This window comes from Metarhizium acridum (assembly GCF_019434415.1).
Source record: "Metarhizium acridum strain ARSEF 324 chromosome Unknown scaffold_578, whole genome shotgun sequence".
Lineage (NCBI taxonomy): Eukaryota > Fungi > Ascomycota > Sordariomycetes > Hypocreales > Clavicipitaceae > Metarhizium > Metarhizium acridum.
The window spans coordinates 1-139,019 of NW_027094046.1; the positions used below are offsets into that span (position 1 = coordinate 1).

At 41.1% G+C, this 139,019-nt stretch overlaps 29 protein-coding genes across 31 annotated transcripts in view; 17 read left to right on the forward strand and 12 right to left on the reverse strand.

The window, feature by feature from the left end:
- Positions 1–1,777: 1,777 nt before the first annotated feature.
- Positions 1,778–4,073, forward strand: J3458_021142 (uncharacterized protein). The gene is made up of 4 exons (XM_007816757.2): positions 1,778–2,188; positions 2,370–3,003; positions 3,102–3,424; positions 3,523–4,073. The coding sequence occupies exons 1-4, from the start codon at positions 1,973–1,975 to the stop codon at positions 3,895–3,897; spliced, it is 1,548 nt and encodes a 515-aa protein (XP_007814948.1). The 5' UTR covers positions 1,778–1,972; the 3' UTR covers positions 3,898–4,073.
- A 2,031-nt stretch (positions 4,074–6,104) lies between these two features.
- J3458_021143 (uncharacterized protein) lies at positions 6,105–8,460 on the forward strand (the record flags this gene model as incomplete). Its single annotated transcript, XM_066122419.1, has 3 exons — positions 6,105–6,253; positions 6,480–7,721; positions 7,777–8,460. The coding sequence occupies exons 2-3, from the start codon at positions 6,714–6,716 to the stop codon at positions 8,458–8,460; spliced, it is 1,692 nt and encodes a 563-aa protein (XP_065972429.1). The 5' UTR covers positions 6,105–6,253; positions 6,480–6,713.
- Positions 8,461–9,354: 894 nt separating this feature from the next.
- Positions 9,355–13,049, reverse strand: PMT1_1 (Dolichyl-phosphate-mannose--protein mannosyltransferase 1). The gene is made up of 4 exons (XM_007816759.2): positions 12,438–13,049; positions 12,070–12,359; positions 10,237–11,990; positions 9,355–10,173 (listed from the first exon to the last, which is right to left on the reverse strand). The coding sequence occupies exons 1-4, from the start codon at positions 12,671–12,673 to the stop codon at positions 9,643–9,645; spliced, it is 2,811 nt and encodes a 936-aa protein (XP_007814950.2). The 5' UTR covers positions 12,674–13,049; the 3' UTR covers positions 9,355–9,642.
- Positions 13,050–14,204: 1,155 nt separating this feature from the next.
- On the forward strand, positions 14,205–15,868 carry PRP21_1 (SF3a splicing factor complex subunit; the record flags this gene model as incomplete). The annotated part of the gene is made up of 2 exons (XM_007816760.2): positions 14,205–15,501; positions 15,564–15,868. The coding sequence occupies 2 exons, from the start codon at positions 14,205–14,207 to the stop codon at positions 15,866–15,868; spliced, it is 1,602 nt and encodes a 533-aa protein (XP_007814951.2).
- Positions 15,869–16,719: 851 nt separating this feature from the next.
- Positions 16,720–17,249, forward strand: SNX3_1 (Sorting nexin-3; the record flags this gene model as incomplete). The annotated part of the gene is made up of 2 exons (XM_066122420.1): positions 16,720–16,797; positions 16,887–17,249. The coding sequence occupies 2 exons, from the start codon at positions 16,720–16,722 to the stop codon at positions 17,247–17,249; spliced, it is 441 nt and encodes a 146-aa protein (XP_065972430.1).
- An 840-nt stretch (positions 17,250–18,089) lies between these two features.
- J3458_021147 (uncharacterized protein) lies at positions 18,090–19,233 on the reverse strand (the record flags this gene model as incomplete). Its single annotated transcript, XM_007816762.2, has 1 exon — positions 18,090–19,233. One exon carries the CDS (start codon positions 19,231–19,233, stop codon positions 18,400–18,402), a length of 834 nt encoding a protein of 277 aa, XP_007814953.2. The 3' UTR covers positions 18,090–18,399.
- A 2,230-nt stretch (positions 19,234–21,463) lies between these two features.
- On the forward strand, positions 21,464–22,740 carry J3458_021148 (uncharacterized protein; the record flags this gene model as incomplete). Its single annotated transcript, XM_007816763.1, has 4 exons — positions 21,464–21,677; positions 21,746–22,087; positions 22,162–22,536; positions 22,592–22,740. 4 exons carry the CDS (start codon positions 21,464–21,466, stop codon positions 22,738–22,740), a joined length of 1,080 nt encoding a protein of 359 aa, XP_007814954.1.
- Positions 22,741–31,122: 8,382 nt separating this feature from the next.
- On the forward strand, positions 31,123–32,325 carry J3458_021149 (uncharacterized protein; the record flags this gene model as incomplete). Its single annotated transcript, XM_007816843.2, has 1 exon — positions 31,123–32,325. The coding sequence occupies one exon, from the start codon at positions 31,123–31,125 to the stop codon at positions 32,323–32,325; it is 1,203 nt and encodes a 400-aa protein (XP_007815034.2).
- Positions 32,326–32,532: 207 nt separating this feature from the next.
- Positions 32,533–33,360, reverse strand: J3458_021150 (uncharacterized protein; the record flags this gene model as incomplete). Its single annotated transcript, XM_007816842.2, has 2 exons — positions 32,533–32,954; positions 33,018–33,360. The coding sequence occupies 2 exons, from the start codon at positions 33,358–33,360 to the stop codon at positions 32,533–32,535; spliced, it is 765 nt and encodes a 254-aa protein (XP_007815033.2).
- Positions 33,361–34,788: 1,428 nt separating this feature from the next.
- On the forward strand, positions 34,789–35,214 carry J3458_021151 (uncharacterized protein; the record flags this gene model as incomplete). Its single annotated transcript, XM_007816841.1, has 1 exon — positions 34,789–35,214. The coding sequence occupies one exon, from the start codon at positions 34,789–34,791 to the stop codon at positions 35,212–35,214; it is 426 nt and encodes a 141-aa protein (XP_007815032.1).
- Positions 35,215–35,783: 569 nt separating this feature from the next.
- On the reverse strand, positions 35,784–38,698 carry J3458_021152 (uncharacterized protein). The gene has a single exon (XM_007816840.2). The coding sequence runs from the start codon at positions 38,464–38,466 to the stop codon at positions 35,878–35,880; it is 2,589 nt and encodes an 862-aa protein (XP_007815031.2). The 5' UTR covers positions 38,467–38,698; the 3' UTR covers positions 35,784–35,877.
- A 9,030-nt stretch (positions 38,699–47,728) lies between these two features.
- On the reverse strand, positions 47,729–49,900 carry J3458_021153 (uncharacterized protein; the record flags this gene model as incomplete). Its single annotated transcript, XM_066122421.1, has 5 exons — positions 47,729–48,815; positions 48,867–49,150; positions 49,221–49,382; positions 49,490–49,496; positions 49,574–49,900. 5 exons carry the CDS (start codon positions 49,898–49,900, stop codon positions 47,847–47,849), a joined length of 1,749 nt encoding a protein of 582 aa, XP_065972431.1. The 3' UTR covers positions 47,729–47,846.
- A 50,499-nt stretch (positions 49,901–100,399) lies between these two features.
- Positions 100,400–101,334, reverse strand: J3458_021154 (uncharacterized protein; the record flags this gene model as incomplete). Its single annotated transcript, XM_066122422.1, has 2 exons — positions 100,400–101,009; positions 101,066–101,334. The coding sequence occupies 2 exons, from the start codon at positions 101,332–101,334 to the stop codon at positions 100,400–100,402; spliced, it is 879 nt and encodes a 292-aa protein (XP_065972432.1).
- A 258-nt stretch (positions 101,335–101,592) lies between these two features.
- Positions 101,593–104,086, reverse strand: J3458_021155 (uncharacterized protein; the record flags this gene model as incomplete). Its single annotated transcript, XM_066122423.1, has 2 exons — positions 101,593–103,401; positions 103,505–104,086. The coding sequence occupies 2 exons, from the start codon at positions 104,084–104,086 to the stop codon at positions 101,593–101,595; spliced, it is 2,391 nt and encodes a 796-aa protein (XP_065972433.1).
- Positions 104,087–105,802: 1,716 nt separating this feature from the next.
- On the forward strand, positions 105,803–107,238 carry J3458_021156 (uncharacterized protein; the record flags this gene model as incomplete). The annotated part of the gene is made up of 3 exons (XM_066122424.1): positions 105,803–106,224; positions 106,284–106,367; positions 106,420–107,238. Exons 1-3 carry the CDS (start codon positions 105,940–105,942, stop codon positions 107,236–107,238), a joined length of 1,188 nt encoding a protein of 395 aa, XP_065972434.1. The 5' UTR covers positions 105,803–105,939.
- Positions 107,239–107,317: 79 nt separating this feature from the next.
- On the reverse strand, positions 107,318–108,422 carry VCX1_5 (Vacuolar membrane antiporter; the record flags this gene model as incomplete). The annotated part of the gene is made up of 2 exons (XM_066122425.1): positions 107,318–108,319; positions 108,390–108,422. 2 exons carry the CDS (start codon positions 108,420–108,422, stop codon positions 107,318–107,320), a joined length of 1,035 nt encoding a protein of 344 aa, XP_065972435.1.
- A 1,008-nt stretch (positions 108,423–109,430) lies between these two features.
- On the forward strand, positions 109,431–110,840 carry VCX1_6 (Vacuolar membrane antiporter; the record flags this gene model as incomplete). Its single annotated transcript, XM_066122426.1, has 4 exons — positions 109,431–109,790; positions 109,852–109,935; positions 109,992–110,713; positions 110,774–110,840. The coding sequence occupies 4 exons, from the start codon at positions 109,431–109,433 to the stop codon at positions 110,838–110,840; spliced, it is 1,233 nt and encodes a 410-aa protein (XP_065972436.1).
- A 1,206-nt stretch (positions 110,841–112,046) lies between these two features.
- On the forward strand, positions 112,047–112,520 carry HEM3_3 (porphobilinogen deaminase; the record flags this gene model as incomplete). The annotated part of the gene is made up of 1 exon (XM_066122427.1): positions 112,047–112,520. The coding sequence occupies one exon, from the start codon at positions 112,047–112,049 to the stop codon at positions 112,518–112,520; it is 474 nt and encodes a 157-aa protein (XP_065972437.1).
- Positions 112,521–112,901: 381 nt separating this feature from the next.
- Positions 112,902–117,964, reverse strand: J3458_021161 (uncharacterized protein). 2 transcript variants are annotated; one of them, XM_066122429.1, is made up of 5 exons: positions 115,523–117,964; positions 115,349–115,452; positions 115,208–115,284; positions 114,941–115,144; positions 112,902–114,853 (listed from the first exon to the last, which is right to left on the reverse strand). In XM_066122429.1, exons 1-5 carry the CDS (start codon positions 117,727–117,729, stop codon positions 114,377–114,379), a joined length of 3,069 nt encoding a protein of 1,022 aa, XP_065972438.1. In that variant the 5' UTR covers positions 117,730–117,964; the 3' UTR covers positions 112,902–114,376. The 2 variants fall into 2 exon arrangements, with proteins under 2 accessions (XP_065972438.1, XP_065972439.1); XM_066122430.1 differs by having other exon boundaries at positions 112,902–115,144.
- On the forward strand, positions 112,968–114,257 carry HEM3_4 (porphobilinogen deaminase). Its single transcript, XM_066122428.1, has 2 exons — positions 112,968–113,392; positions 113,457–114,257. The coding sequence occupies exons 1-2, from the start codon at positions 113,216–113,218 to the stop codon at positions 114,138–114,140; spliced, it is 861 nt and encodes a 286-aa protein (XP_065972440.1). The 5' UTR covers positions 112,968–113,215; the 3' UTR covers positions 114,141–114,257.
- A 2,601-nt stretch (positions 117,965–120,565) lies between the features above and the next one.
- On the forward strand, positions 120,566–122,356 carry J3458_021162 (uncharacterized protein). Its single transcript, XM_066122431.1, has 4 exons — positions 120,566–121,210; positions 121,286–121,566; positions 121,653–122,015; positions 122,077–122,356. Exons 1-3 carry the CDS (start codon positions 120,957–120,959, stop codon positions 121,811–121,813), a joined length of 696 nt encoding a protein of 231 aa, XP_065972441.1. The 5' UTR covers positions 120,566–120,956; the 3' UTR covers positions 121,814–122,015; positions 122,077–122,356.
- A 2,110-nt stretch (positions 122,357–124,466) lies between these two features.
- Positions 124,467–126,277, forward strand: J3458_021163 (uncharacterized protein; the record flags this gene model as incomplete). The annotated part of the gene is made up of 1 exon (XM_007816107.2): positions 124,467–126,277. One exon carries the CDS (start codon positions 124,467–124,469, stop codon positions 126,057–126,059), a length of 1,593 nt encoding a protein of 530 aa, XP_007814298.2. The 3' UTR covers positions 126,060–126,277.
- Positions 126,278–127,828: 1,551 nt separating this feature from the next.
- Positions 127,829–128,488, forward strand: J3458_021164 (uncharacterized protein; the record flags this gene model as incomplete). Its single annotated transcript, XM_066122432.1, has 1 exon — positions 127,829–128,488. One exon carries the CDS (start codon positions 127,829–127,831, stop codon positions 128,486–128,488), a length of 660 nt encoding a protein of 219 aa, XP_065972442.1.
- A 32-nt stretch (positions 128,489–128,520) lies between these two features.
- Positions 128,521–129,048, forward strand: J3458_021165 (uncharacterized protein; the record flags this gene model as incomplete). Its single annotated transcript, XM_066122433.1, has 1 exon — positions 128,521–129,048. The coding sequence occupies one exon, from the start codon at positions 128,521–128,523 to the stop codon at positions 129,046–129,048; it is 528 nt and encodes a 175-aa protein (XP_065972443.1).
- A 162-nt stretch (positions 129,049–129,210) lies between these two features.
- On the forward strand, positions 129,211–129,630 carry J3458_021166 (uncharacterized protein; the record flags this gene model as incomplete). The annotated part of the gene is made up of 1 exon (XM_066122434.1): positions 129,211–129,630. One exon carries the CDS (start codon positions 129,211–129,213, stop codon positions 129,628–129,630), a length of 420 nt encoding a protein of 139 aa, XP_065972444.1.
- A 933-nt stretch (positions 129,631–130,563) lies between these two features.
- On the reverse strand, positions 130,564–131,612 carry J3458_021167 (uncharacterized protein; the record flags this gene model as incomplete). The annotated part of the gene is made up of 3 exons (XM_007816106.2): positions 130,564–131,004; positions 131,054–131,283; positions 131,342–131,612. 3 exons carry the CDS (start codon positions 131,610–131,612, stop codon positions 130,564–130,566), a joined length of 942 nt encoding a protein of 313 aa, XP_007814297.2.
- Positions 131,613–133,229: 1,617 nt separating this feature from the next.
- On the forward strand, positions 133,230–133,777 carry J3458_021168 (uncharacterized protein; the record flags this gene model as incomplete). The annotated part of the gene is made up of 3 exons (XM_007816105.2): positions 133,230–133,406; positions 133,487–133,627; positions 133,706–133,777. The coding sequence occupies 3 exons, from the start codon at positions 133,230–133,232 to the stop codon at positions 133,775–133,777; spliced, it is 390 nt and encodes a 129-aa protein (XP_007814296.2).
- Positions 133,778–134,648: 871 nt separating this feature from the next.
- On the reverse strand, positions 134,649–137,249 carry J3458_021169 (uncharacterized protein). Its single transcript, XM_066122435.1, has 3 exons — positions 136,845–137,249; positions 136,012–136,774; positions 134,649–135,957 (listed from the first exon to the last, which is right to left on the reverse strand). The coding sequence occupies exons 1-3, from the start codon at positions 137,203–137,205 to the stop codon at positions 135,237–135,239; spliced, it is 1,845 nt and encodes a 614-aa protein (XP_065972445.1). The 5' UTR covers positions 137,206–137,249; the 3' UTR covers positions 134,649–135,236.
- Positions 137,250–137,653: 404 nt separating this feature from the next.
- The window catches only part of J3458_021170 (uncharacterized protein), a gene marked incomplete at its 3' end in the record, with an annotated part of 2,700 nt that continues 1,334 nt past the window's right edge, over positions 137,654–139,019 (reverse strand). For both annotated transcript variants that reach the window (XM_066122436.1, XM_066122437.1), the window contains 5 exons: positions 138,895–139,019; positions 138,695–138,844; positions 138,174–138,643; positions 137,921–138,127; positions 137,654–137,865 (listed from right to left, as the gene is read on the reverse strand). The exon at positions 138,895–139,019 is cut by the window's right edge and continues 68 nt beyond it. In XM_066122436.1, coding sequence (XP_065972446.1) covers positions 137,654–137,865; positions 137,921–138,127; positions 138,174–138,643; positions 138,695–138,844; positions 138,895–139,019 — 1,164 coding nt within the window. The remainder of the gene's footprint in view (positions 137,866–137,920; positions 138,128–138,173; positions 138,644–138,694; positions 138,845–138,894) is intronic.

A 139,019-nucleotide genomic window follows, 5' to 3' on the forward strand; every position in this document is an offset into this window, starting at 1 on the left:
GAACGACAGCTCTTCAAGTTCAATAGCACGTGGATATTTTCAACAACCCCTACATGGTGAATTTAATTCTCTTGCGGTTGATGCGGGAGTCGTCGAAGAAGGTGACGGTGGGGGTGCTCGGCGCGGCCATGAATGCGAGATGGCCGCCCGAAACTTTCACCGAGGTCAACAAATAGCTACAGTTGGAGCTCGGCGAGGAAGGAGGAAAGGTGCTCCCAGTGAATAGAATCCCAAAAACAGACGAGGGTGACGTCCGGTCCACTGCGGTCTGTCCATTGTAGGGCTTGGCTTCGACGACTGATCAACGATTTCGGCGAGGCGTGAAGGCCACGCAAGGACCAGAAAGCAGCAAAACACCCCACTAATGCCCGGCATAGCGCATGAAAATTGCAAGGTATGCAAACACGGCGGCGATGGCACAATTCTCTAGCCGCACATCAAGGTAAAGTCTCCCGCGTGCGGATTGCCAATGGCAAACCGGAAGCCGGAAGCCGGAAGCTTAGGGCTGGTGCGTGCTCGGCCTCGTTCGGGGTTTCACGGCGTCATATCAAAATAGTACGGCTAGTATGTCTGGCTTACAGAACATCGGAGCATGGACTCGTTGAATAGAGACGTCACCAACGGGGCTGCATGGCCCTTTGCCTCTCTTGGCTCTGGAGGCATTTCACGTCTGAAGTCTCTGCCGCCCGAGATGAAGACGGATCAGCACCGCACACCGCGAAAGTGGGCAGAGCGCTTTTGAACAGCTTCTGTACGGAGTAGACTTGAGTAAATAACCTGCAAACTTTGTTCTAATTTTCGGTCTGCGCCACGGACAAACCAGATTCTGTCAATCTCCACTTACCCCAAATGTGACTATACCCGTTTGAGACTGGGATCTCGGCAGTCTCCGACCAGAAAGACCAGACCTGGTGCAAAAGACGCCTTCTGACAGACTTGTGGGGTTCGTCCCTTACGTGAGGCATCACGACCACAATGCCTAAAAAAGTGTGTTGCGCTCTCCGTCATACGCCTTATACGGAGTACTCTATACGCAGTAGGTTAACAGTATTCGTCTAGTGACACCTGTCTGAGTGTACATGGTAAAGCACTCTCGCAAAGGGGCGCAAAGCCCATGTTCAAACAGGTTATCCTCTCGAGGCAGTGAAGGCTCCAATGCTGAGTCCTCTCAAAATCTGGGGTGCTTCAAGGAGATTGGCAAAAGGAAAAAAAAAACGTGAAAAGGAGCATACATTCCACACCGAACATGACGTACCGTGGGAGGCAAAAAGTATTTAACCAGATCAGTACCGGGTTATCGCGCTCTATACTATAATATACTACAGTATATTAGTGTGTACGTATTGCCACAGATTGTCTGGTCTCAGTTTCAAGACATGGCATTTTATAGAGCATACCGATCTACTCCGTACCGTTCGACGTTTCGACCATCAAGACAACTGCGGCTCGCCCGACCGAAGTTGAGTTGCCGACCAGATGAGATATACGCAAGGCGTTCGTCACCAACGCCATGCCGACATGGATCAATAATTTCAAACCCGCGAATACCAGCCCTCTTATTAGGTGGCCGGCGGGGAGCTCATCCACTGACGGCTCGGTCAAGCTGCAGCTTTCCCCGCGATTGCCCCCGCAAAACAGGCAAAGATCATGGCAATCCGCCACATTTACGAGCCCCATGTGCCTTGACTAGCCGGAATCCCCTTTCCGATTTTCCATTATAACGACCGAGCTCCCGTGGTAACCGGTCAACTCGTCGGTGACGGATACAGCCAGTGGGTGCCAATGTCGTGTGGTGACACGACATTTCTGCTCGTCAAAATTGCCCATAAGAAGGGTCTTAAAAGCACCAGGGAGGACGACGAGCAATTTCGGCCTCTGGTTCAGTTTTCCCAAAATCTTTCCTTTTCGTTACCAATGCCCATCTGTTGATTCGCGAAAACGCTGAGCTCAGAATAGCAAGCCCTGATAAACCATGTCGTACCCCGTCATTGCTCTTGGCGTCGCCGCCATCTACTTCCTGGTCAGATACCTCAATGCTACCGACATTCCGAAAATCAAGGGTCTGCCCGAGATTCCAGGCGTCCCCATCTTCGGCAATCTGATTGAGCTGGGCACAGACCATGCACGCGTTGCGCAGCGATGGGCGCGCAAGTACGGGCCAGTCTTTCAGACCCGGCTGGGCAATCGCGTAAGTACAGTGAAGAACCAGACGGAGAAATCCACCGCTTTCATGGTACTCCATTTTCTCATTCATAGGTGCTCTCTTCTTACCTTTATTATATCTTATTCGTTCCGGGTAGTGAAACAAAAAAAATGTGAAATAGATCGCCAGGCTAATTTGAGTCCCCCTCTGCCGGGATACAATCTAGCGCATCATCTTTGTCAATTCCTACGAAACCGTCAAGTACTTCTGGATCACTCACCAGTCGTCTCTCATTTCCCGTCCCATGTTCCACACCTTTCACTCGGTCGTGTCGTCCTCGCAGGGATTCACCATCGGCACCTCGCCCTGGGACGAGTCGTGTAAGCGCCGCAGAAAGGCGGCCGCCACGGCTCTCAACCGCCCAGCTACGCAGTCTTACATGCCGATTCTCGATCTCGAATCCACCGTGAGCATCAAGGAACTGCTGGAGGACTGCAAAGCCGGCACGCGGCCCGTAGACCCCATCAACTACGTTGCCAGGTTCGCGCTCAATACGTCGCTGACGCTCAACTACGGATACCGCATCGACGGGTCTATTGACAGCGAGCTTCTCCGGGAGGTCACCCACGTGGAGCGGGAGATTTCGAATTTCAGATCAACGAGCAACAATTGGCAGGATTACGTTCCCCTGCTGCGACTGTGGGGTGCTCAGAACTCGTCGGCGCAGGAGTATCGACTCCGGCGCGACAAGTATCTTTCGGATATGCTGGACCATCTCAAGGCGGAAATTGCAAAGGGCACGGATAAGCCTTGCATTACAGGAAACATCTTGAAGGATCCCGAGGCAAAATTAAACCTTGGTATGTTCCTACGCGGCCCCAGATACATTATATGTCTATCTAGAGACTTCAAGTTTCCCCGTGGGAGGGGGCATGCTGACTGAGTGGGCGCTCTGTAGCCGAGGTCAAGTCGATTTGTTTGACCATGGTCTCTGCCGGTCTCGATACCGTGCCGGGCAATATCATCATGGGCATGGCATTCCTCTCCACTAAGGAAGGGCAGGCGGTACAAGCCAAGGCCCTCAAGGCAATCGAAGACGTATATCCAGAGGGCGACGCTTGGGAAAAGTGCCTGGTGGAAGAAAAAGTGCCCTATATCACTGCGCTCGTCAAGGAAGTCCTCCGATACTGGACCGTGATCCCGATTTGTCTTCCACGCACCAGTATTCGAGACATCCCTTACAAGGACACTGTGATTCCTGCAGGAACTACCTTTTTCATGGTTAGTATTATATCGCTGTGCTCTTTGTTTCCTTCTTTCTCTTCTTTTCGGTTGCCTCATCTATGATCCAAGCTAATGCCACGTTTCTGGGGGGACAGAACGCCTATGCCGCCGACTACGACGAAGAGCGATTCAAGATGCCCGAGAAATTCATCCCCGAGCGGTTCTTGGAAGACACAGAAGTTGGCACGCCGCATTATGCGTACGGAGCGGGGTCTCGCATGTGCGCAGGCTCGCACCTTGCGAACCGCGAGCTGTACACGGCGTATATTCGCCTCATCACGGCATTCGAAATGTTCCCGTCGGAGAATCCCGAGGATGCGCCTTGCATGAACTGCATCGAGTGTAACGCCACGCCCACGTCGTTGACGTTGGATCCGAAGCCGTTCAAGATTGGCATTAAGCCGCGCTCCAAGTCCAGGCTGAGACAGTGGATTGCGGAAGCGGAGGAACGAACAGCGCACTTGAGGTAGACACCAGATATTACTTCGGTACATGATGAATTGCATTTGAAAGATGATATGATGATCAATTTGTCGACTGGGGCGACGGCCGTCGTCCTTTGTGGAACGTGACTGACAGCCACGACAAAAGACGGTCCCATCATCGCAATTGGGTACCTAGGGAATTGGGTCATTGGCAAATGCACCGTCAGCGTCCTGATGAGTTATTTGAGATCAGCACATGACAGCCCACCCTTGTATTTCTCGAGAATAGGATCAATGGGATTAAATTGCTGTCGGTGGCAGTGCTGCTCAGCTACATGTGAGTACCAAGGTACTTTAGAGCCCTGATCCATGCCCAGGTACGATCGGATCCCGGTGGTTCTTCCGCACGCGTCATCAGTTTGAAACGGGCGGCACATAGCCAGACTTATCTAATAACGGCGCGTAGCTGCTGTAATATTAGCATCATGGCCGGGATTTAATTGGTTGACGAATTACATGTATTTACTCCGTACGGAGCATCTAACTACTAAGTACCTACCTAAGGTAGGTAGTATCTAGAGGTAGTTATGGTTCCGCAGAGGAGGACTGGAGCCTATGCTCTGTCGGATTGTTGCTCGAGACAATACAGCGTACAATAGCCAGGCTTGGCTCAATGAACCTGATGACGACGGGGACTGGAGACATGGCAGTGACCTGCCCAGCTGGAAACGTTTGGTGGAACTACTGGGGTTCTTAGCCAGTAAGGCGTTTGTTCGGTGGTATTGACCTGATGGGGACGTTGGGGGGTTCCCAGCTCGACCCTCTCAATGTGCTCGGGTTCATTGAGAAGCGTGTTGGGGTGCAGAGCGATGGTAATGATGTATAATGCTGTCGCAGTGCAAACTGTAGAGCCATTGATGGCTATGGCCACATGCAGGTTGAAGAAGAGGCTAGGAATGGCCCTGCCCATGTGGCGGCAATGTTCAACAGCGGACATGAACGGGCCAAGGATCCAGTCTACAGGCTTGGCCGACTTGAGCTGACAGCTGGTCGCCAGCTGGTGTGGTGGCGTCATCATTTCGACATGGAACCGCACCGTCCAGCGCCCTGGACATGAAATGACCGAGACACTTCAGTGTTAGGAAAGACCCAATCATGATGCAAGTCGCCAATGAAACACACCAGACACAACACAAATACAAATACGTACGTACGAACCAGTGTTTGATGAGCCCGGTGACGGCATACACACATGGTCGTGCTCTGCCCACCAGTCCAGACCAGCCAAGCCAGGGACCCATGACAATAACACGAGTATACCAGCACCCCTGCCCATCTCATTCATACGGGATATTGAACATTGAATGGAGGAATTTTGTCGTATTGTCTGCAAGACGAGACCGAGCATTTACAATATACTTGGCGCTTCGCTCCGCTCCGTTATTGATGCCGTCAATGCTGCCAAAGTACTCAGTTTGACAGCCATCAATAATTCAGGTTGACGTTATCAGACAATCACTACTGGTATCAATTGGCCGTCTGTCCCCGTTGCCTTCTTAGTCGAGCCCAAGCGCCCCCCGTCCCAACGCCGTTGACGAAGGCCTGCCCCGGTCCCAGCACCGCTTCGTTTCTGCCAACCCGTGTGCTTCTCTCGCCCGCATCTTGTCACCGGTGGCCGACTTCGTTCCTCTTCACTCTTCACTCTTCACTCTTCACCACCGCCGTGGCCCCTACGCGAGCATCTACCGGAAAACCAGACACGACCGCAGCACTGTGTCCCCTGTGTTTTTCATCGTCATCGCAGCGTTTCGTCATCTATTTCACTCCTGTCTGATCGCAGCCTTCGCAGCCGCCCCAAGCCGCCATCCGAAACCGCAGCTGATTGATTCTCTCCGCACATCATCCCGTCCAGGCAATCATGCAGGCCTAAATTCTGCCCAGACTTTCGACAACTGCCTCGCATCCTCGTTTTCCCATCGTCTGCTGGTTGCTGTCTTGGCTCCTCTAACCAGCGCTGCGTTGCACGCTTGCTGCCGTCGCACCGTTGTCGGCCCAAACCGATCGACGAAAAAACGACCGCCACCAAAGCTTGCTTCGTTGACACCATTCCCCTTGCGGCGTTCGCCTCGGTGGCTGCAGTTTTGCTTCGTCCGACTGCGTTGGCTATTTCTTAAAATTGGTGCTGCTTGAAACTTAAGTGTTTTGCCGACGTAGTTTTTTTTTTTATTCGACACGGAGAAGAGGAAAAGGAAAAAAAAAACACCAAATAAACCACCCCTACTTGCTACCTTGATCTGAATATTTGAGCGTTTTTTCTCTCCTTTGCTCATTTCCATTTCCGCACCCCTCACGTCACGTCTGCTGCCGTGTCTTTTGACCTCTCAGCGGAGGCTATGGAATCGTAAGTACCCCGACACAAAGTACCCCTAACCTTCAAACCGTTCCTTCCAGCTTCGGCTCTCTGTGCTCTTGTAATGTCCAGTGTCTCAACCTGGAACCTGGGCTCCCTCGACACTCTTCTTGTCTTGCGCAATGAGACAGTGTATAGCATATTGGTCGACAACCGCATCCCGTCAACACTATTATTCGCGAGCCTAAACCATGACCGTGGCTAACCACCTGTTCAGCTTCATCTACGCCGCTGGCTGGCCGCAACACCACCAAGCATCCTCCCGACCTTCCTCCGGCCGATCTTCCCTCGGCCATTTACGTTCCCTGTCGTCCGTTGCCATCACAACTCAATCCACACCGCCCTCTCAGACGTCACAAAGCCTCGTCTACCTCTCAAATCACCGTCCAGCTCACACTTGCCCGTCATTTCTCTCGCAACCCCCCATTCCGCACCCGCCCTCAACGATGAGATGAGCACCCTGCCGGATCCTCGGAGTCGCTCCAAAACCCCGGCCAATGACGAATCCGAGCCGAGTTCTAACCACCATCCCGACCTCGACGATGAAGTCGCTACCCTGAGCACGAAACTTATCAACGCCATCAACTACCAAACCGTTCTCGATGACACCCTCTCAGCAACCCGTCACGAGCTATCTGCAGCCAAGGATCGCATACGAGAGCTAGAGTCTCAGAATTCTTCTATGCTGGACACCATTCGAGGCGACGTCTGGGTTCGTCGATCAACCCTCGAGGCAGAGAAGAAGGCATTGGCCTTGGAAAAGAAAGGCATGCAAGCCAAGCTAGCAGAAGAAACCGCCCGGCGTCTCGACACTGAGAAAGAGAAGAGGAAAATTGAGCAAGAGCTGGAGAACCTTACCACAGCCCTATTCGAGGAGGCTAACAAGATGGTGATTGGTGCCAAGGAGGAGGCACAAGCCCAACATGATGCCTTGCGACGCAAGATTGATCAGCTCAAGGCCCAGCTGGCCGACTCGGAAGGACTGTTGAAATCCCAGCAGGAACAACTCTCTGAGCTAAAAAGCGTCATGGAGACGATGGCTTCGGAGCACGATGAACAGACTAACGGCACAGCACCGCCATCACCGGGTGGCGGCAGATCTGATCATGAATACGATGATCGAGCTGTTCCATATGGACCCTATGCCGTTTCTCCTTCGACCGATTCTTTTGCCCCTTGCTCACCCTTGAGCTTGTCGCATCTTGTCCAACCTGCTTTGCGAACGGATCTTCCAGCTTTCGACGATTTCATGAGTCTGGCCAGACTATCCCACAACAGGTATTCTCCTAGTAGGATCTCCTCGGGGTCATTGGGCAGCCTAAATGCTCTTGCCCTAGGCCTTGGCGGTTCTACATCAAGTGCCCATCCTTCCAACGCCTCCACCACGTCTCTCAGCGCTTCCACCCCGGCCGACAAGAGTGCTCCGCAATCCCCCAACACGCCGGCATCGACGGCAAGCGTTGGCTCCAGCGGTTATACCGCTTCCTCCGCTCAAGGAAACTCGATTTTACAAGCGCGCTCTGACCGAGGACATTGAGCCGACTCTGCGGCTCGATATTGCCCAGGGTCTATCATGGCTCGCCCGCCGCAACGTGTTGAGCTCCATTGCGGAGGGGTCTCTGGTTGTCGAACCGATCCCGGCCAGCCCAACTTGTAATGCCACTGCCAAGCAACCTCAGATGCAACCCTGCTCCCTTTGTGGAGAGTCCAGAAAGGACTCACAGTACCTGCGAAACCACCGATTTAGGACTAGCGAGGCGGATACGGCTCAGAGGTATCCACTGTGCAATTATTGTTTGAACCGAGTTCGCTCGACCTGCGACTACCTTGGCTTTCTTCGCATGGTCAAGGATGGCCATTGGCGAGCAGACGATGAGGACCAGGAAAAGGCGGCTTGGGAAGAGAGCGTGAGACTCAGAGATCAAATGTTTTGGGCACGCATCGGCGGCGGTGTTATCCCTGCTGCTCCCGGCCATGCTGAAGACGAGGCGGGTCAGGAAGCCAAGATCAGTCGTCAGTCGGAGGAGTCCAACGGCGCATCCGAACAAAAGGACTTCTCCGAAAACAAGGTTGTGTGTTCGACGCCAGAGAATCGCAGCCACGAGGACGTTACCAAAACTGCCACCCTGGAACCCCATACTCCCCCAGAACAGACCGATGGCGGACGCGCATTCCGCACTTCTGTTGCAGTCGGCTGACTCGCATGAAACCGCTGACTCTATCAGCACCAAGCGGCAGTCTGCAGAATAAGCTATGGCAACAGCGAACCACACACATGGCGGATTTCAGCACAAATTTACAAGCCGCTTTATTTTTATCACAGTTTTTGCAGTCATTATTTAATACATCATGTATAATATTATTAGTAATGGGTCGTGGTAGATCTGCACACGGACGAGGCGTTAAGACGGAAGGGGGACGGGTTTGTTTCATGAAATGACGTTTACCTATTCGCGGATGGACAGTCATGTGGACGAATTGCAGCATACAATGCATTGGACGGAGTCTGGGCAGGGATACAGAATTATTGCTTTGCTTCACGGGGTTGCCGGCTGAAGCCTCAATTCTACCGATTGACTTGATCTGATGATTTCCCTGAACACTGCTGCATTGTGAAAGTAATGTGCTTCGTTGTTGCATCGTAGTGCGTCAAGAGACTGGTTATACGCCCCAAACGAGGCCTTGTCCAAGCACAGCGTGATGCTGGTGCCTTTGGACTTGTGCATGGGGCATCCCGGGCGCCTCCGCAATAAGATTGCTTGCGCCCTGAAGAAACAGGCATGTCGAAACTATGGCGACGACTTGCTACACTATTCTGTTGGAATTACGGAGTACACTACTGGTTTTATTCTCGTCATGCTAGAAGCACCTTGGCACTAAGGTATCGCAGAGACCTGTCAATGACTAAAAGTTTGAGCAGGACCCGGGAGCCCACCTGACTTTTGGGATCGCATACGTCAGAAATGATGAATAAACCAACCACTTTCATAACATCCATTAAGAACGGCATACGTTGCATTTGTATCAGTAAAGATGGAGAAAATTGAATCGGCACGGAACAACTTCACATCAAGGAGAGTATTCATAATAATAGAAAAACCGTTTGACTACAGCCAAGATACATACGAGACGAAACCCTTCATTTTCCCTCGCCCATCCGTCCATTTTTGTTTTTTAAATGTCGCTTCCTCGTAAACCCTTACCCTTTTCGAGCCCCCGGCTGATTTTCCTGCTCAGTGACCAAACTGATTCGTTCGCCATTTGTGCCTCGTACTACGTCATCAAGTTTAAAAGCAAGATAGTATTAGAGGCCACACACAATGTATAACCTGCTTTGTAATAGTCCAATAAAATGGAGAGTGGAGGTTTCTTTAGTTATTTTACAATTCGTCACGGACAGTGGCTTCTTGGCCTTCGCTGGCGGGCTTGGCTTTGGACCGCTCGGCTTCCTTTTCGCCGTCACGGCTGGCGGCTGCATCCTTGGGGACTTCAGCGTGGTCGCCCTTGACCGTCTCTTGGTCGACGCCGTGGACATCGGGATGGGGTGGGGCTACACCTGCAACCATGTCGGAGGGCCAACCGCCGTCGGGGGGAGGCAGCTCGTTACCCTGCTCGTCGACAACGCGGGTTCGGGTCTCGTATTTGGTCTCGAATTTGACTTTGCCTTGGAGCTGCTTGACTTGTTCCTCATCTAGTAGGTTGCCGTCTTGGTCACGGTACTCAATTTTCTCTTCTTGGCTGAGGATCTTGGCGGATGGTTCGGGCTTGTCCGAGACTCCAGCTTGCTTGTCTTCAACAACCGGCTTGTGCTGTTCTTCTTGGGTACCGGGGACAGGGGAGCTGGGGATGCTAGGAATATCGGACGCCGAGGAGCTAAGCTCTGCCGAACCGAGAGAAGTGTATTGATCATACTAAAAAAATGTGTCAGTACTAGTAGATGGACCTCACAAAGCAGGTAGGAGAGCGGAACTTACGCGATCAAAGAAGTTGTTGCAGTCCCAATCCCATGTGTTGAACAATTTGACTCGCCTACAATCTTCCTTGGTCCAGCTGTTGCCGTAGGCGAGAGGAGCCAGGAGAGAGAAAGCAGTGATTGACAGAACAAGGAAAAGAACGGTAGCCGCCTTATTAACGATAGCCGCGTCCTTGGATTTGACCCCGGGGAATCGAACAGTCAAAAAGTCAAATAGCTGGCTAAGAGCGATGATGGCAAAGTACAATGCAGGGAAGTAGTGGTGAAGGAAGAGCTGGCGCTGCATGAGGTAGAAGGGAAAGTAATGCAAGGCCCAGCCAAGAATTGAAGTACCCAACTCGTAGTCGAATCGCTTGAACGTTGGGTTGGCATAGTCGTTGCAGCTGCGCTGCCATCTCAGGATGGCAACACCCTTGAACAAAACCCAGATAACGATGGTGATGGAGGAGGCCCACCAGATAATAGGATTGCCAATGAGGTAAATCTGGGTGTGGTTCTTACCCCAGAAGTTGATACCTCGTCGGAGAATAGGCCAAGACTCAGGGCGAGAGTCCCAGGCATGGGACTCGGTCAGGCCTGCGTTGGTGGTCCACATCACCTGCTGGAGCTCCAAAAACTTGCCAATGAAGCCCGGGTTGCGATAGTTGACTTTGGGTGTGCTTTCGTTATGCTGGGGGTGCTCGTTGTGTTCAATGTACCACAGACTGTTGGGTAGACTGCCACCGCGCGCACACGTAACTTCCTGTTGCTCAGAAGCCCAGTCGGGGAGCTTGACCTTGTGAGAAAACAAGACACAGCCAGTCATGACGTGGACAAGACGGAACTTGGTCTCAATGGTCCTGAGCCGCTCCTTAGCAACAGCACCATGGGACTGTTTCTTGACGATTTCGACACGGAAGTAGTCATTGGCGTCGCCCTCAAAACCTTCATATCCGTAAGCGGAAACCTCGTTCTGCCAGTCGGCCTCGGTAATAGGGGGGCGGACATCGTGGGAGTGCAGTCGGCGGAAAGTGGGTGTGTGATATAGTCTCAGAACAGCTCCGTCTTCAATAAATACAGGGCCGCCAGGGAGGTTGTCCCAGGCGTGGGTGCCGTTGAGGGGCTGGCCATCAACGCCAAGGGGCTGCGTCTGGTTCTCGAGAAGCCAGATGTTGTTTTCATCCTTGTGAGGGTACAGTGTGATTTGCTGCTGCTTGCTACCAGTGGGATACATGAGTGGGTGAGAGTGCAGATAGCCACCTTGAGTGTTGACGTGACGGATGGTCACACGGCTTCCAAAGGCGACATCAGCGGCAACGTCATTCATGCCCTTGTTGTTGAGAGTGGCTTGGAACTCGGAGCTCATGAAACCATCACCATCACCGGGGTTGACCAAGCAAAGGAAGTGGATGGCAAACATGGCCATGTAGAAGGTGACGGGAATGATGATGAGGCAGAAAGCTCTCGCCATCAAGTGCTTGAACCAAAGGCGCATAGTGACGTTCTTATTGTCGCCCAGGAGAACCCAGAGCTGAAGCAGAGTCAATGCGCCTACCCAGGCAATGGTGAACAAACCAACCCATTTGATGCTGACGGTGATACCCAAACCAAGACCGGTCATGGCAAGCCAGAACCACCACGCAGGCTGGAATGCCTTGGCAGGGCCAAGTTCATGTTGATTCGTGAAGCAGGAGAAGGCGAGGGCGGTGAAGGCAGTCGCGGCGACCAAGGGAGAGTCGAGCAGAATCAATCGAGCTTGAGTAAGTAGACCGTTTTCTGGTATTCCAGTTAGTCATGCCAGCTTGGACAGCGTTGCACGAGGGGCCAAGAGTGCAATAGTCGGTGAGATCCATACCAAAGATGATGAGAGAAGCACCCATTGCAGCAGTCATCGTACGGCAACCGACAACCTTGAGAGTGAAGAACATGCACGGAACCAACAAGATGCCGCAGACGGCGGGGAACAACCGCATAGACACGTAGGGAACGCCAGGCTCAAGATAGTCCTTGCCAATCTCCTTGAAGTCAAAGTTGCCATCGAAGCCAGCCAGCCAGCCAGTCAATGCAATAAGCATCTTGGCCAGTGGTGGATGTACGTCCATGAAGAATTTGCCCTTGATGTATTTCGATGCGAAGCCGCCAAAGCTAGAGAATCGAGGTGGTAAGTCTCGGTGCACACGGTGAAATGCGAGGGTTGAAGCTGACTAGCATGCTAATACTCACTGCACTTCGTCAAAGACGACGCTACTAGGCTGGTAGATTCGAAAGACGCGAACAATGGCGGCCAACAAGGTCAGCAGGAGAGACACGACATAATCAGAGGAGGGAAGAAGGAAGATGTCGTTGTCTTCAACGCCATCGGACTTGTACGAAGTGCTCTTTGCTTTGCTCTTCGTTGTGGTTGCGGTTACGGTTGGCGGCTGCGGGCTCTTGCCCCGAGCCGAACTCGATCTCGCCATGATTCCGTCGGCACGGCTACGAGACCGCGCGTGGATGGCGAATTCGTAAGACGGCGACTCGTCGGGATCGCAGTTGGATAAAAGGTGCGGTGAGTGCAGAAGTGGGAAACAAAACAGGCGGTTAACGAGAGTGTCGAAGAAAAGAGGTAAAAATTAAAATGGGCACATCTACAAAGAAAACAATGGCCAGGAATAAAACCAATCAGCCCCCGTCCGTACTTGATGAAGAAGATGGAATGGGGTTGGGAAGGGAAACCAAAACAGAAGAGCTCGGTTGAGAGATGTGGAATTAAGGGGAAACGATTTCTTGGGACGGGTTTGGCGTGGTTTGCCGGAACGGGGTACGCAAGTTCACGAACGCACCAGACATGTGGCCTCATCGACCTCGACCGTGACATGCACTTCCTGGGTACGTAATACAGTCTGGTTGGATCTAGCTGCCGCCTCGCGCCGCCAACTTTAGAATTCACGTCCAGATCCAGCCACCCTCAGGTTGAGCTGGACCCCTGCATGCCATATTTTTCTCTAATACGGAGTAGTCTCTCCTCTATCGCCCTGCGGCAATGCCCCCACGGTACTGGAGCTAGCTAGCGTGCTTCAGTGGCCACAAGGCCCTGCCGCCCCCATACGCGCGTTTGTTTCCTGCTGTTTCCCCGTCGATTGATTGTCTGTCCCTGGCATGCATGTAATATGTTGTATGCCTGCGATGTACTCCGTACTCCGTACCGAGTAGGCTGTTCCCGGATCGGCAAGCTCATCCCAGTCCGTCCATCTGTTTGCGATGCTGGGAACAAGTGAGACAAGTGAGACAAGCCCTGCCATGATGGGTTCGCGACTGCATTGGACCGGAGGCATACTCTGTTTTTGTATGGGTGCTGGAGCATGCTCGATTCTATCCTGCAATCGCAGCTCTAGCGTCAAAGCGGCAATCTTCTTCTCACCAATATCTGCGGACGTGTCCAGTTTATCCCTGGCAGACTAGCATCCGCTCAGCCAGGAGAGTTTACCGGATAACAATTGAGAGCTGAACTTGTCCGTCCTCAGCCTGGTGATTCTAAACCCGTGCCCTAATGCAGAAACTTATGCATCTGCTGTTGGCCCGTCCGCTCCCTCAGCCCGCGGTGGGTCCGTGGCAGGCTGTTCGCATGTGGGCAGAGCTGTCCTGAATACGAGCATGTATTCTTTTTCCGCCGTACTAAACAGCCTGTTGAATTGAAACTTGAAGGAAACGCTTTTCAGATGCTATCAATCGGATCGTACCTGGCGAATGCGCAATGACGACCCGAAAAGTGACTGGCTTAGCAGATAGAAACTAGCATATCCCAAGATCAAGCATCTCGAAGAGAAGCTAATCCTGCCAGCCGAGCCTGAGCCACTGTGGCGCAAGACTGGGGTTGGCTACCGGATCAATGTATATCCGAAACGCCGCCATGGCGAATCTCACGCCTGGGAAATTTCGTGGTTGGCAGAAACGTGAGAGCTTCGCGACAGTTCTGACAATTTCAAATCATCCCACCATTTGCGGCACAATATGGCTGTCACTACGACAAATGGCGAGTCGTCTGCGGCTCTAGATGAGTTGAAGCCTCCTTCCGGAGTGGTCCTTCCTCCACGCGAAATACGCAATATTCTGGAAAAGACTGCTGGTTACGTCGCAAGAAATGGGGCCATATTCGAGGATCGCATTCGAGATAAGGAGTCAGCAAATCCGAAATTCAGCTTTTTGAACCCTGCCGACGCGTACCATGCTTTTTATCAATGGCGACTAGCCGAAATAAAGTCTGGGAGAGGGACAGATGTCGCCGCCGGTCGCGCAGGCGAAGCTGCTGCAGAACCAGAGAAGCCAAAAGGGCCCCCAAAGCCTCCCGACTTTGAATTCTCTGCGCGCATGCCTCGTATTAACCAGAAGGATTTGGAGGTCATTCGTCTGACGGCACTATTCGTCGCCAAGAATGGACGGCAATTCATGACCCAACTGGCCCAGCGAGAGACTGGCAACCCGCAGTTCCAATTCCTTATCCCAAACCACACTTTTCATAATTTCTTCCAGCACCTCATTGATCAGTACACCACGCTCATACGAGCTGCAGGGCTTGACGGCGAGGGCGGCAAGCTTCAGGAAGAAAAAACCGCCGAGCTGGAGCGCAACGTGAAAGACAAGTATTGTGTGTTGACTCGGGCTAGGCAACGAGCTGATTACGCCAAATTTCAGGAATTGGAACGTCAAAAGAAGGAGGAGGAAGAGGAAAAGAAGAAGGAAGAATTTTCGCGCATCGACTGGGGCGACTTTGTCGTGGTTGAGACTATCACCTTTACCGAAGCGGACGAGACGGCAAATCTACCACCTCCGACCAACCTGTCCGAACTCCAGTATGCCTCCCTCGAGGACAGAAATAAAGCCTCATTAAGCATGCTACGTATTGAAGAAGCTATGCCGGGTGAAGAATTCAGTGTCGGGAGTGGCCCTGCTGTTATACCATATGCACCCTCACCCGCCCCCCCTCAGCCAAGTTATGGTGCGCAACAACCCGCACAGCCTTATTCTCAACCAGGCCAGATGCCTGCCGTACAAGCGCACACCAACGGCTACCAACCACAGAGATCTGCTCATGAGGAAGAGGAAGCTCGTCGCATTCAGGAACGAGCTGACGCCCAAGCCCGCATCCAACAAGCACAGTCGGAAGCAAGAGGCGGTGCGCCGCCAATGAAAATTCGGGAGAACTATGTGCCTCGGGCGGCACAACGAGGCAAGCAAGCTGGCCAGACTGCTCTCTGCCCCAATTGTAAACAGCAGATCCCTATCAATGAGCTCGATGCTCATATGCGGAGTACGTACTATTCGTGCAAGTCTATTTGGATTTATACTCGCACAAAACTAACAGAACTATAGTTGAACTTCTAGATCCCAGATGGAAAGAACAAAAGGCGGCAGCAGAGTCACGGTACTCGGCGACTATTACAGGTTCTGAAATTGCCCAGAACCTCAAGCGTCTTGCGAGTCAACGAAACGATGTGTTTGACCCTGCGACCGGGCAGGCCCTGTCGGAAGAAGAGTTGGCGAGGAGGAAGAAGGCTGCATTAAACCCGGCTGAGGCCCAGCAGGAGAGCAAGCCGCAAGCGATGAATCCACAAACTGTCAATGTCGAAGAGCAAATCCGGGCTATTCACCAGAAATTTGCAGGCGACAGGAAGTAGAGGCAAGGTGTCTAGTGCACAGCCAAACTAGGTGCAGTAACTGCGCAGTAACTATGTACGGGAGGGGGGAAAAGCATACAAAGACGAGACTACATTGGCGTGGAGAAAATACCGGCGGAAAGTGCGGTTCAGATTGCAGGATAATGTTGTACATTAACTATACCAGGCATGAGAAGAGGTGTTCACTGTTGGCGCGGCGTTACTTGGGAATGTAATCAAGACGGGAGGGCTGCGGTCTGGCCACGGTCATAGCCTCTTTATAAGACACTGATTTAAATGCGTAACTTACAAACTACACCATACCAGATGACTGCATACCACCTACTTACCTAGGTCGGTAGGTGATCGTGGGTGGTGGTGGTGGTATTAATGGTGGTGAACTCACTCACGCACACTGGCGGGTGGATTTGACGTAAGACCCATGTCATTCATGTCATCCACCAGGCCCAAGAATTCCGTCCACCCACCATCACCCCACTTGAACACCTTTAGAATCACTTGAGCGCTCGCAATCCGACTCCTCATCGACAAAGAACTTTCCCACGGTTCGCGGCACATGCGCCAAACCACACAGCCAACTCCCTCATTGACCAACAACCGAGTTGCAAATATATTTGCGATCCTCACAACCTGCCCGATCCCAACCCCTCAGCCCTGAACGACGAAGCTACCGCACACGCGCGAAGGCAGCTTCGTCAGCTCTTCACAACAGTCCTTCCTTCCGCCGTCCTCCCAAAACCGCCAAACTGGCTGGGCAGCAGAACTCCGGCCGGGCTGCCGACCATAAGCCCACGTCCTCTGCGTCTCCCAACTCACCGCCCAAGAGTCCCTCTTCGCAACACCGGCCCATCATGCAAGCCATGCCGGATACCCGCCAGCAGAGCTTCGACGAGATTTATGGCCCGCCCGAGAATTTCCTGGAGATAGAGGTACAATCTTGGCCATCTGGGCGCTCCCTCCTACATTCATCACGGTCAGAATGGGCGGTTACTAACCCCTGCCCTTTCCCTGCATCTAGGTTCGCAATCCCAGAACCCACGGCATCGGCCGGTCCATGTACACAGACTACGAGATCCTCTGCCGCACCAATATCCCCGCCTTCAAGCTGCGCCAGAGCAGCGTGCGCCGCCGATACTCGGACTTCGAATACTTCCGCGACATATTGGAGCGGGAGAGTGCGCGCGTGACCATCCCTCCTTTGCCTGGAAAAGTGTTCACCAATAGATTTAGCGATGATGTGATTGAGGGGCGGCGCGCGGGGCTGGAGAAGTTTTTGAAGATTGTCGTGGGACATCCGTTGCTGCAGACTGGTAGTAAGGTTCTGGCTGCGTTTGTGCAAGGTATGCGTCTTGTCCATGTGTTGGGGAGTTTTGGAACATGAGCTGACCGGAGCGAAATAGATCCCAACTGGGACCGAAACGCATGGTGACGAATGTAGATGGATATTACGAGAAACGGAGGGGGTTAGCATACTTTGTAGCGTCATGGAGGTTTGTTTTTTGCGTGTGAAGAGGGAGGCGGTGATGGTCGCATAGGTATGGCCTTTGCTTCGTTCAAAAAGAAGATTGGAATTTCGCCCGTGAACTTTATATTGATTCGGTGCTTTGGTGGACATGGCCTTTATTGCTTTCTAGTCATTCCCGGTTCAATTCTTCCTTTGCAGCACGGCGTTTTCGTTGTGTCGATTGGCTACAGGTACCCGTGTGTTCGGTGCGGCATAGCTTGCGCTGTGTATTTCAAATTTATCCCGATATTATCGTCAATTAATCATTTACAGGGGGAAATCGGCTGTATATTGGTACTCGCTGCTATTTCCAGTCATCGGAACCAGACCCAGGGGGGGAGTTATCCCGCCCCACGGACGACAAAGCCCATTGAAAGCATGCATGTCACTCATCCTATTACTTATCTTATGACTTAACTTATACCTCCGCAATGAGGATAAACCAGCTGTGTTCATTTTTTAGCTAGCTCCCAATCGGCTAGTGTGTCTGACGCATCGCGATGCGTTCATGGTGTCTTTTGTGGTTAGTTACGGTTCCCTGGCCTAGATACGGCCAAAATACAGTGTTACTAGATGCCCTCCATCTAGCCCGTTTTTTTGATTTTTTTTAAATGAGTTAATAAAATATAATGAAATTAATTATAAAGGTAAAACTTATTAAATTAAAAACTTAAGCGTAAAGCTATTTTCTTATAGTAGTTATAATTAAATCGTCTATCCGTTTTCCTCTAGGTTATAAGCATAAATGCCGCCACATATTAGTGTATTTACGTGTGGCAAGTGCACTACATATTTAGTGTGGATGGTGGGATAAAAAGCTTGGTTTAGACAAAAATTCAATGATATCCATCTATCAGTACGCTGGACACCCGTCTTTGGACGCTTTGATATGCTAGCTATGCCGTGTACATGTTTGAAAACATTCAGCCTCGCACATTTCCAGCCTTTGCCTAGTCACAGCGCCGGCTGGAAACACATATAGGAAGAGAATACCATAAGCTTCACGCTGGGTTCTTGCCTAGCCGGCTCAGATCTCAACCGTCTTGTCCCCGTCGAACCCCACGGCCGGTTCGACACTGTATCCTCGCTGATTTGTCAAAATGCGAATCGGCGGCACGACTCCGAGCGCATCTGGCCTCCTGTCTGCGAAAAAGTCGCAGTTGTAGTGCGTATGGCCAAACGCCCACAAGACCACGCCTCTGTTCAAATAACACTCCTCCTGGGACAAGTCCGTCGAGAACCCGCACTTATACGACTCGTCCTCAAACAGCGGATCAACCGCCCTCTCGTCCCTCGATGGGCTCCAGTGAGTAAAGATTGCAATCTTGAACCCAGAATCGTGGCCCGACTCTTCCGCCACCGAGGCCACCATCTCATTGAGCCACTCCAGGTCGCTCACATGCGCCCTATGATGGTCACTGGTGTTCCAGTACTTGATTCTCGAAGGTTGATTCAAGCCCTCCCTCGGATGACCATCGCTCCTATACTGGACGCTGGAGAATAAACTGCAACCCAGGATGAATGTACTTGTTTTCGGAATCTGGAACGCTCTCTTGTTCAACAAGACGAATTCGCCAAAGAGGGTGCCGTCTTGTCTGGTTTGCTGTTCAAATTCCTCGAGGATCTCAGTAACCTTCCCCCAGCTTGAGCCGTATACTTCTTCGCCTCCGGGAACAAAGAAGACAATGCGGAACTTGCAGAGTTGCTCGCGCAGAAACCCGAGGCATTTGTTCCGTTGCAGGTCGACGTTGCCAATGTCGCCTAGTAATGCGAGATATTTTGTCCTTGGCTCAATTTTGAAACGGTCGTAGTCCTCGTGTTCTTCCAAGTGAAGATCGGAAATGATTTGGATCGTTGCCATTGCGTAGTGTCTTGCGGGCGCGGCATGAAGTCGTGATGCGGAGGCCTTGTCGTGAAGTTGCGGCAGGGGTGATGGCTTTCAATGCCCGCTTTGAGGCGAGAAATATGGCACGGCTATGTTAAAAGATGATAGGAATGCGTGAAATATGGCTCTGGGATGGGATATTGATTTGTTTGCGCGGCTCAAACGTTTCGCCCGTGCAGAATGAAGAAGGAGCAGAATCTGCGTCTCTACGACAATGATGGCATTTCTAACCGGAGCGGCGCCTTGGAGTTTCCATACTAGGAAAGAGCGGCATGGACGTATTTGGATGCTTTCTGCCAAAATCACTCACTGCGGCTAATAAAGGTCCTTGGCTCTGGATAAATGATCCTACCCAGGAACCAAGATCAATGGTCGAACCGGAAGTTAAGCCTCTTCGTTGTCCTGATCCTTTGCCGTGGCGAGATACTCCAGCTTCTGCTCCCTCGCTCATGGCACCCCATTTGGCATCCCGCGCCCCTCCTTGTCACTGCAGTCAGCGTATCTCAAACAAAGACCAGGAAACCTGTGCGGATTCGTTTGCTTTTCATTGAACCAGCCGCTCCTCCCCCAAAACCAATTCGCCGTCTGGCACGGCCTGCTTGGCATCAAACCCTGCGACGAGATGCAGATGCCCACGACCAACGTCATCAGGCTATGGGCGTACATTAGACCGCGTACCCGCGCAAGACGATTGTGCCCAGATTGACATCTGGGACATTAGTATTTCAGGCAACTCGTCTCCATGGAGACTGTGGCAAGTACATACTCTTGGTGTTCTGTGCAGATCAGGCAGAAATTCATCAGTCAGAGCTTGTTGGATACTGGCTATTTTTATTAGTTTGAAATTCTGATGCGCAAGAGGACGTCCCGGTTGCTCACTTGTGTCGCAACGGTATCTTTGGCTGAAGAGCTCCCCCGTTTGAAGAATGATTTCTTCTCCGTCCACGGCGCGACATTGCTGCTGAAAGACGCAGTCCAAGTGCTGGGCGTTGCCTTGACGGCTCCAAATCTACTGGCTACGGTAGAAATTTTGAATACCGGAGGCGTGAACACGGGCAAGGGAACGGGGGCAGTCTAGAGAATCAAGCGATGGGCGCTGTTTTCCAACTCGGCGTCTACGTACGTCCGGGGTCATACGTCTCAAAGTATCGTTTCCAAATACGCATAATTGTTTATACTTTATTTTATCATGCTTGCGCTCCATTTCCGAGTTTTCGCTAATCCGGCGCCTGGGACATCAACTCTGCATCTCGCGATGGCAGCGTCTATATCATATGCAATGCTGCTGATTGGGTGTGCTTCAACATTGCGTCCTGCCGCGACATTCCGAGCCGACATGACGACATTACATCCTCACGGAACATCGACGCCATATACAAGGGAGACCGCCACGTGAAGAACCGGGGTTCAAAGAGTGACAATCTGTGGCAGGGTAGGTTTGCGCACCAAGAAGTATTACACTAATCTACTATAGTAGCCCATCAGATAAAGCGACTTCCATGCCCGCAGTTGAACATTCATCATCGGGAATGGCATCATACCGATCTGCCGAAACGGTGCCGTTGGCATCCCGTGGTATGGGGTCATGATGCAATATCCGGATTTTCAGATAAACGTCATATATTGATGATAAGAGCCAATTCCACTAGCGTTCGTTTCCAACTCGAGAGCGGAGGGCATATAGTGTTGGCGCATGGGCTGCATCTTATTACCATTGGACATGCCTGGTGAGCAAATACACTCGACCAGGGTATTATGGTAAAAAGAAACTTTGAAGAACCGAGCAGGGCGTGTTTTATTGGCAATTAATAACCTTCTATCATATTTGAAACCATTCTTCTGCTTGACGTCGAGCCCACAACTGCCGTCGCATACGTTTGGGGAGGTGGTGTTGAGGAGATGGCGTGATTGCTAGCAAATGTCGCATAATGGGGGCTTCATCACGAACTGCTGTTGTAGCGCGGCGAAGATGCGATACAACTGGGGAAATTTGAGGGGAATGTTATGCAGGTCATTTTTGTAGTTGTATGCGTGATATGTCCTAGCTCATGTTTGTTGAAAGCAGAGTATGTTGTTTGCACTCATCGAGTGGGAAATATATAAAGGACACCGCAGGTCGGCCAAGTACTCGACGATCCGAACAACAATTTTGCGCATTTCCAGCTGTCACTTTAAGAAAATCATCCCTGAGAAATCAACCCACAAGATGGCTCCGGCAACCATTGAGCCAGCGGTCCAGCTGCCCGTCCAAACCAAATCAATCTCCTCGGCAAAGCCCATTCGCTCCAAGGGCAACCTAGACAGCTTCGAGTCCTTTGACGTCACACCCATCATTGGCCGCGAGTTCCCAAAGGCTAACCTGGTCGAATGGCTCAATGCCCCGAACTCAGACGAACTCCTTCGGGACCTCGCCGTGACCAGTACGTCCCCAAGACGCCACATGGCACACCCACGATGTCTTGTTGCTAACACCGGCCCTGGCTCAAAGTCTCGGAGCGGGGAGTCGTCTTCTTCCGGGCGCAAGATAACCTCACCAATGATCTGCAGAAGGAATTGATCCTCAGGCTCGGCAAGCTGACTGGACGACCGGAGACGTCCGGCCTGCACATTCACCCCATTCTCAATTCTGAGCGTGAGCTCGGTGGCAGCGACCCCGAGATTAGCACCATCAGCTCCGTCCAGCATAAACAGTACTACAAGACAACTGGGGCCGAGGAGCTGAGCCCAAAGAAGCAAACGACGGCCCAGTGGCACAGCGACATTGCGTTTGAGCCAGTTCCTGCCGACTACACCTCGTTGCGTCTCGTGCAGCTTCCCAAGACCGGCGGTGGTAAGATGACAAGCCCTCCCTTCCATTGCGGTCCAAATACAAAAGCTGACGTGCCGAATTGGGGCCGGGGTTAGACACGCTCTGGGCGTCTGGATACGAAATCTACGACAAGATCAGCGAGCCCTACCAAAAGTTCCTCGAGACCCTCACTGTGACCTTTGAGCAGCCCGGCTTCGGTGCCATTGCCGAGAGTCAAGGCTTCCAGATTTACGACAAGCCCCGCGGCGCCCCGGAGAACGTCGGCCGCGTGCTCAAGGCCATTCACCCCGTTGTGCGGACCAACCCGGTGACGGGGTGGAAGAGCATTTTCCCAGTCGGCGGACACGTGTCGCACATCAATGGCGTGACCGACGAGGAGAGCCAGCACCTGCTCAAGTGGTTCCTGGACCTGGTGTACCATAACCACGACTTGCAGGTCCGGTTCAAGTGGCAGAACCCGAATGATATCGGTACGTGTATTGCCTGATATAGACCATGACCAAGGGCTCACTAACAATTTCCCAGCCATCTGGGATAACCGCAGCGTGTTCCACACCGCCACGTTCGACTACGACGGTCAAGGGGAGCGGTTTGGCAACCGGGCCGTGGGACTCGGCGAGAGGCCATACTTGGATCCGCAGAGCACTTCCAGACGAGCTGGTTTGCAAAAGTAGAGCCTGCATGCACAGGATAGATTACTAGGGAAAGCGCACCGGCTTAAACTGGTGGCCTACGTGGACTGAGAACGGCACGTTGGCAATTAACTGGGGCTGGCTGTAGCTTTCCGTTTTGCCTCTTTAGCATGAGATATATATATATATATATATATATATGAGGCTGTCCCCAAGCGCTCAACTGGTTAACGATGAAATACCTTCAATAAATAGTTGATGAGAAAAAATGGCTTATGCTATTCACGTGTAGCATCGTGAACCTGGTGAGATGCGCACATAGTCGGCACTCCCTAGTTCTCTTTGCCCACCGGACCCTAGGTCAACATTACGTCGGCATTAGGGTCTTGTTTAGTCACGAATGCAGATGAAAATGCCCAGGACAAGGATAAATTGAGTCTAGTGTTGGTAAACACTAGAAAGTATTTAACCAGATCAAATGCCTGGCTATCGCGCTCCATACTTTAATATATCACAGTACCTATATACTTGCAGCTGGGTGAATATATTCTGTCACAACTGTACTTCCTGCTGCGTTTTCCTATTGTAGAAACTCCGAGACGCAGCTCTCGTTGGAAATGCCCACGTGGTTGGATGCGGAGCTCCGCCCCCGCCCGGCGTAGATGCGGCGAGAGTTGCCGCGTTTGGTGATATAAAAAAAATGGAGCCGTCGTCGTTGCTTCTCTATGTTGCAACTTTATGTATTGTCCCGTTATGTGGGATGAAAAGTATAAGTTACACCGGTATATATTATAGGCGGTATAAGCCTTAATATACACTTTACCTATTAATCTAGCTAAAGTAACTGTAATTAATTATAGAAATTAAACACCCCTTTTTAATGTAATTATAAAGGCTTATTTATTAAAATCTAATATATATATTTTATTACTCTTATTAAAATCTTATAAGAAAAAGAGTAATAATTAATAACTATTAACGTAGTATTCTTTATTAGTGTTATTCTTTTAAGTAATAGTCTTTTTCTTTTCTTTCTTTTACCTTAAGTTAATAAACTTAATTTACTTCTTTAACTTTAACTATAATAGCGCTTTTATCTTTAAATTTACTAGGTTTTTCTTCTTAAAAGTTTAATTAACCTTTATTATATCTTCTTATATAAGCTCTTATATCTTATAATATTAAATTTAAATATACTTAATTTATTTATAAAATTTAATATTATTAAAGATTATTATAGCGCTATTATTATTAGTAAATAATTATAATAATATTTACTCTTTATATATCTCCTCTATTAAGCCTTTTAAATATATAGCTTTTAATTTTATATTAAAGAGCTTAATATACTTAAATTTAATACTTAACGTAGCTATTATACTTTATTTCTTACTCTTTTAATTAATAATAGCGCTAATTAATAAAAAGATATAATAGTTTATAAATCTTAAGTTACTTTTATCTTATATTTACTTAATATTAAAGTAGCTTATAATTTATTAATTATTATTACTATTAAATTATAATAATAAAATAAGTATATATTTAATATAATAAAATACTTACTTTATTATAAATAAGTGTTTTATTAATAGTTTTATTATAAACCTATTAAGCTTTACTATTAAGTAAATTAAATCAATATAAGTATTAATTATTACGAATATTAGTGTTTTAAGAATATATTAAAAGAGTTACTTATTATTCTTATTATATTTCTTACTCTCTTTATAAGGTTTTAATACTTTAAAAACGTTTATAAGCGTATATTAAAGCTTTATATTATTTATCTTTAATTACTTAAGTAATCTTTTTAAGTATAATTATTATAATAATAAGAGAGTTCTCTTCTTATAATCTCTTATTATAATTATACCTAAAGAAAACGTTATTATACTTAAGTTAATTATCTTAAACTTATTTAATAACTTACTCTTTACTTTTATAATAGCTTTCTTATTTTAGTTAAAGAATAATAGGTTATTCATGTAAACGTTAATAATAATATTATTCTTAATAAATATAGCCTTATTATATTTAAATTATTTAAACTTATAAGAGATTAGTTTAATAAAGAGTATCTTAAATTATACTTTAAAAGCTTATTTTAAGCTATATAATATCTTCTTTAACTATTAAATCTTATTAGATTTCTTAAAGTTATTTAAAAGTTTAACGTAAATTATTTTATTTACGTAATTATATAAAAAAGCTATCTTTACGTTTATTTATTTAATCTCTTAATTTAAAAGTATAATTAAAACGAATAATAAGCGATAAGTCTTTTATTAAACTATTAAGGTAAAGGTCTTATTATAATTAATATTATACTCTTATTTAAAGCTTTAAATTATATATTAGGCCTTATAGCGTTTAATCTTATTAATTAAACCTAGCTTAACTTTAAATACTTACTTATTAATTAATACGTGTATATTATTTATCTTATTTACCTTATTATAGGTTTTATTTTCTTTTAAGGTATTAACTTTATTTATAATAATTATCTTTTATTTTAATTAATTAATTAATTATAAGGCCTTTACGTAAGTCTTAGGCTTTTTATTCTCTATTACTTTATTTAACGTTATAAGATATATTATTAAAAGAGGTATAATATTCTTTAATATTAAGAGAAGTCCTTAAAGTTTATTTATAAAGATAAACTCTTATAATAAAGTTTTTAAGTAAAGCGTTTAACTTAATACTTTTCGTTTTTATATTAATAGGTTAATTATATAATATATTATTAGGTTTTTTAGAGGCTTATTAGTCGGTTTATTAGCGTAAATAGCTAGCTAAATTCTCTTTTAAACTTCTTATCCTTAATAATTAAGCTAATTTCTCTTTTAAGTTCTCTTCTTAAATTAATTAATTAATAAAAGCTTTTATAATTAACTTTACCTTAAAATTAATTAAGAAGTATTATTATAGCTATTTAATTAAGAGAATCTCTTTTATATAGAGTAATATAAGTAAGTTTATACTTTATTAAGAGAATTTAAATTTAACCTTTAAGTTAATTTACGTTTACTTATTAAAGATAATCTTCTTAGCTTATTTAATTAATTTAATAATTAAATTTTATAGTTAATAAATATTATTAGCTTTATATTCTATAAGAAAGCATAAATACATTTAATTATTAAGCTTCTTTAAAAACTTAGCCTTTAATATTAGCTTATACGCTTTATAGCTTAACTATTAAAGGTATAATATATATAATTTAATATTAGTTTAAGCTTTATAAGGTATTATACCGCCTATTATATTATATAGTAATCTTTTATAAGTATAAATAACCGCTTATAGTATTTTCCCTTAAAGCTTCTTAGGTAATTTATTATTATAAAATATAACTTTAACTTAATTTTATATTATTTAATAAGCTTATTTTATAGGGTTTTAATTTAATTAATATAATAAGGTTTACTTAAATATAATTCTCTTATACTTAAAGAAGTTTAAAAGAATTATATTCTTAAATTTACTATTATTATTTAACCTATATTATTAGATTATTTTATACGTTTATACTTTTATTATTATTACGTTTACTTAAATATATATAATAGCTTATAACTTCTCTTATAATAGGTAAACTTATAGCTTTTTAATAAGGTTATTAATTATTAGCAGGTAATAGGCTTTCTCTATTAGAGTTAATAGGCTAATAAAACCCTTAAGATTAGCTATTTATCTTTAACTTTAATTAAGTACTTTATAAGTTACGCTTTAAGCGTTCTTAGCCAGAGCTCTTACAAATATAGTAAATACAAGTGTATTGTGTATTGTATTTTGTATTGTATTGTATTTTCGTGTATTGTATTTAAATACATTACATTACATAACTAAAATACCTATAAATGTATTATAAGTAAAAAAAACCCCTGTTTTCTTAAACTAAAGATTATAAGGCTAATTATAAGGGTTATAAGGGAAAATTTTATATCATTAAAAAGAGCTAAACTAGCTCCATAAAATGCTACACTTTTTATTACTATAAGCTATTATCTTAAAAAGTTATAAGCAATTGAAAGTTCGCCCCGCTTTACTTACTTTTTATTTTAAGACATAACTTTAAAGCTTAATATCTCGCTTAATATCCACATTTTAAGCTTAGATTTTAAAGATCTAAAATCACGTGATTTTTAGCTTTATTTTAATATATAATATGCTTATATAAGCATTTATTTATAATATTAGATATTTTATAGCCTTATAATACATTTATAGGTATTCGTATCCTGTAATGTATTGTAATATATTACAATACAATACAATACAATACAGTATAGTAAAAACTACAAAAAATACAATACATTTAGAGGTCTGTTCTTAGCCTTATCTTTTCTTATAATATAAGCTTTATAAGGCTTTATACTCTTATTTATTACTTAAATACTTAAATTTATTACTAACTTAATGTAATTTACGTAATTAAAGTAGCTTATTTTAAGGTATAACACTTAAAAAGAGATAAATTATAAGGTGTTATTTATAAAAAAGGCTATTAGGTTATTAATAACTTTAAGGGTATTCTAATACTTTATAGCTTATATATATAAGTAATTTAAGTAATTAAACCGTTTATACGTTATACCTTAAATAATAAAATATTCCCTATTATATATTACACGCTCTTTATAATAGTTTTATATATACTTAAAGCGCGGCTTTTTAATAAACGCTTTTAAAGCTAATAAATTTACTAGTAACGTTAAAATATATAGTACTTATTAGAGCTTAATAAGCTTAGTATTATTAACCCTTTAAGTTATTAGGGGAATTATACTACTATTAAGTACCTAAGCATTATTACTTACTTTATTTATAGGGATTAGTTTATTAAATACCTTATAGTTATTAAATATATATTAATTACGATAAACGTAATACTTTATAGCGTTATTAAATATTTAATTAAGCCTTCTTACATTTACTTTATAACCTTTAATTATTATATTAGTAACCTTATTCTCGTTAATTATTACCAGAGCATTAACTATAGTGTAGTTTTATAGTTTTGTAGTTTTTGTAGTTTCGAATATAAAAATTTATATTAAATCTAATAGAATACTTATAAGATTATAAGTTTTACGGATTAATAGTATAAATTTTTTACTATAAGCTAACATGAAAAAATGGGTCCTTATAAGCTCTTATAAGCCTAGAACTGTAAAAACTACAAAATGTAGTTTTTATAGTATAGTGTAGTGTAGTGTGTTTTTAGAAAATTACATAATCTAGTTTTTAAGCTTATAATAAGCTAAAAGGACCCACTTTTTTATGTGAGCTAATTGGTTATAATATTAGTTAATTTATGTATTTATTATTATAATTCAAGTATTTTATTAGATTTATTATTAATTATTTAAGCTTTTTTAAAAATTGAAAATGTAGTTTTCTTATTAATGCTCTGATTATTACTATAAAGAAGTTACCTAGGTCTTATAGCTACACTAAAAATGCTTTTATATCTTAGGGTATATTTAGAGCTCTTACGAATATAGTAAATACAAGTGTATTATGTATTGTATTTTATATTGTATTGTATTTTCGTGTATTGTATTTAAATACATTACATTACATTACTAAAATACCTATAAATGTATTTTAAGTAAAAAAGACCCTTGTTTTTTTAACTTAGAATTATAAGGCTAATTATAAGGGTTATAAGGGAAAATTTTATATTATTAAAAAGAGCTAAATTAGCTCTTTAAAATGCCCCACTTCTTATTACTAGAAGTTATTATCTCAAAAAGTTATAAGTAATTGAAAATTCGCCCCGCTTTACTTACTTTTTATTTTAAGACATAACTTTAAAGCTTAATATCTCGCTTAATATCCACATTTTAAGGTTAATCTTTAAAGATTTAAAATCACGTGATTTTTAGCTTTATTTTAATATATAATATGCTTATGTAAGCATTTATTTCTATTATTAGATATTTTATAGCCTTATAATACATTTATAGGTATTCTTATCTTGTAATGTATTATAATATATTATAATACAATATAATATAATACAGTATAGGAAAAACTACAAAAAATACAATACATTTAGAGGTCTAGGTATATTAGCGTTTACGTTATATACTATTAAGCGTTTATTCGCGGTGTCCTTACTAATACGCTATTTATTCTAGATTATACACTTACTATCGTTATAATTACCTAAGGTATTTAGCTATTTATATATATTTAAACCTTTTAAAAGAGCTCTTGATAGTTATTAGGCTTTAAGCTCTTTATCGCTTTTATAAGGGCTAGTTTAACTCTATTATATCCCTTTTATACTTACTATTAGTACTATTATTAATATAATAGGTAAAGGGATTAATAAGGCCTTTACCGCTTTAATTAACGAGCTTTTTTTTTATCTTTAAGCGTTAATACTTATCTTAGGTAAGGTCTATTAGCGAGTTTAAGGTAATATTTATACCGTTATTAATATTAATTACCTAGTATTATTAATAGACTTATAAACGGAAAATATTAAAGGTATCTCTTAGGTTAATAAGAAACTATAACTAATAAAGCTTCTTAGGTATTATTTAATTTAATTATATACGTTTAAGTTTATATAGCCTTTTCTTAAATATTTAAGTGAATTCTTATACGTTATTATATTTTTATAGGGTATTAATAATAAGTCTAATAATAACTTTATTAAGAATATTAGCTTTACGTTATTAATTAAGTTTTTATAGTATTAAGTAAGCCTTATATACGTTTATTTTAACTTTAATCTTTTCTATTATATAGGTAAAGTATAATCTATAAATACCTATAAGTAGGTTATAATTACGTTATTCTTAAAATATAAGTTATTATACGTGCTTATTTTAGATTTTATTTAAATAAAGCTTTATTAAAGAAGTAAATTATAAGAGTTCTTAAAGAATAAGCGTAATAAATTTAATTATAATAATATTCTTTAATACTTTATTTTACTTAACTTAATTAATAAAATTCTTAAGCTTAAATATAATTAAGTAATTATTATTATTATTAATAACTTTAATTATTAAGCTTTATACGTTAAAGTTATTAATATTAACTTTAAGTTCTTTATTTAATATTAATTTAAAAAGTATAATATTATTATATTATTAAAGAGCTATTATACGTGATATATTATTAAAGTATTAACTTAATAGTCTTAATATATATTAGTGTTTTAAGGGAATAAAAGCTAATAATAGCTTAAAGGCTTAAAGGTTATTAAATTATTTAATATAATTAGGTTTTTAGTTTATTTAAGTATTTAAAAGATATTAAATGTTTTAAGTAATTATATATACTTATAAGGTATAAGTCTTACTTTTAACCTCTTTTAAATTAAAAGGGAAAATACCTTAATATATTACTTAAAGCTTATTTTTAAAGATAAAATACCTATTAATAAAGGTATCTTATTAGTTTTATATATAAGTTATAAGTAAAAATTTTAATCTAAAATTAATGCTTATTAAGAGAATATCTTTAAAGGCTTAAATATATTAATTTACCCTTAACTTTTACTTAAAAGGTATTATTAAGTGAGAATTTCTCGCGCTTAAAATATTACTTCTTTTAGTTATATTAAAAGACGTTTACTAGTATTAGTAATTACTTGTATTAATACTCCCTTTACGTATAATTTACTTAAGTTTAAAGTTAATATTAATTATTAGAATATTAATAGGCTTATTATACTTTTTATTTAAGATAAATAATAAGTTACTTACCTATTAATTTAAATTCTTAAAGTTATATTAAGTCTTTATAATAGTAATAATAGTATTAATAATAATAGATTTAACGTTATTTTAATTTAAGATTTAAGGTTATCTTACCTTAAACTTACCTTTACTTATAATAAATAATAGTGGATTTAATAGAGTAATATTTATTATATAATAAATGTAGTTAATATAAAAGAAGAAGAATTATATTTAAAGAAGAAGGTTTAGTCTTTAAGGTATTTATTAAGAGAGCTTTTTTTATAAACTTAAAAGGAGTTTTAAGTAGTAATAAAGGCTTTAAAGCTACTAGGCTTATAACCTATTATAACTTTATATATTATCCTATTATATAGGATAAAAAGTATAAGTTATACCGGTACATATTATAGGCGGTACGAGCCTTAATGTACACCCCACCTACTAATCCAGCCGAAGTGACTGTAATTGGTTGTGGAAATCGAACACTCTATTCCCAGAGAGTGGGGACCAGGGGATGCCCAGAGCCCTACTTAATGCTTGGAGTTCGCTCTGGAGCAAAGAGAATTTCTTGGTTTCATGAATGATGATTATTCCCAGTGTTGATCGTGTCTTTGCGTGACAGTTTCCTCAGGCCAAGTTGAACCCACCATCCCCGGCAGAATCAGCCGCCAAGTTGATCTACTCGGCCGAGTACTAGGACGCACCCATCGAGATGGGCAGTACATCACCCTCTCTCGGGCCATTTTCAGACCCAAACCAACCGCGGCTCTACTCTACATCCGAATCCCCGTCCCTGGACGTCTTCAAAACCATCTGCTCGCAACGAGCAACGAAAGCGCAGTACCCTCTTGCCGATTCCATCCAGCACAACATCCCCATCTACACCCTCCCGCCATACAGCGCCCTCACATTGGAAGACAAGACACGCCTCCAGGATGAATGGTATAGCGTCCTTCTCCACGGCCCTGGTGTTTTCGTCACCAAAAGCCTCTACCGCGATCATACCCTCCTCAAGGACGTGAATGCCGTCTTTCACAGCATCATCGCCAAAGAGAAGCAGACCATGGCCGGTCGCGGAGACCATTTTGCCGGGGCTGGCAAGAACGACAGAATTTGGAACTCGTTCAGCAAGCATGGGCTTGCGCACCCGCGTTCATTCTTCGAATACTACTCCAATCCGTATCTGGGTCTTATTGCGTCATCGTGGCTGGGACCGGGATACAGAATCACAGCGCAAGTGAACAATGTCAAGCCGGGGGCGGCAGCGCAGGTCGCCCACAGGGACTACCACCTGGGCTTCATGTCTTCAGAGCCGTGTTCCCGGATCCCGCGCGCCATGCAGGTTGCCAGTCAGTGTTTAACGCTGCAGGGTGCTGTTGCGCACGTTGACGTCCCCGTCGAAAGCGGACCGACCCGTTTGCTGCCCTTTAGCCAGACATTTGCAGAGGGATACATGGCATATCGATTGCCCGAATTCAACGACTATTTCTTGCAGAACCATGTTGCCCTGCCGTTAGACGAGGGTGATGGGCTGTTCTTCAATCCAGCTCTGTTTCATGCCGCGGGCACGAACCAGTCCCGGGACATCGATAGGTTGGCCAATTTACTGCAGATTAGCAGTGCGTTTGGAAAGCCAATGGAGTCAATTGATGCGCTACCTCTGATAGAGGCTGTTTGGGACGAATTGCTGAATTTTTTCAAGAGCAAAGGTCCTACACACGCTGTACAAGCCCTTGTTGCAGCGGTTGGGGAAGGGTATGCATTTCCCACCAATCTGGATCACAACCCGCCACAAAATGATAGCATGGCCCCGAAATCAGAGCAGGACGTTATTTGGGAGGCTTTGAAAAAGGGTTGCGACAAGCAAGCAGCCATGAATGCACTGCGTGCGTACAGAACTGCCACGAGAGCTTGAAAGAGCAGTAATGAGGGTATATTCTCGCGAGACGTTGCTACCGGCGACTCGTCAAGTATCTAATATTCCCAGACACTATACAGACTTTGATAGCCGTGTATATTTCTTGCATGGTATAGATGGCCATTGTGGGGAATATGATATCCGACAGTGATGACCTCGGTCTCCCTATGCCCCAAGCATAATAGTTCTCTGTCGACGAATCTCTCAACCCCCAATATATCGCATGAGGGAGTCAAAGATTGATCCACGTCGCTGTATCAGATTTGAATCTAGCACCATGGCCTTGATGAGAACATCCTCAGTCCCTGGCTCTGCGGGAAGCGCTACGGGTCCTTCGTCGACGAAGCCGAGTCCCGAGAAGAGGATGTAACCCCTAGACGCGGTTTGCAGACAGACTGAAGCATGCTTTTGCCTGGCCAGATTGATACCAGAGGCGCAAAGAGCCTTTCCATAACCCTTTCTTTGGTAACCAGGTCCTGTGGCCAACAGATGAAGGAAAATGTAAGGAATATGGTTGGAGAAGTGTCTCCTTCTCCCGTCAACAGTGGCCTGGCAGAGGGCAGCGAGCTTGGCTGGAGCCTTGTCATCGAGCTGACGATTCGGCTGCGAGTTCATGGCCGCAACGGCTTCACATGGACTGGTTAGCATGGTAGTTCAATCAACGTCTTATTCAGGTTGACAAGACGCACCATGGCTTCGCGTATCCTGACCAACACTCCCCGGCCGCCCCTTGTCGCCCTGGCCTTGGCCGAGACCGGCGGAGGTGTCCCACACGGCAACGGAAACGACAATCGGCCCAGAATCTATCTTGGCATCGGTCGCAGAGATTTCGACGACCAAGATGAGCCAGGAATTCCTATTGGCCGGCTCTAGGTAGCTTCGAAGGATTGCCTCGCAGTATTCGATATGGGTAGCGTCAGCTTGTGCCCTGCGCGGGAGGAATGCCTTCCACGGTGCCTCGTTCGCCAGAGCCGACAAGACGATGCGAGCGACGGCGGGTACGTCGTCTAATGTAGCAGGGCGAATCTTCATGTTGGCGAGGAGTGGTGGTGAAATGAAGAATGGACGACGCAAAACGGAGTCCGAGAAGAGGGCACCAAGAAAGGCCGAGCTCTGGGTCTTAAATCACCACCACCGCAATCTATGGCCCTAAATGGCACCGTGCCAATTGTTCTGTGTGCTTGCGCCCTGGAGGCCTTTCACTGTGTCCAAGTGATGAGCATGGCCAGATGCATCAAATTCTCAAGTCGTGTTCCATCAGATGAGGCCAAGCCCTGCAGGGCAAGAAGTCGTGGCTCGTTGGGACTCGTTTTGCCATTCGCGCCCCGCTGTTGGGCGGGGAAGGTGCACCAGGGCCGCTCCTGCCCTGCCATGTCTCTCTCGCGGGACCCCCTATCCGGCCACGACGTCACGGCTGGCAGCATTGAAACCAAATGTCTTTTTTTTAGTTGAGTTTTCGTTGCATGTTGGTATTGTCATGCCTTATACTTATATAATCTCTTTGACGGGGAAGGAGTTTCGAGTTTTGTGGTATCCGTTTTCCAAGACCGGAGAGGATCTTGCCATCATTTCACACCCATTGCGCCTCACCATGTACCCAAATCATCGGCCACACTCGAGAAGAAATGCCAACATCTACGACTCCGTTTCTATTTCCGATTCTGTGCGGGGCCTGAGAGTGGCCACGCAGCATTAACCTTGTTTGCGCCGCGCAGCGTGGCCTCACCGGCAGAGGCCGCTTAACGGGTCCGGATTTGCGCCTGGCTCCCCATGGACCGCGGCCAGCATGAATTAATTGACTCGACATGTGGCATCAAGGAGCAGGAGTGGTCATCAGAAGTGACGCAGGACTTTTTTGTTTGTGCTTAGTCAAGTCTGCATCCTAATCGAGATGTGAGTAAAATTGATATACTGCAATGACCTGGGTATATAAGTTACCAACCGTATCGTTGTGGCCTGCCTGCCCAAGGATATGCCAAGAAAGCAGAGGCATGCCATACACTCCACGCCACTCATGCTCCGCGCTCTCATCGAGAATATGTCTCACATAAATGGCCTGGCAGAGGCCGCTTTTATGTCTGGTTTGCACCCCGTATCTCACGACAGAATGCGAATCTCCCCGCATTTGCCGATGCGGCGAACAAGGTTCCTGTCACTAGCGGTCACTTGAGGTACCTAGCTGCAGTCGACCTCACATCACAATCAAAACCATGGAGGGGCGACGAGTCTTGGCTTGCTCACGATGCAGGCGCACTCCCACATCACACAGTGACGCGGCACAGCTTGGTGCAGCATCGATAACCCGAATAGGCTAAACGACCAACTCGAGACGAAAGCTTACAAAAGGTGGCTGCTCAACCCCGCCCATCGCATTCAACTATAAGAAGGCAACACCCCTCACGGTTCAGCTCGACACATCGCGAAAATGACACAAGACGAAAATCAAAGGTCGCCTCAACCATGCCTCCCAAGCTAGGTCAGATCGTGGAAACGATCCTCTACACCTCGGACGTAGCCAGCCTGGCCAAATGGTACAAGGACATCATGGGCATCGTGCCGTTCCACGAGAACCCCCGGAGTGCGGGGTTCAGCCTACCCAATGACACAATACTGCTGCTGTTCGACCGGAACAGGACGAAAGAAGACAAAATATTTCCCAAGGGCGTCATTCCCAAGCACGGGACCGAGACCGGCCTCGGCCAGCACATGGCTTTTGCGTGCGCCTCCCATGACGAGCTCTCTCAGTGGGAGCAGCATTTCAAAGACAAAAATGTCAACATTATCGCAAAGATGAGTTGGGACTTGGGCGGGAAGTCGGTCTATGTCAAGGATTGGGAGGGACACGTAATCGAGGTCATGACCAGGGGTGTTTGGCCCGTGTATTAATGAATCACCATCATGTGCTCTTGGTTACTGTGCTTGAGGAAAATTTTCTCCTCTCTCTTGAGAATGGTTTGTATCTATGATGGCGTTTTTACTTTTCCTTATGAATCCTGTATCAAATTGGTCACTTTCCCCCATCATTGTCGAATGCGTGGCCCAAAAGGAGCCATGCTTGCCCAAGCTGTAAAAGATGAAGAAAAGGATATCGTAGTCAAATTACCCGCGATCAAGGGCACTGTAACGGGCTTGCTTTTCCTTAACACATCTTGAGCCACCTAGCCCTACATGTTACTGCTGTCATTTACCAGACCGATAGATCATCTAGAATTACACACTATCATATGCAATGCATAGTGTTAGCTAATCACACTAGTGATCACCCGGATTTAGTTCTAGGCCGTCCGACAACTAATTTATCGCCACGCCTACCTCGGCTACAGCTCAGCAGGCCCGTTGCCTTTTCATAGTGCTCGGCTAATCTATATGTGCGGCTATCGAAAGCGTTTGATTCTTGGATAAATTCAAAGCAGGGGTATTTGGTTCGGCGACGCCATGTGCCTTCCTTCATATGTGGTGCACCGGTGTATTTGATGTCTCTAGTCTTTTAACAACACACGAACATTGATTGGTGTAGCATTGAGGCTTGATTCGACCTCAATATACCTGTTAATATCTGTCTATGATCCATTTTCTCCTGTCCTCCGTGCTCATGGACTTCATTAAATCCACTTCCGCTTCCTTCACCCCCACGTATCTTTCGACAACATCAACGCCCAAAAGATTTGTCAAATCCTCATCTTCAGTGAGGGCGTTCAAAGCATCCTCGATGCTCCCTGGCAACTTTTTATCAATACCCAATTGAAGTCGCTCGTCAGACGAAAGTAACGAAGGGTCCCTTGTGCAATCACCCCAGTCAAGCGTTTTCCCCTTCTGAACACCGTCGAGTCCGGCTAAGACAACAGCTGCTGTGGCTATATACGGATTGGAAAGACCATCCACGCACTTCAGTTCCCAATGACTGTTTTCGATTTTGCGAAGAGGCGCTTCGCGATTTTGTGTACCCCATGCAACCCACGTACCTCCTGCCCAGACGCCGTTTCGAAGTCGTTCATAGCTCACCATATTGCTACACGTGAAGGCGCATATAGCTCTCAAGTGAGACAAGATACCCGCATAGAATGATTCATATAGAGCTGCATTGAGGTCATCTGACGCGATTGAAATGTGAGCATGGGCCGCGGTGCCGCACGCATTAGCTATCGGTTTGGGATGCAATGTCATCTTGTATCCACAGGCACTTGCGCAGCTAGCTATGACTTGACGCGCAAAGATCAAAGTGTCCACGGCTTCCATTGCCCTAGCCTTGGGCAAGATTACTTCGAATTGGCCTTTGGCACTTTCTGCATGCAGCATTTCGACGTATACCCCGGCGTGATCGAGTTGCTGTATTGCGGGTTCTAACACCTTTTCGACTACCTCGTGGTCCATGGCTCCGACTGTTGACCAAGAGTGTCCGTTATTGTTATGATCGCTATATCCCCCGTTGTCTGAGCGGCGGAGGAGCACGAGCTCAATCTCAAAACCAAACAGAAGCTCGATATTCCGAAGACGAGCAAGGCCCAAGGCCTTTTTCAACATGGTTCGGGGGCAGAGGTTGACGAGCGAGCCATCCTTTTCCTTGAAGTCGCACATTATCGTAATATGGCCATCCCGTGGCCCGTGACGGAGGGATAAAAAATCTGGTTGCAGCCTATACTCTCCAGCTGCGCCAACACCAGGAATCAAGGTATCATTTTGAAGGATGCCAAGACACCCCTTCGTAACACTGGCTGAGAGCGGCTGGTTGTTTTTTAGCGCGGACAAAACCTGTCGTGAAGGTATGACTCTCATTCTTGGAATACCCGTATAATCCACCCAGCATAAGCGTATGTAATGTGGCTTTTCGGTGTTGCTCAAGTGTGTCAACAAGTGTTGTGACTCAACAGTAGCTGATACTGTTTCGGATGATGGCACATTCTCGGATAGTTGGCTCCTCAACGTTAGACCGAGATTATAAATATTATTAGAGGTGTTAAACAACATATCCTGTACCATTTGAGCGGCCTGTTTCCATGTGATGTCCCCCTTTTGCACCAATTTGCACAAGACTGTGTGGAACACCTCCCTCATTTGGACTATTGAGAGATAAAAGGTTTCCGGGAACCAATGCCCATCGGTACTCCACATGATCTTTTCCCAAGGACAGAGCTCCAGAATGTGGCGTACTATGCTTTCTTGCCCATCTCTGTTGACGAATGGGAAAACTTCGCCGATATCAGCATATACGTTTCCATACATTGCCGCCATGTATCCTGCTTCCCGATCGAAGGGATAGCCGGAATGCAAAAGAACAATTGGGACTGTTGGATATTGCCGTGCGAATTCTTGCAGATGCGCCGGAGAAGATCGTGTTAAAGTGAGATCATTATCACCGAGGCCAGTGTGGAATTGAATAGGCTTTTTGTGGGTTGACTTGGAGTCCCGGATTAATTGAGCGAGACGGTGGACGATGAATTCATTGAGCGCGCGATGATTCAACTTTGTGAACCTCGTAGCATTTACTGACTGTCTTTGTGAGAAAATACTCGCAAATGCCGCACGCGCCTCAGACTCGCTGGCCTTGGATGCAATGTCAAGTCCTGTTCGATAACAAATTACCGACTTGAAGCCGACAACTTCCGCGTTGGAAATTGCACCTCTAAGCTCGGCCTCGAAATCTGCGATGGCGTAGTCAAATGCTCTCGCGGGCGATGTCTGTGAGATACACGCAAATTCTATAAATTTGGCGGCAACTTGCTCAATGCGAAGAATACGTTTGCTGGGGCTGGAGGCGAACTGGTCAAAATAGCTGTAGGGCTCGACAGCTTGCTCATTATCCAGACCGTCATCCACAAGGACGCACTCGATACCGGCAAGGCATTTCTGAGTCCATGCGGTGTAGTCATGTCGTCGTTCTTTTTCGATGGCGGTTTCCACAGCGTCCCAAGTCGCGGCACATCCAAGTTGTTCCGAAAGCTGTTTGACGGCTCGAATGTGGGCCAGGCTGGTTCGCGATGAGTCGAGCGCGTCACCATGAGCTTCCGTTACGATGGTAAGCAGGGGATACTTGTCGATATGGCTGTTTTTAAGCAGCGGATGTGCGTGGTTGTCAATAATCGGGGTCGAGAGTATCGATTGACGCAAGGCTTCGGCGCCAGCCTGAAAGCCTTGGTCCATTGTTGATTCCGCCACCGGTCATCAACAGAAGCTTTTTTTGTGATGCAACTTTGTCGTCGGTCGTGATGGGCACAATTGGGCACCTGGGTTTTTGCTTGTGGCAACGGCTGGATAACGGAAGGTCAGACCCCATCATTCCATTGGCCGATTGGGCAATGATGTGCCTGGCTCAACCTCCCGAAAGGGTCGCTCCTTCCGCGACGCAAACTAGGCCAGATGTGTGAATTCCGCCATCTCTCTGGGATGATGCGTGCGACGGCATGAAGCTGGTCTGATAGACCCTCAGGGTCGCTGCCCAAATACGCCGAGAGCATTGGACGATCGCCTTGGTGACGGCATGCACGCTGCCCAAACCACCAGCCGGCATAAGCCGCAGCGCCACATCTCTGCATTCTTGCATCAATCCTACACCAACTCTCAGGCAGCATGTCCTCGGGCGGAAATGCATCGAAACGTGATGTCCTGAGCAAGATCCATGGCTTCTGTCTTTGAACCTGCCCTCTTCTCACCGCCTCCATTGTCACAGCTGCGGGTGTGCCGACGAAGCGGACCTAGCAACCACTCAATCACGCCAGCAGAGAAATCCGACTTGTTCATTTGTTCCCGTCGTGATACCGGGCAAACACCGACAGAGACACAGTCAGTTGCTTCCCGTGTTTACCGCTCCACGAATGCTGTGCCAATTCGAGAGGCCAATATCTGCCCCTTTCGTGCACTTGGAATGACGCGTCACAAACCACCGTTATATTCCTGAATAACCAAAGAGTCCAGGTCACTGCCAACCTGGCCAATGCTCTTCAACGATTCGAGCATGTGGATCAAGCTCTCAGCCTCTGGGTAGACGCGATATGCATCAACCAGGAGGATGATGTGGACAAAACGCGCAGGTCGAGTTAATGGCTGAGATATATCGACGAGCATTTGGGGTTTTGGTTTGGCTGGGCCCAAGTGAGCATGACTCCGATGTAGGCGTTGAAGCCTTGAGACGTGGAGGCCGGGCCGCTCTTCAATCACTCATTAGCCTGCAACGCAAACCGGACTACAAAAAGAACGCGTGGGAGCATACGCTGACCTCACTTAGACCGAAATGGTTTCCTCAAGACTTTCCGGCTTTCAGTTTGGAACTTGTTCCAAAGGTTCTAGAACTGCCATGGTTCCGGAAAGTTTGGGTACTGCAAGAGGCAGCTCTTCATGACGGCGTCATACTTTTTTGTGGCCAACAGTCAATTAAGAAGAATGTCTTGTGGGCAGGTGCTCGAACTGTTGTTACACTATCGAACGAGACGTTGACGGGCCGTGAATTTGCTCACGATAATACTCCCGTGTGGCGAGCCTCGCTGGTTCTAACTTTCTTGCACGGCGCACTCTGTACCTCATCACCTCCAGTAAAAAGAAGTCTCCGCTTGAGTCAATTCTTTCAGACATCACTATGAATCTAGGTGAATGGGCTAATAAGGCTATGGATCCCAGAGACCGAATCTTTGCCGTACTGAGCTTTGCGTCAGATTCCAACGAGCTTCGCATTCTGCCTGCCTACACTACGTCATGTGCACATGTGTATCTACAAGCTGCCACAGAAATACTGTCTCGTTCGTTAACCTTGGATATCTTCTATGCTGTATCATCGAGTAAGAATGTGCAGGGACTCCCATCCTGGGTCCCAGACTGGTCCAGCCCGAATGCTTCTACTTTTGGACCACGTCGCATTGGTAAAGCCTGTGCCGCAGGAATTTTGTCCGTAGCGAGACCTCAATTCAGCTTTGACATATATGGAAACAAACTCTTGTCGCTATCCAGCCATACAGTTGATGCTATACATGCTATCCTACAGAAACAGTAGCATCCTCGGTGGGATTTTTCTGCTTTCAGCGGCGACAGCAACGCATTGGACTTCATGCGGGACTTGCAAGCTTTTGGAAGAGGCTACAGGAAATGCATGCTGTTCCGAAGGAGAATGCCTGGAGGCGCTTTGGAAGACGCCAATTGCCGACTGCGATGCCTACCCGAAGCCCGGCTCAACTGTGCGTCCATCAGCGAGTGAAACGATGAAACGATTCGAGGCTCTTCTCGAACAGGGCCAAACCGGTTGCACGAAGGATGATGTGAGCGCGAGTAGGCCATTTCTTCACATAATGAACCTTGAATCAGCCCGTAGGCGAATGTTTCCCCCGGTCAATTCTGTTGCATTGAGCGTCGTTGAGTTCAAGCCTCCTGCTAGCGCTCGGCCCGAGTCCTTATGGAACTTTCGCGTGCAAAAGGCGAACTTCCGACCAGGAGTGACAGGTACGCCGTTCGAGTTCCGGGCAGGAAGCATTTGAGATGGTGTACAAACCGGCCTGCGAAGATAGCGTGAGTCCTTGGTCAACTACGCAGCCTTTACTCTCCCATCAGGGGTTGTGGCGGTAAGAAGAAGAGACTCGCATGAGACTCACAACAGGGTGAGTCTGCGCATCGGCCGAATCGCGGTGTTCTAGGCCCGGCTAGCTCAAGGTCATCGTCCAGGCTTGTAGCCCATTAGCGAAGGTCATCCAGTAGGTTTAGCATTTCTCTGCTGTAAGTCGTCCAAATCTGAGGTATGAAAGGCGCTGTCACGGCGGCAAACGACGGATCTATCACTTCGGGATTAAAGTCCAAATTATCGTCTCCAGTCGCTCCGAGAAACATGTGTGGGATATAACACTCTTGAATGAGGGCCTCAATCATGACCGGGAGTCAGTTCGTCCGAGGGGCCAATATCGGCAGTCATTTTCTTGTACCAGAAAGTCTTTCGCCGTCGGGTGGATCAGGTAGACGCTTGAGTTGTTGACAAAAACGAATGTCCAACATAGGTGACGGGTCTCACCAAATCTCAGGCACGGCATGGCTTTAGCCGCGGTTGGCGACCTCGTCTCACTTACTAGGCAGGCATGGAAATGACCAGCTTCAATAGCTGCTCATTGAAATGCTTGAGAGACTGAAACAAAACATCAGGGCTATTTTGAATGAGACATTCTTTAGGACTACTTTAATTCCATTGGAACATGATTGGGGTAAACGTCGCCAATGACGACTCAATCGCTAGAGGCGTTATCGGTGGCGTTAGTAGGAGCCTTCTTCCCTTCCCTTATCTTCCTACTCATCTTCCTCATCTTTTTCTTCCTCTTTCCCAAATGAAGCTATTCGCGGGTACTCTTGTTCCGCAGCGCTATGTTTACCTTGGTGGTGAAGCGATCGACCTACCCAGTAAATAGAGTCAAGTGTGTCTTGATGATCATTCCCTAGTAGTTGCTCTCGGCCATCAGCTGCTCGTTGATACGCTTGTTCTGCAGCGCTATATTTCTGATGGTTAAAAAGAGATGAGCCCAGTGATTGAAAATAGTAAAGGGTGTCTTTGTGGCAATTCCCTAGTACTCGTTCTCGGCCATTAGCCGCTCGTTGTTGCGCTTGTTCCGCAGCGCTATATTTCTCTTGGTAGAAAAGCGATTCACCCAGCGAGTGAAGAGAGCCAAGGGTATCTCCATGGTTTAACCCTAGTACTCGCTCTCGGCCATCAGCCGCTCGTTGATATGCTCGTTGTGCGGCGCTATATTTTTGTTGATAGAAAAGTGAGTCGCCAAGGTCTTGAATCACAGCAAGGTTTTCTTCATGATCTAACCATAGTACTCGCTCTCGCCCTTTGGCTGCTCGTTGGTACTCTCGTTCTGCGGCGCTATATTTCCCCTGATTAAATGGTAAGTTGCCAATGCGTTGAGTAGCGCTGAGGGTGTCTTTGTAGTCTACGACGAGTACTCGCCCTTGGTCGTATTTAGCTGCTAAGCCAGAGTTCAATTGCATGGTGTTAGGTGAAGAGCGGATTGGTGTTGATGATTCATCATGACGAGAATCACTATGCCAGGGAGATGTCGGGCTATGTGATATGAGACCCTCATGGGAGGTTGTATTGTAGGCCATGGCTGAGGTGGTAAGCCGCGAAAGCTCGGATGCCACTGAATTCGGGTTCAGTATACGTTCTGAAGGTTCCCCATCGTCGGACGCTAGGAGAAGTGAAATGAAATTAGCTCAAGAAGAGTGGCCTGCAGACTACTTGTATCCTTACCTGGGCTAATCCATGTGTCACGCAGGGCCTGCGAGGCTGAAAGTCTCTCCTCCGGACAAGTTACGAGAAGCTTTCCAATGAAGTTGAAGCATGTATTTCCAACCCCGCTATTGAGAAGAGCGTGGGAATGAAAGAAAGACCTGTCTTGGCAGATTTCACCAAAGATTTGCCGGATGGAAAGGGGACATTGCCAGTAATAAGTCAATACGTGATGCATTCGACTGCTCATATGTCAACAGCATTGGTGTATCCTGGGCTTGACTTTGCTGAGTCCAAGTAATCGAGAATTTCAGGTGCCATGTACGGCTGAGTGCCGCTCTTGGTGTGATACTCGGTGCTCACAGTCAGTCTTTTGCTCACTGCAAAGTCGGCAATCTTCACCCACCACTGGGGTGGTCCATGTACGACCAAAACACTCTGTTGCATGCATGTTCATCAGTAATTAGCGACCGGAAGAAAGCCAAAACTCATGACAAAATACCTGCGGCTTGAGACCGCGATGTGCAAAAGACTCGGCGTATATAATCTCCAAGCCCGATAGTATCTGCCGAGTAATGTCCTGAGTCTCTGATTCTACTAAGTTAGTTTCCCAGAACAAGGAGCGACGTTCTTGTTAAGGTCTCCTAGAGCAATGTATTCCATTAATGGATAGACATTAAGGCTATTCTTGAACCACCCAATAAACTCAACAAACACGGCAGCTTCGCAATACTATCTAAAATCAGCGACGTGATAGAGTTATCTTGGCCGCAGTTGACGTACTTTTAGCTTTAAGAATTCCAGAAATGCCTTTAGTTCCTTCTCACAGTCGTTATTACTGAGAGTGGCGCCTGTTGCGATCTTTTTAACAGCCCTAACAGCCTCATTTTTCCTGTTCCTCTCCAGCCTTACTTCCCCGAAGCCTCCCCGGCCTAGGAGCTGCTCAAAGTGCCAAACCACTGTTTGCCGTTTCCGCCTAATATTCCTCTTAGGGTCTGTAACAAAGTGTATTTCCTCCACTCGATTGTCATAGGTGGCGGTGTCAATGTGCCAGTGCTCAATGTCTGATTTCGAGGCCATGACAGACAAAAAGTTAAAGTCACCAGATTCAAGTCAGCCGTTCGGGAGTATGGCAGTAGGCGTTATTGCCCTTGGCGGCATTTGGCCGCCGTTGATAATGTCGTCAAGGTTGAAGTTGGGCAGTTCTGAGTTGACAGCTGCTCCCAATGCTTCGTTGACCCCATTCGTCTGTATTGTACTCCGTACGGCCAAACAGACGGCTTGCTGGACCAGGCGAAGCAAGAAGCCGGCAGATCAGAGAAGACCATAGAAACAGGGTCTTGGGAGACGGCCAGAGTCTATTGCGTGCCTGGTCCCTTGGTCCCCTTGCCCCCCCGGTGCCAATAATCGTCGAGCGATGGGTAACTAGGTTGCGTAGGACTGAAGAACTTGACATCCATGTCTGGACTCACAGCAGACAGACGAACAGGGAGCCATGCAGCGTGTCAAGTGGCACAGCAGCAGCCACTGTTGCACCCAGTCGCCTTCGCTTCCATGTTGCAACTCAACCGTGCTGTCTGGCTGCGGCATGGGCGAATCTCACCGTTCCACTGCAGCCAGGGAGTCCAGATGTTCAGTCTGGAGGCCTCACTTACAGTTCCTAGCCCATCAGGGAGGCGGCCGAGTCGGGGATTCTTTCGCTTTCGTCACGCTGAACCGATGCAGTCCGATAAGGGGATGAAACTCGTGCTCTGCGCCGTTCGGCATGGGCGAGCTCTTCTTGAGACTTATGCTTTCTGGCTCGTTTACGGTCAAGACTCGTCCGTCCTCTTTCATAAGCGGGCAGTATGCAAGGCCGATCATGACCAATATGACAGCAAAAACTTCTACACCATGATGCTGTGCAGTTTCTCAAGCACATTCTCAATATAGGCTACCCCAAGGACAATCCCATCTTCATCCGTGCAGTCTACAGCACCTACACCGAGTCCTTGTCCGTCGTGGTTGGTACCACTTCCTACATCCAAACATCGCAAGCACAAAAGGACAACATCAGTATACCGGTTCCCTAGTCGGCATGGCAGCTCCCTGGAAGCCACATCTTCAAGTTGCCGCTTGATTCGATTGGCGCTGCCTGGCGTATTTCGAGGTCGTGCCACCCAGTCCGCCGATCCAAGTATATCGCTTCGTACAGATGAACAATTTTCCTCATCTTTTCCGTACAGTACAAATGACGTTCACAGGCCGATTCCAAGAGTACGACGCCCAGACTATATATGTCATGTTGCATTTCGTAATCCACTTCTGGGTGCGTGCCCTGACGGCTTGGATGACGATCTGCGGCATCGGTTAGAACAAATTGACGAGAAACGGAGAGGGGATTTTACAGAGATTATTCTCCCAAATATCATCTCTTTTTGATACCGAAGACTGTTATGAGATGAATTTAGTTACCATTATAAGGCCTCTGCTAAGCCCTTGCCACATTTTCACTAGCACTCCGACTTTCCAGATTGCATAAACTTCAAACCTACCCCTACCGTGCCTCACAGATACGACATACGCCTTATACTTGAACATTTGGTAATCCCTCGTGATGACTGTCAGAAGTTCGAGGTTTGCGAACTCTACTTGTAAGGCGACATGCTGCGCTTGCAAGCCGTGATGGGAATGGTGAGTGGTGAGGTGTATTTGGTGGGAGTTCCCAGTCCCCTCAGACGTGGTTCTGTAGGCAGAGACGGCTTTTGACCCTAAGCGGGCGGCAAGAAGGGAGGAATCTCAGGACCATAAAGAATTCCCGGAACTCATTGAAACCTTGTGATGTTCATCCCCTTTTGTTTAAAGCCGTGTCGGTGTCGCCGCCGCTCTCCCCATCTTTTGAATTCGTAATATGCAACGTTTCCACTACTGGCCCAACCTTCCAACACTTCCTGTTGCTTATCTTTATTTTTCATATGCCCCTGAAATTCGAAAGCAAAGTTGCTCTGAATATGAACTAAAGCCACCCCGCGCAGTCCAATCTTTCAGGCTTTTGGGCCCATGACTATCAGGGTGGCCGGTGAAACCTATTGCTCTTCCCGCTTATCAAGGGGCTAGGTGTCGGAAACACCGCGTCTTGATACCGGACCTTGCGACAATCCATACCTAGCCGTGAGTTTGTCAGCGGTCATGCCGCAATAGGTTAACCCAACATTTGAACCATTACGGGCAGTAACTAGTTGGCGTTGACCCAATTTTGGCTCCTAGTGCCGGCAGTTCACCTAGAGACCAACCATCCATCATTAAATTGTAAATCCCTAAACGGCAGGTCCGGACCCGTTGGGAATGGGTGACAAGAGACTAACTCAAGACCAATGGCTTCCCAATACGAGGACTGGTCCCAGACTTTGCACCCTTCATGTTCTCCTAGAACGCGAATATGGATGCTCAGAGATAGTAGTTATGCTTTGTAATCTAAATGATAATGTTTAGTTGTTACGTCTTACTGCCAGTGTTGGCCAATGCTGTTGTCGACTCGGTGTGGCGTCAAGTACATTGCTAGTCACGGCAGAAGTACACTAGGCTTGGCAAAACTACAGCAAGTTGTACGGAGTAGACAGCGTGGGCTTATGAGCCCTTATGAGCCGTCTCCATTGGCTACCGACTGTTTCTACAAGTAGAATAATTATACACCAGTGAGAAATAACATTGCGGAGCAGGCGTAAGATGATGTTTGACAGGAAGATTTGAATGACCGGGAATTCGCAGACGAGGTCACCCCAGTCCCACTCTGTTTGGTATCCGGACCCTGCTGATCCTTGGTGCAAGTACAACTACGAGTTGATGGCAAGTGCTCGAGAGTTTCTATCAATTCCATAAATAGGACTGTCATCTCTCCGGTTATCAAAGATGTGCTGGCTTCCAATACTTTGACCAAAAAAGATCGTTTTCCCCAAATGTCATATATTTCCACAAAGTTTCTGGTTTCTAAGAGCACAGCGGGATGAAGTTCAACAACGTTCTGGCCTATCTCGTCTTGGGCGTCACCGCACCTAGCTAACCTTCCTAGCCTCAATGCCGCTTAAAGTAGTTGCGCCAGATCAATCGTCGCCAGGGCCAAGGCCAATGGTGTCCAAAGACGCGGCTGCGTGGCTGCGATTGCTACTGCTCTTGTGGAGGTTCGTCACCAATCCGCTATCCCCTGACACTTTAAGACATTAGAAGCCGCTGATAGATTTATAAATGTAATAGTCTAAGCTTCTCATGTGCGCGAACAACGCGGTCCCGGCATCGTTGAAGTACAGACACGGCGGCATTAGCTCTGACCGTGACTCCGTCGGTATTTTCCAACAGCGCGCCTCTGTCTACAACAATATGGCCTGTAGCATGGATGCCGGCTGTTCTGCGGGTCTATTCTTTTCTGAAATGAAGCGCATCGATCGCTGGCAGACTCTGAGTGTTGGCGCTCTGTGTCAAAAATTCCAGCAGTCCAGTTCCCCCGATCGCTATGATAGGCAGGCTTCTGCTGCTGCTTCAATTTGCGCCGCTGGCGGTCTGTAAATAAAGAAGGGGCAATTCGTACATGTAAATCCACTACTAGAGCACTTTACTTGTTTATGAAGACGAAGAAATTTACTCAGACCCGGCCTGGCGTCTGCTAAACGATTCATTGATGTTTTTCCGAGGCAATCTGTCGTCTCCCAGAATCAGCCAGTGGGGAATCTTGTGCATAGGAACTGAAAATAAACCTCACAATGGCATTTAAGCTTGTGTGCTGGGTTTGCTAAGATCCGGAATATGGCTTTCACTCACTTCCTTTGAGTTGTTGATCGACATCTTGCGCTCTGCTTGGACAAGGTTAATCTGGTAAGAGATCTTGGCCGCAAGAAACGGAGAAAGCGACATATATAATGAAAATCAGATGCCAAGGATACCATTTTGCTTTGTAACTAGGTATGGGAGCTTGTTGACCATGTACATCATTCATTGCTTTTGAACTGACGAATAGTTGAGGTTTCTGTTCTCCGCCACAGATTGGTTGAGTTTAAGCCGGGGTCCATGTTGCTCTTGAAGTAAGACAGAAAAGGGGGCATTCTAGCTGTTAAGATAGAAATGATCACCATAGCCAATTACAAAACCTGGAGCGATATTCGCTGGGCTGTTTTCGTCAACGTCGCTCCAGTCACCGACACTCCAGGGGTGTACTGCTCCCCATTGAGACGTACGTGGGTTTGATAGTCTCGTATATATTGTTTAAAGTAACATTTATAAGCGCAGCCAAGTTATCCCGTTCAAGGATGGATATGTATAGACCGCAAGTAGGTACATTAGGCAACACGAGCCCAGGTCAAGTCTCATGAGACCAGCTGTTCTGAGAGAGATATCTATTCCAATCCACGTAGCCCACCGGCTCCAACGCCCCCTCATATTGCGTTATGTAACCATTTACACACTCTGAAAAAGTCACCTTCTTTTGCTGATTAAAAAAGAAGTCATCATACTTTGAATCCATGGCATCGTCGAGGGAGCGGACGTTGTCTTTGGGATCAGGGAAGAGGGTTTGCCAAGGCTCTCTGCAGACTTTGCCCTTGCAGCTCTTGAGGGTGAGCAGCAGAGCGTCCAGCCGAGCAGACAAAGCAGGTATGTCGTATCCCGACGTCTTTTCCTTGCTTCCGTACAAATTCGTCATTTGATGTGGATCAGTTTTCATGTCGTACAGCTGGTGCTCGTTGGTACACCAGACGCCGTACATGAAGTCGTGATTGTCACCGACGAGACGGAGAGTTTTGTACGTGTTTTTCGCAAACGCCCCCTGCAAGTTGCCAAAGACTTCGCCCTCGAGGTAGCCTTGACCCCAATATTCAATGTTGACATGCTCGTTCTTGCGCACCCGGTGCTTCTGATCTTTGCGCGTAACTGCAATGGGAACACCATCAAAGTCTTCATGCAGAGGGATACCCGCGAGCTTGAATAAAGTAGGGACAATGTCGGTGTGGGAGGTCGGGAAGGAGACTTCTTTGCCCGCGGCGATGCCGGGCCCGCGAATGACGAATGGCACATTGATATCCTCTTCAATGTTGCAGGTCTTTCCGGGGGGTAATCTATGCTGTCCGATGTGATAGCCGTTGTCGCTGGTGTAGATGATGTATGTATTGGCAAGAACTTCCGGGACTTTTTCCAAGGCGTCAATGATGCCGCCAACTAGCTCATCGACAGCCTGTAGGGTCTGTAACCGAGCGCGATAAAAGTTATCGCTGTATTGGATTTGTGTGGAGTTTAATCGCGGAAGATTCTTCAGATAGTTGACATGGCCAGGCTATGGCAGGTTCTTAGCTTTGCGCAATCTCATCTGCGGGTCTTCACGTACTGTAATTGGATTGAAACTTGGGGAGCGAGGAATCGAGACATTTGGAAATAGATGCTTGTGTCGGTCGGCAGGAATCGGCGTCGTAAACCCCGTATTGGCGTGAGGACCTATAGGCGCAACACCCAAGAAGAAAGGCTTGCCGGCAGCAAGGGCATTATCGAGGAACTCAAGGGACCTATTGGCAACGACGTCGGTGGAATATTGCCCTTTGATACTCCTGTATTCATTTTTGTCTAGGGCCATGATACCATCAAGATAGCTATAAGTTCCAGGGTCAAGCAAGACTGTAGACGCACGACATGGTCGGTTAGTGATTTGAGCAAGAGGGGAGTTTCGCCCGTCGACATCACGTACAGTCAGAGCGAGTCCATCCCTTAGCAAAGGGCTGGTTGTATGTGCGAGTGCTGTGCTGGTTCATGAGTTTTCCGGTGTAGTATGTGTTATACCCGTAGCTTTGTAGCCACACGGGCAAATACGCCTCATTGAGCCCCTGTGTAGCAAACTTCGTGTATCCACCTGTAAAACATGAAAGTCTAGTCAGTTTGACACGCGGCTCACCCAATGATCCGTGTACATGGATCGTAACTAGGGTTTTGGAAAGGTCATCGAGTTATGGAACATACCATACGGCTGTTATTTACATTGTTAATCAATCTATGGTATACGGATAAAGGCCGACCATCGAGGTCTGGAAGAGTTGGACGTACCCATGACACATCGGTAACATTGGTATTGTGCGCAGCCTTCCCCGTAAGGAGAGACACTCTCGACGGACAACACAATGCGACAGTGCAGAAATGCTTCTTGAACGTGGTGCCTTTTTCGATCAGCTGCTTTTGGACTATGTCCTGATATTCAAGAGAATTTAGGTGCAGATCTTGATCATCCGTCATGATGAAGATGAAATTCGGTTTTGAAGTGCCATTTTGATGGTGATTCGTGCCGCTGGCCATGCGGAAAGCGAGGGCTAAAGCCACAAGCAAGAACAATGGTATTGTCATCTTGTTCCAGATGCGGTGGGTAACTGGAACCATGGACGACGAAAGAGACCGTCGGTTTGTCGGTAGAGGATCAGCCGTGGCAAGAGTGTTTTTCTCAGCCCTCCGGTCTGTGTGGAAGTGAGACACCATGGCGCAATGCCGTCAGCAGGGTATCAAATGTCTTTATAAAGCCATTCTCTTACCCCAATCCTAGCTTCACACTAGTCAGCTTTAGGTCAAGCTTCAATTGTTGAAGAAAGTATTCGACATGAACGAAAATGATGAGTATGTGCGACTCGTTTGAACACAGCATTTTGACCCTGGCGCTTCCAAGTTCGGCGGAGCGGCTGGGTTGTGATGGTGTCATCGCTCCTGGATCTTGACAGACGTTGCGGCCCACATGGTTTGCCAATAACCAATTATTCAACGCTTTTCCCTCATGACGCGGTGCGGTGGAACTATCGCGACATTCAGCCCATGTATGATTAACACCGCGCAACAGGGCACTTGTGCTGATCCCCTTCCTTTCTGACGCATTACCGATATTCCGATATAAATGCAGTTTGTCCTCTGCCGAGCCGAACCTGTCAGCGACCCTCCGATTAGAATTACGAATTCATTTGTCATGCGATGGCTGCGATGAACCACCAGCCAGCATTAGATAGTTGCATTGCAGATAACAACATTGACCATTGCGTACCACTCCGCGTAGTAGGAAACGGAATAAAAGGGCCAAGGGAAATCCGTCCATCGGATCCCACAGGTAGGCAAAGATGAAGAGGAACAGGCCCGTTCGTGCAGCCGGCCGGCGACCCCCCGCACGGAACGTCGGCACGGATGACGTGCTCTGTACGACGACTTGGTGTTTTCAAGAAGCTCTTGGACAATCTATCACTTGACACAATTCTCTCGGCACTAATGGCTGCCAGTTTTAGTGTAGTTCCGAAGTCGCTGATTCATCCGTTTCCTCACCAAGGGCTACTTACAAAAATGCTGTGTAAGTCTGTTGCAGACGATGTACCTGGTAGCCAGCCGGAAAGGTGGGAGGTGAGCGCAAGCTTGAGGTGCCAGAGAGATTGGGTCCTGGTCGAGAACCGAGGGGACTGTCTTTGCGGAAAAGCTCGAATTCTGTACAGTTCAATCCTTAACCAGGACATGTAAGCCTAAGACAACTTTGTGAACAGATACTACGCACATCAAAAAATTATGAACCTAGGCTCGCGGATAACAAAGATGTTAGCTACAAATCAATATAAAAAACTTATTTTTACTTTTATAATAGTCCGATACATTACCTATGCTGTCAACGCTAAAGGCCCCTTTTAATGGAAAAAGGCTGCTATTTATCGGGGACCCCGATAAGCCCTAAAACGCCTCAAATAGCTGCTTTCCAATTATACGAAAAGCCTTAAAAGAAGGCTCGCGCTATTACCCTATTAAAGCTAAACCTTTAATAGCTAAATACCATAAAACCCCTTAAATTAATTACTTTTTAGGTGACCTATTAAATGACCTTAATATCTATAAATAAGAGCTTATTTTTCGTACTTAAATAGCTTTAATTCTAAGAATAATTCTATTATTTAATCTGCTTTTATAACTATTAATGTAACAGTTATAAGCCTAGTTTACCATTAAATTTAAGATATTTTAACGTTAAATTATAATATATTTAAGGTCTTTAAAAACTTAACTAACCTAGCTATAAATATTAAAGGTTCTTTATTAGTAACTCTAATAGGTTTAAAAAGCTAGTTTTAATAGATTTTTATTATTAAAAAGTACGCTATTAATTAGGGTATTTAGCATTTAATTAACCCTAAATAGCCTAATAAGATAGCTATTATCCCTTTAAAAAAACCCTAACCTAATAATATTAACTTTAAGGCTATAATAATTATAAACCTTAATAAAATTTAATTTAAGAGGCTTAAATTTCTTATAAATAACTATTAGATTAATATTTAAGCCTATTAAAGGTATTAAAAAGCTCTTTTAATTACTTAATAATTTATTATAAAGACTATTAATAGTTATTATAATATAATAGCTATTAAAGATAGCGTTTTAAGAAAATTAAAGCTACTATAAGCCTAGCTATAACCTATATTATAGGAATATAAAAGAGAGGTTCTATTAAAATATAAATTAGTATTAAAGGGTGCTAATCGTACGAAAATTAAAGCTTAAATTATAAGCTAATAGAAGGTATTAGTAAAAGCTCGTTAAATTAACCTACCTAATATAAAAGAGCTTTAATTAACCCTAGATTTTATAGCTATAATAGCTTTAATTAGCTCTATATTTTTAAGCTATTAGAATAATTATATCTTAAACCTCTTAAACCTTAATAAGAAAGGTTAAATAAATAAGGTTTTAAATAGCTTTTAAATTAATAATTTATATAAATAGTATTACTAGTATTAAAAGGCTATAAAAGGTAAGAGTAGTTTTTTATTCTCTATCTTCTAAGAAAGTCTATTATTATTAGAGACCCTAAATATATTATAAGCACCTAACTAACCTAGAAATAATTAATAAAAAAGGTTAAAAATAGCTTTAAAGTGCCTTTATAATTAAAAATACTACTATTATAAGTGTTTATACCTAAACGAGTCTCTTAAAGATTTAATATAAAAGCTTAACGCTAAAATTAAAGCTTAAATTTAATAAAAGCTATTAAACTTATCTATTAAGGTAAAAGTTAATTAAGCCTATTAATAAGCTTTTAATTAAATTAATTAAAAGTAATAAAAAAATCTAAAAATAAAAGGTATCGCGTTTTTAAGCTAACTTTAATAATAATAATAAGGTGTTCTTTAAAATAAAGGCTCTTATTAATAACCTTCTCTATAAGATAAAGGCCTTTTATAAACGCTAGGGTAATCTAGGCCTTAATAGCATTAAATTAAAGAAGCTAATAAATGCTTTCTATAAGTACTAGTTAAAGAAGCTTATAAACGCTTTTTACGAGTATTAAAAGCCTAAATAATTCATGAATAATAAAGCCTATAAAGATCTAGATATTAAAGGGCTTAAAAGGTTAAAAAATAAGGGTAGCTTAAAGGGCCTAAAAACGCTAAAAACGCTAAAAACGCTTAAATTAATAAAAAAGGCTATAATTAACGAAAGTATAGGTTAAATTACGTGAAGTAAGTAGCCGCGTTATCTATCTAATTAATCTATAAGAATATTTACCCTTTAAGGGACTCTTTTATTCTAGATTTTAGGTTAAATATATATATTTATAATAACCTTAATTAATTTACTAACTATTAAGTCCTTTAATAGCTTAAAGAAGCCTTTATAAGCGATATAAAGCTTTAAATTAAAGGCTATAAAAAGATCTCTCTATAAATACAAATAGAGCTCTTTTAGCTAAAGTAAGTAGCCTTTATTCTAACCTTTTATATAAATGTAGCCTTACTAAATAGCTTTCTAGAAAAGGGCTATAATTAAAACCTAGTTATAAAAGCTATATTAAAGAATAATAAGGTTATCTTTTATATAAGGCATTACTTTAAGTAGCTTATTATTAAATTCAATAAAATTTATTAAATTAGAAGCTTTTAATTTAATTTAACGTAATTTTAACCCTAAAAAATAGCCTCTACTAACCTTTAGCACTAATAGCTAGGCTACTTAAACGTAAATAGCCTTAAATATTTAGTCAAATAAACTACTAGGTTAAAGATTTAAGGCCCCATATAAATTAATTATAAAGCCTATTTTAAGGCTAAGGTTAAAAGGGTTATCTCTTATATAAGCCCTTAAATAATAAGCCTAAGACCCTTTTAAAGGATTTACATTAATATCTTTTAATTTAAGCCTAACTATAATAATAAGTTAATAGCTCTAGTAATTAAAGACGAATTCTTAGGCCTTTTAATAGTTTTTAAGCTTAAAAATACTACTTAAGATACCTTATTATTAGCCCTTTAATTATTTAAGGCTTAAATTTAAAGGTAGTATTAACTAGGCATTTATTAAATCTATTAGAATAATAATAAAAGCCTTTAAATAGCTTATAAGGCTTAAATTAACTATAAAGGTATTATTAATAAGCTTATATTACCGTATATACCCGCTTAAAATAGCTCTATTAAAAGGTTCAAGGGTATTCTAAGGTTAAAAGCTCGTATAATATAGCTAATAGCTAACCTTTCTACTAAATTATAGCTTAAGATTTAAAAAGCTACTACTTACCTTTATAATCTATTATTATAATAAGGTATAAACTAAAAGACGCTCTTCTAATAGCTTTAATAGTAGCTCTAATTAAATAATCGTAATATAAGTTATTTAAATAGGCCTAATATTATACATTTAATCGCGTACGGTTATAGGGCCTATTTAATAACCTAGAAAGTTCTTTAAGGCATTTAAAAATAAGCTCTTAAAATAATAGCCCACGTAGAAATTAGCTATCTTATTAGATATAACTTTATTAATATCTTTCGTATATAGATTCTATTTAAATTAGAAGTTAAACGAATTAAAGATATAACCTTTAATAAAAAAACCTTCTATTAAGGCTAAATTTATTAAATTTAATTAAAGAAGCTATAATAGCTTAAATTTCTAACCTATATTAAGTCTAATAATAATAGTAATATTAATAAGGTATAGTTTATTATTAAAGTTAATACTTAAGGCCTTTAAGCAGGTTAAAAAGGAAGTTAATTATTTAAATCTAACATTTTTAAAGACCTTAAATCTAATACGAGCGGCCCTTATTAAGACCTTTTAACGCTAGCTTTATTAGAGCCTTCTAATTAATTTAAAGGGCCTTAACGGTTATAATAGATTTTTAATAAAGCTCTTAGTAGCTTTTATAATAGCTTTTTAATTAAATAGCTTAAAAGGCTATATAAAAGATACCTACTACCTAAACCTTAATATTAGAAAGAGCTATAAAAGCACCCTTATAAGCTTAAATTTAAAAAGGCTACTTAAGTTAAATATAATACCCTAACTAGTTAAGGGACCTTTTAACCCGTTTAACCTAATTAAATAAAACGATTATATCGCTTATTACCGTTAACTTAGGTGTTTAAATATAAATACGATAAATATAGATTTATTAATAAATTTAAGGCCTATTTATACGTATAAGGTAACCTTTAACCACCTAATAATAAGAAGATTTATATTATAACCTTAGCTAAAAGGTTATTTTAAACCTTAATAGCTATTACAGCTAAATTTAACCTTAAAGCTAGGTAGCTTAACGTGGTAAATACCTTTATAAATAGCTTAATTAATAAAGAAATCTACGTTAAATTTCTTAAAGGCTTTAAAAGGCTTAATTAAATAATAAGGCTACTATAAGCCCTATATAGGCTATAAAGGTTAGCCTTATTATAGTAATAGTCTCTTAGTAAGACCTTTAAGCTACTAGGTTTAATACCTTATTTAAAAGACTCTTATATCTTTAATAGCCTAATATTAATAGTCTTTTTTTACGTTAATAATATTATCTTTTTATACTATTAGGTAGCTTTTAAAGCTACTAAATAAATAATTTAAAAGCTTAAATTAACCTATAATATAAAGGACCTTAACGAGCTATAATAGTTCCTAGGTATTTAAGTTCTTTAAGATAGAGCTACTTATAAGCTTTAGTTGTATTAGAATTTCTATATCGAAAAACTAGCTACGAAATTTAATATCCCTAAGAGAGATAGCTTTAAAGAAAGTCTAATACCTGAAAATTAATTGGAACCTAATCTAGGTATTATAACTACTAATTAAATTCATTAATATTAGCAGATAATCGGCTCTATTAATTATATTATAGTTATTAGAAGACCTAATATAGTTAAACTAGTAGCTAAGCTAGCTAAATTCCTCTTTAATCCGTTAAAAATCTACTAATAGGTTATTAATTAAGTTATTAAGTACTTGTATTTTATTAGCCTATATGCGATATACACACACACACCTATAACTCTATACGTGGTATCGCAATCTAGTTACTTTTTAACTCCCGTAACTCACTTCTTAAGGATAATAAGGTTCTTAAATAAGTAGTAAATTAATTTAAATAAAGTAATTAAATGCTTTTAAAATACTAGTAAACCTAATTACACGTATTATAGGCTATAGCTTACTATAAGTGTAAACGAGTACTTAAATAACTTAAATAATTTAATTACGTAGTATAAGCTTATATAAGGCTAATTAAAAGACTTAGTAAAATATTAATAAAAGACCTTATAAAACTAATTATAAAGGCAAAAAACTTATTAAATTAAAGACTTATACGTGTGCTTATTCTCTTATATTAATAATATAACTATAATTAAATATATTATTTAACCTTCTTTAACTTATAAGTATAAATACTATTAAATAAATTCTCTTTAAACGAGTAAAGCCTACTACTTTTATAAGTTAATAATAAGCGGTAATAATTAAGTAAATCTATTATATAATCCCTTAATTTATAAACTAATTATTTAATTATAATCTTAGCTCTTTTATTTTCTTACTTAACTTTAAAGTCTTTAATATTATTAGCTTAATTTTCTCTTCTCTTTTCTTTATAACGTTAAAGCGTTTTAATCTCTTAAAGGCTCTTATAAAGTAGTATTCTATAAATTTAATAATTATCTCTTAGAATAGTTAATAGCATTTAATAATATTATATTAAAACTCTTTTTATTAGTTCTTTTAAAATTAAGTTTATAAAGCTTATACTTATAAGTAATTTATTATATATTAATTATTCTTATACGTACCCTTATAAAAGGTCTGTTATATTACACGTAATCTTTTAAGCTAAAGAGAGGTAATAATACCTTACTTAATTTACGAGAGCTTTACTTTAATTAAAGGTTATTATATTTAAAATTACCTCTTAAATATTTTCTTTATAATTAAAGTATTTATTTTTTATAGTTAATAATATAACGCTAGTTTTTACTTTTTTCTTAGCCTTTTTAATTTCTTTAAGGTCTTTTAAGTAATTAAAGAGTTATTTAATAATTAAAAGCTAATCTAATATTATTATTTTCTCTTCTTTAATTAAGCTCTTATAGAATAATAGTAAAGAAAAAGATAAACTAATATTAAATAATAAAAGTTAATTCGTTTATTTTCTTAATATTAATCTTAAAGGCTTTAAAGTTATAAAACCTTAAATATTATTCTCTTTATTATTACCCTCTTAATTAAAGTTATTAAAACTCTACTATTAAAGCGTCTTTTTTAGGTTTAATATAATAATATTTTTCTTAACCTTTTTTAAGACTTTTATAAGATTAATAACTTTCTTATTTATTTAATCTCTTATAATCCTAAAGTATTTAATAATTATATTAACCTTACGCTTAATAATTAATTATTATAAGTTATTATAAGTAATTAAGTGTTCTCTTAGAATTTTAAGTTACGTTTTTTTTATATAATATTATATTTTAAATATAGTTATATTCTTATTAGCTATAGTTTATTTAATTAATCTTAAATAATTATATTTTTATTAGCTAATATAAGTATTTCTTAAAATAAAGCCTTTAATTAGTATAATAGTATTTTTCTTTACTATAAGTACGTGTAATTTACCTTTACTTTTATAAAGACTTTAACCTAAGAATTTAAGGTTATTATCTTTCTCTTTTATTACTTTAAGGTATACTTTAAGTTTATTTATAGTTATATCCCGTAAAATTTATAGAATTTTATTTACTCTTTTATATTTATAACGTAGCTTTTCTTTAATAAATATAATTAATCTCTTAGGTATAATTTATAATTACTTTTAGCTAAAGTCTTCTCTTTAAGTATTATTATTTCTTAAGTATAAACGTTCTTTAATTTAGCTTATTTTCTTATTATTTTATTTAAGTAATAGCTTATAAGTCCTTTAAAGTAATTAATTAAGAATGCTAGTATAACGGTAGCTTAGGTTCTAAGGCACAGTAGGTCTGTTTCTTAGGAAGTAAGTTAGGTTAAATGCTATAGAGTAGCTTTTAAGTAGTATTATAATAAGGCTATTAAGAGTATAACTCTTAATAGTAAAACTATTACTTAGATTAATTAATAAAGAACTAGATTATTTAATTATAGGAATACTTTCTTTTTAAGTATTCGTTTATCTCTCTATTATAATTCTAGATTAATTAGCTTAACTATTAATCCCTTTAAACCTTAATTAATTAGCTTAAGGTTTAATCGGTTTAATTCTTCTTAATTAATATATTTAAATATTAACCTCTTTAATCGCCTCTTAGGTTACGTGGCTAATTACGTGCCCTTACCTTCTTCTTATACCTACGGGTTATACCTATTCTAGTTAGTATGGTTCTATCCCGTGTCTTATATAGTATTATTCGTAATATTATACCCCTTCTTTATTAGTCTTATTCTTAAGGCTATTAAAATAGGCTAGCTTAAGTGTTATACGTTTTCTTTCTTTTATTATTATATACTATTATATTAATTAATTATATCTTAAAATAGTGGTTTAAAGCTTTATTTACTTCTTCCCTTTATTAGGATAACCTTCTTTCTATAATAATTAATAATTCGTTTTTATTCTTTATAAAGGCTTATACTTATTATGCTTATATAGGACTTTCTTAATGTAAAGCCTTCGTTTTTAATTTAAGTTATTATATAAAGTGTATAATAGATAAGTAAGGGAATTATAATATTATAAGGGTAACCCCTTAATAGCTTTATAGCATTATAAATTAATATTATAAGCTTAAGAGGGAGCTTAAAGAAGCTAAGAAGCGTACCTTAGCTAAGAATTAAAAGGTCTTATATTTATAAAAATAAAAGAAATTATAGTTTAAAAAAATAATACGTGTAATTACACGTGGTATTAATAATATTAAAGAGTTAAAACGTGTAAAACGTGAGAAAGTAAAATAGCTTTAAAAGACTATAAGGGTTCTTTTTACTTCTTCTAAGAATCTAAATCCTATTTTAGTTTATTTCTTAAATATTAAATTTAATATTAAGTTATTAAACGATACTTAAGAGATTAATTAAAATGCGTTTCTTAGAAATAAAACTATTTAAGTAACGTTAAGTAATTCGTAAGGTTTTTAGCTAGTTTCTAGGTGTTTTTAGAGTTTAAATATCCCTTTTATTTAACGAGATAATAGCAATTCTTTATATCTCCTTATACTTTAAGTATTCGTTTAACTTTATATTCGTTAATATCTTTTATTATAATATTTATAGTAATTATAAATTTATTTAATGCTTTCTTTAATAATAATATATAAAATATAAGATAGATTCTTATTTTATTTAATAATAATAGTTTATAGTTAGTATTTAAGATTTTCTATTTAATAAGGAATAGTCTAATCTTCTTTTAATTAAGTTTATTATTAGGTTACTTAATTTTAATGTTTTTACGAATAAAATATACTTTATATTTTTTCTTTAAGATTAATACTAGTAATCTCTTTCTATTTACGTAGTATTTTATTTAGTTTTATAAAAATATCTATTCCTATTATAAGTGTTTTTATATTTCTATTATAGTTACTATATACACTATAACTACTAGTATATTTATATTTTGTACTACGTGTATCTTAATAATAGGGTTAAATCTATAGTTTACCATAAATAATAATATCTTTATATTATTAATTTTAAAGCTATTATAAGCTTATTATACTAGTAGTAGCTATTCTACCTAATTATTCTATTAGTAGTTAATATAGCTTTATAGATATTATTTAAGTATTTAATTTAAGATTTCTATTTATTTATTTAATTATAAGTGAAATGCTATTAATAAGCTTTATTTAATCTTTATAGTTTTTATAAGGTATTTCTAAAAGTTTAAGGTGAATAATTTATTATAATCTAATATAAGCTTTATTAGTAATTTATATTATATAATAACTATTTTAAAGAATATATACGTTAAGTTCTTAGTATTACTTAATTTCTTATATAGAATGTAGTAGGCGTATTTTATAAGTTTATTTATAATAATTAAAATGCTATTATAAGCTACTCTTATTATAGGTTCTTTTAACTTTAGTAGTTTAACGATAAAGTTTATTATAATAGTTTACTATACTCTTTTAAGTAGTAATATTAGTTATAATTCTTTATATAGTACGTGTTACGCTAATTTTACTTTATTACACGTGTCGTATTTCTTAATAACTTCTTATACTATTTTTTTACTTTCTAGAAAGTTATATAATCTTTTTAGCCTATTATTGTTTTCCTTATACCCTAATATTCGTGTAATAGGTGCTCGTATATTTTCTTAATAAGCTATTCTTAAAGTATACTAGGAATATACTACTATTTATTATATAAGAAGGTTTTACCTTCCTTAAATAAATACGTTTTCGTTTCTTAATTATTTAAATAACTATTATTCTTAATATATAATATAATCTAATACATTTATATTTTATTTAGCTTAACTTACTATATTATATTAATTTCTTAGGTATCTAGTTGTAACGGTGGCTTAGGTTCTAAGGCACAGTAGGTCTGTTTCTTAGGAAGTAAGTTAGGTTAAATGCTATAGAGTAGCTTTTTAAGTAGTATTATAATAAGGCCGTTAAGAGTATAACTCTTAATAGTAAGACTATTACTTAGATTAATTAATAGAGAACTAGATTATCTATTATAGCAGAATACCCCCTCCTTAAGTACTTGTTTACCTCTCTATTATAGTCTTAAATTAATTAGCTTAACTATTAATCCCTTTAAACCTTAATTAACTAGCTTAAGGTTCGGTCGGTTTAATTCTCCCTGGTTAATGTGTTTAAATATTAACCTCTTTAATCGCCTCTTGGGTTACGTGGCTGGTCACGTGCCTCTACCTTCTTCTTATACCTACGGGTCGTGCTTATCTTAGCTGGTACGGTCTCGTCTCGTATCTTATATAGTGTCGTTTATAACATTATACCTCTCCTTTATTAGTCTTATTCTTAAGGCTATTAAAATAGGCTGGCTTAAGTGTTATACGTTTTCTTCCTTTTATTATTATGTGCTATTATATTAACTAATTGTGTCTTAAAATAGCGGTTTAAAGCTTTATTTACTTCTTCCCTTTACTAGGATAACCTTCTTTCTATAATAATTAATAATTCGTCTTTATTCTTTATAAAGGCTTACGCTTACTACGCTTATATAGGACTTCCCTAATGTAAAGCTTTCGTTTCTAATTTAAGTTATTGTGTAAAGTGTATAGTAGATAAGTAAGGGAATTGTAATATTATAGGGGTAACCTCTTAATAGCTTCGCAGTATCGCGAATTAATATTATAAGCTTAAGAGGGAGCTTAAAAAAGCTAAGAAGCGTGCCTTAGCCGAGAATTAAAAGGTCTTATATTTATGAAAATAAAAGAAATTATAGTTTAAGAAAATAATACGTGTAGTTACACGTAGTATTAATAACGTTAAAGAGTTAGAACGTGTGAAACGTGAGAAAGCGGAATAGCTTTAAAAGACTATAGGGGTCCTTTTTACTTCTTCTAAGAATCTAGATTCTATTTTAGTTTATTTCTTAGATATTAAATTTAGTATTAAGTTATTAGATGGTGCTTAAAAGATTAATTAGGATACGTTTCTTAGAAATAAAACTATTTAAGTAACGTTAAGTAGTTCGTGAGATTTTTAGCTAGTTCTTAGGTGTTTTTAGAGTTTAAATATCCCTTTTATTTAATAAGATAATAATAATTCTTTATATCTCCCTATACTTTAAGTATCCGTTTAACTTTATATTTGTTAGTATCTTTTATTATAATGTTTATAGCAATTATAGATTTATCTAGTGCTTTCTTTAATAGCAATATATGAAATATAGGATAGATTCTTATTTTATTTAGTAATAATAGTTTATAGTTAATATTCGAGATTTTTCGTTTAATAAGGAATAGTTTAATCTTTTTTTAGTTGAGTTTATTACTAGGTTATTTAGTTTTAATGTTTTTGCGAATAAGGTATACTTTATATCCCTTCTCTAGGATTAGCGCTAGTAATCTCTTTCTATTCGCGTAGTGTTTCATTTAATTCTATAAAAATATCTATTTCTATTACAAGTGTTTTTATATTTCTATTATAATTACTATATACGTTATAGCTACTAGCGCGTTTATATTCTGTGTTACATGTGTTTTAATAATAGGGTTAAATCTATAATTTACCCTAAATAGTAATATCTTTATATTATTAATCTTAGAGCTATTATAAGCCTATTATATTAGTGGTAGCTATTCTACCTAATTATTCTATTAGTAGTTAATATAGCTTCGCAGATATTATTCGAGTATTTGGTTTAAGATTTCTATTTATTTATCTAATTGTAGGTGGAATGCTATTAATAAGCTTTATTTAATCTTTATAGTTTTTATAAGGTATTTTTAAAAGTTTAAGGTAAATAATTTATCGCAATCTAATATAAGCTTTATTAGTAATCTATATTATGTAATAACTATTTTAAAGAATATATATGCTAAGTTCTTAGTATTACTTAATTCCTTATATGAAATATAGTAGGTATATTTTATGAGTTTATTTATAATAACTAAGGTACTATTATAAGCTACTCCTATTATAGGTTCTTTTAACTTTAGTAGTTTAATAATAAAGTCTATTATAACAGTTTACTATACTCTTTTAGGTGGTAATATTGGTTATAATTCTCCATATAGTGCGTGTTACGCTAATTTTACTTTATTATACGTGTCGTATTTCTTAATAACTTCTTATACTATTTTCCTGCTTTCTAGGAAGTCGTATAATCTTCTTAGCCTGCTAATCGTTTTCCTTATACCTTAATATTCGTGTAATAGGTGCTCGTGTATTTTCTTAATAAGCTGTTCTTAAAGTATATTAGGAATATACTACTATTTATTGTATAAGAAGGTCTTGCCTTTCTTAAATAAATGCGTTTTTGTTTCCTAATTATTTAAATAGCTGTTATTATTAATGTATAATGCGATCTAATATATCTATGTTTTATTTGGCTTAACTTGCTAGGTTATATTAATTTCTTAGGTACCTAGTATAAGGTTCCTATCCTTAGTAGCGCGTAGTAAGGGTGTATTACTTACTTACTCATTCGATTTTAAGTCCTCTTTTTAGCTAAGCGTGTCTACTCTTCCGTTTTTAGATCCTTTATGGTATATAATTTTAAAGTTATAATTCGTAAGGGTTTTATACCATTTAATCTATCGTTTATTTAGATTCTTTATAGTTAAGAATAATATAAGATTCTTGTAGTTAGTATAGACCTTAATTTAATGCTTTACTTTTATAAGATAATGTCTTTATTCTTTAAAGCACTTAATAATAGCTATGAGTTCTTTATTATAAATTCTATAATTAAGTTTAGGTTCGTAGAGTTTCTTTAAGAAGAATATAATTAAGTGTAATCTTCCTTAATTATCTTATTATTTAAGCTATTCGCCTAGTGTAAAGTCTAAGGCGTTTATTTTAAGCTTATAAGGTTTATTTTAATTAGATGCTTTTAATATAGGTTTTAACGTAACTAAATTTTTTATTTTTTAAAATGCTATAGCTTCTAGTTCGTTCTATTAAAAGCTAACTTCTTTCTTTATTAGGTTTATAAGAGGTTATAAAATGTCTTTATATTCGCTTAAGAACTTATAATAGAAGTTTACGAATGCTATAAATTCTTTAACTTCTTTTAGATTCTTTAGTATAGGCTATTTCTTAATAGTTTTAATCTTATTTAAGCTTATTTGTATTTCTTTATATGTGAGTATGTACCCTAAAAAGTATATAGTGTTCTAGTAGAACTAGCATTTTAAGGCTTTAACTAAGAGTTTATTATCTTATAGAGTTTATAGTACCTTATATATATATTACTTGTATTCCTTAAGGGTATTTAAGTAAATAAGAATATTATTAAGGTATATAACTATAAACACTCCTAGTTATTTTCGTAAGATTATATTAATTATTCTTTAAAAGGTTACTAGTGCGTCAATAAGCCTAAAAGGTATTACTAAATATTTATAGTATCCTTTACTAGTTTAAAATGCTATTATTTACTTGTAGCCTTCTTTTATTTGTATAAGGTTATAGGCTTCTTTTAAGTTAAGTGTAGTAAACTATTTAGCTTTTTTAACTTTATCTTCAATTTCTATTATAAGCGGTAACGGGTATTAATTCTTAATTATAATCTTATTTAAGTGTTAGTAATTAATATATAGTTATAGTTTCCTGTTCTTCTTTAATACCTATAGGATTAGGTATTCTATTAAGGACTTTAATAGTTATATATATCCCTTTTATAGTATGTTCTCCAGATACTCCTTAAGCGCCTTATTTTACTTAAGGTTCTAAGAATAAATTTTATTAAACGTTAATTTAATACTAGGCTAGAGTCTAATCTCGTGGTTCTAGCGTAAATGCTTTAATAGTTCTATTTCTAGCTCTCCGCTAAATAGCTTACTATACTTTAAGTATTTCTTAGGAATCTCCGTTATCTTAGCTTTTAGCTCTCTAGCAATTACATATATTCCTAGAGGCCTATTATAGTTTAAATAAGATGCTCTTTATAGGCTACTCTTTACTTTATAACCGTATTCTAGTAAATCCTATTAAAGTTAACTAGTTCTCCAATTAACTCGTAAATTACTCGCTTATAATTAGGGTATCCCTAATATAATATCGTGTTTTAAGATTACTATAATATTTAATGTAACTCGGTGTTTCGTGTCTTATATATTAACTAAAAGCTATATAACTTTTATATTAACTACTCCTTAGCTATACTTTACTATAGTTCCTTTTATAGTTATAAGTTAGTAGGGCTTATCTTTAGGTGTTTAAGGCAATTATAATCTATTAACGAGATTTAGCGAGATAAAATTTCCTTATACTCCGCTATTAATTATTACCTAGATCTTTCGTTCTATTATAGTTATATTAATTATAAGGTATACTATATTACTAATATTTATAGTATATAAAGACCTATTAGATCTCCGTTAAGGAATTAGTTTTAATTATAATAATAGCTATTATTTCCTAATTTATTAATTCTACCCTTATATTATTCTTTAGCGCGTTATTCTAGGCGCTATTATTAATAGTTATCTTTTAACGTATTATTAGAGCTTCCTTAGTAATTGCTTAATCTACTATTTATGTTAATTAAACTTAAGCTAAGCGAGTTACTTACAGTTATATAGTTCTCTTTCTTCTTATATTATAAGGTTATAGCTTAGGTAGTATATACGTTATTCTTAGTATAGTATAACTTTTCGTTTAATATCTTTAAATCGGTTTATTATAATTTTAGTTGTATTATAAGGGTTATTCTCCTTCCCTTTTATTCTCGTGGAAACTATTTATTACCTTACTTGCTATTAAGGTACGTGTAGCAATTGTTATTATAATAAAAGGTTCAATTAAGGAGTCTATATTTAATTTTAGGTTTGTCTTTCTTAATTAAATAATTCTCTTCTTCTTAGATCTATTCTAGTAAAGGTTTACTTTTTAGTAAAAGTGTTTAATATTTCTAAAAGTTATTAGGTATTAGTTGGGTTTTAAATTTCTAATCTTTATTTAAACTAATATTATTTATTAACGTAAAGCTTTCTTTATTACTTGCTATACTAAGATTTCGCGTGGGTAAGTTTTCTTAGTTTACGGTATAAAGCTTTCTGCCTTTAGGAATTAGCTTTTATAGCTTTTTTAGGGCTTTATATTTATTTATAAAGTGTTTAGTCTTATTATAATTATAATAAGTCTTCCTCTTTTCCTTATTCGCGGCGTTAAGTTCTATAGGTTTGGTGTGGTACCTGTATACTATTAATGTTTAGCGTGGCTTGCTATTATTAGGTTTATTAAACCTAGTATATAATTTAAATTTCCTATAACTTTTTTCGTGACGTTACTTGTATAAATGGTTGTTTGCCTTAATAATTATTTTAACAAAGTTATTAAATAACTTAGAATAATCTTCTTAATAAATGTTATCCTTTACTTCTTCTTTAAGTTCTTAATAAAAAACTTTTATTTTAGGTTTAGTATTTTAGTTAAGTTTTACTACAATACGTTTAAACTTCTTAGCGTAATAAGCTATAGATTTGGTTTACTTAAGTTAAGTAAGCTATTATATAGCTTCTTTATGCTTATTAGGGTTTTTAAATGTAATAAGAAGTTATTCTTTAAAGGTTTTATAATTAGAGAAGATATAAATAACTTTTACTCTAGCTTTAGCGCTATGCTTAAGATGTACGCGAAGGGTTAGCTTCTATTATTCTATTGCTTTTCTAGTTAAGAGGTTACTAATATAAAGAAGCTATAACTTAAGTGTCGTGTAGATTTTTTCGTTAGCTTATAGGTAAGCTTAAGCTTGTGTGAGAAAGTTCCTTATATTACCCTTATATGTTACGAACGACACTGCATAAGACACGGGACGGGACCGCACCGGCTAGGACAGGCACGACTCGTAGGTATAAGAAGAAGGTAGGGGCACGTGACTAGCCACGTGACCTAAGAGGCGATTAAAGAGGTCGATGTTTAAACACATTAACTAGGGAGAATTAAACCGACCGAACCTCGAGCTAGTCGATTAAGGTTTGAAGGGATTAATGGTCGAGCTAATCGATCTAGGACTATAATAGAGAGATAGACGAATACTTAAGGAGAAAGTATTTCTATAATTAAATAGTCTAGTTCTCTATTAATTAATTTAAGTAATAGTCTTACTATTAAGAGTTATACTCTTAACGGCCTTATTGTAATACTGCTTAAAAAAAAGCTACTTTATAGCATTTAACCTAACTTACTTCCTAAGAAACAAACCTACTATACCTTAGAACCTAAGCCACCATTACATTTTGATTAATCCTATTTAGTAAGTTACCTTAAAACTTTAAGTAGTAACGACTTCTAAGATGTCTACTTTAAGCGGAAAGACTACTAACCCTAGGGAGATAATAAAGTACCTTTATAATAAGATTACCGAGCTTAAGAAGTAGAATTAACAGCTTCTTAACTAATAGAATAATCTCTACGAAAAACTTAAGGTATAAGAAGAGGAACTTATAGTAGTTTAAAATCTTACACCTATATTCTCTATTAATAATAATAACATGCTAAAATTCCCTAAGCTTAAGTTATATAATGGTTATAAGGGTAATGTGAGGAACTTTCTTATATAAGCCTAAGCTTACCTATAAGTTAACGAAAAAATCTACACGATACCTAAGTTACAGATTCTTTGTATTAGTAATCTCTTAACTGGGAAAGTAATAGAATAGTAGGAGCTAACCCTTCGCGTATATCTTAAGCATGGTGTTAAAGCTAAAGTGAAAGTTATTTATATCTTCTTTAATTACGAAACCTTTAAAGAATAACTTCTCGTTATATTTAAAAACCCTAATAAGTATAAAGAAGCTATATAATAGCTTACTTGACTTAAGTAGACCGGATTTGCAGCTTATTACGCTAGGGAGTTTAAACGTATTATAGTAAAACTTAACTAGAATACTAAACCTAAAATGGAAGTCTTCTATTAAGAACTTAAAGAAAAAGTAAAGGATAATATTTATTAAGAAGATTATTCTAAGTTATTTAATAACTTCATTAAAATAGTTATTAAGGCAGATAATCGTTTATATAAGTAACATTACGAAAAAAGTTATAGGAAATTCGAATTATATGCTAGGTTTAATAAACCTAATAGTAGTAAGCCACGTTAAACATTAATAGTATACGGGTACTATACTAAACCTATGGAACTTAACGCTACGAATAAGGAAAAGGGGAAGACTTATTATAATTATAGTAAGACTAGACACTTTACGAATAAATGTAAAGCCTTAAAAAAGCTATGAAAGCTAATTCCTAAAGGTAGAAAGCTTTATACCATAAACTAAGAAGACTTACCCACGCGAAATCTTAGTGTAGTAAGTAATAAAGAAAGCCCCACGTTAGTAAATAATATTAGTTCAAATAAAGATTAGGAATTTAGAACCTAACTAATACCCGATAACTTTTAGGAATACTAGACACTCTTACTAAAAAGTAAACCTTTACTGGAATAGATCTAAGAAGAAGAGAATTATTTAATTGAGAAAGATAAACTTAAAATCAAATATAAACTTCTTAATTAGACCTTCTATTACGATAATAATTACTATACGTACCTTAATAGTAAGTAAGGTAACGGATAGTTTTTACGAGAATAAAAGGGAAGGAGAATAACCCTTATAATACAATTAAAATTACGACGAACCGATTTAAAGATATTAAACGAAAAGTTATACTATACTAAGAATAACGCATATACTACCTAAGCTATAACCCTATAATGTAAGGAGAAAGGGAACTATATAATTACGAGTAACTCGCTTAGTCTAAGTTTAATTAATACAGATAGTAAATTAAGCGATTACTAAGAAAGCTTTAATAATACGTTAGAAGATAACCGCTAACGATAACGCCTAGAATAACGCGCTAGAGAACGATATAAGAATAGAATTAACAAATCGGGAAATAATAGCTATTATTATAATTAAAACCGATTCCTTAACGGAGATCTAACAGGTCTTTATATACTATAAATATTAGTAATATAGTACACCTTATAATTAATATAACTATAATAGAATAAAGGATCTAGGTAATAATTAATAGTGGAGCACAAGGAAATTTTATCTCGCTGAATCTTGTTAACAGATTACAATTACCTTAGACACTTAAAGACAAGCCCTACTAACTTATAATTATAGAAGAAACTGCGGTAAAGTATAGCTAAGAAGTAGTTAACATGGAAGTTACGTAGCTTTTAGTTAATATATAAGGCATGAAATATTAAGTTATACTAGATATTACAGTAATCTTAAAACATAATATTATATTAGGGATACCCTAATTACAGGCGAGTAATCTACGAGTTAATTGGAGAACCGGCTAACTTTAATAGGATTTACTAGAATGCGGTTATAAAGCAAAGAGTAGCCTATAAAGGGCACCTTATTTAAACTATAATAGGCCTCTAGGAATATATGTGATTACTAGAGAGCTAAAAGCTAAGATAATAGAGATTCCCGAGGAATACTTATAGTATAGTAAGCTATTTAGCGGAGAGCTAAAAATAGGACTATTAGAGTATTTACGCTAGGACTATAAGATTAGACTCTAGCCTAGTATTAAACTAACGTTTAATAAGATTTATCCTTAGAACCCTAAGTAAGATAAGGCGCTTAAGGAGTATCTAGAGGACATGTTATAGAAGGGATATATAAGACTATTAAAGTCCCTAATAGAATACCTAATCCTATAGGTATTAAAGAAGAACGGGAAATTATAATTATATATTAATTACTAACACTTAAATAAGATTATAATTAAGAATTAATACCCGTTACCGCTTATAACGGAAATTAGAGATAAAGTTAGAAAAGCTAAATGGTTTACTACACTTAACTTAAAAGGAGCTTATAACCTTATACAAATAAAAGAAAGCTACAAGTAGATAATAGCATTTCGAACTAGCAGAGGACACTACGAATATTTAGTGATGCCTTTTAGGCTTACTAACGTACTAGTAACCTTTTAAAGAATAATTGATATAATCTTACGAAAACAACTAGGAGTGTTTATAGTTATATACCTTAACGATATTCTTATTTATTTAAATACCCTTAAGGAACACAAATAATATGTATATAAGGTACTATAAACTTTATAGGATAATAAACTCTTAGTTAAAGCCTTAAAATGCTAGTTCTACTAGAATACTATACACTTTTTAGGGTACGTGCTTATATACGAAGAAATATAAATAAGCCTAAATAAGATTAAAACTATTAAGGAATAGCCTATATTAAAGAATCTAAAAGAAGTTAAAGGATTTATAGTATTTATAAACTTTTACTGTAAGTTCTTAAGCGGATATAAAGACATTTTATAACCTCTTATAAACCTAATAAAGAAAGAAGTTAGCTTTTAATAGAACGAACTAAAAGCTACGGTATTTTAAAAGATAAAAGATTTAGTTACGTTAGAACCTATATTAAAAGCACCTAATTAGAATAAACCTTATAAGCTTAAAACGAACGCCTTAGACTTTATACTAGGCGGATAGCTTAAATAACAAGATAATTAAGGAAGATTACACCTAATTACATTCTTCTTAAAGAAACTCTATAGACCCGAACTTAATTATAGGATCCATAATAAAGAACTTATAGCTATTATTAAGTGCTTTAAAGAATAGAGATACTATCTTATAGAAGCAAAGCATTAAATGAAGGTCTATATTAACTATAAGAATCTTATATTATTCTTAACTATAAAGAATTTAAATAAACGATAGATTAAATAGTATGAAACCCTTATAAATTATAACTTTAAAATTATATACTATAAAGGATTTAAAAACGGAAGAGTAAACGCGCTTAGCCGAAGAGAGGACTTAAAATCGGATAAGCAAGTGAGTAATACACCCTTATTACGCGCTATTAAGGATAGGAACCTTATGCTAGGCACCCGAGAAATTAATATAACCTAGCAAGTTAAGCTAAATAAAACATAAATATATTAGATTATATTATGTATTAATAATAATAGCTATCTGGATAATTAGGAAACGAAAACGCATTTATCTAAGAAAGGTAAGACCTTCTTATATAATAAACGGCAGTATATTCCTAGTACACTTTAAGAACAGCTTATTAAGAAAATACATGAGCACCTATTACACGAATATTAGGGTATAGGGAAAACGATTAGCAGGCTAAAAAGATTATACGACTTCCTAGAAAGCAGAAAAATAGTATAAGAAGTTATTAAGAAATATAACACGTGTAATAAAGTAAAATTAGCGTAACACGCACTATACAGAGAATTATAACTAATATTACCACCTAAAAGAGCATAGTAAACTATTATAATAGACTTTATTATTAAACTACCAAAGTTAAAAGAACCTATAATAGGAGTAGCTTATAATAGCATCCTAATTATTGTAGATAAACTCATAAAATACGCCTACTATATTCCATATAAGGAATTAAGTAATACTAAGAACTTAGCGTATATATTCTTTAAAACAGTTATTATATAACATGAATTACTAATAAAGCTTATATTGGATCGTAATAAATTGTTTACCTTAAACTTTTAAAAATGCCTTATAGAAACTATAAAGATTAAATAAAGCTTATTAACGGTATTCCACCTATAATTAGATAGACAAATAGAAATCTTAAACTAAATACTTAAATAATATCTGCGAAGCTATATTAACTACTAATAGAATAATTAGGTAGAATGGCTACCACTAGCATAATAGGCTTATAATAGCTCTAAGATTAATAATATAAAGATATTACTATTTAGGGTAAATTACGGATTTAACCCTATTATTGAAATATATACAACATAGAATGTAAACGCGCTAGTAGCTATAATGTATATAGTAACTATAATAGAAATACAGAAACACTTGTAATAAAAATAGATATTTTTACAGAACTAAATAAAATACTACGCAGATAAAAAGAGATTACTAGCGCTAATCCTAGAGAAGGGATATAAAGTATACCTTATTCGTAAAAATATTAAAACTAAGCGACCTAGTAATAAACTTAATTAAAAGAAGATTAAACTATTTCTTATTAAACGAAAAATCTTAAATACTAACTACGAACTATTATTACTAAATAGAATAAGAATCTATCCTATATTTTATATATCGCTACTAGAGAAAGCACTAGATAAATTTATAATTGCTATAAATATTATAACGAAAGATACTAATAAATACGAAGTTAAACGAATACTTAAAGTATAGGGAGACATAAAGAATCGTTATTATCTTGTTAAATAAAAAGGATATTTAAACTCTAAAAACACTTAGGAACCAGCTAAAAATCTTACGAACTACTTAACGTTACTTGAATAGTTTTATTCCTAAGAAACGTATCCCAATTAATCTTCTAAGTACCGTTTAACGACTTAATACTAATTTGGTATCTAAGGAACGAACCAAAATAGAATCTAGATTCTTGGAAGGAGTAGGAAGGACCCCTATAGTCTTTTAAAGCTATTTCGCTTTCTTATGCTTTATACGTTTTAACTCTTTAACGTTATTAATACCACGCGTAATTACACGTATTATTTTCTTAAACTATAATTTCTTTTATTTTCGTAAACGTAAGACCTTTTAATTCTTGGTTAAGGCACGCTTCTTAGCTTCTTTAAGCTCCCTCTTAAGCTTGTAATATTAATTCGTAATGCTACGAAGCTATTAAGGGGTTACCCCTATAATATTATAATTCCCTTGCTTATCTATTACACACTTTACATAATAACTCGAATTAGAAACGAAGGCTTTATATTAGGGAAGTTCTATATAGGCGTAGTAAGCATAAGCCTTTATAAAGGATAAAGATAGATTATTAATTATTGTAGAAAGAAGGTTATCCTAGCGAAGGGAAGAAGTAGACGAAGCTTTAAACCGCTATTTTAAGATACGGTTAGTTGATATAATAGCATATAATAATAGAAGAAAGAAAATGCATGACACTTAAGCCGGCCTATTTTAATGGCCTTAAGAATAAGACTAATAAAGAAGGGGTATAATGTTACGAACGACACTATATAAGATACGGGACGGGACCGTACTGGCTAGGATAGGCACGACCTATAGGCATAAGAAGAAGGTAGGGGCACGTGACTAGCTACGTGACCTAAGAGGCGATTAAAGAGGTTAATGTTTAAACACATTAATTAGGGAGAATTAAACCGACCGAACCTTAAGCTAGTTAATTAAGGTTCAAAGGGATTAATGGTTAAGCTAATTGATCTAGGACTATAATAGAGAGATAGACGAATACTTAAGGAGGAAGTATTCCTATAGTTAGATAGTCTAGTTCTCTATTAATTAATCTAAGCAATAGTCTTACTATTAAGAGTTATACTCTTAACGGCCTTATTGTAATACTGCTCAAAAAAAAGCTACTTTATAGCATTTAACCTAACTTACTTCCTAAGAAACAGACCTACTGTGCCTTAGAACCTAAGCCACCGTTACATTATAATTATCGTATGATTTAGGCTTGGGGAATTTTAGTATGTTATTATTATTAATAAAGGATATAGGTGTGAGATTTTAAACTACTATAAGTTCCTCTTCTCGTGCCTTAAGTTTCTCGTAGAGATTATTCTATCGGTTAAGAAGCTGTTGATTCTACTTTTTAAGCTTAGTGATCTTATTATAAAGGTACTTTATTATCTCCCTAGGGTTAATAGTCTTTCCGCTTAAAGTAAATATCTTAAAAGTCGTTATTACTTAAAGTTTTAAGGTAACTTACTAAATAGGATTAATTAAAATGTAATAGTAGCTTAGGTTCTAAGGCATAGTAGGTTTATTTCTTAGGAAGTAAGTTAGGTTAAATGCTATAGAGTAGCTTTTTAAGTAGTATTATAATAAGGCTATTAAGAGTATAACTCTTAATAGTAAGACTATTACTTAGATTAATTAATAGAGAACTAAACTATCTATTATAGCGAAATACCCCCTTCTTAAGTACTTATTTACCTCTTTATTATAGTCTTAGATTAATTAGCTTAACCATTAATCCCTTTAAACCTTAATCGATTAGCTTAAGGTTTAGTCGGTTTAATCCTCCCTAGTTAATATGTTTAAACATTAACCTCTTTAATCGCCTCTTGGGTCACGTGGCTGGTCACGTGCCCCTACCTTCTTCTTATACCCACGGGTCGTGCTTGTCCTAGCCGGTGCGGTCCCGTCCCGTGTCTTGTGCAGTGTCGTTCGTAACACTAGTATAAGGTTCTTATTCTTAGTAGCGCGTAGTAAGGGTATATTACTTACTTACTTATTTAATTTTAAATTCTCTCTTTAATTAAGCGCGTTTACTCTTTTATTTTTAAATCCTTTATAGTATATAATTTTAAAGTTATAATTTATAAGGGTTTTATACTATTTAATCTATCGTTTATTTAAATCCTTTATAATTAAGAATAATATAAGATTCTTATAATTAATATAAACCTTAATTTAATACTTTACTTTTATAAGATAGTATCTTTATTCTTTAAAGCACTTAATAATAGCTATAAGTTCTTTATTATAAATTCTATAATTAAGTTTAGGTTCGTAGAGTTTCTTTAAGAAGAATATAACTAGGTATAATCTTCCTTAATTATCTTATTATTTAAGCTATTTACCTAGTATAAAGTCTAAAGCGTTTATTTTAAGCTTATAAGGTTTATTTTAATTAAGTGCTTTTAATATAGATTTTAACGTAACTAAATCTTTTATTTTTTAGAATACTATAGCTTTTAATTTATTTTATTAAAAGCTAACTTCTTTCTTTATTAGGTTTATAAGAGGTTATAAGATATCTTTATATTCGCTTAAGAATTTACGGTAAAAGTTTACGAATATTATAAATTCTTTAACTTCCTTTAAATTCTTTAATATAAGCTATTTCTTAATAGTTTTAATTTTATTTAAGCTTATTTATATTTCTTTATATATAAGTACGTACCCTAGAAAGTGTATAGTATTCTAATAGAACTAGTATTTTAAGGCTTTAATTAAGAGTTTATTATCCTATAGAGTTTATAGTACCTTATATATATATTACTTATATTTCTTAAGGGTATTTAAGTAAATAAGAATATTATTAAGGTATATAACTATAAATACTTTTAGTTATTTTCGTAAGATTATATTAATTATTCTTTAAAAGGTTACTAGTACGTTAATAAGCTTAAAAGGTATTATTAGATATTTATAATATTCTCTATTAGTTTAAAATACTATTATCTACTTATAGCTTTCTTTTATTCGTATAAGGTTATAAGCTCCTTTTAAGTTAAGTATAGTAAACTATTTAGCTTTTCTAACTTTATCTTTAATTTTTATTATAAGCGGTAATAGGTATTAATTTTTAATTATAATCTTATTTAAGTGTTAGTAATTAATATATAGTTATAGTTTCCTATTCTTCTTTAATACTTATAGGATTAGGTATTCTACTAGGGATTTTAATAGTTATATATATCCCTTTTATAGTATATTCTTTAAATACTTCTTAAGCGCTTTATTTTACTTAGGGTTTTAAGAATAAATTTTATTAAACGTTAGTTTAATATTAGGCGAGAGTTTGATCTTATAGTCCTAGCGTAAATACTTTAATAGTTCTATTTCTAGCTCTCCGTTAAATAGCTTATTATACTATAAGTATTTCTTAAAAATCTTTATTATCTTAGCTTTTAGCTCTTTAATAATTATATATATTCTTAAAGGCCTATTATAGTTTAAATAAGGTACTCTTTATAGGCTACTCTTTACTTTATAACCGTATTCTAGTAAATCCTATTAAAGTTAGCTGGTTCTTTAATTAACTCGTAAATTACTCGCTTATAACTAGGGTATCCCTAGTATAATATCGTGTTTTAAGATTATTATAATATCTAGTGTAACTTAGTATTTTATACCTTATATATTAACGAGAAGTTACGTTACTTTTATATTAACTACTCCTTAATTATACTTTACCGTAGTTCCTTTTATAGTTATAAGTTAATAAGGCTTATCTTTAGGTGTTTAAGGTAATTATAATTTATTAACGGGATTTAGTAAGATAAAATTTCCTTATACTCTACTATTAATTATTACCTTGATCTTTCGTCCTATTATAGTTATATTAATTATAAGGTGTGCTATGCTACTAATATTTATAGTATATAAAGACCTATTAAATCTCCGTTAAGGAATTAGTTTTAATTATAATAATAGCTATTATTTCCTAATTTATTAATTCTATTCTTATATTATTCTTTAACGCGTTATTCTAGGCGCTATTATTAGTAGTTATCTTTTAACGTATTATTAAAGCTTTTTTAGTAATCGCTTAATCTACTATTTATATTAATTAAACTTAAGCTAAGCGAGTTACTTGTAGTTATATAGTTCCCTCTCTTCTTATATTATAGGGTTATAGCTTAGGTAATATATACGTTATTCTTAATATAATATAACTTCTTATTTAATATCTTTAAATTAGTTTATTATAATTTTAATTAAATTATAAGGGTTATTTTTCTTCCCTTTTATTCTCGTAGAAACTATTTATTATCTTACTTACTATTAAGATACGTATAATAATTATTATTATAATAAAAGGTTTAATTAAGAAGTTTATATTTAATTTTAGGTTTATTTTTCTTAATTAAATAATTCTCTTTTTCTTAAATTCGTTCTAGTAAAGGTTTACTTTTTAGTAAAAGTGTTTAATATTTCTAAAAGTTATTAGGTATTAGTTAGGTTTTAAATTCCTAATCTTTATTTAAATTAATATTATTTATTAACGTAAAGCTTTCTTTATTACTTATTATACTAAGATTTCGCGTAGGTAAGTCTTCTTAGTTTATAGTATAAAGCTTTTTACCTTTAGAAATTAGCTTTTATAGCTTTTTTAAGGCTTTATATTTATTTATAAAGTATTTAGTCTTACTATAATTATAATAAGTCTTCCCCTTTTTCTTATTTATAGCGTTAAGTTTTATAAGTCTAGCGTAGTACCCGTATACTATTAATATTTAGTGTAGCTTATTATTATTAGGTTTATTAAACCTAGTATATAATTTAAATTTCCTGTAACTTTTTTTATAACGTTACTTATATAAACGATTATTTACCTTAATAATTATTTTAATAAAGTTATTAAATAACTTAGAATAATCTTCTTAATAAATGTTATTCTTTACTTCTTTTTTAAGTTCTTAATAAAAGACTTTTATTTTAGGTTTAGTATTTTAATTAAGTTTTACTATAATACGTTTAAATTCCCTAGTATAATAAGCTATAAATCTAGTTTACTTAAGTTAAGTAAGTTATTATATAGCTTTCTTATACTTATTAGGATTTTTAAATGTAATAAGAAGTTATTTCTTAAAGGTTTTATAATTAAAGAAGATATAAATAACTTTTACTTTAACTTTAGCACTATATTTAAGATATACGTAAAGGGTTAGCTTCTACTATTCTATTACTTTCCTAGTTAAGAGGTTACTAATATAAAGAATCTATAACTTAAGTATCGTGTAGATTTTTTTATTAACTTATAGGTAAGCTTAGGCTTATATAAGAAAGTTTCTTATATTACTCTTATAACTATTATATAATTTAGGCTTAAGGAATTTTAACATGTTATTATTATTAATAGAGAATATAAGTGTAAGATTTTAAACTACTATAAGTTTCTCTTCTTATACCTTAAGTTTCTCGTAGAGATTATTCTATTAATTAAAAAGCTATTAATTTTACTTTTTAAGCTTAATAATCTTATTATAAAGGTACTTTATTATCTTCTTAGGGTTAATAGTCTTTTCGCTTAAAGTAAATATCTTAAAAGTTATTACTACTTAAAGTTTTAAGATAACTTACTAAATAGAATTAATTAAAATGTAATAGTAGCTTAGATTTTAAGGTATAATAGGTTTATTTCTTAGAAAGTAAGTTAAGTTAAATACTATAAAGTAGCTTTTAAGTAGTATTATAATAAGGCTATTAAGAGTATAACTCTTAATAGTAAAACTATTACTTAAATTAATTAATAAAGAACTAAATTATCTAACTATAGAAATACTTTCTTTTTAAGTATTCGTTTATCTCTTTATTATAGTCTTAAATTAATTAGCTTAACTATTAATCCCTTTAAACCTTAATTAATTAGCTTAAGGTTTAATTAGTTTAATTCTCTTTAATTAATATATTTAAATATTAACCTCTTTAATCGCCTCTTAGGTCACGTAGCTAGTCACGTGCCCTTACCTTCTTCTTATGCCTACGGGTCGTGCCTGTCCTAGCCGGTGCGGTCCCGTCTCGTGTCTTATATAGTGTTGTTTGTAACAGCTAGGTATACGTAATTATATTTTTTAGAGCTCTTACAAATATAGTAAATACAAGTGTATTGTGTATTGTATTTTGTATTGTATTGTATTTTCGTGTATTATATTTAAATACATTACATTACATTAGTAAAATACCTATAAATATATTTTAAGGAAAAAAGACCCTTGTTTTTTTAACTTAAAATTACAAGGCTAATTATAAGGGTTATAAGGAAAAACTTTATATCATTTAAAAGAGCTAAATCAGCTCTTTAAATTGCCCCACTTTCTACCATTATAAGCTACCACATTAAAAAGTTATAAGCAATTGAAAATTCGCCCCGCTTTACTTACTTTTTATTTTAAGATATAACTTTAAAGCTTAATATCTCGCTTAATATCCACATTTTAAGGTTAATTTTTAAAGATTTAAAATCACGTGATTATTAGCTTTATTTTAATATATAATATGCTTATGTAAGCATTTATTTATAATATTAAATATGTTATAGCCTTATAATACATTTATAGGTATTCTAATCTTATAATGTATTGTAATATATTACATTACAATATAATACAATATAGTATAGTGAAAAATACAAAAAATATAATACATTTAGAGGTCTAATATTTTTAGTTTTTAGTTTATAGTATATATAGTATTAGAATATAATTAAACCTATAAGGGTAATTTAATAGTCAGAGCTCTTACGAATATAGTAAATACAAGTGTATTATGTATTGTATTTTGTATTGTATTGTATTTTCGTGTATTGTATTTAAATACATTACATTACATAACTAAAATACCTATAAATGTATTATAAGTAAAAAAAACCGCTGTTTCTTTAAACTTAAGATTAAAAGGCTAATTATAAGGGTTATAAGGGAGAATTTTATATTACTTAAAAGAGCTAAATTAGCTCTTTAAAATGGCCCACTTTTTATTACTATAAGTTATTATCTCAAAAAGTTATGAGCAATTGAAAATTCGCCCTACTTTACTTACTTTTTATTTTAAGACATAACTTTGAAGCTTAATATCTCGCTTAATATCCACATTTTAAGGTTAATTTCTAAAGATTTAGAATCACGTGATTTTTAGCTTTATTTTAATATATAATATGCTTATGTAATCATTTATTTCTATTATTAGATATTTTATAGCCTTATAATACATTTATAGGTATTCTTATCTTGTAATGTATTGTAATATATTACAATACAATACATTACAATACAGTATAGTAAAAAATACAAAAAATACAATACATTTAGAGGTCTGTTAATAGTTAAAGCACTTATTATTATCCCTTAATAAACTACTTAAACTATTAGTTTTTACCTCTTATAAGAGAATTAAATACGTATAGTATTTTATACCTATAATTAAATGTAAAGTATATTTAATAACCTAAAAAGTATATAAACCCTATAAAGAATTATATTTTCTCCTAGTATATATAAATATTCTATAAATTATATTAAATACTATATATAATATTTACTAGGGTATTATTAAGTCTTTTAATTTTATTATTAATTAATTTATATAGTTTTTACTTAATAAGTTACCTAGCTTATATAATAAATAGGTGTAATATAATATTAAGAACCTTTTTACTTTCTCTTCTTATAATATAATTTATTACTATTAGTTTAAATTAATTTAATTAATAGTTTAGCTTTTTCTTAACGTAACTTTTAGCTATAAATCTATAAATTTCTATTAAGTAATTATACTATAACTCTTTAAATACTATTATAAATATAAGTAATAGTCTTTTATAATACTTATTAGGGATTTTTAAGTTCTTATAAACTTTACGCTTATAATCTTATTACTTTTAAAGTTAATATAGCGGTAATTAAAAGGGGTAAAGGTTAATAAAATTTTACTTAATAAGTAATTTCTCTCTTTTTATATAAAACTTACTAGTATATATAAAGTACGTTCTTTTATATATAATAATAATTATATTCTTAGTCTTTAAAAATAAATACACTTAATTCTTTTTTAATTTAATAACGTTAGCTTATACTTATATTTAAGTAATTATAATTAAATACTTTATAAGTTTAATTTCTTTAAAGGTATCTTTTTTAATTAAAAACGCTTAAAAAGCTTAAATACTTAATTTAATTAATACTTAAATATCTTCTTATAAGATTTCTTATATCTTATAAGTAGAACTTAAAGGGTAAGTAAACTAAAAGATTTAATTTTTAATAGCTTAAATTTAATACTATATAAAATAATAAGTAAAAAAGCTTTATAATACTTTTAATAATAATAATATTAAGGGTTATAAAGCTTTAAAAAGAAAAGATATAAAAGCTATATTATATTAAAGAGAGAAAAAGATATTAATATATGTAAAAGATAAGAAAATTAAATGCTTAAAAGATATAAAGAGCACTTTTTTATACCTATAATATATAAAGCTATAGCTTTAAGTGCTTTATTTAAACTTTATAATAAATTATTATATAGTTTTTTACTTAATATTACTTAATTATTAGTTTTTCTCTTTTATAACTCTTTTCTTTTAATATCTCTCTTTTTTATCCCTTAATTATTTAATTATAAGTAATTAAGTTTATTATATTTATAAGAACCTTTTAAACGTTATTTTAATTATCTTAAAGATAATTCTTAAAAATAAATTTATATTTTTTATTACTATTAAAATTTAATAAGATTATAATAATAAGCTTTAAGCTAATTCTTTTATTATTTATTAGGTACTTTACTTTTCTTTATTTAATTAAGGTTTCTTTTAGGTATATATTAATTTTCTTTAACTTAAATACGCCTTTTACTTTTAGGTTTATAATAAGTATAACCTTAAATAAGGTAACGCTTTTATATATATTAAGATAGCTATTTATATAAAGCCTTTAAAGAGTACTTCTTTAAATAAAGCTAACTATTAAAGTAAAATAAGGCTCTTTAATTATTTTTACTAGTTTATTTTTAGTAAGCTTAAAGATAATAATCTCTTATATTAAAAAACACTTTATTATTAGCCTTATAATATAGTTTTTATTCCCGTTAAAATAGCTTATTTAAACGATTAATTTCTCTTAATTATAATTAATTACCTTAAGCGCGTTTATACTTTACTTATTTTATTATATAAAAGATTAAATTATATTTTATACTTTAATTACTTTAAGTTTTTTAAGAAAATTATTATTATATTTAAAGAATACGTTATAACTTCTTTTTATAATTATATATTCTTTAAGATATATTTATATAGGTCTTATAATAATTACATTTAAAATAGCTTTTATATTACTTTTTATAAATAATATTTATACTTAGCTTATAAGCCTTATAATTTTAATTATAGTTTTTTATTTAAGCCTTTTCTTAGAAAAAATTACTTATTTTTAATTATTAAGGTATATATTAATTTAAATATCTCTTTTTATATTACTTTAAAGAACGCTTTACGTATTATAGTTAAATACCCTTATTCTTATAGTAATAAAAGACTTATTAAGGCTATTACTTATAAGATAATTAAGAAACTTAATAAGAAGTTAAAAAAGAACGTTAAATTTAAGGTATAAGTAAAATAAGCTATATTTTACTAGTACTTTAGCTTTACTTCGTATAATTAATTAATTTATATCTTATTTTATTAACTTTTATCTCTCTTTTAAGTGCTTATATTATCTTTTCTTAATACTAATATCTTTTACTTCTCTTAGCTTACTTAATTTACTTTATAATATCTCTTATTAGTTATAATTTATAGAAGGTTTAGGTAATATTAGGCTCTTTAATAAGGAGTTTTATCTTAAAGTAATAAGGCTTATTTACTTCTCTCTTTATAATTAATATAATAAATTAGTTTAATAGTTACCTTTTTAACCTATAATTATTCTTATAATATACTAGATTATTTAATCTCTTTATACCTTTAATTATCTTAGCTTTAAGTACTTATAATTAAGGTTAATTATTAAACGATTAGGTTTATTAATAGTTAATATTATTAATTATAAATAATAATAAAATAGCTTTTATCTTTAAGCTAAAATCTAATACTTTTAAGCTTTATTTAATTATAAAGAATTAAAATTACTTATATTAAGATTATACTTATATAAATTTTATATAATAATTATATAGTTTTTAAAGTAAAATTATATATTTCTTATTAAACTTTTATAATTTTTAATATTAATTTATATAAGTTAAAATAAAGGTAAGTTCTTAGGTTTTTAAGTTATTTTAATAATTCTTTTATTAGCTTACTTATATTTAATATAAGTATTATCTCTTATCTCTTATTTTAAGCGTTTATTTCTTTTTTAATTAACGTTTTTTTACTTTTTAAGGGTACTTAAGTATTATTAATATATTTATTAATCTTTCTTCTTTTAGCTCTTATTTTTTACTTTAATTATAGTCTTTTCTTTAAAATAAAATAATTAAGAATAATTATTTTATCTTTAAAATAAGTATTCTTAGCTTTAATTAATTAATATATTTATTAAGATAAACTTATCTCTTTTCTTAGCTATAATAAAAGGTAATTTAATCTTAAGATATTACTATTAGACCTCTAAATGTATTGTATTTTTTGTATTTTTTACTATACTGTATTGTAATGTATTGTATTGTAATATATTACAATACATTACAAGATAAGAATACCTATAAATGTATTATAAGGCTATAAAATATCTAATAATAGAAATAAATGATTACATAAGCATACTATATATTAAAATAAAGCTAAAAGTCACGTGATTCTAAAACTCTAGAAATTAACCTTAAAATGTGGATATTAAGCGAGATATTAAGCTTTAAAGTTATGTCTTAAAATAAAAAGTAAGTAAAGTAGGGCGAATTTTCAATTGCTCATAACTTTTTAAGATAATAACTTATAGTAATAAAAAGTGGGCCATTTTAAAGAGCTAATTTAGCTCTTTTTAATAATATAAAATTCTCCCTTATAACCCTTATAATTAGCCTTTTAATCTTAAGTTTAAAGAAACAGCGGTTTTTTTTACTTATAATACATTTATAGGTATTTTAGTTATGTAATGTAATGTATTTAAATACAATACACGAAAATACAATACAATACAAAATACAATATATAATACACTTGTATTTACTATATTCGTAAGAGCTCTGATTACTATAAATATTATTTAAGTAAAAGTATAACCTTTACCTTCTTATTTTTAAGCTTTTTTACTTAATTCTTAATTAAATTAACCTTATCTTTAATCTTAATTATTTAATTACTTATATTATAGGTAAATTAACTTAAGTAAAGTCTTTTAATTTTCTTATTACTCTTTATAGTATTTAAGTTTATCTCTTTTTATTCTCTTAATAATTAATTATTTATTATAAAGAACTATTAATTATTCTTATTAAGCGTAAACTTCTTTAAATAATTACTTAAGATTATTTTACTTAATATAACCTTATTTAATATTTTAATTTAATAAGCTCTTAAAATAATAATATAGCTAATAATTTTAAATAAGCTATTTTATCTTATAGTAAGCTTTTTAATTATAAATATATTAATACTTCTTTAAACGTTATAAATAAGTATAAGATTATTTAAACTTAATTAATCTTTATCTTTTTTAATTAATCTAGCTTATAAGCGGTTAATTTATTTAATTAATTTTCTTTTAAACTTATATACTTTTTTCTTAACTTTTATAATATCTTTTACTTTTTATTATAATAAGCGTACCTTTACTTTAAAGAGATTTTATTTTAATTTTATTTTATTTTATTTAATTAGCCTTTAAGTAAGAAACTTAACTTTTAAAGGTAATATAAGCTTTTATTTATAAATAAGATAAAACGCGAATTTTTTATAAAAAGCTTAAATAATTATTTTATTTACTAGTAATACTCTTATTAAATATTAGTATTATTTCCTAGCTAATTCTTTTATTTTAAATATAATTAAAGCTAAAGACTAATATCTAGCTTTTATAATTATATTAGCTTTTAAGTTATATTTAAATATTTAAATTCTATAAGCTTTAATATTCTTAAGAGCTTCCCTTAATTTTTCTTATATTTTTAAGCTATTATTATAAATAATATACTTATAAACTTTAAATTTAATAAGTATTTTATTTAAAAACTTTCTTATTATTAATACATTTACTTTATAAATTAATTTTACTTTAACTTAGCTAATAAGATTATATTTAGCTTTAAGTAAATAACTAAAACTATAATTAAATAATAAATATTAAGTGTTAATATATATTTTACTTATAGGGTTTTTAGAGGCTATTAATATTAATATCTCTTATAGCTATTATAGTATAAATTACTAGTAAGTTTTATAACACGCTATTATTTCTTTAATTATATTTTATATTATTTACTATTAATACTATTACCTAGCTATATAATAGACTATCTTAGCACTCTTATAACCTATAATTTCATAGATTTTCCTAATTATTAATCGTGAATAATTCGCTTTATTAATTATTAATACTAGTCTCTTTATTATTCTAATTAATCTCTTTTAAAGCTAGCTATTTTCTATAAAGAATTACTTAGCTTTTATTCTTAGCTTTTTATATTTATTATTCTTAAAATTAATTAATCTTTTTAAGGTTAAGAGAAATTTTATAATTTAAAGGTACTTTAATAAGTAATTTTTATACTTCTTTAACTTAAATATTAATACGTTTAAATAAAAGTTAATAAAATTCTTTATATTTTCTTTAACTTTTTAATTTATTTAATTTAATAAGCTAGGCTCTTTTCTTAAGAGTTTATTTGTAATTCTATTAATTACTCTAAGAATATATTTAACTATAAAATTAAATAATAGAATGTAATTAATTTATTTAGTAATTAATAAGCTTAATACGTTATTAATTACTTTATTAATTTAATAAACTAAAACTTAAAAGTTAATCTTTAAAATAAAGTAAATATTATATAAATAAATTTTAAGTCTTTTTAAAGTATAAATAATAGCTTTATACTCTTATTTTATAGTATTATACTTCTTTTTAGGTTTTATTTACGTTTTACTTTTATACCTTATTAAATAGCATTTCCCTTTAATAATTTATCATAAAGCGTATTTTTATTTTATATTATTAATATTAACTATTAATATAATCTCTTTATAATTCTTTAAGAGATTAAGTATTATAAGAATAAAAGCTTTTATTATTATATCTTTTAAGGTTTTTATTATTATTTATTAAGCTTTATCTTATTTTTATTTTATATTCTTTCTTAATAGTTTAATAATTAAGCTTACTATTTAAGTATATCCCTTAATTTATACCTTATAATAGTTTATTAGCTTTTAAAAGAACCTTATATTCTTTTAATCTTTACACGTTTTTTATTCTAGAATTTTAAGTATTCTTACTTTAATAGGCTTTTATTTATACGTTTTATAAATAAATTCTATTATAATAGCTATTTAATAATAAAACTTTAATTTTAACGCTAATATAATATAACCTATTAGCTTAAAGTTTATAAGCACTTTATTAATATTAATTAAATATTCTAGTATAAATTTTCTTACTTTTAATAGTATCTCTTTATTATTATAGGTAATAATAGGTTCTCTTATAATTATATTATTTATAAAGAGAGTATATATATCTAGTATAAGGTTATATAGAATTCTTTTTATAATTCTTAGAAATTAAACTATTAAGTTTATAGCTTCTTATAATAATATATATAATTATAATAAATCTATTAACGTAAAGATTATAATTATATTCTTACTTACTTTTATAAGAGCTATTTAATTATAGCTTAAAAGTAAGTTTATAATAAAGAGAATCTTATATATATTAAATCTTTTATTAAATGTATTTACTTTTAATAAGATATAAGTATCTTATATTATAATCTTATTATAATTAATTATTAAGAGAATAAAATACACTTCTTTATTCTTTTTTCTTATAAGAAAGTAAGAATTCTAATATAACTTATAGCTTTCTTTTAAATACCTATACTTTATCTTTTTCTTTAATAATTTAATTAATTTAACTTAAATTTTTAATAGTATAAAAATTAATTTTACCCTTTATACTTTATATTTAATTACCTTAATAACTTAAAGAAGTGTAATAATAAAATTTACTTTATTATAATAAAATAAGTTTTACGTAAAAGCTAATTTATAGTTTTTAAGAATAATCTTAAAAATATAAGCTTTCTTTAATTATAAGAAGTTCTTAACCTTTTTAAGCACTTAATTAAATATCTTTTAGCTTACTTTAAATTCTTTTAGCTATTTAAAGAACCTTCTTATAATATATTTTAAGTACTTATTATCTTTTTTAATTTAATCTTTAACTTATTTTTATTTCTTAGTTTTTTAATTATAATTACCTTTTAAGGTTAACTTATTTAATAGAATATTATCTTTTAATTCTACTTTATTAGCTTTTCTCTTATATATAATATATACTTAAAGATTAATTACTTATATCTTTTAAAGCTTTTTTATTATTACCTTTATTTACTTACTTTATTTTTAATATACTTTTTAAATTATTAAGGCTAGTATTTTCTTCTTTTTTTTATAAATAAAGAAATAAACTCTTCTTTAAGTTTTTCTTCTAATAGCTTATAGAATTTATTATAAGTATTAACTTCTTTATTAAAGGTTAAAGACGCGTAAATAGCTCTCTCTTTTCTCTCTCTTAATATTTTCTCTAGTATTATTATATTATTTCTTTAGCTATAAATTTCTATTTTCTTAGTCTTTTTAATTAGGTTATTAATTAAGATTTTAATAACGTTAAGTTTATAATTATAATAATTAAGTTATATATTTACGTATATAAAACTATAAAATACGTTTAATAGTTTAACCTTACTTTTATAAAGTCTTAAATTTAAGAATAAGTTTACCTTATTATTTGTAGTTTATATAATAATATTAACCGCTTAAAAATTAATTAATATAAACCCTTTTTCATGTATTTTAAGTTTATTTTAGCTATTAAAAGCTAAGTAAGTTAACTTATTTTTAATATATTTAGCTATTATTAGGTTTATTTTAGCTTATATTACAGCTATTTAATTACTATTTAGTACTTATTTTAATATATTTAACTTACTTAAATTAAATAAAGCTAGCGTTTTATTATATATTTCTTATATTTAATATAATATAAGTAATATTTAATTACATTTAATCTTATTTAACACTTTAATACTAGGTAAATAATAGTTTTTTACTTACGTATTCTCTTACCTTTTTAACGTCTTTTAATTATTAGAATTAAATAATTTAAAAAATTTTAGTGTTTTTATTATAAGTAAGTAAGTTTTTAATTGTATTTTATTAACTATATTTAATACTTTTTATATAATTAATTCTATTACTTAAGATATAATATATATAATATTAAATTTACATTAAATAAGTAACTCTTTACTCTCTTTATTATAATTAAATAATATTTAAGTAAGTCTTATAAATAATATACTTAAAATTAATAAAATATAAATAATATTTAATATAATATATAAATAAATTAAAGTTTATATATTTTTAAGGTAAAGGTAAGTTCTTATCTTCTTATATATATATATATAGTTTTATTAAAGAATAAGGTTATAAATATATTCTTTATAAGTATATATATTTTTAAATTTACTTAAAGAGTAAACTTTATATTAATAATATTTTCTTATAAGCTATTATTTATTAAGATATATATAAGAGAAGCTCTCTTATAATTAAGTTACACTTATAAGTATAGTAACTCTTATATATACTTAAAAATCTCTTTAAGTTATAGAATTAAGTTTACTTAAAAGTTAATTTAATAATTAATTAATTTAAGTATACCTTAAAGCCTTTTTATAAGTAATACTTAAAGTTTCGCGTTTACACTTATTAAAAGTATATTATTTTCTTTATTTAAGGTTTTTATTACGTTTTAACTATTTTTAATATAATTCTTTATAATTAATACTATATTAAATATTAGAATTACTTAATTTAGTTTTAAAGTATTTTTATTTATAAATTTAATAGGTTTCTTTAAAAGAGTTATTAATTTTTTATTATATTATTTAATATTATTAATATTATTAGTATAATTATTAATTTTATTTCTTATTAAAGTTATAAGGCTTAAAAGTAGCTAATATAAGTCTTTTAATAAAATATTAATCTTTTTAAAGAGCGTTTCTTTATATAATTATATTATAATTCTCTTAATTAAATAATTTCCCTTTAATTATATTATTTACGCTTACTTATTAGCCTTATCTTTAATAAGTTTAACTATTTTTAGCTTAACTTTATTATTTTAAGCTATAATCTTACTCTTTTTATTTCTATTCTTAGTATTATTTTAATTATTTTTAAGCTTTACTTACTTACATATATTTACGTTTATTAAAAGATTAACTTTAAATTTAAAATTATAAGATTAAGTGCTTTTTATTACATGTATTTTAAATATTATAATTATTATAATAAATAAGGGTTTAATTAAAGGTAAATTATAAGAATTACTCTTTTTTAACGCTTACTTAAATATATTAATTTACTTTAACTTCTTTTATAATATTTTAGTTTTTTTTATAGTATATTTTATTTCTTTAATAAGGTATCTTTAAAGCGTTTTACTTAATTTAAGTATATATAAACGTATGTATTTAAAAATAGTTTAATTTAAAGTATAATAAGCCTTTTTATATAGCTTTTAATAATAAGAAACTAGAATAAAAGTTATAATAGTATAATATATTCTTATACTTTAATATTAATTATAAGAATACGCGTATTTACGTTATATTAGGTAAAGTTAAGTATTTAATTATACTTTAAGTAAGGGTATTTCTTAAAGAAATATCTTATATTATTATAGTAATAATATTAAATCTCTTAACGTTATTTTATATAAATATAATTAATTTTAAAGTAATTATTAATACTATTATTATTTAATTCTTTATTCTTAAATTAAATATAATTAAATTAAATTATTTTTTAATTACTTTAATTAAGCTTATTACTTTTTTAAAGTAAGTTCTTTTAATATTACTTAAGTTATTCTCTTAAGTTAATTTACCTTTTAACTTACTTAATTAATGTAATTTTTATTTCTTTAAGTTACTTTATAATTTTATTTATTTAATTAAAAGAAAAACTAATAATAAAGTTAAGTTTATTACTCTCTCTTTAATTTTCATTTACTTCTTTAATTATAGATTTATTTTAATATAAGCTTTACTTCTTATAATTATTTAAGTTACTCTTAAAAATACCTTTTATTAGTTTATAAATAGTCTTTAAGGTATACTTTTAGTCTTAAAGTAAGTGCTTTAATTCTAGTATAATTAAGTTACAATTTATAAGTTTAAGCTTAACTTATACGTGCTTATTTAACTTACTTTAAAGTATAATATACTTCTTTAAGATAATTTTACTTTATAAATACTCTTTCTTATTTATAAAGCTTATAATTAAATAATTAAGTAAGGCTTTATATAAGATATTTAATTAAGAGATAAATTTTATTTACGTAAAAGGTTTAGCTTTACTTTATAAGCTTTAATAAAGGTATAGCTAATAAAAGGTCTTAAAAATCTTCTTTAAATACTAGATATTAAAACTTTTTAGCTTATTTATTATAGTTTTTATTTAATTTTAGTTAATTATATTATATTATAAAAGAAGTTTCTTCTTAGCTTTATTTTAATTATTAATAATTATAAGAGTTTTAATATACGTTCTTTTAAAAGAAGTAATATTACGTTTTAATATCTTTATTTACTTTTTCTTTAAAATAGCTAAGATAATTATCTTCTTCTTAAATTCCTTTAAGAAGTTAAAGATATTCTTCTTATTAAAGAGTTTAACTTTAAAGGCTTTTTAAAATATAATTAAAATTCTTTATTTACTTAAGGCTTTTTTTAAGAATTTTAATAAATCTCTTAAAGTTAAAGCTTATATTAATAAATAAAATAAGGTTTTATTAGCTTATAACTTTAAATAAGTTTCTATTATAAATTATAATAAGATTAATTAATCTTAAAACGTTTAGCTTTTTAATTATAAGCTCTTTTTTCTTTAAGTTAAATTCTTAAAGAGAGTATTACTAATAAGAATATAAGTTTTTCTTAATAACTTCTTATTAATTAATAGTAAATAAATTAATAAAATCTTTTCTTTTAAATTCTTTTTAATTATTTAATTAATTATATTTAAGAGATATTTATATTAGTTTACTTAACTTAAAAATAACCTTTTATATCTCTTTTAAAGATAGTTCTATTAAAAAGATAATTTTATAAGCTAAAATAGTAAATATTATAGTATTATTTCTTATAACTAGCTATAAGATTATAGTTATTAGGGATACTATAAGAAATATTATATTCTTTTAATTAATTAATTAATTCTTTCTCTTTTTAGTTCTTTTTTAATTAATTTAAGCTATTTTAATAAAAGTCTTCTTTTTAACTATAAGTTTACTAATATTTAAAGGGTTAGTATATCTTTATTTTAATTAAAGACCCTTAAGATAACTCTTTATTTTTAGCCTAATTATAGTAATTTTCATTTTATTATAATTTCTCTTTACTTAATTAAATAATTTAAATTATCTTTATAATTCACTTATAATTTCTTTCTTAATTTTAATTCGTTTTATTATAGTTATAATCCTTTTATATTCTCTTAAACGTAAATATTATTAGGCCTTTATACCTATTTAAATTCGTTTTTATAGTAGTTAAAAAGTGCCTTTTATAAGAGATTAAATAATTCTTTCTTAATAGAAATATTACCTAGGTAAAACTATTATTTTTATTAGCTTATACGCGATATATATATATATACTAATAACTTTATACGTGGTATTATAATTTAATTACTTTTTAATTCTTATAACTTACTTCTTAAGAATAATAAGATTCTTAAATAAGTAATAAATTAATTTAAATAGAGTAATTAAATACTTTTAAAATACTAATAAACTTACTCGCACGTATTATAAGCTAAAACCTATTATAAGTGTAAATAAGTACTTAAATAACTTAAATAATTTAGCTGCGTAGCGTAAGCTTATATAAGGCTAATTAAAAGACTTAATAAAATATTAGTAAAAGACCTTATAAAACTAATTATAAAGGCAAAAAACTTATTAAATTAAAGACTTATACGTGTGCCTATTCTCTTATACTAATAATATAGCTACGATTAAATGCACTATCCGACTTCCTTTAACTTGTAAGCATAAATACCGCTATATAGTATTTAACGTGATACCTAGTAATTGAATTTAATAAAAGTCCTAATAACCTAGAGCTTTAAATAGCTTTTAATACCGCTTTTATAAACGATTAATAGACCTAAAAGTTATTATAAGGCTTAATAATTTAACTATTTAATAGACCTATTAGTTAAACGGCTAGTAAGTAAAATACAATTATAATATCGTTTACTAAAGCTAAATTATTAGCTTTTACATATATAGCTAAAGAGACTATTATAATATTTAGGCTTTTCTAATAGTTAAACCTTTAACTAAATTATTTAAAGCTTATAATATAATATAATAACTTATAAATAATTTAGCTTATTAATAGTAATCTTTTAAGGCTTAAAACCGCTCTTTATTATATTAATATTTATAATAGTTAGATTTAATAAGCCTATTAATAAGGGAGCTTTAATATTAAATTCGCTTAAAGCGCTAATAATTTAGCTAATAAATTAATAAAGATTCTAATAAGCTAATAATTTAACCGCTTTATTAAGTAATTAAGGCTTATTAATATTATTAGTATTATTAAAAGAGCTTAAATTAACTAATCTAGCTTACTCTAATAGCTATTAATAGCTTTAATAGCAAGCTATTAACCTAATTTATAAGGGTATATTAACGCTTAAGGCCTCTTTTAATAGAAAAAGGCTATTATTTATTAGGGACCTTAATAAGCCTTAAAACGCCTTAAATAACTACTTTTTAATTATATAAAAAGCCTTAAAAGAAGGCTCGCGCTACTACTCTATTAAAGCTAAATCTTTAATAGCTAAATACCATAGAACCCCTTAAATTAATTACTTTTTAGGTGACCTATTAGACGACCTTAATATCTATAAATAAGGGCCTATTTTCTGTACCTAAATAGCTTTAATCCCAAGGACAATTCCACTATTCAATCTGCTTCCATAGCTGTCAACGTGATATATGCCCTACAAAGGAAATACCAAAAACCCAGTTTTTAGGAAAAATCTATAATACCGTAAACCTGACACGACTTTCCACTGCTTTGATAAGCTAGTGCACCTGAAAAAGAGCGGCAAAACATTAGAACAAATTTCCAAGTCTAATCTGCTACTAAATGGTGCGATAACAAGCAAAATCACCATAAATAATACCACGAGAAAATCAGCTCATCGTAGTACACGGCGAACTGTAGTAGCACTATCAGCCACCGAAGCGGAATACATGGGTGAAAGGCAGGCTGCTGAAGACGCTATTTAGCTCAGGGCTCTCTTGAAAAAATCCTCTTGACCAGCACAATAGATCGATTCGGAGCTTCGCATAGAGCCCCTCTGATGGCCACATCTATGCCCGAAGTCCTCAGCTCTAGGTGGCGCCCGACAAATTTTGAAGCCTAGTTGACTCTTACCGTTGCCCCGGGTGCTCGAGCAGTATCTTGGCGGTACGCTTCACATGACAAATCTGGCAGCAACTGGAGGCGCATCTAGGTTAAACAATGGTAGGTGACTTTTGACTATTCCAAGGCTGTTTAAAAGGAATAGTCTCGACAATGAGACGTGACTATATGGAAACTGATCAGAGAACCCTTAAGTATCTCATGACTAGCTTTTAGTGGGAATGAATATAATTGTAATAGGTAGAAAGATACACTGAGGGTGAGAAAGTTTCGTAGTAGAGGCTGCCGTGGTTGAGTAGGTAGGGACCGCGCATCTGGTGGGTATCGACGACGAAAGGTAACAACACGGCGCAATAGCAATGAGATGATGGGTATAGTCGATGTTTGTAGGGTAGTTTCGTAGCCCTGTGATTGCAACAGCCAGTGACACATGAGTCCACGGTGGTTCGAACCGAGGCCTATAGCGGTATCAATGCCTAACTATCTGAGCTCGAAAACACCGAGATCAAAACGTTTGATATACTGGACTTTAGTTACGAGAATACTGGAACAGAAGGTGCATGTTGTTGAACACGCCGCATTTCCAACTGGTCAGGTAAACCGGACTTTTACAGGATTTCACTACATACCTGAGCCGTCTCTGACGAATACCTTTTCTTTTTTAAGGACATTTTGAGCAAAATGAAGCACACAAGGGCGTCAGGTTTCAAGAATGTCACGACCGCACTAAGCTACGTGCAAACACAGACCAGTTCCGACCTATCGGAATCATCTTGCCAAGAATATCCCCATTGGAAGAAAGGACATCAAGACGAAACTCTTAGTTTAATAGAAATAGAAAGGCCATGTCTCTGAGCCTCGAGCTGACTGATTTTGTTGCTCCACCCGAGTCTTTGCGGTCAGAACGAAGCGAGAGTTCATCCGACATCCGACACCGAGTACCGGGCAGCCGCCACTGGATAATATGGCGACGAGTGACGGGGGTAGTACATTGCTGAGCTGATGGATGAATGCCCTGGTTTTCAGTTTGGTAGTTATGAGAGAGCCAAAGTTGAGGGATCCATGTCGTCACCGGCAAGCTGCCATTGGTGGCTACGAGCTGTCAAGTCGCCGATGCTCCCTTGACGGAACCCCGATACCTCGATGCCACATAACCACGATCCGATGCCGTGGCACTACCGGACGGTCGTAGTGGATGGATATCATGAGTGGAGTCAATGAACCAGCCTCGTGGACCGTTACGGGACATGTCTGGCGGCATTGTCCCGGTCTTGGTGATGCAGGTTGTGGCGGACCAGACTCCAAACCGGAGATGTAAACGTACCGTGAACTGCCATTCGACAACGTGGCAAATGGTCTTGTTGCGAGTCGAGACGGCATTTCGCTTTGCTCTTGCAGCACTACGAATTTCAACCTCTTCTTGGTCAATTCTTCAATATCATTCTTATATCTGGGCCTTTCGCTTCGACGCGTCGCGTCCATCATAGTGGCAAGTTGAAAGACTAGATTTGGAAGGCGAGCGCAACAAGTGGCAAGAGAGTTCAATCTTTGGCACGGGCTGGCTCAGCGCCAAAGGTATCCATGTGGCGTAGGAGTATTTGTTCCGACAGCTCCGATATCCTGAGACGAGTTAGATTCAGGCGTCGTGTGTAAGTCTTGCGACTTTGCGCCACTTGAGAATTCAAATCAGCGTAGGCAAAAGAATATTTAAGTTATTCGGCTCGTCAGACAGACTGCACTACCATGACCTTTTACACTCTGCATATACCACATTTGCCCCGACTACCCGTCTAAGCGAATGGACAAGCTCATGCGCCTTGTGCTCTTGCCCTCTGTGGCTGGTTAGTTTCAGAGCTCCGACTCCCGTCTTGGTCTTGTCAAGTAGATGCAAAACTGACCAGCGCGACCATAGTCGTAGTCATTGGCGCAGCACGACCGCCGTCGTGCGGACACGACAACAGCGCGTGTTCCAAATGGTGCCTGAGTGCCTTTAGGCCCGGGGCCGACGCGGACAGTTGCACGACCCAAGCTTCCCCTGGATGAGGCTTCAAAGGGCCATGCTATGACTGCGGCGTCTGCGGATCCAACGCCGGGCTGTGCGGTGGCCGTTGCGTGAGTCTACTCCAACCAGACTTGTTTGTTGACAACATCGAAGACTTGCCCCTAACGCGGATACAATAGTGTGACGCCAGCTCCCAATGTTTTGGCACAACATGCCACCCAAAGCCCAATTGTCAGGACCACGTCAGCCAGTGCAGCGCCGACCACAGCTCCCAGTGCCCGTGCAACGACATGAACGGCGGGGGATACTGCCACACAGACGCATCGAATCCGGCCATGGGCCATTGCGTCTACCGTGCCAACTGTCCCCAGGACGTAGGGCCCCCATGCTCAGATTCCGGCGGCTGTCCCGAAGGCGCCGCGTGCGTCAAGACTTGCTGCGATGTTGCCCTCGCTGGAAGTTGTATTAGTGCAGAATTTCTAAAGTGTATTCCATCACCATAAGGGAATGGCCATTTCCATCTCAGTCTGTCCTTCTCTTAGTCATGGACAAAAAAAGTTATTTCTTGATTGTTGTTGGGCTGGCGTGGGCATGAGAAAGAGAAACCGAAACTGGAATGAATCAATGCAATGGATTTAAACTTGTTGTGTTTCTAAATATTCTTCGGGTGGCGTGACTGTGCGACTATTCATCCTTGCTAATATTTGGACCATCTATATATCCTCGGAATGAGATTCGACGACCCTCCGCATCCTAATGCGAATCTAACATGATCTTTAACTAAAACTTACTTGACTTTTCAACTTTTTATACTTGTAATAGACTTTAAATAACTTATTTACTTTTTTTAATAAAATTAAATATATACGTTTCATCTAGCTTGTTTTTTTTTTACCTTGATACTTCCATAAACTTAATATCGGCGTTGTCAGCTACGGTTCCCTGGCCCAGGTACGGCCAAAATACAGTGTTATTAAGTGTCCTTGATTTAGCCCTCTTTTCATATATATAATTCAATAATAAATAATAATATAGATCCATCCGACGTGGTAGTCTTGGGGGCGAAGCCTCCGCGGTGTCATTGCTAAACATCGAGAAGAGGTACACGGCTGTTGTACAGCGCCTGGCACCTTCGCCCACAAGGGAAGACCTCAGACGCATGTCATATCTCCAACTGGTCATTAAAGAAGGCATGCTGTGGTCGCCCTGATCAGTCCCGTCTTTCCTATTTTCGCTCACAATACGTACATCGATTCTAATGGGGAAATAGTCCTGCGTCTTTATCCGTCCGTACCTGTCAACTCGAGAGAGGCCATACGACTTACAACGTTGCCTGTAGGTGGCGGGCCCGACGGCAAGTCTCCGGTCCTCGTCAGGCCAGGCGAGGGAGTTGGGTACTGCGTATATGCTATACACCGCCGCAAAGACATCTACGGCAAGGACGCCGAGGAATTTCGCCCTGAGGGTTGGGAAGGTGATTCTCTAAGGGATATTGGATGGGCATATCTACCATCTAACAGAGGGCCGAGATTGTGCTTAGGTCGTAAGAAAAGCCCTCTGTAAAGCCCTATTGTTTTTTTCACAGTGACGGTCAAACTGCCACCGAGTCTGTCTTATGTAAGCTAGTTGACAGTTCCTGGTAGCGCAGACTCTGTGCGAAGATCTAGCCTCCAGTCGAGCAACCAAGGTATTTTCGACGCTAGCTCTGAAGAGAGAGTTAAAGACACATATGTGCAGCTTTAAACATATAGCAGCTCTGGCCCTTCTACCTCGAAACGCGAACGCTGCTCTACATTGGCTCTCAAAAACAGACATGAAATGGCTTCTTATTATCGATAATGCCAATGACTTGAGAGTACCTTTGGAGAATTATTTTTCCAAGGGAAGACCTGGACACATTCTCATGGCGACCCGAAATCCGGCGCTGAAAATACACGCCAACACCGGACCAGAATTCTATAATGTCAGCGTGATGGGTTTCAAGGAGACCAAGAGCCTACTGCGGCAGTCTTTCGGCGTTCCTGCACCATCTGAAGATGCTATCCTGTTGCTCCAAGTCTTTACCTTTTTCCACAGAGAAAATCTTTCGCCGGAGATATTTCAAAGGCCTTGCGAAACTTGTAGATTGAGTTAGACCAGCAACAGAAAGATTCTGAGAATGGATTACGACTTGGGAACAGTGGTTTAAAGGATCAAGTCTTCTCCTCGTGACTTTTTTGAAGAAAAACAGAGGGCCTCCTCCAATCTCGCTTCTCCTCCGCGATGATCAGAATCTGGACGCCTCGAAGAGTGCGAGGATCGCATTCTTTATGCATGCAGAGAGCTGACTGATCTATTTCTGATGGAGCGAAACTCTCACAATGATACATATGTTATGCATCCAGTCATCCACATTTATGCTAGAGAACGGCCCAGATTGAAGCTTGCTCACCAGGTACCCTGGGCCGATGTTGCTAGCATTGTTCTTGCTTCCTCTATCCTTCTGTCACCGCTAGAAGTTTCGAAAAAATACCACATCAGTATGCTTGCCCACGTTAGCAGGTCAAGCTTTGTCGCGACGACCTATGAGACAGTGTGAGACAGTGTAGCGAAGAAGGAGCCATCTTGGACTTCTTGATTGAACGCTGCATCTACAGTAAATACTCAAAGTTTGCCTTTATCCATGCTACTTGTGCCAAGTGGGATAAAGCGAGCTAATTCTCGAAGACTATTTGCGATTCCCTCCTGGGCGCCCACGATGCCCAGTCAAGGAGGGCGACTCTTTTCCTCTCTGATGTGCTTGTGTACGTGGATCGGTCTATCGAACCAGCAAATTTGCAAGAAGCATTACTCAACACCTGCTCAGACTTCCTGGGCAAGAACCATCCTGATACATTGAGGGTGATGAGCAAACTAGAAGGAACGCTCTGGCAACAAGGGCAATACACTGCAGCTCTCGATTTGCAAAGAACGGCTGTTGCTAGCATGAGGGTGCAATTGACAACAGAGCATCCCGATACGCTTGAGGCAACCGACAACCTTGGCCGAACCGTCTCCAAGTTCTGGACACGCGACAGCATTGAAGAGTCTCGTCAACTTCATACCGAGGCAATTGAAGGAATGACCAAGATACATGGGGCTGAGCATGCAAAGACTTGGCCGCCAAGGAAAGCTTATGCAGGATCCTAGTTCTGCTTGGCGGAAAATATTTACAAAATGGCCGACGGTTTGATGAACCATGTCCTTGAACCCCGTAAGACTAAGCTTGGAAAAGAAGATCCGCAAACACTTCTAGTAATGGCCAATAACTCAATAATGAAGTGCGGTATCGGCGACTTTGACGCGGCAGAGAAACTGATGTCACTCGGCTTGCCCATTGCCGAGAGAAATCTAGGCGAGAACCACATTGGCGCCCTTTTTGGCCCGCTCTATATTCTTCAAGTTTCCAGAAGATTGATAGGCTTTAACGTATATTAAAACGACTCTTGATCCGGATGTTCTCGGTAAATTTGATTTATGAAGCAGTGAAAGGACATCTACTAGGGACTATTCAAGAATGCCAATCTTTTCTTGCTTCTTTATTGCTGGGACATTCTTACTTGTTTATTCTTCTCAGTTCACAATTTCGTGAACTGGCAAAACAAGTAAGGGACATGATGTTATGACAGCCCAACGCGTCTGGAATCGGCAAAGTCGTGGCGTATAGCCTTGTGTATGGAGCGACTCAAGAAGTCAGACGCAATGTAGGTAGCTCTAGGGCCTTAGGATTGGATTGCCGTTCGGATCGTCTGCGGTCCTCGGAATACCAGAATAATAGCGAGATGCTCATTTCCTCCGAAATAGTATCCTTGCAGTTGTGACTCAAACCCAGCTTGTTATCCGGGTACCTCTCGATAATAGAGCTGCAAGCAGTCGCCCGGTTGACGACGGAGAGAGAGTAAAGTGAACTGCTGGGAGCTGTTTCGCTGTAAACCGAGGACAAGAACGAGTCGGAATAGGCGAGCTGACGTTTTGACTTTTATTCTCACAAGGCCCCAAGAGCGTCGACTGGGCGGTGGTTTTTACAGTGTGTTCAGGCAATGAGGCTTCGGACATGACCATGGAAGATGTCATTTTCAGGACAATCCGCCATGCGTTGGAAGCCAGCAAGCTATGCTTCAAGTTGGTCATCTTGATAAGTCGTTTAAAATTATTACAAAGCGGCTTTTTACAGCCATCTTTGAGGTCGGACTACCTCGTCTTTATCAAGACAGGTTCCATGGTTTCCTAAATCGTTTAGATCGGCCGAGTCTTTCAGTCAGGGCGGTATGTCAAGGAGGTGTTTAAAAATTATTTAGTTACCAACGGTAGTGGCTGCCGTTGATGTCGAGGTACTCATGAGTTGAATGTAGTTTTTTAGTGAATACGACAAATAATCGGGAGGGTGATTGAAGTCCACAACAAAGGGGGCTGGGCCAACAACGGTTACACAGCAACAAAGAAAATATCACGAGGCCCGAAGCCGGACCTAAGCGAGGGCTGACTATGGCCTCAAACACACACACACACACACACCGATTTTTTGAATTTATAGAGACCTTTTAATCTCCCTTAAGGCCTCTTGGAATACCAAGGACCTTTAATACCTTAAAGTCGATTTTTGAGACTGAATTGAACCCTCTGTTCCACGCCCAGTTAACCTGCCCTCGTCACAATAGGGGTTGGGAAACGAGCCATGGTTGGATTCAAATGACGAGTCTTGTGCACGTTGGCTGGACTCTCTCCAGCCCGTAGATCGTGTGTCTGGCATGCTCAGTTACGGAAAGAGACATGATGGGCGGCCTTGTTCCAAATACTCACAGTGCAACAGAACATGAGTCGAGGCTCCAAGTTAATTGTGGATTCGAGCATGACCATGAATGTGTTGGCACCTACTGGCTGGTCTGCCGTTCTGGTTCAGTATTATAAACGATCCACATAATTTGTATATTCTCGGTCTCTGGACTCCAGATACCCAGGGTAGCCGTGTGTTCGTATAAAGACTTGCTACTTGCGGAAACCACCTCACAGAGTTTCTATGCCTTTATTGTTCCACTACGCCCCTTCATGCCGCATACTACCAATAGTAGAAGGGTATGAAGCAGACGTGGTTGGTGCATCGCAACAGAATATAAGGGGTAAACTGGTACTAAATTCCCAGAAATTGGAGCACGACATCTTTATAATGGCGCAGCATAGAATTTACTCGTGGAAAAGTCCGCAAAGATACAATCGGCAACTGACCCACAGTGGGGATTTAAACATGTACCGCTTTTTAGGTTGACATTCAGACCGGACCTCTTCTCCTTTCCAAAATTCCCTTAGGGTTAGGGTTATAATGATATCGTTATCATCAATTATCATTTTTATCATCATCATCATCATCATCATCATCATCATCATCATCATTATCATTATTACCATTATTACCATTATCATTATTACCACGAAAAACACGCTTATACTCTCATAAATACTCGTTATTTTTGGTCAGAACACATCAAGTAGGTCCCAAATGCATTTTTAGAGCCAACTCGACTGGCTCCTTTTTCAAAGGTCTGAAAACGCATTTTTTCGGACTTATCTTGGCATTTAAGCCTTTTACAGGCATCTACGCGGCCCTAGCTAGCGCGGTACATTATTGTAACTTATAAGAAGGTTTAGTCCGATTCTTAGATTTATGTAAGTTTGCTTAAATTTATGTTTTTTGTGAAATTTTTAATGAAAATTCGGACCTACTCATAAAAGCGCCCGAGCTCTGGATCTGGGACTTATTGTGCATTGCTTAATTCTACAATGTATTCCAGGTAGACAAACAAATAACCAGTTTCGGTTCAACATGGTAGTTATAATAGTCATATAATCTTCTGCTTGTTGGGTTTGCCTGCCCCGCCGAGTCAAATCGGCCCTCGATCCGGTAAGCCACGTATTCAGCAAGATATTTTGCCCACGAATACGGGACAAGGTAGCTAGTACAGACATGATTTACAAAAAACGAAATGGTATATTTTGAAGCAAGCCTACACCCACCAACATGTCTACCCGTCATGATGAGGTTCAACACGAGGCAATCCCCCAACTCCGCCGGCCACCATGCCAACCATGACCACCGACGGGGCACACACCGAGCCTCTTCTACTACCAATCACATCGGCATCTCGATTTTGAAGTAGCGGCGTTCTCTCATTATCAGAATGGCCTCTTTCGGCATCGCCTTCAGAACTGGTCCACCCCCAGCCCCTCGACGAGGCACGAATCAGGCGCCGTAGCCGGGAACTTCGTGGTTGCGTACACGTAACTAGTTCGCAGCGGATGTGGTCAACTGTCGAAAGCCACGTTGCGTTGCTCGGTGTCGTCGAGGGCGATCGTTTGCGGAACCATGTTTGCCACGACCGTGGTAGCCTGAATGCACTTGCAACCGCGTCATCGGGAAGAAGTCGAAGCAAGACGGCAACAGGCATACACAGCGCGCCAAGCAATATCGAAAAAATCCATTCCTTGATCGAAAGCGGCGTTGTTGAGAGCGCGATTCCACCGATAGTCACAATGAGAACCTGGCCCAGGATGATGACGATGTTGACAACAATGAAGTAGACATTTTTGTGCAGGCCCTCAAAAACGTTGAGATTGTTGTCTAAACGGCGGTTACTGCAGGTTTATTAGTACTGCTATCTGCTTGTTATAAAGTGCATTCAATGACTCACTTGTATAAGTTGAATAGCTGCATCCATACAAAGGTATTGAACACAAATGTCTCCAATGTAGCCGCCTCGTCTGACCTCACGAGCTTCAGAAGATCGGCCCCTTTGAAATCGAGTACGAACATCACGAGCAGTTGGTATAGTGCCTGTCCGATAATCATCTTCCACCCGGTAATGGATATCAGCGGCGTGGCTTTGGTATCCGGGGCGCGCTGTAGGACAGAAGGATTTGCCGGGTCAGTCGCAAGCGCCAGCGCTGCTAGAGTGTCCATAATCAGGTTGATCCAAAGCAGTTGGGCGGGCGATATGATGGATTCGCCTGTGCCGCTGGACACGGATGATACGAATGTGAGCGTGACGGCAGTGATGTTTGCCGTGAGTTGAAACTACTCAAGCCGATTAGCTTGCACCATCTTGATCGTCGTGGCGAGGTCTGCAACCTACATGGAGGAACTTCTTCACCACGTCGTTAATACTCCTCCCCCACTCAATGGCGCTTACAATGGAAGAAAAATTATCGTCCATGAGAACTATGGATGATGCTTCCTTGGCGACGTCTGTGCCGGATATGCCCATCGAGAAGCCCACGTCTGCCGTCCGCAGCGCCGGCCCGTCATTGGTCCCATCTCCAGTGACGGCCACAGTCTCACCCAGCTCTTTGAGTCGCTGGACAACTGTCTTCTTGTCCTCGGGGCTAGATCGAGCAAGAACCTGTAGATTGGGGAGAAGGTCGTACATCTGGGATGAGACAGGTTTCTGAATTGAGACCCTTCCATGGCAACCCCGGAATCAGTTAAAATACCGCACTCTCGCGCAATCGCTCGCGCGGTTTGGATATTATCACCCGTAACCATTCTAACCGACACTCCTGCTTGGGCACATTGCGCTATGGCATCGGTAACTTCGGGTCTGAGAGGATCATGAATCGCTAGTGTTCCCAGGAAGGTCATGCCGGTGAGAAGTTGCTGCCACATCTCATCCTCGCTCGATGTACTTGTTGGCGGCCAGCAGACAATATCCTTGTAGGTGAATCCGATTGTTCGCAGTGATAGCTTTCCATAGGAGTCAACGATTTGAAGAAGCGACTGGTGGCGTCCAGGGGTGAGCGTTGCATCCTCCGCTAACGGTAGGGTTGCATTATACAAGACTCGGTCGCAGTTTCGTAAGATGACTTCGGGAGCACCTTTCAAGTACAATCGGTGCAGGCCATTCGCTTGTAGGGCCACAGTAGCCATGTACTTTCTCCTAGAGTCGAACGGACAGGCCTGTACAATCTGCGTGTTTGCCCGCTCTTCTTGCAATGGCCGCATACCCAGCCACGTCCTTGCAAAGGTGAGAAGCGCGACTTCAGTGCTGGCTCCAATAAAGGTCGATAGCCCATCTACCACCCCCTCTGAGGCTGTGGTGTTCATAGAGATTGACTGCATGTAGACATCTCGAACTAGCGGATCGACCGACGACCGGAATCTTACAAGCGACGACGTATTCTCTGGACCCGAGCAGCACGGTTCACCTCCCTCATTTCGAGAACTCGGATTAACCTCCGTTACATGGTGTCCCAGGTCATCAAACGAGCCATCCAATCCAACACAGCCAGCGGCAACAGCCATTTTGTTCATTGTAAGTGTTCCAGTTTTGTCGGAGCAAACCACGGTCGCGTTACCCATCGTTTCACACGCCGAGAGAACTCTGACCAGATTGTTGTCCTTGAGCATTCTTGTCACCCCGATTGCGAGAGCAAGAGTTACGGCTAGCGGCAGGCCTTCAGGGACGGCAACAACAATGATGCTTATTGATACCATGAGCATCCTGAGGAATATTTGCACAAGCTCAACAAAGGTCCGATCAGAGCCAGGTAGTTGAACGAGGATTTCGATCCCAAGGACTGCAAATAACAAAACAGAGACGGTCACGCCGGCCACAGCTATTCTGTCTGCTATATCACTCAGCTTCTTTTGCAACGGAGTAGCTTCCGTTCTCTCGGTAACGTCCATCTTGAGTCGGCCATACATGCTATTAACTCCAACTCCGGTGACCAAGTAGGTGCCCGTTCCTTTCAAGACTTTGCTACCGGAGATCATGAATGGATCTATATCCTTGGCGGCCTCGCCAACGTCCAGTCTTGATAGCGCCGTGTTCAAGGGCGTTTTGGTAATGTGATCCGATTCACCGGTGATGGACGACTCGTCGCATCGAACTGAAAATCCCGTCACTAGCACGCCATCGGCCGGGATCACACTGCCGGCCGAGACGTGGAGAATATCGCCAACGAGTATGTCGAAAACGGATATTTCTGTACTCTTTCCAGAACGTACCGCTTCCACAACCCGGTCTTCGGTCTAAGGTATGGTCAGAAATTGTGCCTGGCCATTTGTTGCGCCGTCGGCTATGGAACAAGACACGCATTACCGAGGGGCAAAAGGGCAGCGATGATGTACGTACCTTTTTGACGAGACGGGCAAATTGCTTCTCCTTTTGGTAGTCGTTGACTGCCCCCGTGACTACAACGATGAGAACGGCCGCCATGATGGTCAGGCTGTCCATCCACTCAATCCTTGGCTGCCCTGGCAGATGTGGTTGGAACAGAGTCTGGTACACCCCGATCAACAATGATATGCCTGCGACAACACACAGCAGAACCAGGACCTTGTCGCTCAACGCAAGCATCATCAGCTCGAGGATGCCCTTTGTCTTCTTTGGTGGTATCTTGTTGACACCATACACCTCTACTCTATATTGATGTGGCCCGTGTATGTCTTGATCCAGTGACGGGCCGCCAGCATGAAGCGATTGCAGGTCCTCACACAGGCCAGCGTACAAGTCAGTTTGCAAACCTTGAGCTAGGCCATCGAGTCCGCCGAGGGCCTCGAGCTCAGCGATGCTCTTGGAAGCAATGGTCTCGGCTAGAGCCTTTGGCGACAAAAGAAACGGCGCATCGCACGTGCTAGAATGGGACGGGCGACGACTACACGACCTGCCGTGGGCCGCGAACGTGCTGCAAGAGGAGGCAGAGTAGGACCTCATGGCGGAGAAGACGGGGGAGATTGTCGTGGCTGATGTGTTGTCCTGGTCTGCATCTGCGCAATCTATAATGGGTATCTGAAGAGCTGTTTGACGATCAGGTGTCCTGCCGGAAGACGAGGCAAGTAGACAGCCGCGATTCCGGCGATCCGTATGATGTGGTGGCACAAAGGGATCTTGCAGATGGCTGTTTTGAGCAATGACCTCGTCCTGGTAGAGCTTTAGATGTCATATGATGGAATGATGGAACACGAGCCGCACGTAAAACTTACAGCAGGATGTATTGTTATTGTAGGAGCTCTGTTCCGTGCCGGATACTGGGGCTCTGGTGATTCCTCGCCATGGCTGCTGGCCGAGGGCAACATTTCACTGCTTTGGTAGGTCGAGGCGGCTACGCATCTGCCAACTACCCAAGGTGTTGGAGACGGAAACAGAGCCTGCGACGGCGATTCATCCGAGGACACCCGGCTCTTTATTGGATTGACGGGCGGCTGATTGCGCAGAGGCGAGGACAGGGGCAGCGCTCGCGCATCTTCTCCAAGGTGCTGGGGGTGGCGTGACGAAGTCCAAAACTATCAAGGGAGCGATCGGTTAGGTATAAAAGAAGGACGGAAGCGCGGAAGCTAAAGTATGGAGTACTAGAGACGAGGGGTTAGCCGCCCGGCTCGTGGACAAGACACTAGTGACTCCAGTCTGCATGTGAACATCAAGCGCTTCAATGTTCCAGATGTCCCATGGCCAAGTCAAATGACGGGGCGCCGTGGCTTGTCCTAGCCTGCGGAACTGTGAACATGGCTGCCGTGAAGTCGATAAGCCCACCGTCGAGAATGCCAGGAATGACGGTATAGAAGATGCAGTCTGGCAAGGTCGCATCGTCCCACAACCGCCTCGGCAGCAGGAACAGAGCTGCGAGTCATCCATGATGGTTTCACCCGACAACCCCCCCCCAGCCGTTATTTACAACACGCCTGGGGCATTTTCTTTTTTTTTTCTCGGCAACACGGCACAAGGCCTGTAGCTGATCTAATAGCAGGTAACTACTCCGTAATGCACCCAGTTTCGTTTGTGGCTGACAACTTCCGGCCCAATCTGGCCCCACAAAACACGTATTGTATGATGAGCATGATGAGGGCGACTTGACAGCATCTGAACGGGTTACAACCCATACTTCGGCAAGTGTGGGGACTGACGGGCTGCTAGAACATCGAGGAAGCCAAGGTGGCTCACAGGACAACAGACGGTGGTTACGTTACCGCGGACAATCTCTGGCAAGATACATGTAAGCTTGTCTACCTAGTAGGCAGGCAACACGATCATGGGTCACAGGACAGAGTACGGCATACGGAGTAGTGTAGAGCTTAATACGCGGGGTGGCGCAAGTCAAAGCCCCCCTTTGCCGCCTTCTATTACATCTGTATTGACCTCATGGATTCATCACGGCAATAGGTGCGGCTTTGGAACCGAGTGAGTCGGGCGAAACCAACGCCGGCGCGAGCTATCCATAATTTAGCATTTTCGCACCTCAGCAATGTAACTCGCGGAAAACCCCCTGGAATACGGAGTACCTCATGTTCTTTCACGGACAAGAATGTCAACTGGTCCCTTGACAAAACAGCTCAGCTCAGCTTCCTGGGCCGACAGTGGCTTAGACCTGCCGATGAGACAAGGATGGTCATCTGAAGAGCATGGCCCACCTGTGCCGGTGACTGAATTGCCAGGCTTGGCCCGACTGATTCCCGTCAAGCAAGTGAGCGGCCACCCTATGCCAAAGGGCCTCTCACAGGTTTTGCCCGACGGGAACTGAGCTTTCCCAGATTTTTGATACATTGGCACAAATCGCCAAGCCATAATTCAAAATGGATACCAGCAACCGGCCGCAGCCCCTATCGACAATCCGGCAGGCGGCCATGAGCACGCTGAAGCGGCTCTTCCACGTCGACTTGTTGCTGGTGTTTGTCCCGCTGGGCTTCACGGCACACTGGGCAAAATGGCCAGACACGCTCGTCACGCTGAGCAATGTCGTCGCCATCATGCCTCTGTCGGCTCGTCTGTCCGATGCCTCCGACACCATAGGCAACAGATGGGGCAGCTTGATAGGCGGGCTGATCAACGCGACGTTTGGAAACACGGTCGAGCTGATTGTGAGTACACGCAGCCCGTCAAATGGCTTGTGACAGGCGTCGCAGCTAATTCACGACAGGTGGGCATCCTCGCCATCCTTCGCCATGAGCCGCGCCTCGCACAGTCCATGATGATTGGCAGCATCCTCTCCGACATTCTCTTGGTACGTCAAACTCGACCGTTTTCCTCCCTGATCCGTGTTCTAATGACCGCAGGTCCAAGGCTGCTGCTTCATCACGGCGGCCCGCGGCACCGGCGTGCTGAACGTCAACTCGGCCGTTGCCGACACCCTGTCCACCCTCATGATCATCACCACCGTGGCGCTTGTCCTCCCGGCAGCGCTGTACTCGACGTTTGCTTCCAAGTCTGGCGGCGAGAGGGACCTCCGCCGAATGGTGCTCAACTTTAGTCGCGCCACCGCGATCGTGCTTCTCTGCGTCTACGTCGCCTACCTGTACTTTCAACTCAGGACGCACTCGTCCATTTTTGTAGATGAAGACGACGAGGACGAAGAAAACAGGGAAGAAGACGAAGACGTCTTCCAGTCCTCGTTGCCTCAATGCCAGGCTGCTGCTGCCGAGGAGGTTCCGCAGACGGACAGGCCCTCCATGTCCGACATTTCTGTCGCTGCGCTGACGCTGGTCGTGTCCGGGCTTCTCATTGCCAAATGCACGACAAACTTTATGGACTCCCTGAACGGCACCTCTCGGGCCTGGAATATCTCCAAAACCTTCATCGCCATCATCATCATGCCGCTTGCTAGCAACGCGTCGGAATTGGCGCAGGTGGTGGCCGCGTCGAGGAATCAAAAGATTGACTTTGCCATTGGCGTCATTATCGGCAGTATCCTGCAGATATCGCTGTTTGTTTTGCCACTGCTGGTAGTCTTGGGATGGATGCTGCGTCTGCCCATGGATCTCTACTTTGAGCCGTCGCAAACCTACATTCTGCTTTTGGCAGTCATCATGGTCAACCAAGTGCTCCAGGACAAGCACTACACTTTTTTGCACGGAACACTGCTCATATCAGTGTAAGATGTACCTGGCTTTTCTGCTAAACAGGGATATTACTAATCTCAGTTCTATAGCTACATTGTCATCATGGCGGCTTATTTCACATGACTGCCTCTGCTCCCGATACATGCCACGAATCTTCATGACGTTCAAAAACGACTAATCCCAAAGGCAGACGGGCTGGTTTTTGTAACATCGGGCCGGACGTATAATGCAATGGCAATAGATAGGTACCTAGTGGACGTTTCAATGTTAGCAAGGCTCCGGCAGCAGGCGTGAGTGGCTTATTGCAAAAGTACACATACGTCCCCATGAGCATGATTCCTTCGAAATAAGTTGTTTTGCCATGCTGTACCAGGTACGTCATGGTCAGGATGGCCATCAAGAATATCACGGCTTCGAAAAGTCCAAAACTTAGCTTCATAGGCTCACCCACGGCCCAGCCAAGCAGGACCAGCATAGGGAGGATGAAGAGCTCCGTGTCGAAAACATTGGTCATGATGGAACGGATTGCAAAGTCAAGACGGCCCATGCCGCTCGGTAACGCATCGGCGCTCGACCGAGTGTGCTTGATGATGGTAACCGCCTTCATCAAACTACCGGCCTGTGGCACCACGACCAACGCGGTAAAGGACTCGGATACGCCCAGAGCCTTGGTAGCTCCAGCCAAGCTGCCCACCAAGTAATAGCTACACAAGGCGGTGAATGTGAGAGCCCCTAGACTCACGAGGATCATGTCCACATGAGAGTGACGGGATCCACGGCTCGACCCGGATCCAGATGAGAGACCAGTACTGGTACGGCTCAGATGAGGGCCGTTGGGGTTCCGGGGAAAGATTCGATTATGAGTTCGAAAGCGAAACACGAGGTATGCTAGGAACAGAAACATTTGGACGAGGGACGTTGCGCGCGATAGAAACAGAGGGTCCTTGTTGACCTTGCCAGCGTGGTGCTTTTCCTCCACCGCCATGGCAATCACTGTCGGGATTGCGAGGCAGATCGAGCCGCTCATGACGAGGGATGACATGATCGATGTCCGGGTCCTGCTGAAGGGCTCCTTCTTCTTCCCATAGCTAGCCACGAGAAAGCTGAAGCCAAGCACCTACGCAACGCTCCTTGGTCAGCCCGCAAGTTTGATACGAAAACAGAGTAGGCTCTGGTGGGAGTCGCACAAAGAGACAATATGTCAAAATACTCCCAATCATGATCCATTGAGCGAGCTGCGCTTTGCCCCGCAGCAAAGCGCATATGCCGAGCTAGAAAACGCAGTTCAGTCAATTCGACGAAATCACGCTGCCAGGTTCTTCGGGTCCGTACCGCAAGTTCTGTAGCGTTTCCAAACACGGCGCGCAGCAGTCCGCCAAGCAGGGCATAATCCGCCGTAAATACCAGAACGGAGTAGAGAATCAGGGCGGAGAGAGGCACGAGGGCGACAAGGTTCAAGGCAAAGATGACGACTGGGTGAAGGCGCAGAAATCCCGCAATGATCCCGACGGGAGCAAACACCAGGAGCACCTTGGTCGGGCTGGAGTAGAGCTCGTGCAACAGAGTTCCGACGTCTTGGTAGTAAGTGTCTGTCCGCATTCGCAGAAACATGGATTGCGTCCTGGAGACGGGCGGTATCGACGCTTCTCTTTCAGGCACCTCGGGATCATCCGAGGCGGCCCTGCCTTCAGCCATGGCACGTCGTCGAGCTCGAATGCTTGCTGCGAGCTGCGGCTGGCTATCGGCGCCGGGCATTTTTGAAGTTTTGACTCTATCCAGCTGTCCCCAGAGACGAAAGAACAAGTTCTCAAGCGTTTACGGAGGGATTGAGATGGAGCCTCAAGACCACGGCCCGCCGGCTCGACGACCAGTCTGACGTTCAAAATGGTACCCTGCTGTGACATCGTGCGGCGGGGCGACATGCTCAATGATCGAAAGCAATCCGTCGACCTGCACACCGTCACGGAACCTGACCGCGTTTGTGAGACACTGTATTCTTGGCCCCGGCTGACCAACTCACAGACGCTGGGTGGCTGCAGCCAAAAGGTGCCGTTTCATCCAGCAACCCTGGCAACTTTTGCATAGCCACTGCACGCTTGGGGCGTATCAATTGATGACGGCTCCACCGTGAGGTTGGAGATGAATGGACTGGCAGGACCCTTTGCCTTGTCCAAGCAAGAACGGGCGTGGTCTCTCTGGAACAATCGAAACACGCGTCAAGCATCATCATGAGTCCAGAGACCCAAAGCCCGAGGGACGACGAGAGGAGGCCGCTGCTTGCCAATCCGCAAAATGCCCAGGCTACACGTCGAAAAGGCCTACTGCATAGCGCACGTAGAGAGGGAACGCACGCCATGATGGCAGCCTTGACGTGCAGCTATTCCAACGTGCTGCTTCCCTGCGTCCCTCTGGGCCTCATGGCCGGCTCATGGGGATGGCCGCCGGCCGCCGTCTTCGTTCTCAACTTTCTGGCCATGTTGCCGCTGGCTTCTATCCTCACATTCGGAACCGAGCAGTTGGCTGCCATTGTTGGTTCTGTAGCCGGCGGCCTGATCAATGCCACGTTTGGCAATGCAGTAGAAATGATTGTATGATGGCTTCGGAACCCGCGTCAACGCAAAAACGCCATGTTGCTCACCCCTCCCACAGGTTGGAATAAGTGCCTTGAGAGAGGACGAAATATCCATCGTCCAGTCAAGCATGATTGGAAGTATTCTGTCCTCTATCCTGTTGGTCAGTCGGACTCTTACCCTTCAACCCCAGTCACTCTGCTCATCAAGGTCGAATAGATTCTTGGAACGTGTTTCCTACTATCTGGCCTGGGGAAGAAATCAGTCGAGATCAACATCGACGTCGCCGGAGTTCTGACGTCCCTCATGATCATATCCTGCGTATCGCTCATCATGCCCTCGGCACTGCACATGGCCGACCCAAACCAGAGCGGCTCCAGCGACCATCCGAGCGAGCATGTTTTGCTTCTGTCACGCATCACCGCCGTCATACTGCTCTTATTTTACCTCATATACCTGTACTTCCAGTCGGTCACGCACGCAGACCTGTTCAGCGAGGAGGAAGACGAGCCAGAGAACAAGCTTCACGGCCTATCCAGCAGTATCATCCTCGTCCTCGCCACCCTCGGCGTTTCCTTCTGCTCTGATGCGCTCGTCGATAGTGTCGACGGCTTTGTCGAAGCGCTGGGGGTGAGCAGAAGCTTCATCGGCTTGATCATTGTGCCGATTGTCGGCAACGCAGGGTGCTTGGTAGGGACAGTCCAGTGGTCGAGGTCCGATCGCGTGAATCTCGCCGTTTCCGTCATTGTCGGGGCGACGCTGCAGATCTCGCTCTTTGTCACGCCCTTTCTCATCGTGGTTGGCTGGATCATGGGCAAGCCCATGTCGCTGCAGTTCGACACGTTTGAGACCATCGTGTTGACAATGTCGACCCTGGTTGTCAACTGCATCGTGCACGATGGGTCGACGAATTATTTCGAGGGCTTGTTGCTGGTGGGCACGTAGGTGATGCCGTTTATACCCCGTCTTGATTGTTGTATGCTCTTCTAACTGCCGTGCAGGTATGTCATTATTGGCATCGCCTTCTTCGTGCACCCTGACGATATTGCGGCAGCAACTTCATCGTGACAAACAAAGCAAGCCTCCTCCGTGCGGGTCTTGCTTTCAGATTTGAATTTGGTCAACTTGATTCGGTATACTGAAAAATAGAGAGAATTCGGCACTCGTTCCGTCAGGGACTAGAGACGTCTCTGCGTTGGTTTAAAAGCTTCGGGCCTCCGGCTAACCGATACCTACGTGGAGGCTATGGCCATTGGGTTTGCTCGTCATGGGCTGATGGACAATAATAAATCCCCTTCGGAGAACTCGTTGTTTGTCCAACGAAGTTGCACTTTTATTTGGCTACGGTATTTGGGGGGAAGGGCTGTCTAAGCCGCTGGTGGTGCTCGCAACGATTTTCTGGTCGAATAGATCGCCATTTGTAACCCCTACTGTGCACGAAACCAGTTCCCCATTTCTCGCCCAATTTTTCTTCTTTTTCCCTCTGCAGATACTTGCTTCCTAGTCTAGGACATACATCTCACATGCATCTCAGGCGGCCGCTTACGCCCCACAATGCTGAACGACATGCACCATGGTGTCGTCAAGTCGGTGCTGACGATCCACCGCCTTCAAACATCCTTCCTCATCTCGTCACAACATTTCAAGACTTCCTCTAGTCATTATTCATTATCATTGACTCGGAACTCCAATCATGTCTCCAACTTCGATTAATACACAGCAACCGCTGCGCCTCGTCACTCGCAGATCAAAACTGGCCGTGGTCCAGACAGAAGGCATCCGGGACAGTCTGCAAAAGCTCTTACCCAGCCGGACATTCGAGATCGAGGCACTGCACACTTTAGGCGACAAGGACAAGTCTACGGCTCTCTACGACTTTGGACAAAAAAGCCTATGGACAGCCGAGCGGAAGAGAAACTGACATCGGGCCAATGGACGTTGTCGTGCGTTGTCTCAAAGGTACGAAGCTCTGCCGTTCCATCTCTGCCCAGAGCTAACGCCGACCAGATATGCCAACGTCCATTCCCGACTCGTGTGACCTAGCAGACAGACATTCCTCTCCGAGATGACCCCCGTGATGCTCTGGTAGTCAAGGCCGGCCTTGCCTACACCAGCCTACAGACACTTCCTCCAGGCGCCGTCGTTGGCACGTCATCAGTGCGCCATTCAGCGCAGCTTCGCCGCCTTTACCCGCACCTACGATTTTCCAACCTGCGCGGGAACGTGAATACTCGCCTAGCCAAGGTTGAAGACCCCGAAAGTGAATATACATGCATGATCATGTCAGCCGCGGGCCTCGAGCGTGTCGGTCTCAAGAGCCGCATCAGCCAGTACCTCGGCTCCAAGGATGGCGGGATTCTGCACGCAGTCGGCCAGGGCGCTCTTGGTCTGGAAATCCGAAAGGGGGACAGCAAAACGCTCCAATTTGTCAATCAGCTGGGGGACCGGAAATCGACGCTTGCTTCCCTTGCCGAGCGCGCTCTGCTGCGTGCTCTGGAGGGCGGCTGCAGCGTTCCCATTGGTGTGGAAACGGAGTGGATTGGACAATCTGAGCATCAGGTACTGCGGATGAAGGCCATTGTTGTCAGTCTCGATGGCACTGAGTGTGTTGAGCGCAGTATAGACGCTATGTTGCTGACGAATGATCAAGCCTCGCAATTGGGGCGGGACCTTGCCGCGAGGCTCATAGATGGCGGCGCAGAAAAGATTTTGAAGGCAATTGTAACTGATAGGCCGTCCAAAGATTAAATGGAATACTAGATTTCATGAAGCGTACCATGGCACTTGTTGGGCTAACTGTAGTGAGTCTTCTGGGCCCTGGGGGAACCAGCCATTTCAGTCGGATATCCAGTTTCTTGCTTCCGCATTACCGCTATCAAGTACGATATCTGACCAGGACACCAAGGTTTCTATGCTCAAAGGCGCAATGTGTGTGTCCGCGGGTTCTACTATGCTCGCGTCAAAGATCTTGTATTAAGGTGTTGGTGAACCAGTCTGGTGGCTCTATGAATGCCACAACTTGCCAACAGCCTCAGTTATCCCGCAATATTTGAATAAAAGCCAGCGCTGGATTGGCTGTGCTTCTCTCTACAAGGCGAGGACATGCCCGTCAAATCGAATGGAGCCAAGCGGTGCCACGGCGCAGCAAACAAGAGAAGCATCAGCGAATTCAGGCTATTTTTTGCCAGAAAAAAATGGAATATGTACTTCTGTTCAACCAATTGTCTCTGTCTTTGAGAAATGTCAAAAGCAGACTAATGTTGTGACTGGATTTCGGAGCTCTGATACCACACCGGACGCCTTTCCCATGCCGCTTACCCGCTTGCACACCAGGACATGACCAACTCCTGTGCTTTGCTACTATTAGACTTGCTAGACACTTAAAGTCTGCTTCATCCATCTTTGCCAAGAACACCTTTCTGGCCTCGCAAACATATTTCCCAATGGACGAAGCTACGCTCAAACCAGCGATGGAGACGGACCCAGAAAAGACCAAAGCATCCTGGCAGGAATACGTCTACATCAAAGAATTGCCAGACAACATCGCGCCATTCAAAGAACTGCTCCAACAATACAGCAAGGTGCCCCCCGCTGAAGTCGACGCGTTACTTCTCCGTACCGTAAGCCGTACCCCCAGAAACGCGCAGACCACCATGACCAGACCGCTGCTGACACTTTCCACAGCGAGACCGGCTATGGGACGTGGTGAAATATCCCTGTATTGGCCGCTGGGCCTTCGCCAATCTGCGCAGCATGACAGACCCTCGCTTCGAAGCCGCCAGGCAGCGACTGCTCGCCGAGGACCCCGACTCCCGCAAGACTGCAGTCCTCGATGTCGGCTGCTGCATCGGCCAGGCCCTCCGCCAGCTCGCCTACAAAGGCGTGCATCCGTCGGGCCTGTACGGAACAGACTTGCACCCCGAGTTTATACATATTGGAAACGAGCTGTTTGGGGACGAGCAACGAGGCCTCGCCTTTGTTGCGGGAGACGTGTTGACCGGCGACGCCAGCCTCGAGGAACTAGACGGCAAAGTAACAATGATACATGCCGCGAACTTCTTCCATCTCTTCGCATGGGACGAGCAGGTAAGGGTTGGTGCTCGTATGGTGCGATTTCTGCAGCCCGGCACTACCGACGCAGTCATTTTCGGGAGGCACATCGGCACGCTCAGGCCGAGAGAGATTGGGGCCCTGAGCAAATGCCACCTCCATAACCAGGAGAGTTTCCAGAGGCTGTGGGATGAAGTCGGGCGGAGGACAGGCACCAGGTGGCGCGTGGAAGCCGAGGTGGTGGACCGGCTTGAAGTGAGCCTTCCGTTCTTTGGCGACGACGAGAGGTACATGTTCTTTGGTGTTTACCAGATGTAAATTGCGTTTGGCACGCTTTTTTTATTGTAATATGCCACTACGCTTTTTGAAACGGCACGCGTGGCCGTAGCTTACAAGTGGCCGCAGTGCAAAAACACGCCCAAGTGTATAAATCTCCATCATATTCATGTGACCGTGTTTGCTCGCTTGGCCGCTCCAGACATCTATTTGCCACGATGATTTTCAAAAAACGGCTTCAATAACAGGGCCGCCACAGTACAGGAAAGAGTGTTTCGTCATACATTAAACTCGTCAATCACGCTTCGCGGTTCGGTGAAGGGGATGCCGCCATCCACCGGCTCCATCTTCAGTCCAAAGCCCGCAGGGCCGCCGACGGCCATGGCCTCTTTGGTCTTCCACAACGGGTGGGCGGGGAGGGCAATGACGTTGACGCGCAGGCCGAATCTCAGGTCTTGCGAGCCGATGGCCTCGCCGTCGTGGCCTAGAATGGAAATCAGTTCCGGCACGGTGGCGACGACCTGCTGCGACTCTTGGGAGCCTGCTTCGTCGCAGAGCGCGGCGTACAGGTACTCGTTTTGAAAGGGGATCATCATGTGCTTGTCGGGCTGCGCGCCAGCCTTGGACTCGGCTTCGCGCTCGGCATCGGTAAAGGGGGCGAGAACAACGGCGCCCATTGTGTAGCCGCCGCCGAGATGGCGCTGGACGTCGACGATTTTCCCGGTGAATATCACCCTGCCGGCGCAGACGTCAAACTAGGACAGACGGGGACCGCGGTTAGCTGTTGCTCCGTGTGATGGAGAGACGGTCGGATATGGGCATGCCATCAACACGAGACTTACGATTGCGTCGGTGTAGCTCGTCTTTGCTCGCCTGGCTTGGTGCACAGCCCGTCCCAAGTACCAGCTTTGGGAGAGCGTATTGGGCACCGCGATAGTCTTTGCCATGTCACCGGAGATGGGGTTTGTGCCGCAGGCGCAGGTGAGGCCGAGCTCTACGGCTGCATTGCGACAAATCGTCTCGAGGCGCTTCGGGCTATCGACACCCTTGCGGATGAGTTAGTCACAGCTTCGTCACTGTGTGTCGGCAGCTTCTTGGGAGGTGCTCACCATGGCGACAACAGCGTTTCCACGGGCATCGGTGATGACGGCAGGGGTCATTTCGTGTCCGTAAACGCTGAATGTGACTTGGAGTGGCCGGGTTAGCTTGTCGCTCCAACGTGGTTTCGCGGGGGGGGACGTCAGTCTTACTATGATACATGGTTGGATATGCTCTCCCCATGCCGTCCGCATCCACGACGGGAACATCGAAGTAAGTACCAACGGGAAGGGCTGAAAGGCCATTGCCACCGCCGCTGGTTTTATGGTTAGTCTTTCACGGATCAATTGGCAATGGGTAGGTATTTGGGGGGACTGAGAACGCACATCTCATCAGCAAGAACGGCGTCAAATCTCTCTATATGCTGGATTCTGTTCACAGCCTTTATGGCATCAACAATTTCATTGCCAGCAGCAATGCGTTCGTTAATCACACTCGGGCTGCCATACCACGTGCCGAGGCATACAATAGCATCGTCCTTCAACGACTTGGGAGAGACGATGCGCATCCGGCCCTTGTCGTTGTTGCTCAGGCACTGCAGACTCTTCAAGTACTCGTAGTAGGTCGGGCCGCCGCCACCAGTCCCCAAGATGGCACACCCCGTTGAAATGAGTTCAAGGTCGATATCTGAGGGATACCATGTGCCGCCTCGCACGTCTGGGCGGTATGTGGCCAAATCGACTCCCAGCGAAGGCTTGGTCGTAGGGTGGAGGGCATTCGGGACGCTGACTTTTTCTCCCTCGTCTTCGTCGTCGTCGTCGCCGTTCGCCCCGTCACTGCTCTCGGGTGCCTCGAACAGAGTCACGTCGTCTGGAATGGCCAGAGTCCCCACGGCCCTGACTTGGATCCGAATCGTCACCTGCGACATGTACTGGAGAGGCATCTTGTTCACCTCGACAATCTTGACATCGTCCGGCCGGGCCCCCTTGGCAATGGCCTGGTCGATTGCCCTTTGGCAGGCAGCGGCAATGACCGCCTTCTCGTCTTTACCCTCCAGGATCTCCACGGTGTCGACCTCGCCGGAGATCTTGCCAATGGCGGCACCAACAGCGTTTGCCGCGCCTTGATGGATGGGCTCGATGCACTTGTCAACTCCTGCAATTTTCTCAGTCACCAAGATTGAGCCGCCGCCCACGAGGAGGACGTGCACCGGCGCCGTCGACACCTTCATCTTGTCGATGACGGTCTCCAGGAGCGCATTGATCCCCCTCCGACCACCCTCGCGAAGCTCTGCTGCCACGTCCTTGACCAACGACGCGTCGCCCAGAGAAGCCTTGCCCTCGGCAACAACAATGTCGGTGGCGGTCAGCGTCGGGCCCCCAAAGACCTTTGCCTGGGACAGCAACTCATGGCCCACGGATCCGGGGCCAACTAACACGGACTGCGGCGATTCCGGGTCAACCACGACTTTACTGCCGCCGCCCAAGCCAATCGAGACGACTTCAGGGATCGAAAAGGCTGTCCGGACACCGGCGACCTCCACGAAGCCGGGGGCTTGACGCGGGAAGCCAGAGGGCAGAAGCGCGCAGACGTCAGTGGTTGTGCCTCCAATGTCGACAACAAGAACCTGAGGCTCGACGGCGTATTCGGCAGAAGCATCCCCCTGACCGCCACTGGCAATGTCGGGCAATCCATGGCCGTCGAGCTTCGACTCGACACCATTCACGACCGGGGCCTTGGCGGCGCCATCTCTATCCAGGCCAGCGAGGAACGCAGCTCCGCTCATGCTGTTGGTCGGTCCACTCGCAAACGTCTTGATGGGAAAGTCGGCGGCGGTCTCGGCGTCGATGAGGGTGCCGTCGTTTTGAGAAAGATACAGCGGGCAGGTCAGGTTGAGGCGGCTCATGGCGCGCTTGAAGCCGTTCTTGACCCTGTGGCCCGTCCGCAGAATGGCGGCATTGAGGATGGTGGCATTTTCCCGTTCCACGAACCCAGGAGGCCCAATGTTTTGCGAGCAGACAACGCGCAGTTCCGGTGCCTCGTCCCGGAGCATCGTCTTGCACCTCTCCTCGTAGACGTTGTCGTGATCCAGGGGGGAGAACACGCCCACAACAGCCACGGACCTGACTCCGGACGCCATGATGTCCCGCGCCGTGGACCGAACCTGCTCCTCGCTCAGAGGCGCGATATGGCGCCCGTCCATTTCCAGGCCGCCGTCGAGGTAATAGGCGCCGCCGTCGAGGACGCCGTGGAGGCCAACGGGGAACCCAGAGAAGGGGGGGATCTGCCTCGTGAAGGGCCCGCAGAGCCTCACGACGGCGACCCGGTCGAGTCTGCGGGCATCGGCCTCAATCAAGGCATTGATGAAGTGTGTCGTTCCGATGGTGACGCTGAGGACGCGGCGCTGGTCCACCGCAGAGCTTTTGAGGATGGCGGCGATGGCGGCCTCAATACCGCTCGTTATGTCGGGAGTCGTGGACGCCTTGTGCGACGCAAGGACGCCTCGGCCGGGCTGGTTGAGGGCGTGAATGTCCAGAATCGCGGCATCCGTATTCGTGCCGCCGACGTCGACGCCTATGCGATAGAGAGACATGATGGGATCTCGTTTGCCGGGCCCCAGGCGATGCCGAGTTGAAGGCCAGGCGAAAGACGGGTTTGTGACGGAGCAATCATCCCCATATATAGCATAGTCTCCCACGGCTGCGGTGCAAGGCGGTTGTGATGCAGGGTTCGACGCATTGTGTCATCGGCCAAGCTCCACGGAATCGTGAGCGGCATATGTACACACATACGTGGGCCGCCAGGATCCAATACATTGTTTCAACGCGCCGTGAAAACAACGGCAAACTAAAGACGGGGCCGACATGTTTTGGCGAAGCGTGTTGGGGTTTGGAGAATCGTGGTCATGCCGGACAGACCATTCAGCACAGGCTTGTTTGTAGTTAGTTTCGGCCAACTTTGCCAGACACACCGCGCCCTCCTTCGGAAGGACTCCAGAGCCATGGCAACTAGACGCATGTCTCAGATTCATGTGGAACCAAACGGTCCACGAGGGCGAGATTGAGGCCCGGCTAGCCGGTAAGGCAGGGTGCTGGGTTTGACAAGTCCAGGCCCGTCGCATGCCCTCTTGCGTCAGAAAAAGTACGCCGACGCTCGGCATCAACCAGGATGAACTCCACCGGGCCCTTGGTGGAGAAGTGCATGGAGTGTCAATTTGCCAATATATCGTCATAAGCCTCGTTCCCCGATGTGTGCCCCAGACGCGTTGCAAGACTTGTCAAGTTGCGGCGCCGTGACACATAATGACGGGCTCAGAGCACAACAGTGACACACAGCGAGCAGTACCCATTATATTGCATCAACGTGAACAGCCAACTAGAGTATTTATGGATGGGTGGCAGCCAAGGTGGATGGGAATGAAACGTCCAGAGAATACTTGACTCCCCCGAGACGGGATTCAAACCTCTGTCTTGGTTATGAAAAGTCAGCTATGGCCCCCACTCCGACATTCCCAGTCGGTATCTAGTAATAGCTTCATGCCAATTTGCAACATGGACAATTTGCCGACTGGATCGCGAGTAATTCGCAACATCAAATCTAAAAATACGACCTTCTCCACCGGGTACCCCGACGGCGGCACCAAAAACACAACGGCCAACTCTGCCTTGCTAACTCCCATGGATCAACGTTGATTGTACACACGGCAGGTTTTTCCCTGTGGCAATATTAGGGAACGAACGTGCCGTCAGAACCAACATCTCCAACCGGTCCAGTCCGGACGCCTTGCGTGATGATTTTGGGTGTTTCACAGGCTTTGTGCTACGTTGTAGCCCGTGAGGCATGCCATTTTGGGAGCAGTACAGGCCGTATTGTTTCTGAGGCTTTTCACAAACCGCCATACCGCAATCTTGACCGGTAACGCACTGATTCAGTTGGCTTTACATGCTGCCGGGCGATTATATATATGCTGCCGAGCGAGGGATGAACGTGTGGTACTACTGATAATGCCGTACTCGGGAATGATGCTTGGAAACATACTCTTTCTCCTCCATATGTCCACGTTAGGTCGCAATTGCATGAACGAGATTGCGTTTACACCTCGCAGTTTGGTTCTCGGTGGCTCACTGAACCGCATAAGAAAGCACTGGTCCATGATATTGATTATTTCAACGCTTCTTCCGAATGCCTCTCTACGCGGAGTTACTTTCTACTATTCCTGACTTCGCTCATCTACTGTGGCTTACACGGCTACGGCTACCAAGAATACTGTGTTGTTTGAAACATTGATTTTGGGCCAACACACTGTCAACATTTGGTTCCACTGCCAAGCCGGCGGTGCATATCTCGCCGAAATGGCAATTGTTTAGTTCCTTGCCGAGTTACATACGAAGGCCAAGTCTTTCCTCCTCACCGGGCTCTCCGTGCTTATTGTCACCAGGTTTGCGCTCCGTGTTGGTCCACCGTGCCTGTATGGCGGCGAATTTCCCCTCTTAAGCATCATGTCTCATGGACAGATGGCTTGAACAAGTCCTCGAGTTCCCTCCTTTGCGCAGCGTCCGCCCAGACTGCCGTTTTCACCAACACATAATAAGTCTGGCCGCCCACACACGCCCGCATGAACGACAACTTCCTCTCCGTAGGGCCAATGGCCCCAGAACTCAGCGTCGCTTCGATCACTATACTTGATGTAGCTTTCCCTATCAAGCAATCTGTGCGCTGCGCTCCATGCATCCGTACGGCGTACGTACGTTCCCTTGATCTGCGTAGCCTGAACTACCGGTTGCCCTTTGTGAAACTCATGGCCGTTTGCAAGACGTAGTGCAGGTGCTCGGCGCCCGGCGCTGGGATTACAACCCCGTCAGGGGTAGTGGCCAAGGACTCCGTGTTCGGCACCTCTTGTATGGAGATGCTCAATTCTTGCCCGGCAAGCAGTGGAACGGAAACAACGGCAGTGTCGCCAATGATCTCATTCTCAAAATGCCGTCCTCCATTGAAGTGTACTTTGGAAGCATCAAAACAATCAGGAATGAGCGTCAGCTCCTGTAGTGAACGGAGCGCACACAACTTTGCGGCGTGGAGTGTTCCGTAGGTTCCCAGAATGTACGTTCTGCGAGTCGGGCTGAGAACGTGTATGTGGCCGTTTGTTTGTCACGGAAACAACCATATGAAATAACGTTTCTGGCACCTGGATGCTTTTTCCAGCAGAGTCGACTGGAGGCATTGTGCTTTCAATGCGAGGCATCACGGCATTCTTTAGTAGTGGTCCTTTCGCCGAGGCGTGATTTGCAAAGAGTCCTCGGGGGGGCAGAGCTTTATAAGTGAGCTGGACTTGTGGAGGCGAGTAGGTGGCATGATTTCCAATACCAGTACGGCATGTTTGGGTCCGCCCGTCTTTGTTACCGTTGAGGTGGCGCAAACTTAACTCGTGTGGTTCATTCACGTGCCCATGACGACGAGTTGTGACGTTTGACAACATGGCGGCCGACTTCTCACAATGGGCCATATTCAAACGCCGACATTCAGTCTCCAAGGAAGCCGTTGAGATACAGGGCGTTACTTCTTGGCTGCGACTGCGTGTGCGCGTCAGAACACCTTGGGTGTGCGTACTTTAGGCTTCTGAGCCGAGGGACGGAACATGACTTTCACGATAACGTCTATTTCAACATCACACCAGACCTCAATTTGGTCTCTCTGACAGAATTTGAGACACGCTTCGTGGGCATCTCTGCATTGCTTGACAGTGAGCAGAGCACGACGGTTGCCCTTGCTTTCCGTGATGCCGTCCAACTTGTAGACTTCCACGTCACGGACCTTGAGTTGATGAGCGCAACGTCCATCGCAGATTACATTATCGCACGCCTTGAGTCGTGTATGCATAGTTGCGATGCCAAAATCGTCGCCGCTGGCCTCCCCAGCGTGATGGGCGACTTTTGTTCTGCTTTGTCCCCACGACTGGGCTCGAACTCGACATCATTCCCTTCGCCGTTCCCGAGGAAAATTGGTCGAGGACGCCATGTCACGACAAGAATGTTGACGAGCAAGCTGACTCAATGGCTCGTAGGTGTATCATGCAAGTATTACGATTCTCTCCTTGAAAACGGGTTAAAAGTCCGGCCAAGGGCAAAGAACAGGGCTAAAGTGTGACAAAGGTGCTTTAACCTACCCTTCACTCCCGCACTCCAAATCGGTTGGCACAGTTCCGTGGAAGTCGATGCGGGAGGTATAATTCGGCTCTGCAGTATCCAGGATTACCAAACGACCTGTTCGAGAGAATCGTGGGATGTACTGATGTTTTATGTGAACAAGTTGCGAGCTGCAGGGACAAAAATGGCCTTTTTCAGTGCCACGCCGCAAGGAGGTGGTGTTGCTCTTATGCGACATGGGCTGGTGCGTCTCTCACGGCTGCTTTCCGTGGACGTAAAGTGGTATGGTAAGCGGCTCTTTTCTGTTTCACTTGCTCTCATCTCGTCTCGCACATCAGCCGGCATCGTCCCAGACTAATGCCTTGCTCGCCAGTCCCGAAGCCTCGGCAGGCCGTTTTTCGCATCACCAAAAATATTCATAATATCCTACAGGGTGTTGCTCGTCAAGACCAGCATGTCTCCGGCGCAGAAAAGTCTGCCATCATTGACTGGATTACCGACAATGCCAAGCGTTACTGGTGGACCGCTATGTAGGCCTGAACAAGGCGGCGCTGATATAATCGTCGTAAGCTTCCCAGTTTTTTCTGCTTTGATTTTCTGTGAAATACTATCCGTTGACAACTAAGTGGGCCAGCCCACTTAGTTGTCAACGGGTACATGTATCTACATCGCCTTGTGTTGTTCCTCGGACAGTACCACGAGACACAGTTGCCTACCTCTCCGCCACCACTGATTGGTAAGTGTTGGGTTATGCCGATGGACCAAGTATGTGTCATAGCTGACCGACTGGGTGACAGGTTGGATGGCTTGAACAAGACCTTAGTCTTTTAGAACGAGTCTAAATATACCCTAGCTAATATTCTGTTTCCTGCATGTTCCGAACGTCCCCCGTTTTAGATCGAGAACTTCAGCTTCTCGAAGCCTTGTAGGAGTTCTGCAATTACTGCCCAAGAATGCTAACATAAAAATCCCAGCCGTCACTCTTAGTACAACGCCGTGCCACCTCGCTAGCAATTGGTCGAGCATTCCGCAACATTTAGCAGCATCTCTTGAATCTTGACTGTACGGGCCTTTCACCAGGGGCCTTTGAGGGCTTTGATGTACATCTTTCTTTTTTATTCATTGCTCTCTTGCAAGCCTTAGGCTTATAGAGAGGTGTGATGTACACCTGAAGCTTCGAATTTGCTATTATGGAAAGACTTATATTGCTTGCTGTACGGCGGGAGGATAAAAGAATTTGGCCAGAACAGGTACCTGGCTATCGTCCCGTGTATCGAGATACTGCAGTATATTAGTGTATATTTGTTGTGGATAAATATATCCTGGCACACACTGCCAAAGACGTAGTAACATCAAAAACGGTGCCTTGTCCTACTCCCGCATCAGTGCCAACAGAGTCCAGATTTCGATAGAAGCCCATCCTGCGCGGATGCAGATGCTTACCTCCAGGTTGACTGAGAACGCCTCGCCTGTTCTCATTCCGTCGTGATATGCCGTACTACACGCATTTCGCCAATCATATCTTGACATGTTGTCCATTCCAACGTTATCGTGGACAAGGACTCGTCTTCTTGATGTGACATGTCGCTTAATCGATAACTCTACCAAAGCATCGCAAGGTGCAGAGAAGACAATGCCACCATAATATTTAACAATCAGTATTGGTATATAATCGCACTAGACTAGTTTACCACAACAACGGCCCAATTATAATCATCTGCCATAGTCCAAGAGGTCTTGTAAGTGAAGATCTAAGTCGCCTGATTTGTGGGCTCACGAAGTCTAGTTATAGAAAATATAGGCCCTGTCTACTGCACGACAACGAGCGGGAAAACATCCTCAGAACTTCCTCAGCTGTGCTCGGGGCATTCTGTTTCTTGGTACTCCACGGCAGGGCGCTGGCCTAGCAACGTGGGCCAGGATGCTAGCCGATGTACTTGATCTCTTTAAGCAGGCGAGTCCAGATAATTCTGCGGGTACTTGATAGCGACTCGGAAGTTCTTGCCCGACTTCAGGATGGGCTTCATGCAAGGTTCAGGTCAGAGAATCAAAATAGCCTCCACCCAATCGGAATTACCTGCCGCTTCGAACAACTCTCATCGCCAGTTATTAGTGTTGTACGCCAATCATTACAATACTGACTTGTATAAATTTGACCTTCAGGTTGTGCCTTCAGATTCTGCGATCCCCACAAACTCTGCTGTGCCACAATGCCTCCTCTGTGTGCGGTCGGCCGAACTGGAAACATTAGGATTGCCAATACACTCCTCGATTCTGGGGCTGCAATATAATTTCAAAAGTAAAACTCTGATTTCCCGTACCTTCCCTGTCAAATCGCAGAGGTGGGTGAGCTGGCCAGCTGTGTGTCCAAGGACTTGGTAGTATGGCTGACTCGTCAGAGTATTACTACCAGAATTGCATATCCTGATTCACAAATTATGGAGCTTTGCTGCAGATTGACTCTTATTCTCCACGACAGTACGCGCAGTACATTCGGGGCTCAGGACAAGTGTGGCCGCAGAAGCTGCTGTCAGCCCGGCAAAAGCCTTTCAGTCCTTGTTTTTATCATTGTGGATTTTGACGGCTTGTACCGTTGGAGTGCAGAGGGAAATGTGTTGCATCAGATGGCCTTCATTATGAAAGTAACAAAGAAACGGAGGTTCCCATAAGTTGTATTACAGTGGGATTCGTGTATCACCACAAAGGACTAGAGGTTGGTAGCACGGCATTATTTCCTTTAAGCGAAGGACAGGACTCTGACTCGAGTTTACAACATGGAGGTGCGAAAAGCAACCGTCATCACCCCATGCTATAATATAATTAATATAACTACACGGCACTGGCACCAAAGTTCCGAGACCGGCAGTACGGTCCTGACATCGCGTATGTATGTCAGACTCTTGCTCTCCCGTCACAGTTGCAGGAATTCTTTTCAGCCGTCCACTGCTCCATCTGTGTTCCCCAAGCCGTTGTCCATATATGTTCCCATTTGAAATGTAAGTATTCCGGCAACGCTTAGGTGCACGGGAACCGTGCTTTTAAATTTACACAAGTAATATGAATATGGGACGCAGAACCAAGGACATGCCGCCATACCAATGCTACAAGCTGAAGCTCTCTAGTGAATTTTAGTTTTCTCAAGATTGAAGCCATATTATACCCAAGATAACCGACTCTTCCCTCCGCAATGGCAAAACTTCGCATACGCCAGTCCATCCAGCACATCCAGTATCTATATGACAGCAATACAGACCGCTCCGTCCTGGAGAAGCTCATCAAGGCATGGAGAGGTATCCAGGCTTTACCGCCCTACCATCCAAACTCCTACTTCAGGATCGGGGGCTTCCACGGAGAGCCTTTCCGCGGACCGGGTGTCTCTGACACCAACTGGTGGGGGGGATATTGCAATCATGGCAATGTCCTGTTCCCAACCTGGCATCGTGCCTATCTTCTTCGGCTCGAAGAGGCCCTGCGGTCCATCGAGGGGTGCGAGGACGTCACGCTTCCTTTCTGGGATGAGACGTTTGACCTCGACCATCCCATCCCTGACATCCTCACCTCGCCTACCTTTCCACTGGACGGCGGTCCTCGCAACCCGCTCTACTCGTATACATTGCAAAAGACGCTCTACGAGAATGTGGCGGGGAATCGGTACACCAAGCCCGAAGGGTATACGACAGTCCGCTACCCTCTCTCCGGGCTCGTCGGCACCCCCAAGGAGGCCGAGGAGACCAAGGTGCACAACGCCAAGTATGACGACCCCAAGGCGAGAAACAAGATACTCAACGACAACGTGTCCGCCTGGCTGAAGGGAACCGTCAAGATCACGCACGACGGCGGCGAAAAGACCATGTACCCTGACACGTACTCGGTCGCGGCCCGGCTCCGTCTCTGCCTCGCCGCGCCCAACTACACCGTCTTCTCCAACACATCGTCGCAATGCCAGTGGATCACGGACCATGGCTCCCACAACCCCGATTACGTCGTGTCACTCGAGTCGCCGCACAACGCCATCCACCTCGCCGTGGGCGGCTTCTACCACCGCGGTGTGTACGACGCCGACGCCATCCTGGGCGCCAACGGCGACATGGGCGACAACGAGACGGCCGGCTTCGATCCCATCTTCTTCCTCCACCACTGCTTCGTAGACTACGTCTTCTGGACGTGGCAGAAGCGCGCGAGCAAGACCCAGCCCGGCAGTCTGACCGTCATCAAGGGCTACCATGGAACTGTCGTGGAAGAGCACGACGGCCTCCCGTACCTGGCCCCCGGCACCACGCTCGACAACACCACGCCCTTGTATCCCTTGCGCACCGCTCGCGACGCCTACTACACGTCCGACGACGTGACCGACATCGAGGGCCAGCTGGGCTACACCTACGCCCGCGGGTCGCTGGACCACGTTCCCGAGGGACCAAGGAGCGGCCACTTGGGGGCCATTGACGCCGAGATGGCGGCCATCAAGCGCGTGAGAAACGTCAGCCGCGCCGACTACCCGGGCTCGTTCGTCATCCGCACCTACATCCGCCACCCGCGCACCGAGGAGCAGATCGAGATTGGCCGCGAGCCGGTGCTCAGCCGCCGCAACATCGCGGCGTGCAGAAACTGCCAGAACAAGCTGGACGTGGATTCGCTGGTGCCCGTTTACAAGGGCATGCTCGACGCTCTCGGCGTCAAGGAGATCCCCGAGGCCTGGGCCGAGATCCACACGCATGATCAGTTGAGGCTTCGCGAGCCCTGGCCTGGTAGTCATCGTAAGCCTATTGTGGACGATCTGTAACTTGTGAAGAGAACGCCGCTCATTGTCGCTTTGTCCCGGGCAAGGCCGTCGGGTCAAGGCTAGTTATTCCTTCAAAGCAAACACATGCCTGGAAGGCAGTAGTATTCCAAACAACATTGGTTTTTTGTATGATTCCACTCTTTTTACCTACTCATGAAAACAAATATTCTCTCTCTGCCCGGTTCCCGGGGCATCTTGTTGCCCGATCGTTGTCCAGTTGTAATCCAAGTGACCAATCGTGCCGTATGAAGAAAGCCCAGGCTTTGACTTTCAGTCCATCGTTTCCGGCGAGGAGTTGTTCCCTTTTGATTCCTCAGTTTCTATTTACGTGGTGCTTGACTCTTTCACTGCTGCATTGAGAGGCAAAAATTCTACCAGAGCACAGGCTTTGGGTGAATAATGTAAACCAGATAGAATACGTATCTATTGCTTTTCACCCCGACACCTAACCGGAATTAAAATATTTCGTTCCCGGTTCAATAGGATAACCTTGACCACCTCCCTTGCCGCTAGTCCAATCACACACCGGGTAGCCATTTCATGATCCCATACGTTGGGTTCCTCGTTTCATCAGACCACCAATTCGAGTTCCTGATCGCAGAGAACCTGAGCAAGTGTCCTGTGGCCTTTCATTTCCGGAGCAAGCTTCAAGTTCCCCCATTACATTGCCTCCCCCACGCCGATTAAGACGGTGCTGGCGTCTCCTCTCATATGATGTTTGGTTTAGTCACTTGACCTCTTACCGCCATGAGCAGACCCTGGACGTCCATGTAATGATCGAAAGGCTTCTGTAAGGGCTAGCCACAAGCCATGACTCTGGTTGATTGTACGAGACTGTTGAGAGTCTTTTGCTACAATTGGAAGCGTGCCATATAATTTTTGCAAAACTATTGTCGGGCTCCCGGAATTGCAAGCTGATTATGGTTCGGCATCATGACCACCAAGAGTCTGTGAGAAACATCAAGAATTGTATCGAGTTGGATCTTCAGAGTAATCACCTGGTATTCCCGTGTGTGCCTTTATCATGCAGTGGGCTGACACTGAGCCCATACATGCGCCCCCAATAGGATATCATGTCATGATAAACCCAACTCCGCTGACGTATGTGGCCTACATCCTGCTGGCACGTCCCCTCCTGCCATGTTTTGGCGACGATGATGTTCTGCTCTAACCTGTGTCATCTTTTGTTCCTGCACATTCAGCTCTTCCAGAAAATGTCACGCAGATAAAAAGCAGTCGTTCCGCCAATACTGAAAATATTGCTTGCATACTCCAGATGAAGCAGGGACACGAAACGCGTCAGAAAACGAGCAATGGGAACCCTGAGCAACCACTAATCCTCAAATTCGACCAAGGAAGACGGCAACGTGGTCCCTTGGTCGGTGGCAAGAATTCCTCGATTGGCGAGATGTTACTGCACTGACGGAGCAGGGAATCACAGTGTCGCCTGGATTCGCAACAACTTCCCACATGTACTGGCAATACGTGGACAAAAAACGACATCCAAGAGCAGGTTGCAATACTGATCGCGGAGGGGCAATACGGCAAACTGACCCTCAGGGAGGCTGGTCCCAAGATTCGCACCCTGTTCCTCGGCGACACCTGGCCAAGCAGCACGACCGTTGCTATCAAAACTGCATATTCCGAGATTTGCGGCAAATCAGACTTGAGAACTTGGACGCTCCAGCGCCACGGCAGAAGACTTGCCAGAGGCGAGCTTTGCCGGTCAACAGGAGACGTATTTGAACGTCTCCGGAGAAGATGCGCTCATGGATGCCTGCCGACGGTGTTATGCCTCGCTCTTCACCGACTGTGCCATCAGCTATCGCCAGACCAAGGGGTTCGATCACATGAGCGTCGCGCTTTCGATGGGGGTGCAGCAGATGGTTCGCTCCGACATTGGCGGCTCTGGCGTCGTGTTTTCCATAGACAAGGAGAGCGGGTTTGACAAGATCGTGCTTATCAACACGGCGTGGGGGCTGGGCGAAAATGTCGTTCAGACGGTCAATCCTGATGAATACCAAGTATTCAAGCCGTTCCTGATCGACCGGAATCTGGTCCCGATTCTTGAGAAGATGACGCGCAACGTCAATACCTCCAAGGCGGAGCAAGCCCCCTTCGTCCTCGGCGACCAGGAGATTCTCCAGCTCGCACGTTGGGCATACACGATTGAGCACCATTATGGTATGCCCATGGATATGGAGTGGGCCAAGGACGGCACGACGGGAGTGATGTTCATAATTCAAGCTCGGCCAGAAACCGTGCACTCTGGTCATGATGCCGCCATCTCCAAGGTATACAAGGTGCATAACAAGGGTCGTCTCCTCGCAACGGCCTTTCAGTCGGTGACGCAGCCGTCTCGGGAAGACTTTACCTTGTTGAAAACGCCAGAGACATGGACAAGTTCGTGGACAACTTCATCTTGGTAAGCGGGACGACAGACCCGGACTCGGTGCCCGCGATGAAGCGGGCTTCGGCCATCATAACCGACCACGGCGGACGCACTTCGCATGCTACCATTGTGAGCCGCGAACTGGGGCTCCCAGCTGTAGTTTGTACGGGAGATGCCTCGTACGTACTGCACAGCGGCCAGGACGTCACCGTTTCTTGTGCTGAGGGCACTTCGGGCTTCGTGTATGACGGCGCAGCCGATGCCGCCACGGAGACCTTGGACGTGTCCGGGCTATCGGCGACGAAGACCAAAGTCATGCTCAACCTCGCCAATCCAGCCGCGGCGTACCGTTGGTGGCGACTCCCGAGCGACGGCATCGGCCTCGCACGCATGGAGTTTGTCATGAGCAACGCCATCCAGGTTCAACCCATGGCGCTCATCCACTTTGACCAGCTCAAAGACGAAGAAGCAAAGAAGAAAATCACCACTCTGACGGGAGTATACAGCAAAAAGCCAGACTACTTTGTCGACAAGTTGTCCCAGGGCTTCGCGACCCTCTGCTCGGCGGTCGTTCCCGGCCGGCCATTATCCGCATGAGCGACTTCAAGACCAATGAATATGCCGGCTCATTGGCGGCTCTGAGTTTGAACCCAAGGAGGACCAATTCTCGGCTTCCCAGGCGCCTCACGGTACTACTCGCCGCGCTACAAGGAAGGGTTTGGGCTCGAGTGCCGCGCCATCAAGCGCCTCCGTGAGGACATGGGCTTCACCAATGCCGTCGTCATGATACCTTTCTGCCGGACTGTCAATGAGGCCAAGATGGTCTTGGAGGTAATAGAGGAAACCGGACTCGTCCGCGGCGACAAGGGGCTGCTCGTCTACATCATGTGCGAGATCCCGTCCAACGTGATCCTCGCCGTCAACTTTGCCAACCACTTTTATGGATTCTCGATTGGTTCCAACGATCTGACCCAACTAACACTAGGTGTTGACCGCGACGCGGGCGAGCTGGCTGACTTGTTTGATGAGGAGGACGAAGCCGTCAAGTGGATGCTCAGGCATGTCATCTCGGTGACGCGTGAAAAGGGGTGCAAGATTGGCATATGCGGACAGGCACCGAGTATCATCCGGAACTGGCCAAGTTTCTGGTTGAATCGGGCATCAATTCCATCTCCATGAGCCCCGATAGTTTTCTGGTAGTCAAGAAGCAGGTGGTTGATAGCGAGCAGGCTTCGTTATCCGTACGCTTCTAAACCCGGTCCCCGGTCTGGTTTATTATGCGACAAGAGATAAACGTGATGATTGATCCCACTGGATATGGCGTTTTGGGGAATCTGCTTATTATTCAAAGTGCTGTGCTGTTGATAGTTTGCATTTCACTTGCAGAAAATGAGGTAGTTCCATGTATTGAATGATTTTTATGAAAAGGGCCATTCATGATCGCACTACAAACTATTTACACATTGTCAACGGAATATAAGAGGTGCAAATTGCTGTGCAATTAGAGCACGGTCTTTCAGTGGCACATGTGCCATCGTAAACGACCACTACCGGAACATAGATTCCTGTCCGCAACCAAGCGTCGTCTTCCACACGGTTGTATGGTTATGAAATTTGCCTTTTCGTCGTTTTCTGCGAATCGTGATTTTGACTACTCCATGACAATTTAACTCCTCAGGCTGATATCGATCCCAAATTTATCATGTCTAAGTTGTAATTATAAAGCCAGAACGGACAGAACTAAGTTACGGCCTATCTACAGTGGGCGGTAAAAGAATTTAACCAAATCGTGTACTCGACTATCACGCTTTATATTATAATACATTAGTATATATTCCTGAATAAGTAAGTATATCCTACCATAGTTGAAAATGTCATTCTCCACATGCAAAGTAGTAGAATCACTGAGATTTCCATATACCACGCATATGAAATATAGTCAGGTTCCATGACAACAATTCGACCACAAGCTGCCGCCAGCCGCGGAATGAAACACATTTCGATCCCAAGTTGAGCGCACTTCAACAGTTGCACTTCAGGCCCTGTTAAGCCACCAAAAAGACTCACAAGTAATGAACCCGGAAGATTACACCCGCTTCTCACACCCCAAGCCTATCCATCAGCAAGAACATGAGCAACCGTGGCCTTCAGTGTCTTGGCCGTCTCGTCTATTTCGGCCCTCTCCTCATTATTCAGCGGCACGTCCATGGCCCTCATGATGCCCTTTCTCCCCAGAACAACAGGCCAGCTGAAGCAGCAGCCGTATCCCGGCCGGAAGCAGCTAACCGGACGAACGTTGCGCTTGTCCAGGAGTATCGAGGCGCAAATGCTGCAGACAATGGAGCTGATGCCAAACGGATTGGCGCCCTTGGCTCGGATGATGCTCCGCGACCGGTCCTTGCATTCCTGCGCTACCTTTTCATGGTCAATCTGATTACTATACTGCAGCGACTTGTCAATGGCAACGCCGCCGATTGTCGCCGTCGACCATGCCACAACTTGGGGGTCCCCGTGCACGCCCAGCACATAGACATCCAGGGAATTCGCCGCCACCTGGCTTAATTTAGTGCAAAATCACGTATAGTCGTAGGAAGCTTCATACCCCAATCTCGTCGGCAATCATGCCCCGGATCCGCACGGAGTCGAGAAAGGTGCCGGCGCCGAGGACCTGCGACTTGGGCAGCTTGGAGAGCTCGAGGACCAGAGTCGTAGCCAAGTCCACCGGGTTCGAAACGACGACTACAATGGCGTCTTGCCTGATGGGCCTCATGGCGTCGACCACGTTTCTTATAATGGACACATTGCGGTATACACGCTCGAGGTTCGGCTGGCCTGGCATGAAGCGCAAGTCAACATCAGCAAGGGTGTGAACGTTGTGGAATTTTCCTACCCAGCACACACTTTGATCCGGCGGTAATGACGACAATGTCACACTGCCCTGCCTCGTGGTGCGTGGCTGCCCGCACGCGCGTCACGCTGTTGGAACTGTAAGCCACGTCGGACAGGTCGCGAACCTGGCCATCTCGCAGCGTCGTGTTGATGTCGACGAGCAGCAGTTCGCTGGCTAAGGAGGAAATGACGAGCGCGAATGCAGCTGCTCCGCCGACTTCTCCGACGCCTACAACTGCGATTCGGGAAAATGGTTTACTGCCGGTTGACATTTTGGGTGGGTTGTGATCATTGAGCCTGGGTGTGTTAAGCGGGAGATTTTAGGAGGATGAATAGCTTCTACGCCGACCGGTAGAAGGTTGGCAAGACAATTTAATGGTATAGCCGGTCGGATCAGGCTGGTTTGGCCTTGACGCTGTGGGATGATGGGATGAGGCAGACGCCACGATGAGACCACCGCACTCAAAGTGGCGTTGGTGCCGCAACGTGACATGTTCAATGAGCCGGATCCCGTAGGTGTTCTGTTCCCTGGGAAATATGTTGTGAGATATCTTGGGATAGTCGCGACGTGGCGGGTGGTTGGATTGCCGGGCGTCAGGGGCAATGTTCAACCATTGATTTTTACAGGGAACGTACGGGTCAAGCTTAATACACGTTTCTTACGCCCGCCCATATATATTGATTTGCTAATACGGCTAAATCTACAAAATGGTCTTGAAGACGAGGCTTTTTGCTGTTTCTCGCAACCCTGCTCTTGGGCCTAAAGCCGCGCATAATCGCGCAACACGGTTCGGCATCGGCAACTATATCAGTGCCGCTGAAGCCTCATTTGCCCGGTCTCGGTTCAATTATACTGCCCAATTCCCATCCCATGGCAAGGAACTTGCTTGTTGCATATAATTAATCTGTTGCGGAGTACGAATAATAGTTAAAGCGAACCATTCGGCGCCGAATCAGCGACCGAAGCCGGCAGGATAATAATTCTCGTTTCTCTTGGCAAAAAAAATTCGACAATGCAGCACGGATACCCTACGACCGTCTTGGCAGAATAATGTATTGAGATCTGCAGAGTTGTGTTACAGATTAGGTGGGAAACGTGACCATGTTGAAGTTTAGTAACCTAGCATGTAATAGTTATATTAGTACCAACCCAAAATGGGATAGATATCAGGATATATAAGCTTTTTAGAAACACAAATGCATAGGGTCGCTCGCGGTTAATGGTGAACTCCATCACGAGGTAACATTGAAACTTGGGTGTAAGGTTGTCGCTGGCTCGGCCAATGCGTATTGCGTCCACGCGAGACCCTGCCAAGAAACGGGCATAATCGATGCCGAACCAATGGGAAACGAATACGCCATGGCCAATCCATGGAGTCCCGGGCAACCGTGAAACTTCGAGAACCACTGCATCAGCCGGTTCCATGAAACCGACATGTTGCTTGCTCGTGCCTTGGTCATTAGTAATAGTTGGCAACAGGGGCCAAGGTATACACCGAGTTGCACACGATAAAGACACGAGTAATTTCAGCACACCAAAACCAGTTTTGGACATGTTACTCTTGGCCGGTCTCGCCGATTGTTGCAGCAAAATGAGCTCGAACGTGTCTGGGATTGACTCGCGCAAAACTATGTTGCCAACCCAAACGTACTTGCAAAACTAATTTGCAGTGACGAAATCTGCACTGCATATTACCATGAGCCTTAGCTTCTGCCAAGCTTAACCAGACACTCGAGTCTTTCAACGACCTCTTCCGAGGGGATATAAGGCAGCCCGACGCCCGACCTCGAGAAGCTTCCGCAACTCAATTGCACACAACCATTTTCACAAACAGTTATTATCTCTACTATCAAGGCACCGCTATTCAAGTGTACCCATCAAGCTCAAAATGAAGTTTTCCTACACCCTTGTTGCTGCGCTCGTGGGAGTGGCCGCCGCCAGTCCACTTGGGGAACCATCCCTCAGCAAGCGCGTCGACAAGGACAAAGTCAAGAGTGAGATTCAGGAGTTGAACAATCTGATTGAAAAATTCCAACAGGCCAAGGACGAGAGGCAGAAGAGCACGGTACGTCTGCATCCAGTCTATAGGCCACCAAATCCATGGTTTACCAGCAACCACGCTAATATTCGACGGGCTACTTGTAGGGCGACGGCTGGCAGCAGACCATCGACCTCCTGAAGGAAAGGGCGGCTGCTATTGAGGCAGCACCAGATGATAAACTAGTCGAGGAAATCAACAAGCTCGACGAGCCAATTGGTCGCATAAGGAACAGCAGAGATGGGGCTGTAAGTTCAACCGGTCTTCACGGGGAATGAGTGGACTCATGGTTGTTGGGTGGCGTGCTAATACCGACGGCTTCTCAGTTTGATCGATATACGAGAAATCTCTTTGGGTTCATTGATTCCAAGGACCGCCTTAGCGAGGCGGCAAAATAATCTCGTCGAGGTAATAGGGATTCTTTATTGCCGGCATTGTAGAGCTTCGATTCATCCGCGGCTCAATCTGGGGTAAGCTGTGGTAGTTGTATGGAGTTCTCTGCTAGATTTGAAGTTCGGCCGGCTACTAGCGGGTATTTGTTCTTGCTTCCAAGGCGAATAAAGGATTTCAAGTATTCTTTAGCTACATGTGGTGTGGACTAGTCTATTCATGCGTAGTAGCAAAGGAACTGCGCCCGATCTTTTCGATGGGCGGTGTCGGTAAACAAAGGGAAAATGCTTGTCATTTTACGCATGTTGATCTAACCGAGTTTCTATCCGTGATATCTGTACGAGAACTGCGCAAACTTTAATGCTACGTCTCATCGACATATGTCTTCTATTATAACGTGACAAGTGCTCAGTGAGGGCTATGATCAGAAGACCTAGAGCAGAATGCTCTCGCCGCTTCTTGTACAAATAAAGCTCTTCGGTCATCTCGGACTTGATGAAAATCAAGGATCTTTCATACCAAATACTGTTATTAGACGAATTGATTCATTACTCCAGGCCCTCACTGAGTCCTTGTCACAGTCTTGCATTATAACTTTTAGTTCCAGTGACACCGACGAGTAAAAGTACTCAGGTGTAAGATAATATTTCAGCCAAGTATATTAATAACTAGTTAACATCTAATAGTACTAAAAGACTAAAAGATGATTATATTATAAATTCTAGTGTTAAAATTATACTTCAGTTATATTAGCTAGTCAAATACTTTATATCTAACAAAACTTTTATCAAGTATGTCTTTTAGCAAGAGCTATTAGAATCCTAGCGTTTTAAGAAAATGTAGGAACAAACATCTCACTCCTCTTACCATCTTTAATCCCTATATTGCGTTCAAGAACTAGGTATTTAGACAGTATATAGAAGCAGCCCGCAGCCAGCAGGCCGGATTCGGCCCCTTCTGATAGAATCAACTGGTCTTTTAGTTAGTATTAACCAGCAAGAATACAAGCACGCACAACGCATGAAAGGTCCCTTCCAGGTCATAACCTTCTAAACTAGATAGCTTGGACCTTCTCTGGGTTAACCCTGATTCCTTTTCCTGCTTCCAAGCCTAGGTACTTTATGTTATTTGTCTCGAATTCACATTTGTGAATCGTCCCCGTTGTACTGGCTCGTTGATCAACTAGTATAAGTTACCCCCATGTCCCTCCGCGATTGCCAGCTTCCAGCATGGTACCTTGGCAACACATTCAGAAACCCACGCTCCAACTCACTCATGTGCCAATTTCTTCATCTATCACGCGTACTAAAAGTGGTTGCCAGCATTGAGGCCAACATCTTTGTAAGACCAGCCTCACTATGCGCGTGGGCCCGGGCCCGTACCCCATGGTATCCGTGTCGAGCACAACGACCGGTCAAGACGGCAGCCGTTCAATATTGGGCACGCTAAATGCCACTGGTTATAAATCTATTTACACAATCTACTCGCCCTTTCCACACCGACATGCTTCTCGCTGCCCTCCACGTGCAGCCCCGTCACCATCCCAGTGCCCATATGCACGAGCATATGGCAATGCATCATCCACACACCGGGATTATCCGCTCTCACTCGAATAACCACATGTCCCCTTCTGGGCACGCTAACTGTATCTTTCCGAACGGGGTTAACAAGATTTGGCGGCACAGGGGCCGCCGACTCGAAGGGGTTATAACTGCCCCATCCATTTCGGCCCTCGGCTCTAAATGACGACAAGACGTAGAATGAGTACCCGTGGAGATGAATCGGGTGTGCCCCATCATCTAGATTATTGACTATTATGTCAACATCCCTCGTCCTCGAAGAATTAATAAAGGGGATGAATTGGTCTGCGTCCCAGAGGCTGCGGTCTGTTGCTAAAAGCGGTGGATTTTGCGGCTTCCAGGAGGTGTTGTTGACAAAGCCCATGGGCTTATTCTGGAAGCGGGAGAGCATTTGCGTTTTGAAGTACAGGACCATTGTTTCCTGGGCCTTGGGGGCTAATACGTCTGTTGATGTGGCGGCGGCCGTGAGATTCGTGAGATCACGGTGTTGGTCGTCGTCGGGTAAGAGGATAGGGGGGCTATTTTCTTGCCTGGTTTCGAGACTGGGAGGAAAGACATCGAAGCTATGGTTTGGGTCCAGGGCTGGATTCGGAAATCCGCCAAAGTTTCTGTGCAATGTTCAGCAAAAGCACGTCCGTTTAGATGGTTCGGAAGCGGCATACTCGTCATCCAGCTCAACATGAAGCTGATTGTTTTGTTCACCAACGCCGTCCCATCTCACCAACAGATCTGCCCTTTCGCCGGGATACAGAATACCCACCGAGCGGCCGGGTCGCTCCTCAACTGCGAAACCACCATCAACCGCCGCGGGCTGCATTGTCGCTCCATCCGCTTTGAGAGTCACGCCGGCCACCGTCCCAGTATTCACCACCCTCAGCTTCACCGCGTCCTTGGGCCTCCGATGCAGCAAGGGCAGCAGATCCTCACTGGATCGCTGTGTGCAGACGACGGGGCGTGCAGGAACCGCCATGGAGCAATTATACCGACCGCGGCCATTGACTAGCAGAGAATCCGGCACTGGCTCGTTTCCCACGCTTCCCCAGTCAAAGTACCAGTTGAACACGTCCGTCTGCTTGCGGTGAAACCAGTCACCCACGAGGATGAGAGCCTCCTGGTGCTTTGGTCGAACACCAGGTTGGTGAATGACGAACCCCCCGTATAATCCATCGCCCCTCTGGACTTCGGCGTGGCTGTGCCACCAAAAGGTGCCGTGCTCATCGTCACCAATCTTGAAGTCGTACTTGAAGTCACGGCCCGCGACAATAGGACACTGCGTGAAGCCGATGGCGCCATCCATGGAATTGAAGCCCTTCATTCGTAGCCCATGCCAGTGTATTGCCAGACCTTCATCCGCCAGGCTATTGTGCACGTGGACAATGACCCTGTCACCAGAGCGGGCTTCGATTGTCGGGCCCGGAAATGCGCCTTTCGATCAGATTAGTTTCACGAACGCATGGAATCGAAGCAAGGCAGAACCATGTTGCGAGAGACAAACCATTCACAAGGTACACCTGCTTCTCAACGCCATCCGGCGCCATAGTTCCCAGAGTCACATTCCACTGGAACTCCAGTGTCTTTGCGCTTCGCCATATATGCCTCTCGGGGTGCAGTGGAATCGCAAGCTGTTGCACAGGGGAACTGGGAGCTAATGCCGGCTCAAGATGGCGCACGTATCCCAAAAGCGGCATTGCCAAAAGCGCGACAACGAAGACAAACCCTAGCGAGGTCCATATGGAAGAGGCTGCTGATCGACCAGGTTGACTCTTGGCTCCAATGTCGTATTCGTGAGATACGGCATCAACCGCCAACGACTCATCCAAGAGGCGACGGTCTTCCTCGTCCCCGTGGTCGCTCATGGTCGGCTCCTATGACGGCCAACATGGAGTGACGGTTATTGAAGGGATTGAGGTTGAAGCCGACCAAGGGTATTTTCTGGAAATGAGTACTCGGGTTGGATGAATGTACTACCACCACCGATGACCACTTGTGCATGCGCGGCAGGCCGTCTCCACATGAACCACAAAGGGCAGGCCATGATGCGACCCAATCAGGATGGCGAGGAGATGCCCCGTGTCCATGCAGTTGCCGTCTCGGGGTGCCCTTTCATTTCTCCAAGCATTCATCAACACAGACACGAGCAATTTGACGATGACGCCAGCAGATCAGCTGGCCCATTGGCCATCACAGCAACGGAGAGCGATGTTTTGCTGTTTGTGCCTACTGGGGAGACAGATCCGTTCGTCAATGTTTCCACAATGGCATGCACGACATGTAATTAGTTGCATATAGATTGACTGTTGTACATCATATAAATCCCGTTGCATCGAAATCACTAATATTGTAACTCATGGCAAAAATATCATCCCCGAGAAAGTCCTCCGCCCTCAAACCCGCCATGAGGTCGTCCATGTTGCCATCCCATACCATGCCGCCAGAGGGAAGACCATACGGCCACGGCCTAGTCGTCTCCGTAAGCACAGGAGGCTCCATGTCAATCCGGTTCTGCATTTCGACATCTAATACCCGCTATAAGCTATATCCTTTGTGACACGAGACAGGGAGTACGCGTACCTTTGGTGAAAGAGTCAAGGTATTGCTGCAAACAGCGGTGAGCCTTCCTGCTCATTATACTGGTCCCGCCTACCAATCTTAGCGTATCCAAAGCTCGCCGCATCAGATTTTCAATTTGGACGCTTGTCATCCCCAGTGGCGGCAATGTGTCCGGTTTTTTGGACGATATCAGCCATAAACCAAATAGATGAAGATTTATCGACACCACTGACACGGATTAGCACGGCCCATGGCAGACTCCTTTCAAACTCACTCATATAGTTGCACAGCCACCACACGGCATTTTGCCTCAAAAATGACCGCTGGATCCTCAAGATGGTGCAAAGCAGGGTGTGAAAGTCGTTGATGATCTGCAAATACGCTTGCAAGATGGACACGGCAATGTTGATGTGGAGATGAGAGTCGCCTGGTTCTGCAGTAGTCGAGACATGCCACAATACCGCCAATAGCAGCGGTGCATTGACCAGCATGGTGACGCGGTAATGATACAAAGAGCTCAGTATTGTATACCTGTGTTCATCGAGGTCCTTAGCCAGCCATGAATCGACAGTCGCGCCCGATACGGGTAGTGTGTAAGGTGCTGCATCTTTTCGAAGGTTTTCTAGCTTCCGCAGCGATTCCATGACATGGGGTACAAGCTCACTCAGGGTGAGATCATTGGTCGATGTGATATTTGAGTTGTGCATAACCTCAACCACGTTGCCGATAATCTCATGATATTTGCTACCAGCCGCCTGTCAGAGCAAGAATGTGCACTTGTGAATTGCAACCTACATTACATGCCGAAAGTGAGATAGACTCAGCCGTCCAAGTTTGGAATCGTCACCTTGTCCGGTGTGTCCATGGCTCATCAGATCTTTGAGTTTGGTCTGAATATGTTGGGCGGGAACGAGAAATGGGCGGCCCAAACCAGAACCAATTATTCTGGAAGCAATTAGTTTTATCATCGTATCACGACAGTTGATGATCCGTACCGGTCCTCATTTATAACTGCAAACCAAAGCAAGGAGCGCAGCTCATTGTCCCTGTTTCCAAATCGACGGTACGAAGATGGTGAGTGGACACCAAGCTGATAGGCAGCTTTGACGGCACGAAAATG

Excerpts from the sequence above, each read along its gene's own strand:
- HEM3_4 (XM_066122428.1), top strand. The coding sequence starts at position 113,216 with ATGGACGAAGCTACGCTCAAACCAGCGATGGAGACGGACCCAGAAAAG. Across the intron at positions 113,393-113,456 it reads ACGCGTTACTTCTCCGTACC|CGAGACCGGCTATGGGACGT; the intron begins GTAAGCCGTACC and ends CACTTTCCACAG.
- J3458_021162 (XM_066122431.1), top strand. The coding sequence starts at position 120,957 with ATGAGCGCAACGTCCATCGCAGATTACATTATCGCACGCCTTGAGTCG. Across the intron at positions 121,211-121,285 it reads CTCGTAGGTGTATCATGCAA|GTGCTTTAACCTACCCTTCA; the intron begins GTATTACGATTC and ends AGTGTGACAAAG. Across the intron at positions 121,567-121,652 it reads CGTGGACGTAAAGTGGTATG|TCCCGAAGCCTCGGCAGGCC; the intron begins GTAAGCGGCTCT and ends CTTGCTCGCCAG.
- J3458_021161 (XM_066122429.1), bottom strand. The coding sequence starts at position 117,729 with ATGTCTCTCTATCGCATAGGCGTCGACGTCGGCGGCACGAATACGGAT. Across the intron at positions 115,145-115,207 it reads GAAACGCTGTTGTCGCCATG|GGTGTCGATAGCCCGAAGCG; the intron begins GTGAGCACCTCC and ends CTCATCCGCAAG. Across the intron at positions 114,854-114,940 it reads CGAGCTACACCGACGCAATC|TTTGACGTCTGCGCCGGCAG; the intron begins GTAAGTCTCGTG and ends CGTCTGTCCTAG.
- J3458_021152 (XM_007816840.2), bottom strand. The coding sequence starts at position 38,466 with ATGGACCAAGGCTTTCAGGCTGGCGCCGAAGCCTTGCGTCAATCGATA.
- J3458_021169 (XM_066122435.1), bottom strand. The coding sequence starts at position 137,205 with ATGAGCGACCACGGGGACGAGGAAGACCGTCGCCTCTTGGATGAGTCG. Across the intron at positions 136,775-136,844 it reads GCAGGTGTACCTTGTGAATG|GCGCATTTCCGGGCCCGACA; the intron begins GTTTGTCTCTCG and ends TCTGATCGAAAG. Across the intron at positions 135,958-136,011 it reads CATGTTGAGCTGGATGACGA|AAACTTTGGCGGATTTCCGA; the intron begins GTATGCCGCTTC and ends AACATTGCACAG.
- J3458_021142 (XM_007816757.2), top strand. The coding sequence starts at position 1,973 with ATGTCGTACCCCGTCATTGCTCTTGGCGTCGCCGCCATCTACTTCCTG. Across the intron at positions 2,189-2,369 it reads AGACCCGGCTGGGCAATCGC|CGCATCATCTTTGTCAATTC; the intron begins GTAAGTACAGTG and ends GATACAATCTAG. Across the intron at positions 3,004-3,101 it reads CGAGGCAAAATTAAACCTTG|CCGAGGTCAAGTCGATTTGT; the intron begins GTATGTTCCTAC and ends GGCGCTCTGTAG.
- PMT1_1 (XM_007816759.2), bottom strand. The coding sequence starts at position 12,673 with ATGGCGAGATCGAGTTCGGCTCGGGGCAAGAGCCCGCAGCCGCCAACC. Across the intron at positions 12,360-12,437 it reads GTCGTCTTTGACGAAGTGCA|CTTTGGCGGCTTCGCATCGA; the intron begins GTGAGTATTAGC and ends TCGATTCTCTAG. Across the intron at positions 11,991-12,069 it reads TGCTTCTCTCATCATCTTTG|AAAACGGTCTACTTACTCAA; the intron begins GTATGGATCTCA and ends CTGGAATACCAG.